The sequence below is a fragment of the Barbus barbus genome, assembly GCF_936440315.1.
Source record: "Barbus barbus genome assembly, chromosome: 33".
NCBI classification, from domain to species: Eukaryota; Metazoa; Chordata; class Actinopteri; order Cypriniformes; family Cyprinidae; genus Barbus; species Barbus barbus.
Window position 1 is genome coordinate 18,550,976 of NC_136761.1, and position 142,227 is coordinate 18,693,202.

General features: G+C 36.8%; 11 protein-coding genes and 1 pseudogene across 31 annotated transcripts; 8 read left to right on the forward strand and 4 right to left on the reverse strand.

Annotated features, from left to right (window-relative positions):
* The first annotated feature begins 16,984 nt into the window (after positions 1–16,984).
* Positions 16,985–20,854, forward strand: LOC306853248 (alpha-galactosidase A-like). Its single transcript, XM_079390511.1, has 7 exons — positions 16,985–17,223; positions 17,820–17,994; positions 18,141–18,318; positions 18,406–18,497; positions 19,125–19,286; positions 19,398–19,595; positions 19,701–20,854. The coding sequence occupies exons 1-7, from the start codon at positions 17,063–17,065 to the stop codon at positions 19,986–19,988; spliced, it is 1,254 nt and encodes a 417-aa protein (XP_079246637.1). The 5' UTR covers positions 16,985–17,062; the 3' UTR covers positions 19,989–20,854.
* Positions 20,855–21,356: 502 nt separating this feature from the next.
* On the forward strand, positions 21,357–33,986 carry LOC306853177 (tyrosine-protein kinase BTK-like). 2 transcript variants are annotated; one of them, XM_079390385.1, is made up of 18 exons: positions 21,357–21,490; positions 24,859–25,021; positions 25,744–25,848; positions 26,689–26,770; positions 26,951–27,079; positions 29,198–29,262; positions 29,354–29,544; positions 29,799–29,861; positions 29,976–30,030; positions 30,245–30,327; positions 30,572–30,699; positions 30,791–30,865; positions 31,111–31,282; positions 32,390–32,606; positions 32,679–32,743; positions 32,827–32,945; positions 33,028–33,185; positions 33,288–33,986. In XM_079390385.1, the coding sequence occupies exons 2-18, from the start codon at positions 24,881–24,883 to the stop codon at positions 33,354–33,356; spliced, it is 1,917 nt and encodes a 638-aa protein (XP_079246511.1). In that variant the 5' UTR covers positions 21,357–21,490; positions 24,859–24,880; the 3' UTR covers positions 33,357–33,986. The 2 variants fall into 2 exon arrangements, with proteins under 2 accessions (XP_079246511.1, XP_079246512.1); XM_079390386.1 differs by lacking the exon at positions 21,357–21,490 and adding an exon at positions 23,839–23,964.
* Positions 33,987–34,406: 420 nt separating this feature from the next.
* LOC306853178 (magnesium transporter NIPA2-like) lies at positions 34,407–37,949 on the forward strand. Of its 2 annotated transcripts, none has more exons than XM_079390387.1 (6): positions 34,407–34,466; positions 34,918–35,053; positions 35,197–35,253; positions 35,451–35,541; positions 36,393–36,553; positions 36,645–37,946. In XM_079390387.1, exons 2-6 carry the CDS (start codon positions 34,918–34,920, stop codon positions 37,298–37,300), a joined length of 1,101 nt encoding a protein of 366 aa, XP_079246513.1. In that variant the 5' UTR covers positions 34,407–34,466; the 3' UTR covers positions 37,301–37,946. The 2 variants fall into 2 exon arrangements, with proteins under 2 accessions (XP_079246513.1, XP_079246514.1); XM_079390388.1 differs by lacking the exon at positions 34,407–34,466 and adding an exon at positions 34,814–34,848 and having other exon boundaries at positions 36,645–37,949.
* A 748-nt stretch (positions 37,950–38,697) lies between these two features.
* On the reverse strand, positions 38,698–40,488 carry LOC306853179 (mitochondrial import inner membrane translocase subunit Tim8 A-like). Its single transcript, XM_079390389.1, has 2 exons — positions 40,286–40,488; positions 38,698–39,537 (listed from the first exon to the last, which is right to left on the reverse strand). Exons 1-2 carry the CDS (start codon positions 40,394–40,396, stop codon positions 39,376–39,378), a joined length of 273 nt encoding a protein of 90 aa, XP_079246515.1. The 5' UTR covers positions 40,397–40,488; the 3' UTR covers positions 38,698–39,375.
* An 85-nt stretch (positions 40,489–40,573) lies between these two features.
* On the forward strand, positions 40,574–41,923 carry LOC306852823 (cytochrome b-c1 complex subunit 8-like). Of its 2 annotated transcripts, none has more exons than XM_079389919.1 (3): positions 40,574–40,647; positions 41,455–41,626; positions 41,751–41,923. In XM_079389919.1, exons 2-3 carry the CDS (start codon positions 41,473–41,475, stop codon positions 41,840–41,842), a joined length of 246 nt encoding a protein of 81 aa, XP_079246045.1. In that variant the 5' UTR covers positions 40,574–40,647; positions 41,455–41,472; the 3' UTR covers positions 41,843–41,923. The 2 variants fall into 2 exon arrangements, with proteins under 2 accessions (XP_079246045.1, XP_079246044.1); XM_079389918.1 differs by having other exon boundaries at positions 40,575–40,627.
* A 1,520-nt stretch (positions 41,924–43,443) lies between these two features.
* LOC306853212 (glutathione reductase, mitochondrial-like) lies at positions 43,444–52,488 on the forward strand. Of its 3 annotated transcripts, none has more exons than XM_079390453.1 (13): positions 43,444–43,724; positions 43,964–43,990; positions 44,104–44,192; positions 46,740–46,809; positions 47,162–47,309; positions 47,479–47,533; positions 47,616–47,715; positions 47,803–47,889; positions 48,026–48,193; positions 49,718–49,829; positions 50,319–50,450; positions 51,494–51,627; positions 51,757–52,488. In XM_079390453.1, exons 1-13 carry the CDS (start codon positions 43,494–43,496, stop codon positions 51,904–51,906), a joined length of 1,503 nt encoding a protein of 500 aa, XP_079246579.1. In that variant the 5' UTR covers positions 43,444–43,493; the 3' UTR covers positions 51,907–52,488. The 3 variants fall into 3 exon arrangements, with proteins under 3 accessions (XP_079246579.1, XP_079246581.1, XP_079246580.1); XM_079390455.1 differs by having other exon boundaries at positions 43,467–43,716; XM_079390454.1 differs by lacking the exon at positions 43,964–43,990 and having other exon boundaries at positions 43,485–43,728; positions 44,081–44,192.
* A 1,361-nt stretch (positions 52,489–53,849) lies between these two features.
* LOC306853476 (heterogeneous nuclear ribonucleoprotein A0-like) lies at positions 53,850–59,055 on the reverse strand. 4 transcript variants are annotated; one of them, XM_079390924.1, is made up of 3 exons: positions 57,924–59,055; positions 57,040–57,169; positions 56,540–56,745 (listed from the first exon to the last, which is right to left on the reverse strand). In XM_079390924.1, the coding sequence occupies exon 1, from the start codon at positions 58,993–58,995 to the stop codon at positions 58,060–58,062; it is 936 nt and encodes a 311-aa protein (XP_079247050.1). In that variant the 5' UTR covers positions 58,996–59,055; the 3' UTR covers positions 56,540–56,745; positions 57,040–57,169; positions 57,924–58,059. The 4 variants fall into 4 exon arrangements, with proteins under 4 accessions (XP_079247051.1, XP_079247048.1, XP_079247050.1 ...); XM_079390923.1 differs by having other exon boundaries at positions 57,040–57,113; positions 57,924–59,024; XM_079390925.1 differs by lacking the exons at positions 56,540–56,745; positions 57,040–57,169 and adding an exon at positions 53,850–54,069 and having other exon boundaries at positions 58,097–59,035.
* A 2,583-nt stretch (positions 59,056–61,638) lies between these two features.
* LOC306853015 (protein Spindly-like) lies at positions 61,639–68,051 on the forward strand (annotated as a pseudogene). The gene is made up of 12 exons: positions 61,639–61,716; positions 62,139–62,303; positions 62,411–62,585; positions 64,131–64,325; positions 64,426–64,575; positions 65,100–65,198; positions 65,669–65,779; positions 65,862–66,002; positions 66,083–66,187; positions 66,270–66,457; positions 66,939–67,218; positions 67,714–68,051. The product of its transcript is annotated as a protein Spindly-like (transcript).
* Positions 68,052–68,593: 542 nt separating this feature from the next.
* On the forward strand, positions 68,594–71,427 carry LOC306853267 (nucleotide exchange factor SIL1-like). 2 transcript variants are annotated; one of them, XM_079390550.1, is made up of 9 exons: positions 68,594–68,960; positions 69,038–69,170; positions 69,259–69,367; positions 69,449–69,557; positions 69,630–69,818; positions 69,903–70,024; positions 70,272–70,368; positions 70,488–70,652; positions 70,996–71,427. In XM_079390550.1, exons 1-9 carry the CDS (start codon positions 68,862–68,864, stop codon positions 71,362–71,364), a joined length of 1,392 nt encoding a protein of 463 aa, XP_079246676.1. In that variant the 5' UTR covers positions 68,594–68,861; the 3' UTR covers positions 71,365–71,427. The 2 variants fall into 2 exon arrangements, with proteins under 2 accessions (XP_079246676.1, XP_079246677.1); XM_079390551.1 differs by having other exon boundaries at positions 69,452–69,557; positions 70,996–71,424.
* A 98-nt stretch (positions 71,428–71,525) lies between these two features.
* On the reverse strand, positions 71,526–74,034 carry LOC306853268 (serine protease inhibitor Kazal-type 1-like). Its single transcript, XM_079390552.1, has 4 exons — positions 73,918–74,034; positions 73,078–73,100; positions 72,521–72,624; positions 71,526–72,262 (listed from the first exon to the last, which is right to left on the reverse strand). Exons 1-4 carry the CDS (start codon positions 73,979–73,981, stop codon positions 72,208–72,210), a joined length of 246 nt encoding a protein of 81 aa, XP_079246678.1. The 5' UTR covers positions 73,982–74,034; the 3' UTR covers positions 71,526–72,207.
* A 1,751-nt stretch (positions 74,035–75,785) lies between these two features.
* On the forward strand, positions 75,786–96,076 carry LOC306853438 (casein kinase I; the record flags this gene model as incomplete). Of its 10 annotated transcripts, XM_079390847.1 has the most annotated exons (12): positions 75,858–76,513; positions 76,854–76,960; positions 77,445–77,506; positions 81,022–81,148; positions 82,293–82,391; positions 84,659–84,742; positions 87,787–87,926; positions 88,454–88,532; positions 89,076–89,150; positions 89,946–90,052; positions 90,240–90,388; positions 91,273–91,415. In XM_079390847.1, exons 3-12 carry the CDS (start codon positions 77,448–77,450, stop codon positions 91,293–91,295), a joined length of 942 nt encoding a protein of 313 aa, XP_079246973.1. In that variant the 5' UTR covers positions 75,858–76,513; positions 76,854–76,960; positions 77,445–77,447. The 10 variants fall into 10 exon arrangements, with proteins under 10 accessions (XP_079246971.1, XP_079246972.1, XP_079246967.1 ...); XM_079390841.1 differs by lacking the exons at positions 77,445–77,506; positions 91,273–91,415 and adding an exon at positions 94,546–96,076 and having other exon boundaries at positions 75,829–76,513; XM_079390843.1 differs by lacking the exons at positions 77,445–77,506; positions 91,273–91,415 and adding an exon at positions 94,546–96,076 and having other exon boundaries at positions 75,829–76,513; positions 90,240–90,352.
* A 24,652-nt stretch (positions 96,077–120,728) lies between these two features.
* LOC306853264 (F-box only protein 38-like) lies at positions 120,729–132,034 on the reverse strand. 2 transcript variants are annotated; one of them, XM_079390546.1, is made up of 21 exons: positions 131,865–132,034; positions 131,198–131,433; positions 130,839–130,972; positions 130,278–130,441; positions 130,003–130,168; positions 129,636–129,911; positions 129,313–129,406; positions 129,086–129,216; positions 128,408–128,578; positions 128,104–128,246; positions 127,664–127,862; positions 126,970–127,107; positions 126,721–126,888; positions 125,833–126,417; positions 124,315–124,415; positions 124,136–124,238; positions 123,885–124,051; positions 123,388–123,533; positions 122,987–123,090; positions 122,593–122,706; positions 120,729–122,323 (listed from the first exon to the last, which is right to left on the reverse strand). In XM_079390546.1, the coding sequence occupies exons 2-21, from the start codon at positions 131,326–131,328 to the stop codon at positions 122,145–122,147; spliced, it is 3,414 nt and encodes a 1,137-aa protein (XP_079246672.1). In that variant the 5' UTR covers positions 131,329–131,433; positions 131,865–132,034; the 3' UTR covers positions 120,729–122,144. The 2 variants fall into 2 exon arrangements, with proteins under 2 accessions (XP_079246672.1, XP_079246671.1); XM_079390545.1 differs by having other exon boundaries at positions 123,885–124,238; positions 131,865–132,002.
* Positions 132,035–142,227: the final 10,193 nt, after the last annotated feature.

A 142,227-nucleotide genomic window follows, 5' to 3' on the forward strand; every position in this document is an offset into this window, starting at 1 on the left:
GTGAGTCTCATGATGAGAATGTTTTTTTTTTCATTCAAATACAAACCAACACCCCACTCAGACGGCAGCTAGCCTTGGATAGTTTAAGGTTTCTCAATTTGAGCGAATGTGGTGGCTTGACATATTCGCTTAAGCCCTGAACACATGCTGACAGTTTAAGTAGATTTTTTTTTTTTCCAGGACGAAATCTGGGGGCAATTGGCAAATGTCAGAAAAATTGGCTATTGTATCTCACGATGTGCATTTTCCATGAGAGGCTTTTTGATTTAACACAGTGGGATACTGCATTTACTGCCTCTGAGAAGGTCCACACAGACTATGAAGTATAGAACAACTGAGAAAGAAAGAAAAAGAAAGAAAGAAAGAGAAAGAAAGAAAGAGCAAGGATATTTTTCCCATGCAGCAATCCTTCGGTTTTCTTCATTTCTTCTAGTCGTAACCCTTTTGTTACATGGAGTTCTTTGGTTTGGTTTTTAGAGGGCAAACTGTGCCTTTGTAGGATTTAAGAAGATTTTCTAAATCTGCAGCCCATGACTGACAAAAACAAAATAGGACTGTGATTTATAGCATACAACGACACTCCTCCTGCCCTCCCTTCGATCAGTGTATCTCCCCCCAGTGCTGCCTGTATCACAAATACAGAAACTCTAATGGATTTCAATCACAGAGGAAATCACACAGACACCTCCTGTGAGATTATTCCGTAGCTCTTCCCCTCAATAAGCACCAAGGATTCATAAGCTAACATCATTACGCTATACATCCCCACAACATTTACTTCTACACATGTGCTTATCTGATTTGTGCAGGGGTCCTGAGACTTCGAATAATGAGACTTCAGAATATGTGCAAGCAAGGAAATGAGAGATAGTTAAAAGAGAAAGAGAGACAGAAAAACAGAGAGACATGCATTCAAGGACATCCCTGAGAGAAATCAATGAAACAATATTTCTCTACATTTATTGATTCGAAATATGCTGTTGTGAATGAAGTGTGGCCACAAGTGAATGATTTGATATTTTGTTTATCTCACTCTATCCCTGAAGAATTTGGTTCAAATCGCCACAAATCACAAGCCAAACGCATTAGTCATATTCTCAGGAGAGCAACTGAGGTCTTTGCATTCATTGTTCATCTTCATGTAAGCAGTCAGTAACAAGGGACGTGGGCAGGGCTGTTGGTGTGATAAATGGGAGGTCCAGATCTTATCCTGGATCTGTCCTTGCACCAACCCAAGGGAATAATCAACGTCTGAGTAGAATGTTAATAGAGCCTTGGGGAAAGTAATATTGTTGGAAGCACTCTCTCATTCACATTTTCAGCTAGATTAGATATTAGGGGGTTCAACTGTGCGTTTCTTCAAGAAGTTATTGGATTTAAACAGCCACTAATCAAATAATCAAATGTGAGCACTGAGCTTGTGAACCTTTAAACAGATGGTCAGTTGTTCCTACTTTCGTTGAAGCACAAGATTTGGATCTTTTTCAAATCAGCTGGATAACATGATCATCAGTCCTAAAACACTTATTACTGAACACGATAGACAACTTTGAAACATATAGATGCAATGCCATTAATTCACAAATTAGAAAAAGGTTACAAAAAAGAACATTCAAGTGTTGCGATGTCTCAGGCTCTGTCCAGTTATCAGCAAGTGAAGACTATATCAAACCACTTTTAAAAAGCGTTTTCTTGAGAGAGAGATGCCTCAGAGAGAATAGCAGTTACTTGAAAACTTTTTAACAGAAAAGTTTTTAAATGAACAATATGCCTACATGAAATGGAGAATAAATAAATAGAGAAATACTGCAAGCAAAAAATGCTGCAGTTTAAAAAATATGTATAAATATACTGAGATAATATACAACAATGAACAATGATCTCAAACACTTTCCACATAAATACTTGAGTGGCAGATCAATACAATGACTGAGTATAAACATTCACCACTGCAAGTAAGAAACTGTGGCACTATTTGAAAATTGTGTGATACACAAGCATCAGTCAAACCTTAATCACCTTGAACAAAGCAGTGTGTCAAGATAAAGCACTAAAAACTAAAAACTATCAAAATTGTTACAGTTATTCAAACTGCATTTTTAGAAACAGCACATTTATTTTAAAATATAAAACAATGTGTCATCACCGTGTCAGAGGATGAGGTTCGGAGGGCGCTAAAGAAAGTGAACGTCAGGAAAGCAGCCGGACCTGATGGGATAACCGGCCGTGTTCTGAGGTCCTGCGCCGATCAGCTCGCTGGTTTGTTCACTTCCATCTTTAATGAGTCCCTTACTACCTCCGTGGTTCCCACCGCATTGAAAAAATCTGTCATTATCCCTGTGCCAAAGAACAATAAACCCTCTTGCCTGAATGACTATCGCCCAGTTGCCCTCACATCTATAGTGATGAAGGTTTTTGAGAGACTTGTAAAGAGCCAAATCTGCTCCTCCATCCCTGATACTTTGGACCCTTTTCAGTTTGCCCAAACAGATCTACTGACGATGCCATCTCTCACGTCCTCCACTCTTCCCTCACACACTTAGACAGCAACAATGGGAATTATGTAAGGCTGCTATTCATTGACTATAGCTCAGCTTTCAACACTATATTCCCCATCAAGCTGGCCTCTAAACTCACAGACCTCGGCCTGAACTCCTCACTCTGTGACTGGATTCAAGACTTCCTGACCTCAAGTGGTGAAAGTTGGCCAGTTCACCTCAAACTCCATCACCCTCAACATAGGAGCCCCACAGGGCTGTGTCCTGAGTCCCCTGCTCTACTCTCTCTACACGCATGACTGTGTGTCCTCTCACAGCTCCACATCTATTATCAAATTCGCTGATGATACTGTGGTTCTGGGCCTCATCTCCAACAACGATGAGACCGCATACTTGGATGAGGTAGAGAGACTCACATCTTGGTGCCAGGACAACTGTCTCTCTCTGAATGTGAGCAAAACTAAAGAGCTGATCATGGACTTTAGGAAGAGACAGCAGCAGCCCTACACTCTTATGATCAGTGGGACCCCTGTGGAGAGGGTGAGTAACTTCAAGTACCTCGGTGTAAACATCTACGAGAACCTGACTTGGACTACACACATCCAAACACAGGTTAAGAAAGCCAGGCAAAGACTGTACCATCTGCGACAGCTGAGAAAATTCAGGGTCTCACCAGCAATCCTGAAAACTTTCTATTCAGGGACCATAGAAAGTGTATTGACTCAGTGCATCTCAGTGTAGTATGGAAACAGCTCCAATCAGGACTGCAAAGCACTACAGAGAGTTGTGCGCTTAGCTGAGCGCATCTCAGGGTCTGCTCTCCCCTCTCTGCAGGACATCTACCTCAAACGCTGCAAGAATAGAGCTGTCAAAATAATCAAGGACTCAAATCACCCTGGTAACCGACTATTCACTTTGCTTCCATCTGGTAAGCGCTTCCGTAGTCTGATGGCAAAAACTGAGAGACTTAGGAGGAGCTTCTTCCCCCAGGCCATCAGGCTCCTAAACTCTAACTCTGTGTTATAACATCACTTCACTCCAAGTAAATATCACTATATCAATAAGCTATTCATAATTTTTCTCTACCTCATATTGCTGCTATTTAAATACCCTGTACAACTTTTTGCACATTCTTTTTGCACATTCCTTTTATTACTATTTAAGTCAACAACATACTGACCTGCACATTTATATTTATATTTGTTATCTTTCATTTAATTTTATTCTCTTATTTTTTTCTACTTTTCTTTTTCTTAATATTTGTATACTTTATAATTGCACTGTCCTTGGAGCGGAGCTGACCTACATTTCACTGCTGGTTATACTCTGTATAATTGTATATGTGACACATAAAAATCTTGAATCTTGAATCTTGAATGTAACATTTGCATTTAAAATAAAGTGTATTATTTGTAAAGATTTTTTAAGTATCGGAATGCTTTTGCAAGGCACTGTATGAATAGTTTTTGTATATGTAAGAAGTTAATTGTTCTAAATGAGTAGGCTTGTCAAAATGGATTGAAATGTACCTTTCATATGTGGTCATGTCACTAGCTTTCTTTGCTTTTAGTGTGTAGTGATCCTATTTCTCCGATTCTCTGTCTTAAGATGTCCCCTGACAGCCTTATAAAGGCTCCTGTCATGGTCTGTTTCTCAGTGAATGCCACATCTACATTAAAGCAGCAGGCTTTACAACATACACAAATTTTAACCATGCATATTATCACGTATATTAAACAAACATATAAAAGCAATCATAGTCATCATTGGAATTTTAGTGGGTTGATTCATGTCTTATGTTTCTTTCCTCCTCTCACATTTACTATTTGAGCCAAGTATTGTCTGCAGGGAAAGAAACGTATCCATTAGAGAGATGAAAACTAATTGTGGAGGCTAGCTAGGTATGCTTCAGGTGTTCTCCAAGATCAAGTACACAAAGAGGAATGTATTTTTCTCCTCCCCAGCCGCCCATCTGTCTAGGGTGGGTGCCTTAAAAGCCCCTGTAATTGATGGAGCCTGGAGGACACGATAAGACAATATTTGATATAGAATATAGATTTTTTTAAAACACACTGGGCCCTGTTAAAAATGAAAGGAGGAGGGTGAAGAGGAGGAGGGATGGGGGAACAGACAGCCTTATGCAATCGCACCACCCTCCAAGCTCTTTGCTGCAGCAACCCTTTCAATCATTCAGCTAGAATTACTCAAATGATTGAGGTTTTGCTTTACATTACTTTCACTGAGTTTCATTCAGGCTCAGTTAGAATTAGAGGGCAGCAGATAAGAACTGGAAAAAGACTGATGCCCATCCAGAAAATTATGCAAAAACAGCTATGATTATGCAATATCACACAGGTGCTGTTGCTCACAAATAAACAATCACACAGCAAGTGGAGATGATATTCGTAATAACAGCATGCTTATGAATGAGACAGTTTAATAAACATAAAATTAAAGAAATAGTTCACCCGAAAATGAAATTTTGCCAAACATGTACTCACCAACAGGCCATCAAAGATGAGTTCTTCATCAGAAGAGTCTATGGAAGCAGAATAATGACAATAGTTTTTGAAACATAAAGCATGCTGAATTCCACAAATCGAAAAAAAAAGAAAGAAAAAAAGATGCATTGCAATCAACAGTGCTTGCATTTTAATGCCTTGTATTTCCAGGACTTGCATTTTTAGGTCCTGAAATTTAACATAGTTAACTGTGAATATTTCAATTAAAAATATTTCACACACATTTTCATAATTAAAAATTCAATAATTCATATTCACCTTCCAGAATTCACTTCCAAAATATGTCTGTTTAAAAATACGATGTATGATATTCGACAGCCAAATTTCGGTCATTTTATTTCACTTTCCAAATTCGCTGCCACAAATTCAGTGGTTAAAATCCGGCAGAAAATTCAGCGTTGCACATCCGGGACCCGCAGGAATAGCAGTAGAGCACCGATGCATGATCTCCAGCTGATGTCAGCTCCTCACCAGCTGGTGCCGCATGCGGCTGTTGATGAAGGCCATATGTGGATCAAGTCATTCATTTACAAAAACTGATTTGCAGAAATGGAGCAAGCGCTAAGTAGAAGTTTTGATTATCGGGGCCAGTATAAACTTGGAAAAGCTGATTGTGTGTATGTTTAATTCAACATCTTTGCTGTTTCCCGTAGCCTACATGTAAGCTGCTTTCTCTACCACAAAGGAGATTATAATGCTCTTTTACCCAACGCTGAAGTACAGAAATAACATTACATCTGAGGAAGACATATATTGCTTTCGGTTGCTTAGTTTCTGTAACTTTGTATCATGGCTTGTGTGACCCTGTGCTGTAATACTGGGGTTCCCCTCATACATCACACTCCAGGATTCCCCAACAACACGCCTCAGTGAACTAATACAGTGAAATAAGACCTCAGATCTCAGAACACTCTTTACTGATGATTATGCGAACTATATCGACAGTAGCCTACATCAGAACATGTATTTTAGATTTTTATAGAAATATAATATATGACAACAATCACACATGACAACAATCACATATCTCACACACTGTCATAGACTGGGAATATTCAAGCATAATTTAAAATAAATACACAATAACATGAAATCAGATCTGATGACATCAGAACAAGGCGGACGTAACTCGGTGTCACAGATCGGCCAGGCTCAATCACCAGTCAATCACAGTGCACTTCCTCACCTGAATTCTAATCACCTGCACCTGCATGTCATCAATGGCAATCATCCTGCACTCCTCAAATACTCCTCACAACACTCCAGTGTCCGGTGTAACGTAATATTAATATGTAATTTAAAGCAAATAGTTTAATTTAGCTCAAAGTGAATCATTTATGATTTTATAAGGAATTTGAACAGACTCACTGTTTCACGGCTGATCACTGAGGCGGCAGCGATTCATTGACCAAGCCATATAACATCAACTCTACACTGGATATTAAAATCCAAAATATAGTTAAAACATTATTTAATAGCATGGTAACAAGATCGGCAGATTAAGACATTAACTTGCGGGCACAAAACACAAGATACTTCTCTTTTCAATATAAATCAGATTTTATTTATATAAACCTAAGACAAACTAATCTAACACATGAACACAAGCATTCACACGTTGCAGAAAGAGAGAAAGTAAGGAAAGGATGAGTTTAAGAGAATGGAAATGTGAAATCCCAAGTTTACAGCAATATGTTCAATTGCATAGACCTGAACAACCATCAATCACTTATTTAACCCTCGCTTTCAGTTTCTCAATGAGGCTAAAATTTATATTAAATGCACCTGATTCAGTTAGAACCTGGAGGTGTTACTTGCTTGCTTTGCTAAGGGAATCCCTTTTGTCATCATAGTCCTTGCAGACAGGGGGTTCCCCGAAGTGTCTGATTGGTTGAGAGTTCAGTAGTCGTGAAGTGACGTCTTGGGAAGCCAATGGAGTTGTGGCTGGTACAAGTTTTGAGGTGGTCACAGACTCGTGTCGGAGACGAGGCGTGGCGGCAAAACTTAACTGAGTACACGAAACTCACAATGGAAAAGAAAAGAAAATAAATTAAAGTAAAAGAATAAAAGGATGTAAAGAGACTATAGGTTGGTTTTCTTCTCATTGTGGTAGCAGCTGGCACGTAGTGTTGAAATACAAGGCATTAAAATGCAAGCACTGTTAATGCATCTTTGCCTGTCGAATATCATACATCATATTTTTAAACAGACTGAATATTTTGGAAGTGGATTCTGGACGGTGAATATGAATTATTGAATTTTTAATTACGAAAATGTGTGTGAAATATTTTGAATAGAAATATTCACAGCTTAAATAACTATGTTAAATTTCAGGACCTAAAAATGCAAGTCCTGGAAATACAAGGCATTAAAATGCAAGCACTGTTAATTGCAATGCATCTTTTTTTTCGATTTGTGGAATTCAGCATGCTTTATGTTTCAAAAACTATTGTCATTATTCTGCTTCCATAAGTATGAGTCTGAGAAATGTAGCATTACATGACTTGCTCACCAATGGATCTTGTGCAGTGAATGGGTGCCAAACAGCTGATAAAAACATCACAAAAATCCACAATAATCCAAAGTACATATTTTAATGTCTGCATGTTTGGAAGACACAAATTCCTCATTAAGAAGTTTTCAATTTCACTGGTCATTTGTTTTGCTTCTGAATAAATGATCTTTTTTAAACAAATCGGCTGAATGAATGATTTGCCCACTCATTCACAAAACAGTCACTTGTGGCAACCAACTGGCATAACAATGTAAACTGCAGATAGTGTCAAGAAGTCAATGTAACGTTGTTTTCATTCAAATCAAAGCGTAAACAACATAAACGTATCCACATGGCGCAGGTGACACAGAACAGCATACGCAGTTTGCATTCAGTGGATACTCTCCAAAATGGCGCTAGGGTGATGCAGAGGAGACAAATTCTTGAATAAAGTTGTTATTGTTGTTTTCTTTGCGTACAAAAAGTATTCTCGTAGCTTCATAAAATTACAGTTGAACCCCTGATGTCACATGGATTATTTTACCGATCTCCTTGCTACGTTTCTAGACGCTGATCGTGTTAATTACATTGCTGTCTATGGGAGGGTCACAGAGCTGTCAGAATGCATCAAAAATAGTTTACTTTGTGTTCCAAAGATGAATGAAGCATTTATGGATTTGGAACGACATGGGGGTAAGTGATTAATGACAACATTTTCATTTTGGGATGAAGTAACCCTTTAAGCAGTGTGGCTCTAAGTGATCTGAGCTAGAAAGAAATGGTCAGAAGAAGCTTTTCTCCGCCTCTTCACCATTTCCTTTTCTTAATGCCATTCCTGCTTTTCTCTTTAACTTCATTCTAACTTTTCTCTCTGCCTGTGTTAATGGTTTCAAGCGGGGCTGCCTGAGGTGAGTTAACTCACAAAATGATAGGAAATCATATACCGGTTAGTGCAGTAAGCGGCTCTGGCAATTTCTTTAATTGCTTTGCCTTGTGCATTGACTCCTTTCTATATCCAGTAAGAAAGCATGCATCTTCTGCCAGTCAGGTGTTTTACTCCTCTTCAGGTTTGCGTTAGCTGACAACATTTGCAGTACTGTCTCTAACCATTGAACCTTTTGCAAACCTCTTTATCTGTTTGGTTCGTTCAGCTGGAGGAACAGGCAAAAAGACAAAGCTTTTCTTAAAAAAAGTAGAGAAGAGAGGAGAGGCAAAATCTTCAGCCAAACATGAAAAATCTGTTATTATTTACTCACTGTTATGTCATTTCCACAGAACACAAACAAAAAAAGTTTTTAAAGAATCTTCACATAGATTTTTAGAAAAAGCGAAACAACAATTCAATGTTACCAAAGGCTGTCAAGCTCCAAAAAAAACAACAACAGCAACATTTGGTATGTGACCAATGACATATGAAGTTATTTACGTCCAACAAGTTATTAACGCCATACTGTCATATTTGATCTGAAAGTTGAATATCATCAGTGAATAATCACTTAAACCACACATTATCACAAAGCTTCAGAAAAGGTACCAGATGGACTACTTGTATAGTGCTTTTGTATTTGTCCTTTTTAGGATATTTACAGATTTTAGTCACTAAATGAGCTGCTGTTTTATGGAAAAAGAAAAAAAAACCCATCTGTGATATTTGTGTTTGTTTAATTTTGAGGTGAAAATTTCCTTTAATTCTGCATTTTCCTCCACTCCTCCTTAGAAAACCTATAGGCATTCAGGGTAAACAGAGGATTTATTTTCCTTGCTCTTTCTCCCCACCCGTTAGACATCCCACACACGTTAATACCTTGGAGACAGCTGGAAAAAGACAACCTGTGAGCTATTCCTTCACCATGTTGACACTGAATCAGTGCCGCAGGTCAGCAGTATGAGATGAGAAATAATGACTTTCTGTGGAGAGAGGGAGGTGGGTGTTCCTGATTCACAGGCGGTCAGGTTAAAGTGCAACAGCTTTACAGTTTTTACCATTAGCAAAGTGAAGCCAGGACCTACCTGTAGCACACACACACAGGCATCACTAGCTGTCTGTCACCATGACAACTGGCACTCGCAGGCATACTGCAAATCTCACTTTATACCTTAAAGGACTAACATTTTCTTAGATCTATGTACTAAAGGTTTAAAACACTCTTATGTATGTATGTACACACACACACACACACACATAGTTTAAACCAAAAGGCAACAGATGAGCAGAAAAGTTGTGGTGAAAAGCTGATATCTATCAGCCATTCACACTACACTATTCACTTTCATTCTCATGCATATGAATGTACGCACATGCTATGGATCAAAGCTGTCTCTCCAAATTTGTAGAGCAAAAATAATTTTGACCAATGGAGGATCTGAATGTCACAGATTGACCTTGTAGCTGCATAGTTTGTGGTGTTGTGTTAAAGTATATGATTTATTTATTTATTTATTTTGTTGTTTTATGACTTGTCAGCATCTCAGGCCATTTTCATTGCAAGAACAGGATCAAATCAGTTGAAAAAAGTTGAATATTAAAACAGTTATTTGAATATTAGAAAGGACACACTGATTTTTCGACATAGTGAAGGAAAATGAGAAAGAGGAAAAGATGGATATATGAAACTTGAGATAAAAAAAAATCTGTAAATGTTTTCCTGTTGAAACCTTTATTATTATTATTTTTATTATGATTGTGAGTTCTCTATAAGAAAACCAAAAGTCCTACAGGGTCACATCATATTCATATCACATCTGTTGCAGGGTCTGAAGTAATGTTGCATGTTCAAAGAGTGAATTTATCTTCACTGTCTACTAGAAAGCTAAAAATGAAGAGACACGTCTGTAGGAGGAATAACCTCTGCACTGCTCCACAGAGAACAGGCTAGTGATAAATAAAAAGGTCACTTTCTCCATAGCAATTAAAACGGGGTAAGTCCTTCTGCTAAATATCACATTGGATTTCTCCGAATGTCACCTGCAGCATATTAATGACCATTTGTGATGTTTCTTAAGGTTAGGCTTGTTTGTTACTTGGTCTTTGCTTCAGTAACAGACAGACACTACACTGTTTACTCAGATCGTTGAGGGAATCTTACAGAACACTTTCCTTGCTTTTCAGCACATAATCAATACACAAGCTCTAGGTAATAAGCAGAAACCAACAACAGAGACAGTTCAGAGATTTAAACCACGGTTTGTGATATACTGTTTTTATCACCTCAACAGAAATACATTTCAGAATCCTATTGTGACTGGAAGTGCCCAGCAATCATAAAATGTTTTTACTACATTTCACAACATTGCATTTTGTTTGCAGGTAGATAACGTCGAAATATGATGCTTAAAAATGTTCTAGAAGCCACATAAAATGTCTTGAGTAGCCTCCAATTGTCAATATATCATTTTTATAATAAAAACAAAACAAGACCAGACTGAAACATTTATAGAAAGCTTTCTATAGGTTTTAAAATAATGTACTTTATCCATTTAATAAGGCATCTCAGACACATAATGAAAACACCAGGCCGCATTACAGTGATTGTGGAATATTATTTGTCTACCTTCTTACTGAGATGCTGTGCAAATCTATGTAGTAAGGGGTAATTTACCACAACTGCCAAACAGTTCATGTAAATACGTATTATATATTATTTATACCTGAATGTGAATAGAAAACATATTCTCACTGGACGATTCTATGAAATAACTTTAATAAAAGAGCACTGGAAAAATATTCAAATTTACATGGGTGGGCGTGATCAGGGTCCAAAAATAAGGGGAACTATAACAACATTTCTGCAGCGTTTTGAAAATATGGATTTATTACGCATGCACTGCTGTTAATATTCTGCCGGTCCCTGATGCAATAAAATAGCTATTTTCATATTATAATTCAATAATATATTGTCTAAATAAAAAACAAAACATTAAAAACTACAATCAATTCTGTTAACATGCTACAAGTGAATTTAGGCATTAAAAGATTATAATGTGTATGACAAATGCATGTTCATTTCTTTCAGCTTTGCTAAAAATTATGTTTAACAGGGTTAAATATAAATTCCTGTTAAGGTTATAAATTATTAATGTTTTTAAAGATAAACTTTAGTTAAGATGATGTCAAAGGTAATCTAAATGTAAAAAAAAAGGAGAAATGTGCATTTAAAATTCAAAATTCAATGTTGACTGATACACATAAAATTGTACTGAAACAATAACTGATATAGTACAAGGCCAATTACTGCACTTCCCTAGTATTTGTTAAACTTTTCATAATTAAAAAATAAATAAATAAATAAATAAATACAAATTAATAATGTAGCTGCATCTCATAAATTACCGAAACATAACGATTAGTACTAAGCAGGAAGACGATATGGTACATATGTCTGTATTCCATAAACTAGAGTCAGCTTTGAGGATCCATACAATCAGCGTACCAACATTTGCATTTGTCACTTTATTTAACAAAAAATTTTGATAGTCTAATAGGGGGAAACAAGTGGTATGGAACAGCCCTTGTTGCCACGGTAACCATTGCCTACCAAGTACAGGGAAGTAATAAGTCTATGGGAGTGGCAGGGGGGTGGGGGAGGGTGTTACCAAACCCAAAGGGAGGCAAATAGATGAAAGTGGGAATGTGGTGCAGAGAGGGGAAAGGAACAGAAAGGAGGAGAGGAAAAAGATGTATCTGGGGCTCGAATGAATTGAGCTCACGCACCATTTCTCCACCTCCACCCTCAACTCCCAGTGCCGTCATTATCACTATCAACAACATTTGTCTCTGCTGGGGCCTCCATCATAAAAATCATCTCTCTTTATTACAACTGTGGTAGAGCAGCTCAGGCTTGCCTCATCACCCATGGAGGATGGCGTTTCAGTCCAGGGGCCAGCAACGTGCCGTATCCAGAGGGAAGGATCGAGATGAAGGCGTTCCTATAATTATTTACTGCTCGCCACCCACAGAACCGTGGCCTGTCCAAACAAGCATTCAACTCTCTGTTTCATTTAAACCGCTTTGCGTAAAAGTTTTTTAAAAAATGCTGGAAGAGCTCACATGTGTCTTTCCAGACACAGCTCTGTAATGTAAATAAATAAATACACAATATGGCCGTTATCTGTCAAGCATTCTCAGTATTAAATTTCCACTTTGCTAGAGTGTAGCTAGGTTTTGGTCAACAACAACCCAGAACAAATCCCATAATTGTGGGCGAAACTCAATTAGATGGTTTCCTGCCTCTTGACAGTAAACGGCTGAGGTGAGGAAAATTGTATGAGGCATAACACATAATAAGGCGAATCTCTTAAGCTGAAAGTTGTGTTGACATTCGCTTCCAGAAGTAGGCAATTCCCCTGACAACTCTGCACAATATTGCTGCTCATAATTATTGGCGGAAGTGACATAAAACAAGAATTTGGTGGTCCCACACAGTCAGCACTTTGGGGTCACATTACGGTTCTCTGCCAAACCTACAGAGCATACGACTATCATGGTTTCTATAAAACAATAATTAGAAGTTGGTCCCAGAGTCATTCAGAGGCAGTGCCTTATAGGTTTTATGAATTTGCACTTAAAATAATTTTGTTAAAGTCCTGCAGGAGCCATTTCATGCACATGCCCTAAATTGATTTGTTCAAAAAGGACGCAAATTAATTTTGATCCACTTTAGCCCACAGCAAGTGGATCCCATGCTGCTAGGTGTGCTACTCATGTATAACAAAAAGGAAATGGATTGTGTTGGCTTTATTTAGTCAGTGTAATGGACAATCTGCAATGGAGTGCACTGGAAAAAACCACCAAAATGCTGAAGCCTGGATTAGGCAATTTGATCCAACGAGTCAACTGTGCCATGTCAATCTTTATATGACAGGGCCGAGAGGAATTCAAACTTTCTCAAACAATTTGCATTGGCTATTGTCTAAGAAATCAATAAACTGAAGGATTATTTAGTAGCAATTTAGTATAGACTATCTTATCTAATTTCAGTTTTCAAGAAGTGTATCATAAACGATGCTAAAATATACCCATCATTTCATAAACATAGAAAAAGCCTCATTTAAAAAAGAAAGATAAACAATACTATTCGTAATTAAACATTATTTAATTAGTTTACCCAAAAATAAAAATTCTGTCACCATTTATTCCCCTTCATATTGTTTCAAACCTAAAACAAGATATTTTGAAAAAAAAATCCACTTTTTTGACCCAGTAACAAGAAAGTGGGCAAGAGATTGCCAAGAGAAGTGAAAAGGGAGGTAGATTCCTAAATTTCTTTTAGGATTACACCACCACCACTCTTGCAGGTCATCGATGTCACCGTGTCCTATTTACCGACAACACCGCAGTAATAAGCAGTTCTATCTAATTACTACAAGAGTAAAAGATCATTCAGTCTTTACAAAAAGTAGATTGTAAAAGGCCACACTATTATAGTACAGTAATCATGGCGTTCAAGAAGGTCATTTCTGCTCACTCCACAGTGCTTTGGAGGACTCCAAGCAGGATCATGTATTGATCACAATATTAAAATTGATTTTCTCAAAATATACTAAGGCTATCTCACCTCAGCCTTGTAACTCCTCAGTGAAGGAGTTGCTATGAGATCATTGTTAATAATGTTGGAGAGTAATAAAAAACAAACCATTATTGGAAACCATTTTCAAAGCAACCCAACACTAAGATTATAATTAAGACCATAATTTCTCAAATTGCACATTTGACAGAGGAGCATTGGGAGGGGGTGGTGTTGCAACCCCCTTCCAATTTTAGTTTGGTACAACCAGCTCCATCCAGACTAATGGCTTGGCAGGCAATGAAATATTTCACATTCACAAAGAACAGGAAAGGCCTCTGAAAAGGTAATTAGAATTGAATTTCCAGTGCTTTCAACCCTTAAATAAAATAAATCAAATCAATTTCATCCACTTAAGCTAAGGCAGGCTGTTTTATAAAAAGATCCCGATAAGTTGGATCTTACAAACTACAATAAAACCACACAGGGGAGCCTCCTGCCAATCCCTCCTGGCCTCCCTGACTCCTTTCCATTTTTACCCGTATTTCGTAACATGTCTATATATAAGCCAGAGGTGACAACCTGTTCGATTAAATGGCACAGTGGCAAAATGGAAAGTGATGGATAGGCATTTGTGCCCCAGGAAGAAATAAGTATGCTGTGGACCTCTACAATCCATCCTCTGAAAACACAGCTGAGGAAGAGATAGGCTCTTCCTTCCATGCAATGAAACAAACATAAAAAAGTGAATAATCTATCTCTGCTGTAAACCCGGATGCTGCCACACTACTGAAACCAGTTTTGTTACCAGACCCACTGACTGGTCCATCCATCAGGACGCCCAAGAAAAATTGAACTCTGACATTTGGAGGCCTTTGCACCATTTCTTTGGCTTTGATAGAAACTACTGTGAGTGATAAATTGTTTTTACATGCCTGCCCTCCTTGGTACAACATTTAGTTGATATTACTGTTACACAAACTCTTGGGGAAAAAAAGGTCAGACTTTATTTTCCCAAAACAGTCAATTTTTAGCCATGGACAGCAAGGAAATGCAGAATGACATTAAAGTAATGCCAGATTACAGAGTGTGTGATACATTGAGCATAGATGCTCTGCCAAGTGCATTTTGCAAGAGATTTTTATTTTCCTACACCTATGGAAAAAGTAGATCTCATTACAGTGAATCAATTCAAGTTGGAAAATTAACTAGGAAAGATGAAGAGTGTTCAGCAAACACTCTTTCAGCAAACAGTCAGTTCTGTCTTTTCAATGCACTCAACAAAAACATACCAGGAAGTGTACAGCCTAAAAACGATGGCAAGACTGAATGAATCTGAGAGTGAATAGCATTCCAGTCTATATTTCTACCTAACACTCATGTTTGAAAAGAAATGCAATCAATAGCAGTGTTGGGGAGTAACTAGTTACATGTAACAGAATTACGTCATTTAATTACAAAATAAATGTAATTGTAATTAGTTACAGTTACTGAGAAAAAATGTGTAATTAAATTACAGTTACTTTTGAAAATGTTAATGATTACAAAGGGGGTTACATCTGAATTTTTTCACACACACACACACACACATACATACACACACACACACACACACACACACACAAACACAACACCCACATAATGATTTAATTGACTTCTTTCATAAATTGCATTGACTGCTCTAAAATGAGACACCAGTGTTTCAGGAGTTTAGGACACAGAATAGGACACATGCTTATTCAATTATACTTTTTAATTTCTTATTTGGGTTTATGCATATTCTTAATTTTTTAAGATTGTTTTTTTCCAAGTCATTGTTAGATGCCAGTATTTCCTATCATAGCTATGCAAACATTTGATTTCAAAACTAGTATCATAGCTAGTAAACCATTTCTTATTCTGATTTTAAATCTGTATTTAACCTCAGAATGATCTCAAAGTAAATAAGAGTGTTGTCTGATTTTGTGGTGGCTGTGCTTTAAATTAAATTATTAAATGGCTCTGTGGAATGCTTGATTCTGATTGGTCAGTCATGGCATCCCAAGGTCTGTTATTCCCCGATAACAACTGGTAAAAGCTATAACGCAGGCTCATCGGGGTAACTTAAGTCGGTGCTATACGCTTGCTATAAACTGTTTTTCTTGGTGGAAGCTTTGCATTTGGTTAGCTAATTAAATATTAAAGCTCAACTCAATACTGTGTATACAATTTTTTAATTCTGTCAACCTGCTATAGGACTCACTCTCATTTCATACAAACGCAGCTGCTGCCATTTTGATTTGTACACAGTAATGGATTATTAAATAACTAACAAACTAGTATTGTAAGAACTAGTCCTTAATTATTTATGTTGTGAAATGTTGTGTACTAAAATTGGTATGACTGCACCATATCCCTTAATTGTCTGTCTAGTTTTAACTTGCCACTTACTAGCAACTGCTTTCTTCATGATCAGTGTTTCATGTCTAATTGTTTACTTTTGTGGCAAGCAGCCGTGTAATAATGCACATTCAGCCAGTTCTTATCGCAGAATAAAGATGTACATTATCCCTTACTTATTATAATCTTAATAAGTGACAGTAATCAGTTTTGAGTTCTACTGTAAGGTTAACACTACCTGGTTTAAATGTTTCAAAATGATTAACAGTTGAAAATATTAGAAATTTGATTAAAAAATAATCAAATGTAATAAGTTACATTACTTTAATCAAGTAACTGAAAAGTTACACTACTTATTACATTTTAAATAGAGTAACTTCCAAAGTAACCTTCCCAACACTGATCAATAGCCTATGCTTTACACTCCTTGCTCGAGTCAAATAATCGCGCATATGTTATGTTTCTCCTCGTATGTACTAGACAAAACACTATTAAACATCCAAAAAAGCGCCAACAAATAAAGCCAATACACGCTTATGATTTGTTTTGACTGGAGCGTGCGTGTGACGTCGTTAACAAGGAGCGTGCATGCATGTGACTGATACGCTATGAACACGGAAGTGAAACAACTTGTTGCACTAGATTCAGTCATTCGTCTACACAAACATGAGTGTCTCAAATATAGTCTTGATCGGGATTTTGTCTTTATTAGTCCCAGCTTCGGCGCTGGATAATGGGCTGGCTTTAACTCCCACCATGGGCTGGTTGCACTGGGAGAGATTCATGTGCAACACCGACTGTGATGCGGATCCTCAGAACTGCATCAGGTGAGAGTTTTAGTAAACTAATCAGAATGAACATGTGCGATATTAGTTGAAAAATGTCATAGTAACACCATATTTTTGACAATGTTTTTTTTCTAATTTGTGATCTATATGGTAATCATTCAGTATCATTCATGTCAGACTAATACGGTATGGAAAAACTAAAAAAGAGTTAACAGGTATATAGATTGATTAAATAATAATAATAATAATAATAATAATGAATGGATCATGTGACAGGTCACTCCAAACTCCAAAGTAGAGTCAAATTTATCAAAAAATAAATAAATTTATAGTTACAAAAACTGATATGTTCATGCATAAAATGATACAATTATAAAATTACATGGTGACAAACAGAATAAGGAAGAAAACTACCTGAATACTTATGTCACATGAGTGACTGTTAAAGCATGTGATGTAAGATCTCATCATACAAATCTTCTCATCCTGTGTTCAAAGGGCGTTTATAGGTCTCATATAGTACTGTTTAGAACAGATGCTGTTTTCACACTTGCAAACTCAGAGAATCTGCCTCTATAGTGGGCAGATGTTCGACCATGATGCCCTGTTCCTCATGTCCTTGTGTGTTCTGGCAGAGAGGAGCTGTTCATGGAGATGGCAGATGTGATGGTGAAAGAAGGATGGAAGGATGCTGGATATGAGTTTGTGTGCATTGATGATTGCTGGCCCTCGCATGAGAGGGACGCCCAGGGGCGTCTGCAGGCCGACCCCAAGAGGTTTCCCAGTGGAATCAAAAAACTGGCAGATTATGTGAGTATCTAGCTTGGCTGCTCCAAAACTTTTTGTCAGTTATATATCGCCCCCTACTGTTGTCTTACTGATATCACAATAAAGTGACATTCTGACCTAATGTTATATAACTTGTAATGAACATTATAGCTTTATTGTGTTTTAAGGTCCATGCAAAAGGTCTGAAGCTAGGAATATATGCAGATGTTGGCACAAGGACATGTGCAGGCTACCCTGGGACTTTGGGCTACTATGACATTGATGCTAAAACCTTTGCAGACTGGGGTGTGGATCTGTTAAAATTTGACGGATGCTTCATGCCTGACTGGCGTCAGCTGGGAGAAGGTAGGTCGATATGTAAGTCTGAGCAGTATGCTGATGAATTTCAGAGTTTTGCTAAGAAATGCTTTACACTATCTTGTTGTTTTTCAGGTTATATGAACATGTCGAGAGCTCTAAACCAGACAGGCAGAAGTATTGTTTACTCCTGTGAATGGCCATTATATGAGTGGAAATACCAACAGGTGAGACACATGGAGATTTTTTTAATTAAAGGTGCAGCAATGACATTTTTCATCTTTTTTCATCATCTTTTTTTCATCTTCTTAAAAGGAAAAGTTCTAAATCTAAAAATGAAAGTTTTATCATTGTTTACTCAGCCTTATATTGTGACTTTCTTTCTTCTGCTGAACACAAAAGAAGATATTTAGTTATTTGTCATTTATTTTGTATTTTCATTTAATTAATTTCATGTCTAATTATACAATAAACATTTATTTTATAAAGACAAGTATTTCTTTTTCTTCTCCTTTCTTTTCATTTCCGTTTTGTTAATAATATTCAGTATCGAAACATTGAGTCTTAAAGATGACAAATACAAGTTCCCATTGACCTGCATTGCATTTTTGTTAATACAACAGAAATCATTGGGAACTGTAATTATTTAGTTACCAACATTCTTCAAAACGTCTTCTTTTGTGTTCAGCGGAAGAAAGTAAGTCATTCAGGTTTGGAACGACATGAGGGTGAGTAAATAATGACAGAATGTTCATTTTTGGGTGTACTATATTTCCAAATCGAATTCTTTATAAAGTAAAATTGGCTTCTTAAATATTGCTTAGTTAAAAAAAATGTTGTCTCTTATATTTCAGCCTGACTATGAGGCAATTCGCAAGACCTGTAACCACTGGCGTAACTATGGAGATGTTTATGACCAGTGGATCAGTGTGAAGAGCATCCTGGACTGGACAGCTGATCATCAGAAGATCCTGGTCCCCGTGGCAGGACCAGGTGGATGGAATGACCCTGACATGGTATGAAGCATCTCATCTGATTATTTTACTCTCAAATCACAAGTACACTCTGGGTAATTTCAAATAAGCTTAATGTGATTTTTTTTATATTTCTGGTTATGACACCTCAAGCTGATCATAGGGAACTTCGGCCTGAGCCACGATCAGCAGCAGACTCAGATGGCCTTGTGGGCTATCATGGCTGCCCCACTTCTGATGTCCAACGACCTGCGAAACATTTGTCCCAAAGCCAAAGAACTGCTGCAGAACAAACAGATCATTGCCATCAACCAGGACCCTCTGGGCATGCAGGGCCATCGTACATTAAAGGTAAAGTATCTTAGCCCACCTTAGTGCTAAATGACAGTCTTAACCTATCCTTTGTTTCATTACGGTGTCTGTCAGTGAGCTGGAATACATTTATCTTGTTCACAGGGTGACAGTTTTGAGGTGTGGGAACGGCCCTTGTCAGACAACAGGCTGGCTGTGGCAGTGATGAATAGACAGGAGATTGGTGGTCCACGCAGATTTATCATTTCTGTGGCGATGCTGCCTAGTTGGCAGCTCTGTGACCCGAAGTGCAATGTAACGCAGATCCTGCCTGTGTACCAGGAAATGGGTGTCCAGAATCTCTTTTCTAAAGTGACGGTCCAAGTCAATCCTACAGGCACAACACTTCTCACTGTCAGCCCTATCAAAAGCAATCCTCATGACACCCTGTGACATGACTTGGAAAGCAAAACTTTCCAAAGAAATGGGAAATTTATTATTGCACTAATGTGATCGAGTTAAACTTCCTGATATTTTTTTATGAAGACTTTTTTTTCCCTTTTGAATACTGCTGTAGAATCCATTTTTTAATTTAAAAAAATGCACAGTAAGGAATCAAAATTCAGCTGTACTAATGTATCATTTTACTGTACATAAATCATTCACAAAGCACTTTAACTCTAAGAAATGTTGAGTTTATACTTTACACACCTGTATTACCTATGTTTTCAGTTCTCTAAAGATGTACTGTACTACAAAACCCGATCACATTCATCCATAATCTGTTCCACTTCACAGTGAAGACTTACAATGTGTTTAAAGGTTTCAGTGCCAAATAACTTCTTATTTTAACAGAAATAAAGACCCTCAGGGATTTTACAGATCATTTGGCAGCTCATGTCTTGTTCTGTAATGGATATAATTGATCTGAAATCAATTAAAGCGTTTATGTAAGTTTCAATGCTACTTTTTGCATTACTATTAAGTGATGGGCACTATATTAATCAATATGCTGGTGAAGCTTTATTGCATATATCTCTTTAGTCTCTTTCTCCTGTTCTCACAAACACTGGTCAGGTTGGCATAAACCACAATTTGACCAAGATTTTCTGTACCAATAAATGTCAAATTATTATAAAATATGTATTGTGTTGGAAATGGCATGTTAATCTTGATACAAAATCGTGTTAAAACATGTAATCATGACATTTCTAAAAATAACACCAAATTTATAAATAGCCCAATGACTTTCCCAAAAAATTAGTTTGCTTCAACAAAGTCGTAAACATAATATATGAATTCCCCATGACATAATATACAAAAAAAAAAAGTCTTTGTTATAGTTCATGAGGACATTGTAATAAGCGCCACCATGTGTTTTGGAGGCACATGATTTCTTAGTGGGTCAGTGGGTTCATTCTTGTCATCCACACATACATGAATTGCAGCATATGACCAAAATATATCTGGTAGTTTTTACGATTATGAATTTTGCATCATTTTACATATTTTGTGAGTTATTGTGAGAGCATGAATATTGTGTTCAGTAAAATCAACCCTTTGACTAAATTAACTGATTGTATTGGTAACAACACAGATCACATCCAAACTTCCCAAATAATTTTGTAGGTTTAAATGGTGCTATAACAATCAAGCCGAGCAGGCTTTGGAATAAATTAGAATTAACCACAATTAGCCTTCTCAAACAGTATATCAAAGGTGCATGCAGTGTATGTGAGTATTAACAGATTGTGAGAAACTGTTAGCAGAAGCCCTGCATGAGCGACAGTATGAAAATGAGCAGGAAGCAAAAGAGGAACTGAGTCATTAGAGTCCTGTGGCTGGGTGGAGTTGTGTCCACTGTTGATCACATTCACAGTCCAGTTTAATAGCCTGCACACAGTCTGACTGGTTTCATCCTGGTGCCAGATCACAGTGGAAAAAACAGAGCTCAGGTAAGATTTCTTTAATAACGTGAGACTGGAGTTCCTCTGTCAAGGACTAAGATTGTGTAATTTGCCATTAGGTGTGACGTGTGAGAATAATGCTGTTACTGGACAGATATAAAGTGACTAACCAAAGCAAACAATGTCAGTTAATTAACAGATAGGAACATGCTATATAGAGATTTTAACAATGTAAAAGAGAGAAACACTCTTAACTAATCCATTGAAGCTCCTGTTTCTCGCCTGTACAAATGCGGTTTTGCACCTTTTGCTGTTTTGCCATGCTTTTTTATGGTCATACAAGTAAATCAATATGCCTAAAAAAAATATTTAATTGTATTATTTTATTAAAATACACAAAAATATATTAATAATAACAAATATATATGTACAAAAATAAAAATACTTAAGCAAAATAAGAATTATTACAAGAAAATGTCACAGTTCTCACTACAGTGACATTCTACATTGTATACAGGAGGATCAACTCAACATTCCTACACTGAATTAGATGGCTCCTGCAAACATATCTAGCTTACAGAAGGGAGAAATTAGTGACTTGTTTTGAGAAGCAATTTAGAAGATTATATGAAATGAACATACAGTGAATCTATTTGAAAAAAAGTTCACTCCACTGGTTAGTCTACTTCACACATTCCTTTTACTGTCTTACTCAATAATATCAATGCATTTTGTAAAAACAGATCCGCAGACTATACCACAGTGGTTTTAAGACAGCATTGCAGGGTTGACAGTTTTATTAATGAGGGTCATTTGCATATATAGAGTGCACTTATAGTTCTTCATGCAGCAGATTCTTTCATCCAAAGTGTCTGTGAAAAAAATAAGTGAGGCTGTTTTCATTTTAGAGACATGCTGCATTCTTTCAACCAGAATGTTCCAGTGTTTTAGCAAAGTAGCCTGACATAGAAGAAAATAGGAATCTGACATTAAAAACTCATATTTATTGATAAATATTCTAATAATTTTAGGGAATTGTCCTCTTCAATGTTTATGATGTTTATATTTCTCTTTTAGCATCATGTATAAACATTTAAACAAATGTCCATACTCCTAAACACCTTTGTGGACATCATGTTTGTAAGGCTAAATGCATCACAAGATACAATCAGAAAAAAGTGCTTTGCATTTCTACATCACACAATGAAAAGGGTCCATTTTTGTGGATATCAGTGATGTAATGCAAATTGGAATTCCATTGAATAACATTTACTGTGATCATCATCTGTGACATTTAGTAGGCTATGTCCTGTTTGTTTTTGATTAAGTTTAAATTATTATTATAGATTTTCCTTTGTTAAACCTATTCGGTAGGGTACTATTGAAATCAAGCATAATATTGCTTGAAATACTGCAATATATATACTATTTGCATTGTTGCATTTGAGTTTAAATTAGCCAAGCGAATAAGCAAAATATGTAGCACTGGTATAGAACCAGAGGTGTAGATAAATTGTGGTCTAATGTAGCAGACTATCTTTTGCCCAGTTCCCTCTCTCCGAACATGAGTGATACTCACATACTTATCATTCAGGAACCTTACAAACACAGGACACACTAGAAAGTTCCTGTTGCTCAACATTACTTTCAATGAACACAAAGTGTCAAATAAGCAACTATTTAAATTATTAACCAAAGACAGTTTATTAATGGGTGTGCATGAGTTATTTCATGCACACCCATTACTCATATTATGTGTCATAAACTTGTATTTTTCTATAACATTTGACTATTGGGCATAAAGTAGAGGCCTACCTGCCCTGCCACTAAGTAACATAGGAAGTTATGGTCTTCATTAAGGCGTATTTGGTAAATCAACAAGTTGTTATTGGTTACATTTGTGCAACATCTGCCTGAAAAAAAACCCTGATGTGAAACAGAGACAAGGTTAACCGTAATTATCTGACTTTCAATGCTTACTGATGCCGATACGAACTGTGTTTCCCCTTCCTCTGTATCACAGAGCAACATTGATGCAACTTCCCTGTGTCAAGTCTTCTAAGTCATTGTCCTTTCAAAAAGCTGTCAAGCTTTCATGATAAACAAGGGTGCTATAACTAGTACATATGTGCTGCAGTCCTGAAATATCAAACCAACACCACTATCATCCAGGGTGCATTTAATACAGCACTGGATGCTTGTGGTCTTTTAATAGTGAACTATAAAGAATATAGAGTGTCAACTCAAATTTAAAGTAGCAATAATGTTCATATTTGTCACTGTTTTCACTTCAAAGTTTTTTGTGACAAGCTTTTGAAGGTGTTAAAAGGCGGTGTTGGTGGCAGAAGAAGAAATCAGGAAATGCTCACATGGTGTTTAAAATAGGCAGTTCAGTTTCTCTACCACAGAACACAGACGACTCAGCGTTTAACATCTATGTGAGAGAAGCTTGTGCAGAGGCATTGAAAGCAATGAGGAACAGAACTAACTGAGATGATGTTTTAAAGGACACTGAGATACAGGTAAATTTAGCAAATGCTTCTCTTGAGTAAATTTTCATTTCAATACAAGAAACGTATTTGTTTAGTACGAAGATATTAAGCAAAAACCAGGCAACCTAGTAGGTTAATCTTTACTGCTTCATGTAAATGTGTGAAGTTACATTTCATTGATTGTAGAGCAAAACTAAAAGCTGTATTTAGTTACAGTGTTCATGAACGAGGTCATTAAATGATTAACAAATGCTTTTTTCCTCAACACATTCTTTCTCATCCGTTTACTGGATTCAGTAGGGGCATTATGATGTTGTTTAATGTTGAGATGTTTGTCCAAAAGTAGTGTAAGGTTTTTGTTTTGTATTGACTACATATTTTTTTAACCTCGGACCTCTTGCTGTTGCATTGAACTAAGACGCAGGCCTTTAGGGGAGAACGATGTGAACGTTCATTTTTGGTTTGTAGATAGTGAAGATACACAGTGAGATGCTGATATGCAGTGAAAGGATGAGTGAGGTTGTTGGTTCACAGTTTAAACCAGAGCAGGAAGAAGTGTTCAAAGGAAACAGATGATCTACAGGAGGAAATATTGGCAACAAAGGATGTCATTGACACTGACAGGAGGGCCCATGCAAACCATTCCTAATCATCAGACACAGCCGCCAGGATCCATCTTCAGCGCTAGACTAGAACAGTCCTGTTGGAAAACTAGAATGCAGCATACATGCTACAATTAGATTTTAACATTTGGATATAAAGAGGTTTGACTGCAGGGGACATAAAAACATTTCCCTTCAGCATTCTTTATAAACATGAAAAGGAAACCCATATTTAACAAACCAATATAACCATCGCTCAAATTTAACTAACAAAATTAACATGTTTCATGTTCAACATAACAGTTTGTCTTTTTTCCCCAAGTTCACATCAGATATTAAAGAACATGCCAGACAGCATTCTGGAGGAGGTTTTTATAAAACGGTCCCAGCAGAAAAAGAAGACCTCACCTTTAAACTTCAAAGAAAGGCTGTTTGTACTCACTCAGGATAAGATATCCTACTATGACTACGATGCCGAAAAAGGGGTATGTATGAATTTGACATCATTTTCTGCATGTTTGGAAAATAATTCTGAGTTCATTTTGATGTACACTGTAAAAAAAAATAAAAAATTTAAGGCAACCAGCTTAAGCAGATTTTTTAGTTTTCTCAACTTGTTGTTTTAAGTTTATTCAACAAAAAGTTGACTTTTTGTTGTATAAACTTAAAACAAGAAGTTGAGAAAACTCAAAAATCTGCTGAAGCTGGTTGCCTTAAACTTAAGTTTGTCCACCTTTTATTTTAAAGCGTAGGCAATCATTAAAGTCAACATGAATTGGAAATTCAATCTGTTTTCTAAATGAATCTTATTGTAAACAATTCGTCCGTCATGTGTTTCTTTTTTTGTAGCATTTAATTTTTAATCAAAATGTCAGAATTCAGTCTTCTGGTGAAACGACAGACTTTTCTTCTGTTATCATTTCATCTACATAAACCCTGTCCTTACGTTCTTACAATCGACCGCAAGTTCACATTCAGATCTGCTTCTGTCCGAACAAAACCTGATAGATAGAGCAAAGTCCACGTCCTATTTTCTTTTTTTTCTGAAAATCCACCTCATTCAGATGTTCATCACAATATGAAGAAAAGTTATGTTGCTAGTTCTGTTACATTGTTACTTTAATATTTTTAAACCACTGTGTTACAAGTTCCAATATTTTGTGATTTTGATCTTTTTAATAACATAATCCTCCTACTGACTGTTTAGAAGAGGAAAAGCCTGAAAGGTTATGTGGATACTGAAAAGATCAAATGTGTGGAGATTGTTTTACCAGAAGACAGCGCACCTCCTGACCGACTCTATCCATTTCAGGTGGGTCTGAATGTCAAAGAATAAGACATTAAAATCATACTTGTCCACCAGCTTCATTGGGTACACAACACTGAACAATTTATAATGCATTTGTGGTGTACAGTATTTACAGTAATGATGTTATTTTCACTTCTCTCATTAATATATTGTGCATCATCATGTCTTAGTTTTCAAGTTGAGCTGAAGTGATGTTTACATGAAGTCTGTGTCCCTGTATCTAAACTTAATGTTCCAGAATTAGCTGACTAGGAAGTATAGGCTAACATGATCACTCAGGCTAGTAGAAATGTTGGGCTGACAAAGTGCAAGAATGCAAAAACACTGCTCAGGCCTTCAACCATGATATCTGGCTGAGAGTAATGGAGCAGAAGTGAAACCTTTCCTCTTCAAAGTCTAAAATCAGAGGAACAACAAAACTCAACAGGTGCTGACATTGTAAAACAAGCATATAAAAGCACTGCACATAGCTTTAGCACCTTAAGCACAAAAAAGTGAGTTTTCCATCCTCAGACCACTGACAGAAAGAAAGGGCGCCAGGAAATGAATGTGTCAAACAGCAAAATCTTGTGGTTTTCAGTTTCTCAAAAGATTAACTCTTGAACTCATGAGCTATAAGTATTTATATCTCTTTATAAAACATAACTTGTGATGTAAATATGTACAAATTCTTTGAAACCTTCAAAAATGTAAACTGAGTGCAATAAACTGTCCAATAAATGAAGCTTCAAAAGAAAGAGGAAACATTTGACAATTGTAGATTACTTTGAAATGCAACAGTTGATTAATATATAGCCCAACTTATAACTTTGCATTGTGCTGCTTTTTTCTTCTCCCTCACAGATAATCTATGACGAAGGTCCTCTTTATGTATTTGCTAAGTCAGATCACATTCGAAATCATTGGATAAATGAGTTAAAAAATGGTCAGTATGTGTTTAAGTCATTATCACAAACTCCATTCAAATTAGCAAGCCACCTTTATGTGGGCTACATTACAGTAAAGATAATAAGAAAAGTATGCTTCCCATAACTCAGCATACAAGTCCTATGCAAAACCCTATGTTTATTCAATGTAAATGACTTCCAATGTACCTGTCTTTAAGTGGTGCGATTCAACAAGGACCTTATGCAGAAATATCACCCATGCTTCTGGGAGGATGGCATATGGAAGTGTTGCCAGCAGGAGATGAAGCAGGCAATGGGCTGCAAGGTGCTGGAGACCAAAAATGGAGGTCTGTTATACTGAAGTTTGAAAATAAATTAGGTTCTGTTCGTTTCCCTTCTCACAGGATGATTTTTTTTCTGTAATGTCGTACTCTCATATCGGTTCCTGCAATACTTGTTTGACGATGCTGAATATACAATGCAAAAATTCTCAGCGTGACCAGTGTAGTCCCTCTCAAAATGAATGGCTCTTACAAGTTGGTTATTCTTAGTGAATCCAAAACATATAACGAATCTGGTCTAATTTCCAAACGCATGAATCCAGTGAGTCGAAATGCCTCTTTTTTTTTAGCAACTCCAAGAAATTACAGAAAATAATCTAAGTAGCCTAGTCCGATTCCTGAACCAATTACTTTGATGAATCGGTTCTTTTTTAGTGGATCAAAACATAGCGGTGCTAACTATCTGTAAGACTTAACATACCTTTGTCATTAAGGTATGACAAAATGCAGCTAAAGATGCACTTCATGTAAGTAAGCCTAGTATTATGTAAAAGTATGTGACCACATTTTTGTTTAGGCCTGTTATTGTTTAATATGTAGATAAAGGGATATTTTCACAAAACCCTCATGTCGTTACAAACCTGTATGACTTGTGAAGTGAGTAATGTCTTGTGTTCTGTGTTGTGTTTGTTTTTCTTTCTTTCTTGTATGAGTGTGTGTGTGTACCTGTCCATGCTACATTGTGGGGAACAAAACAAAATAGTAAATGATGTTTACAATGTAACAATGCAAACAGATTTTCTGTAAGGGCTAGGTTTAGGGGATAGAAAATATTGTTTGGTTAAAATAGTCTGTAAACCAACATGTGTTTGTGTGTGTGTGTGTGTGTGTGTGTGTTCTTCTGAATATATAAGGTCTTACAGGTTTAGAATGACATAAGGGTATGACAGATTTTTTATTTTTGGGTGAAATATCCTTTTAAGACCAGTAATTGGGTTGCATTTATGCCTTTTAAAGAGGTCATGAACTGAGAAACATTTTAAAAGGTAATTGTGCAATAAAAACATCCTGTACGTTTCAGAACTCAAAACTTTCTTGTTAGTCTAAAAACGGCTTATATTGAAGCCAGTCTACAAAAACAACAGCTTGTGGAATGTTTTACTCTATGACAGAATAGTGTGGCTCAACACCGCCTCCGCAAAAGAAGATCAATGCCTGCTTCTACATCACTGAAGCAAACGCAATAATAACGCACGTAAATAATAAAAACGCAATGATAAAGATGCTGGTCTTTGCATTGCCTTCCTTCTGATCCCAACATTAGGAAAGAGTGGATGAACTTTATTTTTAATGAAGTTCCAGACCATGGCAGTAAGAACACCTCAGTTGGTCCTTTGTTCACTTCATTTTACTGTGGATTCATTTACAAACAAGGCACAATTGGACACAGAATTTTCAGAAAGATTGAAAATAAAAGAGGATGCTGTGCTGACTATATTGGATAATTTCACATATAAATTAATGTCGCAACACACAAATAAGTGAGTAACTGTTTTTATTAAAAGGTCACTATTGCTTTGTCTGTTAAGTAGATTGTTTAATATGAGTATTTATGCGTTTTAAACCTAAATCACTGAAGCTTCCTTCTGTAAATGACATAGGCTGACAAACGTTGCACAACTATTAGCCAATCATAGCAGTGGGTGTTTACTTACGAGTCTACAATCCGCCACAATTCAAACATAGGGTTTTTGATGAGGGGGGTTAAAAACCGGACAGAAAATAGCCTATTACTTCTAAATTAAGATGTTTTTTATGCAAAAATCTTCATAACATTACAAGTGGACCTCAGAGAGAACAGTATAAAAAACAAAAAAGCAAAGTCAGTTCATCACCCCTTTAAAAAGTCTGTGTAAATACACCATTTGAATTGTCTGAAGTGTATTGTTATCATAAATTTGCAATGGAGTTGTCTTTCTTTCAAATATTTATTCTCTAAATGGGCTAAAAGAATCATTAATGGGACAACATTAATGATTATTTACGATTTCCATCCCTATTCAACAAGGGACCATTGCTTCATAATTTCAACACCTAAATATGGTGCAATATTTAATAGCTAATGGCACTTAAACTCTTTGTAGTTCTTCAGTACATGTCAATATCTTTTAACCTTCTTCAAAGGGTTTTTCAAAAGAGGTTCGAAGAATCGTGATTCAAGGAAGCCTCTCCCACCAACACCAGAGGAGGTCTGTTACCAATCTATCCAATCACTGACAATGTATGCATCACATACCATCAGATTTACTCTTGAGAACTGATCTATTTTTACTTCCTTAGGAAAAGCCGCCCAGGCCTCTGCCCCCCCAGCCACCCATGCTCACCCCAGGCTTCAGTGTGGGCATGACTGTTGTAGCTGAATATGAATATGTACAAATGACTCCCCATGATTTGGCACTGAGAAAGGATGAGGAGTACACACTCTTAGAAATCAATGATCCCAACTGGTTTAAAGCTAGAGATAAATACGGGTAAGGGACTGCAAAATGATTAAGTATGATTAGTAATCATTGATCTATCTTTTGTATACCACAGATATATAGTCTGAATGTGCTAGTGGAGAATGTATTTGAGAAACACATAGACACCTGTCAAATTATTTGCATATCTGGGGAAACTTTTACAGGCTGTGGGCAAAAGGTAGTCAGGTGGAACTAGCTGTGCAATCAGGGTTGTGTTTCTTTCAGATATGAAAAGCATTACTGATCTCCTACACTGTTTACAGAAATGAAGGATACATCCCAAGTAATTACATCGCACAGGCCTTAAATGGATTGGAGAAATATGAGTATGTATACATTCAAAAACATAGACAACTTCAGTCCATCTATGCTAGTTTGAAAACACTTTTAACCTTATAAACACAGTCCAACCCCGTTTTAACAGATTTTCTGTCTCCTAGTTGGTACTGCAAGAACATCAACCGCAGCCAGGCTGAGAATTTGCTGAAAACAGAAGTAAGTATAGAGCTGTGGTGGCAATCAAAAATGTGGTTGATTTATCCTCAAAAACTCTGTATATAAACTCTATGATTATTAAAAATACATCTATTTTTCTATATATATATATGTGTATATATACAATATATATATTAAAGTTGGCACTGCTGAGCTGCATTCACTCTATATATTTGTTTAATTTATATTCTGAAATGTTGTCTTTAAAAAATAGAATAAAGATGGTGGTTTTTTGGTGAGAGACTCTGGCAAATTCACTGGAAAATACACGGTCTCTGTGTTCACCAAGGCTGGTGGGTGAGTTCGATCAAGCTACACATTTGTTTCACAGTTAACTTATCAAAATGAAAGTGGAAAACTGACCCTACGGAAGAGAGATGTAAATCTCTCTATGCAAAACTCCTATCATAGGTCAGTTTTCCCACTGTGTAAATTGTCACGGGATTGTGTTGTTCATCTCTCAAGTTTTTTGTCAGACAAATTAAGGATTTGACTTGATTCCTAAGCAACTGTGAGAAATTCATTTCTTGTCTCTCTCCAGGGAGACTGCTGGCAGCTGCAGACACTACAACATATGCGTCACTGCAGAAGGCCAGTTCTATTTAGCGGAGAAGCACAACTTCAGCACTATCCCAGAACTTATTAATTACCATCAGCATAATGCAGCAGGTAAATCTAATTTTAACTACTTGCATGCACATACACAATGACAAATGATCAGTGTAAAAGTATTTAATCAAAGCAAACACATCTGTTTCAGGTCTGGTGAGCAGACTAAAATACATAGTGTCAAATCGAGCTCAGAGTGCTCCCTGCACTGCTGGTCTGGGTTACGGTGAGTTTATATTTGTTAGATAGACCATGGCACTAAAACCCCCAAGGTCATGGGTTTGATTCCCAGGGAATGCATGAATTGATAAAATGCATAGCTTGATTGCAATGTAAGTCATTTTGTGATAAACACATCTGCCAAATGCATAAATGTAAATACTTGGCTGTATGTTTCTGACAGTTCTCACTAAATGGGTTTGATTAAAACTATGTGCTAAAATTGCCCTCCTCTCCTACTTTTCATTCCAGGAAGTTGGGAGATTGATCCCCGTCAGCTTACATTTATCAGAGAACTTGGCAATGGTCAGTTTGGAGTGGTAAAGTATGGGAAATGGCAAGGCCGTCATGACGTGGCCATCAAAATGGTCAAAGAGGGCTCAATGTCGGAGGATGACTTCATTGAGGAAGCCAAGGTCATGATGTAAGTTTACGCTGTTGTTAAACGAAAGTATGGTGTCAGTAAGATTTTATTTTCATCAAAGATTTCACACAAATGCTGACCTTTTCAACTTTCTATTCATCAAATAATCCTGAAAAAAGTGCTATGGTTTCCGCAAAATTGAGTAGCACAACTGTTGTCAACACCGATAATCTTGCACTGTTAAAAAAAATTCTGTAGTTTTTACAAAAACATTTTGGCAGCTGTGGTTGCCAGAATAATTTAGAAAAAAAAATACAGAAAACTGTAAACACACTTACGGCCAAAAACTGTACATTTTATGGTATGAAACTGTAATTTACAAACTAGAAAATCTGAATGTAAACCAGTAAATTCAACAACGCACAATTCTATTAAAATCTGTTTTGTACCTTTAACATACTGACAACCAGCATAATAATGCAGGTGGTAAAAGAGAAAACCACAAGCAGAAGTATATACTAATATACAGAAGGTGCACAGAGTCATTCGCGCAAACACAAAACACTATCATGGTAACAAACATGACACTTAAATAAAGCAATAAACATTCATTAAACAACAGAAGATGCAACATAAAGCCCAAATGTACATAGCTGATAACAAAAACTATTAAAAAACATGATCATTTAAGCAAAATACTTTCAAATGTGGAGTGTCACGCAGGGAATTCTGGGAATATCAGTTTACAGTTTTTGACCGTAAATTATACATTGATTTGTTCTATTTACTTCTAAAACTGTTCAATTAACAGCATTTTACTGTAAAATTACATTAAATGTGTTTACAGTTTTTCCTTGTATATAGAATGGGAACTTACTGTTAACCTATAAACAATTTTATTTTTACAAAATTTTACAGTTAAAATTACACTTATTTTTTACAGTGTGGGCACGAAATTATTAGAATGAATTCTGAAGGATCATGTAACACTAAAGATTTTAGTAATGGCTTGACACCACAGGAATAAATTCCATTTTAAAATATAATAAACAGTTACATTAAATTGTAGTAATATTTCACAATATTAATCTGTTTTACTGCATTTTTTATCTGTTTCTCAACCATGTTTATGTCTATAATCTCTCATTTTCTGCTGTATAACACTAGGAAACTGTGTCACGAAAACCTGGTTCAGCTCTATGGCGTCTCCACAAAACAGCGACCCATCTACATAGTCACAGAATATCTCGCCAATGGATGTCTGCTGAATTACTTACGGGATGTTCTGCAGCACCCCTCGAGTATTTTGCTCCTTGAGATGTGTAAAGATGTCAGCGAGGGCATGTCCTACTTAGAGGCCAATCAGTATATCCACAGAGACCTGGTTTGTGTGACAAAAATGTTCCTTGCCACCTGACACCATTTAAATGTCTAAAATGTTTTTTGTTTCTCATAGGCTGCCAGGAACTGTTTAGTAGACTCAAATGGGACCATTAAAGTGACTGATTTTGGACTGTCCAGGTAATTTTATGCATGCTAGGACACTATATGAAGGAAATTCTCCATACTGATTTTCTACATAAAAATGACTGCTTTTCTTACAGGTATGTTCTGGATGATGAATACACCAGCTCCGTAGGTTCAAAGTTTCCAGTGCGCTGGTCGCCTCCTGAAGTCCTCAATTACTGCAAATTCAGCAGCAAGTCGGATATCTGGGCATTTGGTGCGTCACCTCTACATTTCCAGCAGAACTGTACCTTCTGTCAAAATCATGGTTTAATTATTATTATTTTTTTGTCTAACAGGTGTTTTAATGTGGGAGGTGTACACTTTGGGCAGAATGCCATACGATCGTTGGAACAACACAGAGATAGTAGAGAAAATTACTGCAGGTCACCGGCTTTATCGCCCACAGTTGGCCAATGACAAAGTTTATTCTATAATGAACAGCTGTTGGCATGAGGTACACATTTTGTGAATCAAAACAGTTATCTGATCATGCAAATATAAACATGACAAAAGTCAAGTAATTAAAGTAATTAAAAATCTCTTTTTGTTTTTGTAGAGAGCAGATGAACGGCCCACATTCAACGATCTCGTCATGACCATTAAGGATTTGCTTTTCAATATGTGATGCACACAACTACTGAGCACCCTTGGACACAAGGAAGAATACAGTCTGTGTATGAAATAGCAACAATCATTATTTTTATCAGTCTTGAATAACCTCCTTAATTTCTTTAATCTAAGGAACCCAATAATGTGAATTCAGAGTTACACACTTTTTGGATAAATTAGTATGAGTTCAAAATATTACAAAAAGAAAATAAAGATTAGAATGTGACTTCTCATGTAACGTTGCAGTCTTTCCTTACATTTTCCTCAAAGCTTTGGCATATTATGAAATTCCTTATGAAAGTTTCATATCTAAATTAAAGGCTACTCTTTAATATTATTAAAATTATTAATAATTACCAGCAGCAACAACAATACAAATAAAAACTCATGACTGTAATGTACATGTACTTATAAATAATGACTGTGTATTGATTTTTATTGATTTGGCTGTGTATTTATATACAAACAAATATATAAATAAGTAAACTTTAGTAAAACAAACTACGATTTAGAAGAAATCTTCCAGTCTTGGTGTGTAAATATGTTTTTTTCTTCTGTGGTTGAAATCTTATGGCTATTTAATTAAAGACTACACTGTCTTTTTCATCTGGCTGTGTATAGAATAAAATGAGAGCAGTTTCCATTATTCCTCTGGCGCCACTGATTCTTGTCACACTCTTTTAATGCTATTTGAAATGACATGCATTTGTCACCATTAATGTCAATAAACACTTGTTGAACAGTGCCGGTTCTTTTATGAACAAGCGTAATTTGGATTAAAAGTTATCTATTTTAAAAGATTTTATTCTATTTTTAAAATCTATTTTAAGTCTAAAATAGTCTCCTGGCCTGGTCCAAATGAACCTTGACACATATTTCCATGTTACACAAATGTATTAATTTATATTTTATCATCAAAATGCAAACTGTAGATTTTAAACAGTGGAACACTTGATGAAACCAAGTGACACAGTTTATACAATTTCACCAAATTCAATTCAGATAATCCCCCCAAAATGTCCAGACAATATTTGAAGTTATTCAAGAGTATCTGGCAACCCGCGTTCAGTCACTTTAGCAGGAAGTTAAAGACTAAAACGCCACCGATGGACGATTCGAATGCAAGGTTAGTCATTTTAACAATTATTCGTATTTCTATAGTGTTTCAAGTGTAGTCTTAAGTATTAATATAAATAAGTGCCGAAACATCACTCCCTGCTAGCGTAAAAGCTTAGTGAGCAAAATCTACTCTAAAAAGTAGCTCTTCTTGTTTGAAAATGCTGTGATTGTGCATTTCGTGTAGTTATAAACGCATAGGGTAGATAGACAAATAGTCTACATTCAAATATAATGTTTTATTGTTTTGAAGAACTGGCGATGGCGTGAATCACATGATCTGACTCGCTTCCTTAATATCTAGTCTGTGACTGTTTTAAATCATATGTGCTGCCTACGTAGACATCATGTTGGGGCATTGTAAGCTTATTATGCACCAAAATGCTGTCTAGGTAGGTAACGTTAGCTTACTTGCTAGGTTCTTAGACATAACCACTTCTGTAACTTCTAAATGTATTCAGATGGATGCTGCAAACCGCTCGGAATTCTACATTGGTTTGGCACTTGCTGTAAGCTCGACTATCTTCATCGGTGGCAGTTTTATATTGAAAAAGAAAGGCCTTTTACGACTGGCCAAAAAAGGCTCTACTAGAGCAGGTGGGGCAATACAATTTGCAGAGTAACCTATCATTGCACAATATATTATTATGCAGTATTTGAATTGCATTGATTTTGCATTGACATTGCCACTGAATTTTTCTTGTGGTGTCTAATCAGGTCTGTTTTCTTTTATTATTCAGGTCAAGGTGGATATGCATACCTGAAAGAATGGTTGTGGTGGGCTGGGCTTATATCAAGTATGACATTATCATTTTATGTATTTATTTGTCATTAGCAGGGCTGAATTACAAGGCATAACCAGAATAAGGGCCTTAATCAGATGTACATATTTACATTAATAGGCTTAGATCTTAGTAATGAAATATTGCCATTCACACATATAAATGTCAGTATGGACACTAATCACAGTTTTTGTGTCTTGTCATATTTTTAGTGGGAATAGGAGAGGTAGCAAATTTTGCAGCTTATGCATTTGCTCCTGCCACATTAGTGACACCTCTGGGAGCATTGAGCGTTTTGGTCTGGTAAATTTACTCACAACAACACTTAAAAGTTTGGTGTTTCATATTTGATCAAAAATACAGTAAAATTATGAAACGTGACCCTGGATCACAAAACCAGTCGTAAGGGTCATTTTTTTTTTTTTAATTGAGATTTATACATTATCTGAAAGGGCATGAATAAATAAGCTTTCCATTGATGATATTTGGCCGAGATACAACTATTTAAAAATCTGGAATCTGAGGTGCAAAAAAATCTAAATATTGAAAAAATTGTCTTTAAACTTGTTCAAATGAAGTTCTTAGCAATGCATTTTACTAATCAAAAATGAAGTTTTGATATATTTACGGTAGGAAATTTACAAAATATCTTAATGGAACATGACCTTTACTTAATATCCTAATGATTTTTGACATAAAAGAAAAATGGACAATTTTGACCTATACAATGTATTGTTGGCTATTGCTACAAATATACCCCAGCACATAAGACTGGTTTTGTGCTCCAGGGTAACACATATTATTACAGTTCAAAATGACTGGTTTCTATTTTAATATTCTTTAAAATGCAATTTATTCCTTTGATCGAAAAGCTAAATTTTCAGCAGCCATTACTCCAGTCTCAATGTCACATGATCCTTTAAAAATCATTAAAATATGATGATTTGGTGCTCAAGACATATGTCTTATTGTGATATTTTTGTGGAAAATGTCATATTTTTCAGGATTTAAGTAGAAAGTTAAAAATAACAGCATTTATTTGAAATAGAAATCTTTTGTAACATTATAAATGTCTTTACTGTCACTTTTGATCAAATAAATAAATTCCTTGTCTAAAATTTGTCTGGATTTACAACCTTATTTTTTGTTGTTAGTGCTGTGCTTTCATCATACTTCCTGAGTGAGCGGCTGAATATCCACGGGAAAATTGGCTGTTTGCTGTGTATCTTCGGTTCCACTGTCATGGTGTTCCATGCTCCGCAAGAGGAGGAGGTTGCTTCTTTGACTGCAATGGCAGAGAAACTCAAAGATCCAGGTATTCTTCTACCTAATTTACAAACACACTAGGCATCCTGTGAGCTTTGAGCTGTTTTTCATAGTAGTCGTCTCTCTTGCATGTATCACAGGATTCATCGCTTTTGCTGTCTGCATTGTCGTCAGCAGCCTGGCCCTGATCTTCTTTGTCGCACCTCGCTATGGTCAGAAGAATGTGATGGTGTACATCCTCATCTGCTCTGTGATTGGTTCGTTGTCTGTGTCCTGTGTGAAAGGCCTTGGCATTGGGATCAAAGAGCTGTTCGCTGGAACGGCCGTTCTGAAAGAGCCGCTGTTCTGGGCCCTTCTCATATGCCTTGTGATCTGCCTCAGTATCCAGATAAGCTACCTTAATAAAGCCCTTGACATCTTCAACACTTCTATAGTTACACCTATTTATTATGTCTTCTTCACCACATCCGTCATGGCTTGTTCAGCCATCTTGTTTAAAGAGTGGCTTCAAATGTCTAACGACGGGGCTGCTGGGACTGTTAGTGGCTTTCTTACCATCATCATTGGCATTTTTCTTCTCCATGCATTCAAGGATATCAACTTTAAGTTGGACTCTCTACCTTTATATCTGCACCTTGGCCCTCAAGACAGAACGTGGAACCAACCATACATTGTTTTGCCAACCGATGAGAGAACTACTATGATCGATGAAAGCAATCAGACTAAAGAAAGAAACGCAAAGAGCTTTTTTCCAGAGAGTTCAGACAAAAGGATCAATGGTACATTTATTACCTAGCATAATTTCAGCAAAAATGCTTATGTGAGTGACTACTAAAACAGGCATACTATACAGGCATACTTTGCAAACCATTAATACTGTAAGAGTACTTTAATTTGCATTCTTTTTGCTTTTCTATATATATAATATTTCTATTTCCATCTTGCAATTTCTTTAACAGTTTTATACTGTTGATATTAAGACTAACGATGGTGTGCTTAGTCACTTGTTTTAAATACAAAAATACTGAAATAGCAACATAGTGTTAAATAATCTGCTGTACAACATCTTATTAAATGTTACATTATTTATTCTATGATCAAATCCACCTTGTTTAGGATATACATAGAATTAAATTTGATCAAAAATACTGTCAAAATTGTTATACTGTGAAATATTATTACAAATTAGAATAGCTGTTTTCTATTTTAATATATTTGAAATGCTATTTATTCCTGTGACGGCAGAGGTGATTTTCAACAGCCATTACTCCAGTCTTCAGTGTTGCATGATCCTTCAGTAATAATTCTAATATGCTGATTCAAGACACATTTCTTATTATCATGAAAACAGTTGTGCTACTTAATATTTTTGTGGAAACAGTAGTGCTGTCAAATGAATCATCGTGATTATTTGCATCCAAAATAAAAGTTTTTGTTTACATAATATATGTGTGTACTGTGTATATTTATTATCTATATGTACACACACACACACACAGTTTGGACAGGACCCTTTTCTGTTCTAACATGACAGTGACTCTGTGTATAAGGCATGGTTCAAAAAGACATGATTGATTCAGTCAGTGTGGAAGAACTTGACTGGACTGTGTCTAAAATGACAGTACCCATATGTACAAGTCATTGGTGTTTGGTGATGAGTTTTTGCCTCAAGGTCTGCATATAAAGTCACACCAGAGGTGTTCAGCTGGGATCAGGACTTGGCTTTCTGTAGACCAGTCAAGTTCTTCCACACTGACTGAATCAATCATGTCTTTTTGAACCGTGCCTTATACACAGAGGCACTGTCATGTTAGAATAGAAAAGGGTTCTGTCCAAACTGTTGCTATAAAATTAGAAGCACACAATTCCCTAGAATATCATTATATGCTTAAACATTAAGATTTGTACTCATAGAAATTACTAAAGTAGTCAAACATGTTCATTAGAAGAGGGTGACCCAATACTTTTGGCAATATAGTGTATATACATAATAAATATGCACAGTACACATACATATATTATGTAAACAAAACTTATTTTGGATGCAATTAATCGTTTGACAGCACTAGGAAACAGTGATACCTTTTTCAGGATTCTTTAATAAATTGAAATTCAAAGAAAAAGCATTTATTTGAAACAGAAATCTTTTGTCACTTTTGATCAATTTAATGCATCCTTGCTGTATAAAAGTAACCTTCAAAAAATCTTACTGACCCCAAACTTTTCAACAGTAGTGTGAATGTCCTATACTAGTGTTAGGGAACACCCATCTTCATATTTAGAAAATCTTTTTCAGAAACAGCTGAATTTCTCAGGTGGTGCACTGTTTTCTATTATATATATATATATCTGTTTTTATAAATAGGACACTGAAACCTCTGAGATGTCTAAGAGTATTTAACTTTACCTTTCTCATTTTTATACAGGATATGATTAACTGCAGGAGGTATTTTATCTTTTTATTACAAGTCCACATTTCAACACACACTGAATAAGCCGCAGATCTTAAAGCGTTCCCAGTAAGACAATTGCGTGTAGACTTGGTATCTAGGTTGAAAAGAAAGTGAAAGCAGAGCCTCCTCCTAAATTCCAGATCAGATCGGTACAAAGGGACCTTTCAGTTGATGTTCCTTGATGTTCCTTGATTTCATACCAAAGTCTTAGCACTGGGAAATGTCAATATTGAGAGTGACGATAAACAGGCTATGGGACTGGGACATGCATGCATTTGATTTTGAATATATGGCCTTTACAATAATAAAAAGAGCAAAATGAGGCACTTTGTCTTTGAAAAATGAACTGAATCCTGTTGATAGCAAAAGCCTCAGTAAGTGGCTGAATGATGCAGTCTTGTCATTGGCTGTGGTTCTACTAGTCTGTCATGGTCTCAGAAAAGGATCCTCTACTCTTCTGAGTTTGTTCTAGTCTGTTGAGAATGAATTGACTTGTATCGATAAATCGTTCCACACAGTTTACAAAACACACCTCTGTTCTGGAGTCGAGCTTCGGGCCAGGCTTTTCCATGCACTTCTCCTGCAAAAAAAAACACACTGTGAGCTCCAAAGAAACCCATAACTGATGACTTTGATGCATCTCATGATATTCAGCTCTTTTAACAAGTAATTAATATAACAATAAATACACTATTGCTTAAAAGTTTGGGATCAGTAAGATTTATTTTAGTTGTTTCGTAAATAAATACTTTTATTCTGCAAGGCAGTAAAGACTAAATAAATGCTGTTCTAATGAACTTCAAATAATCCTAATAAAATCAATTTACACAAACTATTAAGAGGCACAACTGTTTTCAACACTGATCATTTTAAGAAATGTTTCTTGAGCAGTAAATCAGCATATTATAAACATAAAGGATCATGTAACACTGAAGATGGGAGTAATGGCTGCAAACTTTGCCATCACAGAAATAAATCAAATTTTTATAAATATGTTTTTGATCAAATAAATTCAGCCTTGGAGATCTGTGAATTTGACCTATCCCAACCCTTTGAATGTATTTTGTTTGTATGTGTAATCAAGATAAATAGCAATTTTAACAAATCATGAATATAAAAAAATATGTTTAAACTCTGTTTAGTACAATAAACAGTCACAACCCCCACGATAAAAGAGGGCAGGACATTTTACTTGTACTTAATACATAAACTACAAAACATCTAAGCTATAGATCATATAGCTTGCGAACAACTAAAGTGATTAGACAGGACATACTGTACAATCTTCTATCATTGTCTGATACATCCTCATATAGAAACACACTCACCCAGCACACTTCTGTCATCTGATGAACCAGCTGCTGAAACCTCTGCTTCTGAGACTCAATCTCGATAAACTGCTGCAGTTGAGGGTCTGCCGTGACTCCTTGATTATCCATTGGGGAGAAGAATGGCAAACGCTGCAAAATTCACTTAATTGTTATATATTTGACAACTGTATACACTGTTCCAGCGCTATGCTGACCTTCACGTGTCTGGATATCCAGGAAACAGTAGAACGGAGCGCCAATGAGAAAGCGAGAAATCAAGAGGAAACGGATGTGACTTAAGGTTGCAGGCGGAAGTTGTAGCATCCAGAGTACGCCAAGGGTGTCTGAGCCGAGAGATCGGTGAGAAGAAAATCATTTCTGTGTGTATTTTTACTTTCGTGAAGTAAAAAAGATAGCGAAATTATCTAAATTTAGCAATAGCATGTATGTTTGTGCGGTGTATATGTATGTGTAAACAGAGACAGTGCGATAGCGATGAATGTCAAGCAAGGTCTTACAGAAAGCTGCTAGCCTAGCCACGTAACGCTAAGTTACGTATAAATGTGATTAAACGTTACAGTTTTGCCTGCACACGCTGTCACTTAATGCTAAGAAATTGTAGATATTATTACAGATCGTTGAAATGATTTGTAACCATATTCATTCATCTCTGGCATCGTTACGCTTGAGTCGTGTTTATCAAAGCAATATTGAATTTATCAGTCTATACAGATCCCACATAGGGAATTGTATGGACATTTTTAATATGTAATACTTTATATATTTTATAGTATTATTCTAAGCCTGCTTTTCTTCATGTACAGCAGCTGTTTGTACGTTGTTCAAATTTACTGTCAATTCAAATTGATTTATTTAGTTATTGAATGGATGCAACAAAGAATAAACATTACACATTTTTACATGATACTGTAAACATTTTTGGATCAATACCGAATGGGTAAATTAAACTTGGGCTGTAATTCATTTATGAAAATTAAATAAAAATAAAAAATGTTTTATATAATTTATTCCTGTAAGCTTATACAGCTGTTTTTAACATTGTTCAAATGATTATTTAAGTTTATTGATTCAATTATAGACAGTGAGATGTTACTGTTGTCTAGGAAGTGTATGCTTATTTTATTTTAAACATTACTAAAGTGAACCTTGAATTTAATTTCTCTTAGATCAGCTTTCTTGGCACAATGGGGCGTCACTTCGGAGATTTGGCCAAGATAAGGCATGTGATCACGTACAGTATTTCTCCCTTTGAGCAGAGGGCTTTCCCAAACTACTTTTCTAAGGGAATCCCAAATGTTTGGAGACGATTCAAAACATCTGTATTCAAGGTTGCACCACGTAAGTCATCTATGTCCAGAACTATTTTTTTAAATATATATATATCATCTAGTATTCGAGCTATAAACTGATGCAAACATTGTGTGTGACTAAACTTCTCTATAACCTGCATCTCTGTTTACAGCCATGGTCCTGATGTACCTGACCTACACATGGGGCAATCATGTTCATGAACAGACCAAAAGAAAGAACACTGCAGACTATGAGAGCGAATAGTGAAATCGCTCAGCTGAGGATGCATCCTTGTGTAACTTCTTGTTTCTGTTCAATAAAGAAAATATTTATGTGAAAAATGGATTTCTGACTTGTTGCCAATTAATCACTTTGATTCAGTTTAGTTGTTTAATAAAGTACCTTAATATGATGCATCACTTAGATTTGTTCTCATTTATTGTGTTAACATTTGTTTAGCTCCTACTACTGGATACCATGGTACATGTGAAGGCAAGTTTTATTGTGTTCTATAGAGATTTATTTTTGTTTTGGAAAACTGTTGAGGTTTTATACGTGATAATGAATTTTAGATGAACACTACTATGAGCAAGTCTGCTCTCTGCCATGTAAAGAGTTCTAATGTTTAATGAACTTCATTGAAATATTTGTAGTGGTCCAGCCTTTTTCAGTGTGAATGATCAATATCAGTACAGAGAGCTGACAAATGTACCCATTTACCCTCCCTCTACTGTTCATGGAGATCTTAATTACTTGGTAGAGGTTTTTACAAAACTCTAAATGTTGTCATTGGCACAAGGAACCACAAACTGCACATAAATACATTCAAATATATGGTTATTATATTATTAAAGTGTTAATAAAACACACAATGCCACGATTGTTCAAATGTTTGAGGTCGGAAAGATTTTGTTTCTGAAAGTCACTAATGCTGCATTTATTTCTTCAAAAATTAACAATAGTAATATTGTAAAATATTATTGTATTTTATAATAACTTTTTTAAATCTATTTTTAAACATAATTTATTACTACCATAGCAATGTTGAATGTCAGCAGCCATTACTCCAGTCCTCAGTCACATGATTCTTCAGAAATCATTCTGTCCTGATTTGCTGCTCATTAAACATTGTTTAATATCAATGTTGAAAGCAGTTTTTCAGGGTTCTTTGATGAATAGAAAGTTCAAAAGAATAACATGTTTAACATTTAAAATGTCCTTATTGTTATATTTGATACATTTAATGTCATTGCATCGGTATAAAAAGTATTTTATTTGGAAATAATCTTACTGACCTCCAAAAATCCGCAAACAATACTAACTTCCGTTCATTCCGGTGTATTAACGACTCCTCTGTAGTGTTTTTGTTGTGGCGCAACACAGAAACGCGCATGCTCAGATTAGCTAAACTTATAGTGGCTTTCATTCTGACTTTAGTTCACATCGACACATTCCGTTATAAACACTACCGCATGCATACGAAGATGGACAGCATAGATACACCTAACGAGTTTGTAACTCAGCACCTCTAATTAACCACACTTCATTTGTTACATGTTTACATTGTACTGCAAAAGGATTTCCACCACAGGTTTATATGTAACGGCTGAGTTTGTGTTTAGTGAACTGAGCATGTCTTTTATACGAAATATTTCCCATTATCAAATAAAGCAGACTGTTGTCTGTTTCAACATGTCTAAGCGCAAAGTGAATTCAAAGTAAGTTCAGCACCCTGGATATTGGGGATGACTGTGAAGGACTTTAATAAGCATGGGTAACTATGAAGACTATTGTCCAAATTTGCTTCTGGGATTTACACACTATTGTGTCAATTCACAATGACTAAGCACAGGCTTTTTCACGTCCCTCCCATTAGTTCAACCACTGCGTTGGCCGGGGTGTTGGCTTCCTGCTTATGGAGATATTAAGCCCTCTGGCTCGACTGCGAGCGTCTTTTCTTGCTCTTGGTCGTTCGCTGTCATCTTCTCGTAGACTCTTCGGTCGCAGCATGGCCTCTGAATCAGTAACGCGCTTTGATTTTCTGGTGATTGGCGGAGGATCCGGAGGGCTGGCCGGTGCCCGGCGGGCGGCTGAACTCGGTGCCACTGCAGCCGTGATCGAAAGTCACAAACTCGGAGGTACCTGCGTGAGTAAAGACCGTCCAGCTCCCGCAACACCTCATTTCCCTTAGAGCTATGTAGTCGTGTTCTTTAGACGAGTTATTTACAGTAACTGGTCGCTGCATTAGCCACATGAACACAGGTGCTTTGGGAATCCTCCAGATCTAGCGCTTTTTGTGTGAAATGGTTTGCACCAGTCCCTATGCATTTTTGTCTGGTGATATTATTGATTTGGTTCATTAAACAACATTTCTTTCTGTTACAGGTGAATGTTGGTTGTGTTCCTAAAAAGGTATTTGTTTTCCCCTTTATCCTTACAGTTAATTGATTAGGTGCATAATGTGAGTAGTGCTGTGACTGTCAAATAAAAAAGATCATAAAGTTGTCCTTTCTGCATGCTTTCAGGTAATGTGGAACACATCCACCCATGCAGAGTATCTCCATGATCATGAAGACTATGGATTTGAGGGAGCAAAAGCACATTTCAACTGGCAGTAAGTAAGATAAGGCCTTCTTCTGGGTTGTTTAGTTTGATTTTTGTGTATAATATGTTGTGTGTAGGATTATGGCAAGCCTGCACAACATTAAGTATTCTAAAATTGAAAAAAAGAAAATAACATTGATAGCATTTATTTTTGTGTTATTAGTGTCTATTTTTTTTATTATATTTACTTGTATAACTACTAGGGCTGTGTTGGATACAATGATGTATCGTCACAGAGATTGGACAATACTGGTATTGATACAGCTGTTTCTGTATTGGTATCATAGCACATGTGCCGCATTGGACTACTCTTAATTTGAATACAAGAACAGCATTTAAAACTGAGTAGAAAAGTGCAAGGTTTCTAAAAATTAATGAATAGAGTATAATATATAGGCTACAACAAGGTTTAATCTGGCTGCAGAGGAACACAACCGGGGTTGCCTGATATAAAGAGACATAATCCCCGAAACAGAGCTTCACATTTGTGCAAAACGGAAATATCTGCTAAGTGTGTTACTTATTTTTGTCAACCTGGAAACCATGTGTATGCATTCTCTCTCCACTGTGGATAAACTCGCTGGCTGTTCATTTAAGAGAGAGAGAGCGAGGCTGTGTATATATGAATTACCACCGTTTTTACCGTGTTTCTATATTAACAGCTGTGGTTGTAATTCCTAAAAACAATGATGTTACCAGCTCCTTGTTGAGAAAGATAATGTAGCTCTTCAACGTAGAGGGTGTTAATTTGTGCAATGATAACCTACCAGCTAAAGATTTTTAAAGATTTTTTTTTTTTTAAATATCTTAGAATGACTTTCACTTTTACAACAGTCAAATTATTAATTCCATAAAAAATAATATAGAAATAAAAAATAAAATTCTCCCCAATTCTCTTAAAAAAAAAACCAGCATTTCTTTATTTCCAAATTTAGCTCACGTCAAAATCGTACTAGTTTAATGATTAACACGTTGAAGATTAGCGGGCTGGCTGCATATTCATAGGGCTCCATTCACACCCACAACGAGAAGTCTAAGCTTTGAAAAAAAAGCTTAGTTTTGTTATTGTTGGAGGACAATTGGCTAGTGAATTGATATGTGTTACCTGTCATGGTGGGTTTTCTCCCACATATGACGAGTTAGCTGGTTTTAATTTCAAATCCTGTGCATAACATACCAGTAACGTTCTGTTATTACTAGAACAGAATTTGCCATATGGAAATTTGTAGTTCACATATTCAGCTCTAACTAGTATGCATTTCAATTACCTTTTCAATGTTACTTATTTGACATATGTTTTCTAATACTAATTAGTTCATAGTAATTCAAAAGAAGTACCTGTTTTTACTAGTAGTTAGTTCATAATGTTAACAAAGAAATACTAGTAACATCAGTAAAGTTATTGGGTTTTAAGGGATACATGTGATGGCAGCTTGCCATAGAGGATATTGTTTCTGCAAAAATATGTGGTAATTAATTTCACAAAAAGGTATTTTTTACTCTTGCGACAGTTGAGGATAGTCAAGTTCCTGCACGCTTTGACTCATTACAGCTTTCGGTATTTGTTTTGCTTCGTTTTTGTGGTATATAATATCAGTATAAGTGGATGTTTCTGTCAGACACAAAGACATGAGGTGGAGTAGTTTGTTTAGTAGTAGATTAGTTATGCTGTAGAGAGTTCAGCTATCAGGATTTCTGTGATATAGGGCTGTGTTCGAAATGCCATACTATCATACTACTCTTAGTATTTCTGCAGCATGCAGTTTGATTCTGGCTTTTGTCAGACTCGTGCAACTCCTTTTTTCATCACATACCAAATCAGAAAGACATATATTTTCAATAAAAAATTAAGTAAATATTTGAAAAGTGGAGATTAAATGCCTCATTAATAATACAGTGTGCTTAGTTGTAGGTAGGTTTTTGTCCTAATACAGTGGCGTTCATCAAATAAAATTTGATAATTTACACTCAATATGTTATTGCATACTGTTTTATAATGTACTACAGTACTGAAGTATAAATATCTGCCACCTAACTACTATTTACACACCTGTTGCTAAAGAAAATGCTGCTATTTTAGTGTAAACAGAATTTATCATTATTTGCACTTAGTGTAATTAGAATATATCACTTTTTCCAATTAGTGTAACTGCCAAAAATATCATTGTTCATTTAAAGACAGCTCATTCAGTTCAGTCCAATAGCCTCTGTAAAGTTATTCAATTATGAAATGAGTTCAATTGGGCAATATAGCATTGTTTACTAATATGAAGCCTTATTAACAAGCCTTTGTAAAAAGAATAGTTAGCACATTTGTTTGTGAGGTAACAATCTTGACAGCTGTGCTGAATTAATGTTTGTGTTTGTCATGTGACAATTCAGCATACTACTCTGAAACATCTGTTGCTTATTGTATACTGTTTCACACACTATTCTTTAAAAAAAATAGGCAGTATGCACTGTGTACTGGGCTGTAAGCAAGTATGCCATTTCGAACACATATGACAAAGCTAGATTAATAGAATAAAGGTCACTCTTTGGGTATGTGTATTTTCAGGCTCATTAAACGCAAAAGGGATGCTTACGTTAGTCGCCTGAATCAGATTTACCGGAACAACCTTGACAAGGTAGGCTGCAATAAGCTACTTTTAATTCAGCAAATTAAAGTAATTTTTAGTAGATACAAAAAAAATAATATCATTGTTTTCATACCAAAATGAGCATGGTTTTAAGGGGACATATCATGAAGAATCTAATTTTTTTGAACTTTTTTGTACTAGTACTACATTATACTATAAATCTTTGCACATAAACCTTAAAAGCATGTCAACAAAAACGTGATAGCGCCAGAAGCATATTGCTAACTGACTATACTATTTGTAATTAAGTAGCATTACGAAAATGCATGATATGACCTCTTTAAACCTTTAGAATTGGTATTGATGTGATGACTGAGAAGTTGTTTGTGGTTGCATACAGGCCAAAATTGAGTCTATTCATGGCTATGCAAGGTTCACAGATGATTCTGAACCCACTGTTGAAGTTAACGGAAAAAAATACACAGCTCCTCATATCTTAATCGCCACTGGCGGCCACCCGTCCACTGTCAGTGAGGATGATGTTCCAGGTGATCTTATGTTTGTTCATTACTAAAAAAATGTACCTCATTCTGCTTTACTTTTCAGTGCATTCTTATAATGCACTGGCCATTAATGTGATTTTTGTACTTTTTTTGGTACTAATTTTCATCACAGAATCTGATTTAAAAACTTTTGCAAATTTCATTGTTATTGCAGGAGCCAGTTTAGGCATTACCAGTGATGGATTCTTTGAACTTGAGTCTTGTCCTAAGTAAGTGATTGATTGCTGATTTCTACTTACATTATTGTATTTTCTCCTCATCCTAAAATAACTGATCACTGTATCCATCTAGACGTAGTGTGATAGTCGGGGCAGGATATATTGCTGTGGAGATGGCTGGTATCCTTTCCACTCTGGGGTCCAAAACATCCATCCTCATACGACAAGGAGGGGTAAAAGCCCCACTTATTGTCACCTGGCTAAATGCTATTGTCATGCATATCCCAAAGTAAGCAATGACTGTGTTCTTTCTTTTCCAGGTACTGAGGAACTTTGATGCCTTGATAAGCTCAAATTGCACAAAAGAATTGCAAAATCATGGGATTGACTTACGGAAAAATACTCGGGTAACTAGTACTGAGAATTATTAAGATATGTATTATGTAGCTGGCCGATCTTTCCAGTGTGATGTATCAGTTTGTTTGGCAGATTTTCAGTTACGATTCCCCCAAATTATATTTTATAATCTGATATTGTTCACAGGTGAAGTCAGTGCAGAAGACTGACAAAGGCCTTTTTGTTATGCTGGTGACAAAAGACCCTGACGACAAAGATGCACAGGAGAAGTACGACACCATCCATGAGGTGGACTGTCTGCTCTGGGCTATTGGCCGGGAACCCAACATCGCTGGCCTCAATCTCAGTTCAATAGTAAAAATCTATTTTAATTTGATTAATATTATTTTATTATTAATAGCAGTATTATAGCTATAAATATGATTGGTCAAATATTATTATTAAAAATAATAATAATAAATCGCTAGGAAGCTTAAAGGATTATAAATTAAACTCTATTGACAACATCTGTGGCATGTTAAATCCCAAAGAAAGAAAATTCTTCAGCTTATTGAAGCTAGAGAAAGTATTTGTACAGTAGTGCACTTACAATTGAAGCTTTAGGGGATGTAACTGCATATATTACATTGCATTGCATACAGTGGACTACTCTTAATTTGAATACAAGAACAGCATTTAAAACTGAGTAGAAAAGTGCAAGGTTTCTAAAAATGAATGAATAGAGTATAATATATAGGCGCACAGCAAGGTTTAATCTGGCTGCAGAGGAACCCAACCGGGGTTGCCTGATTTAAAGAGACATACGCCCCAAAACAGAGCTTCACATTTGTGCAATACGGAAATTTCTGCTAAGTGTGTAATATTCATGTAATACATATTTAATACATATAATTTTATGCAATTACTTTTTTTTGGACATTGCAATTGTTTATCAAAATGTCATAAATCGATCTTCCATTGATTTGTCAGACTTGTGGTGATGTATGCTGAACCTCTCCAATCATTTAGCTATTTTAAAGGAATAGTTCACCCAAAAATGAAAATTTTGTCATCATTTACTCCCCCTCATGTCGTTCCAAACCTATATAATTTTTTTTCTTATGCTGAACACAAAACAAGATATTTTGAAGAACCAAACAGTTGTTGGTTCCCATTGACTTCCATAGTAGGGAATAAAATCAACTGTTTGATTACCAGCATTCTTCAAAATATCTTCTTTTATGTTCAATATAAGACAGAAAAAAGAGTGAGTAAATTATGACAAAATTTTCATTTTTTGGTGAATTGTTCCTTTAAATTCTGCTCCTGTCTTACAATCAACCTCAAGCTCTCATACAGATCTGCCTTAATTCAAATCAATGACAGATTCATAGAACCTAGTCCTTGCCCTACATTTTTTTATTTGATCAATAATCCATTTTACTCGGATGTACGTTACAAGGAAGAAAAGATCTGTCCCTAGCAACTTTAACTATGATACATGTTAAAATGAGACTAGTGTAGTCTTGCCTGTGCAAATTTCTGCGCACAAAAATTATTTTGCTAATGCTTAACTAGAAGTTAATTTACCTACAACAGTAGCTAAAAGGCAGACATACACCACTTTAAAAATTGAATTATGCTTTAACAAAAATACAAGCTGTACATTTGTGCATTCAAATCCTCTGGAATGCATTGTCATATAGTATACACAGCATATTTGCTTTTTACAAACTGAGGGATCATTGAAACATGCCACAGATGCTGTTGATAAAGTTCAACTGAACACAGAACATTCTTTTAAACCGCAGAATCTACACAAGATAGTATTGTAAGCGTTATCTTTGCACTGTTTTAGTTGATAAAGTAAGGTTAACAGTTGAATGTATTGTTATTCAGGGTGTGAAGCTTGATGAAAGGGGACATATCATGGTGGATGAGTTCCAGAACACCACTCGTGCAGGTGTATATGCAGTTGGGGATGTTTGTGGGAGAGCTCTTCTTACACCTGGTATGGTTTCAGGATCACATCCTAATGGAGAATTTGCTCCTGCATGCATTAACATCTGTTGGGTGTTTTGTTTGAATATATAAAATAAAACAACTCATTTTTATACACTGAACTCTGTTTCAGCATAGTATTTAGTAAGCGCTCTTAGAAACCAATTTAGTAAGAGATGTAGTCTTAAATAGTCTTTAAAAAAATCATCAAGCTTAAAAGATCATGTTGTATGTTGTGCAATTCAGTCATCCTGTGATTCAGTTGGTTTATGTAAATAAGACCTTTCATATTGATGATCAACAGATCCTCCATACATGAGGAAGTTGATTTTGTGCAATTTTTTTTGTTACTCTAGCGACGTCAACTGGTCAGAGTAGATTGGACATGCCATTCATCACACTTTTTTAATTAAATAGTTTATCATCTGTTTGATGAGGATGTATATTCTTTTTTTTCTGATAAGCTGTTGTTGTTTCCTGTTTCTGTTTGTATGGATAGTTGCTATTGCTGCTGGCAGAAAGCTTGCTCACCGGCTGTTTGAGGGCAAAGCGGACTCCAAAATCAGTTATAATAACATCCCTACTGTTGTGTTCAGCCACCCACCTATTGGCACAGTGGGACTAACTGAAGGTGAGCTAACGTACAATAATGCTTCCTTACAGTATCTTGAAGATCAGACTCCATATACAGCATTATTATTTTAGTATTATTTATATACCATCATATTATGTAATAATATTTTGGGTTTGATTTAATCACTTTAATCATTTTCTTCCTCATATTTACTTTATTTTCCATATAATGTATATTGGAACATGGACTAAAAGTGGATAAAACATGCAGACAAAAACATATTAGATACCCTTTTGATGATAAAATAATACTGATACTAAAAATGATGAGTTCTTATGTTAAATTAATAAAGGCCAGATTTACAAACCCTTGCTTGGCTTTAAAAACTACTGTCAGGAATTACTTAAGACATGCAGTTGTGTTTATATCTAACCTCATTGCATATGTATTTGTAGGAGTTTCCCTTTCAGATGCAAAATTTATTGGAGATGATTTAGTTTTTCCTCTAATAACACAACCTTCATGCCATTTTTCAAAACTCTAGACACAATTCACAACCGATGATCAAAATCGGTGTCTATTCATTTCATTACAATGATCTTACTATCAATTAATACAACTGCTCAAAATGCTACGTAACTGTTGCATTACGCTTGAAGCATAGTTTTTATGAAAAATTATTAAATTCAAGTTTATTTGTATAGTGCTTTTCATGATCAATTTGCGATGGTCAATTTACTCATTTGTATCATTAACACCTCAAAAAAAAAAAAAAAAACATACTGTAACCCATTTTGAGCCTGTGTTGTTAGTAGATTCCACACACCTGATGATCATCAGCTCTGCTTCTTTTCAACTCTATGCTAATTTGAGCTGCTCTTAGTAGATTGCGTTGGTCATTATGGAAATTATCCGGCTGAGTCTGTTCCTTAATTCCAGCATTGTCAGTGGATCACCAGCAAAACTTTCCACTGCCATCAGTGCTTTTAGTTAATCGGTAGTTATAGTTAATCTGGCCCTAAATGGCCTAATGTGTGTTCAGTATACTGACTGACATCTTGTGGTTTAAGCTACCCTTACAAAAATATCATGTTTTGCAGATGAGGCAATCAAGACATGGGGAAAGGACAATGTGAAGGCTTATACTACTTCTTTCACCCCCATGTATTATGCTATCACTACTCGAAAGAGTCAGTGCATCATGAAGTTGGTGTGTGCTGGCAAAAATGAGAAGGTGAGGTCATAATCAGTCCATCAGTCATAAATCAGTATAAAATATCAAAAAGGATCTGGAATAATATATTTTATTTTAACATTTTGCTGTTACATTAAGTCATTTTCAATAAACCTTTTTTCTTTTTAGGTTGTTGGTCTCCATATGCAGGGTTTTGGCTGTGATGAGATGCTTCAGGGTTTTGCTGTGGCTGTAAATATGGGAGCTACTAAAGAAGACTTTGACAGAACCATTGCCATCCACCCGACGTCCTCGGAGGAGCTAGTAACACTACGCTAATCAAGTGTTCATATTCCAACATGGCTCTTCATAACAGCTTTGATCCAGTCTAAACAAAAAAAATTATATTTCTTTGACTATTTTCTCAACATTAGTATTTTGTAATAAGAAGCATTGGTTTGTTATATCTCTGGGGTCATGTTTTATCGCCTGTGATTAAGAAAGACACATTACAACCATTCATCAGGCTGTCTCTTGTACATTGCATTGTTGTACCCCACTGCTGTGATTTTTCACAGGTATTATTGTTTGATAGGAACAGGGTCAGATGAAAGCTTGATGATTTATGACAGCTAAAAGTGAAATTAAATCTGTTTATAGTCAAACGCTTTTGCTTTACGCTTACATTTTTGAAAAATTGGATGCAGAGAGTTGCTTTCAGTAGTAGTGGGTAGTAAGTAGTGCTTATTCAATACATGTAAAATAAAATTGTGGATATGCACAGTTCAGCACTTGGGCATAGACCCTGAATACATTTAAAAAATATATTTTGTGATTGTGTGGTCAATTGATATTTTCTTAATTTCTGTATTGATGCATTGTCAATATACTTTTAATAAAACTCACTTTTCACAAAAACTTATATTGACATTTGTCAATTCTTGAAAAGCTTAAAGTGTGTTGCATTTATAAGAGGCACTAAGGGCTAGAGAAGTTATATAAAGCAACTGATCAGATTCATTAATATGCAAATATAGATTGTGACATTTGACACCTATGATTGCAAAATTCTAGTGTTGGTTTTAGCAAATATTTCTTGCGTAACATTTATTCAGCTACTTTCATTTAACATTGTTTTACAAAGAAATTATAGAGGAATTTTAGAGTGACACTTATAATTTGCATCTTCATCTATAGTTTAAATAAGAGACTGAGGTTTTATATCAGTGTTTGGCTGTCAGTTAAACTTGGTCTATAAAATGCCATCTTTTTTGGATGTGGTGGCGAGTCAAAGGCTGTATTAATCAGCCAATATTCTGAATAATTAGCAAAAGATAAGATCCAGTTTGAATACATTGTATTTGGAATAAAGTTCTCATTCAAATGTTTACATATGGCACATTGAAAATGCTCATTAACATACCTAGTTTGCATGCTTATTACAACCCGCATCTACACTACCAGCCAAAAGTTTGGGATTGGCAAGGCTTGAAAGAAGTTACTCAACATGGCTGCAAAGAAAAGTATTACAAAGAAAGAATTAAACTTAACATTTAATATAGGCTTTAAAATATTTTAGTGGTGGCAAAGCCAGAAGCAATTACGCCAGTTTTCCCAAAATCACAATCATTCTAATAGCGGTTTTCAATCCTGGTCCTTTTAAGCGTCACATATTTTGTATGGCTCCGTTAAACGCCGATCACCAACTCCTTAAGAGCTCCATGAACTTAGCTGGGTGTCACAAGGGAGACATACAAAATGTGCAAGAGCAGTGTAGCCCTAGGACCTGGATTGAAAACCACTGTTCTAATGCGCTGAAATATTGAGCTTTAATCAGTGTGCGTTTACCCAAGAGCTTAAACCAACCTCAAAGCATTATGGAAATATCAAAAGACACTTGAAACAATGGTTGGCATGGAGAAGACAACATACAAGTTTATGAAAAAGATTTAATGGTTAAAAGGCTTAGACGGCCACTGTTGGATCAAATTAAATATACTTAAAGCAGTTTTACAATAGGAATGGTGAAATACCATTAAAACAAGTTACAATTTAAAAATGATTAAAAAAAACAAAAAAAAAACGCTATAAGTTAGAGGTCATGAAGTGAAACAATGAGCTGCTTAAATTTCATTACCCCTGAGTTTCATCTCAAACGATGGACAGGCAATAAACCCAAAACAGATCATACAGAAGCCTACATGGTTTTTACCAGGCTTGACTTGCGTAAACAGGACCACTTCAACCTAAACAAAAGAAACACAACGCGTGTCTGCTGGTACTGGCACAGAACAATTCTCATTTAAACCCCAATACCAAACAATTCGTTTTTAAAGTCCAGTGTCCAAATAGTTTGCGTAAATTTAAAAAAAAAAGAAAAAAAAGAGCGAAGTAACGTTACAGCTTAAAGAGTCACTTTAGTGCTTCTAATATCCACCATAGCCACCTCTTCCATATCCTCCACCACCACCACCGCCGCCGCCGCCGCGTGGGTAGGGCCCACTGCTCCTGCCGGAGTAGTAGCCTGCTTTCATAGCGCCGTAACCCGACGGCTGCTGTCCATAACCCTCGCCGAAGTCACTGTAGCCATTCCCGTTGCCGTATCCACCGCCCATCTGGTCACTATAGCCTCCTCCGTAGCTACTTTGTGTTTCGTAGTTGCCATCGTTACCGTAGCCGCCGTTCTGAGAGCCGTAGTCGCTATAGTAACCGCCCCTTCCGCCACCATAGCCGCTACCCCGGCCCATTCCTCGGCCTCCCCTGCCGCCGCGACCACCGGCAGATTGCATCTCTTGTTTGGTGAGCGCCTTCTTCACCTCCACCTTGTGTCCGATGATCACGTGGAACTTCATGACAACGGCTTTATCGGCAGAGTCGTTGTCTTCAAAGTAAACAAAACCGAAACCTCGCTTTTTCCCGGTGTCTTTGTCGGCGATGACCTGAGCCTTCTCGATGGCACCGAACTGGGAGAAATACTCATGGAGGTGTTCGTCCTCGATTTCGTCTTTCAGTCCCCCGACAAATATTTTCTTGACCTTGGCTAGTGCCTCCGGTCTACCGGCGTCTTCCCGAGCCACCGCTCGCTTCAGATCCACGTTGTTGCCGTCCACGACATGAGGCCTAGCGGCCATGGCGGCGTCTGCTTCCTCTACGCTCGAGTACGTTACAAAGCCGAAGCACCGGGAGCGCTGCAGCGGCTGGTTCATTACCACTACGCAGTCGGTCAACTGTCCATATTGTTCAAAATGTGCCCGCAATCCTTCGTCGGTTGTTTGGACGTTCAGACCACCGACAAACAGTTTACAAAGCTGGTTAGTCATTTTCTTACAATGGACGTACTGACTGAGAACACGCGGAACGGAAGAAAGAAGGCAATGCGTTTGAAACGCGGGGGCGGTGCCTTTTGTGCGCATCAACACATGCGTAGTGGACTCTGATTGGCTACAAAGTAAAGCACCTAAATCAAACCCATCCTTAATTAGTAAGACGTGGGCTGGAACTAAGAATCAGAGCTAATTTGTGAATCCATTTGTTTTGGGTTTGAAAAGGTTTTTTTGTGTGTGTGAAGATACAATTTGAGTTAATGTTAATATGTGAACTTGACAGCAGGTACATTTCTGTTGCTGTTCTACTCTGAATCCAGGAAATACCCTGGAAATATCAGGGAATTGAAAAAGTGTGATTTTATAGACATTGTAATTGTAAAAGAAAAAAAGTACTTTTTTGTTATACTTAGTATTGTAGTATTTATTTTGCTGCAAGTAATCTTTGAGTGCAATTTATAAAAAATATATATTTATTAAATCTGTCAAGGGGTAAATTTCCAAAAACTAAGAAATCGGGTGAGACACACACACAATAGAATAGCTTTTACCCCCTTGCATAGTTAAATCCTATCTTGGAATAAAGGCATTTTACAGGTTTATGGCCAGTTTACCATATTATGATGGCAGTTCATAAGCATCTTGGTGAGCAAAACTATTGTACACAAAGCACACAGGTGTTTCAGTGATTCTAAGAAGTATTGTGAAGTGACGTTTTGTTTGAAAGTAGGCCAACTAGGCTGAAGGCCAAACTAGGACATTGCAACTTCACTCTGTTTATATGTACACCAAGGTATACTCCTTAATCCAATTAAAGTGTTTTGTTGAAAGTGAAAGGATGCCACCATTTTAAAACAACCTAGCCAGTTATTAAGGTGACTGCGGTGGGAGTGTTGGGAAGTACTGAGGAGTTTCCTGGGAGAGAAAAAGAGCAGGACACCTGCAGTAAGTTCATTTAAGAGTGCATTTAAGTGAGATGGTCTGATGTTCTTTGTTGCATTCTCTAATATGGTCTGATTTTTGCACACAAAAAGTAAAACTTTCTCCGCAGCAAGAGCAGTAAAATAATCATATACATGAAATACAGTATGTTATACAGTCTTAAATTAGTTCAAACTACTATTCAAGATTAAATATATATGGTACATATAAAGAGACCAGACATAAGATCACATATCACCTAAAACACAAGATTGGCACTACTGATTTAGAAAAGTTTCTGAATGTCAAACATTCACAACTATAATTTACAAACAATAGCAACGTACCTGACTTATGGGCTTCATTACCATGTATTTGCAAGTAATACATTGCAGTTGTTCTTTATAGTGCAAATACATAAAAAAAAAAAAAGCATTTTGCGCTAGAATGTATATTCTAAAATGCATACCATCATCAGAGTGCCTGCTTCAATATCACAAATCAATGCATAAATACTCAGTACTGTGTAGCTGCTGTAAAAAGAGCTGTTTGCATGTTACGCAGGACTAATTTAAATGTGATGCTTCAAATTCCCCTGCCTAATCTATTGGACCACCTGGCTGTGCCAAGTCCATCTCCAATTAATCTCTCCAGCCCTACATATCACTACAGATTTACTCATAGCAATAAATTCATTCCATGCACATAATCCACACACACAAAAGAATCATTTCAAACTTTTATTAAAATGTATACAGATATTTATAAAAAGAGATAAAAAAAAAAGCAGGTTAAAAGTGAGACACTAAAAATTCCATGCTGCCATCATTTCACCAGTCCAGATTATTAAAATCATAACTACTCTGTGGATCGTGTAGATAATCAAACTCCATGGCCACAGCTGAAGTGGGCAGAGTCCGGCATCCAAGGTCACCTGGGGAGGAAGACAGGAAGAATGGGGAACACATTAGTCATGTAATATTAAAAAAATAAATAAAAATAAAAAAATTGATCAAAAAAAAAAAAATCCTTTAAATGGCATATAAAGTTAAGGCCCTAATAAGCCGCGGTGTTACAAACCCAAAATCCATCGCACCAGTTCATGTAAAGTCCACTTGACTTATGGATGGAGACTAATTAAAAACAACTTAAGGAATAAATATAATCCATTTATGAAAAAAATTGCAATACTTGACCAACACGTAGTGAAGACAGGTTGATTACATACCTAGATCGCAGGATGATATCCTAATGAGATATTTCAGTCCTATCACAATCGAACCCAGGTACTGAACAGGTTCCCTGTACAAACAAACTGCTACAGCTATTTTGAAGTACTGGAATAACTGAAAGAACACCTAAATGTGGGAATCAAGAGTAAATAAAACCATAAACACTATATAAATATATATATACTGAATGTGGGGCAGTGTTAGTTTAAATGTCAAGCAGTAATGCAACTACATATATATGTTTAAATGACTAACTCAGGTGTGGTGGAAACCCCTTAGTTAAAGTCTATCAGCCAAAACGCCGTCTGAAAGGATAATTAAGCTGTGAAACTTTTATTTAAAAAGTAACATACAATTGCATATCAATGTTTAACAATACTGGATTGATCTGAAGACATAATATACAATACACAAGAGAATGTTGGAAGTAATGATGCTCATACAGCGTTGAACTGAACTCCATGAATGGGTTTCTGCGCTGGTTTACAAAATAAGAGAAATGACGTAGTCTAATCTATCCCATCATGATAAACTAGTTTGGAAAAACTCGTGGTAGGTTTTATACAGACGAACACAAACTCAAAACTGCATGCGTTAATCCCCCCATGACAATAGGCAACAGTTAATATAGAAAACAGGTCTACTGAGAATGCATTTTGACAAAAAAAATCGCCAGTGTTGAACAAAACTGAATTTTAAAACGAATGGGCTACGAACAAATCGCATCTAAAAAAAAACAAAAAAAGAAAAACCAGGGCCAACTTTGCTGCATGCCCTAAAATGTGTAAAACAAATGATATTTAATATATATAGTAGAACATGTCCTACAACTAAAGCTGGTCGAGCAACTCAGGTTTCTGGGAAGAGATCTTCTTCCTACCTGTTAAGAATTGAGGTCTTTAAGGTATGCTTTCACAGTGTCCGCCATCTCTTGCATGGCCGGGTGAATGAGCCCAATGTAGAAACCGAGAGAACCTATGGGGGGGGGCAGCTTTTCGAGTCTTTCCCAACACGATTTAGTAGCCTCCGTAGCCACCCCTGCCGTAACTAGGCCCTCCGCCACGGGGGTAAGGGGCTCCGCTTCTACCGGCGTACGTGCTTCCACCTTTCATGGGCCCGTAGCCGGAGGACTGCTGGCCGTATCCGCTGCCAAAGTCACTGTAACCGTTACCACCGCCATAGCCACCCATCTGTTCGCCGTACCCTCCTCCGTATCCACCCCCGTAGCCTCCTCCGTAGCCGCCGCTTCCATAGCCACCGCTGTAGCCGCCATCACTGCTGCCGTAGCCTCCGCCATAGCCACCCCCGTAGCCGCCGTAGCTTCCTCTCCCGCCGCCGAAGCCATTTTGATTCCGTCCCATACCTCTTCCTCCTCCTCTCCCCCTGCCGCCCCGAGCTCCGCCGGCGGCCTGGATCTCTTGCTTCGTGAGCGCTTTCTTGACCTCCACTTTGTGTCCGTTGATCATGTGGAACTTGAGCACGACGGCTTTGTCGGCCGAGTCGTTATCTTCAAAGTGGACAAAGCCGAACCCGCGCTTCTTGCCGGTGTCTTTGTCGGTGATGACCTCGGATTTCTCGATCATGCCGAACTGCGAGAAATACTCGGTGAGGGTGTTCTCCTCGATGTCCTCTTTTAGGCCCCCGACGAATATTTTCTTGACTTTGGCGAGAGCTTCGGGCTTTCCGGCGTCTTCCCGAGCCACGGCTCTCTTCAGCTCCACGGTTTTACCGTCTACCACATGTGGCCTGGCGGCCATTGCTGCATCAGCCTCCTCTGCGGTGGAGTACGTTACGAAGCCGAAACAACGAGACCGCTGAAGTTGATCGTTTTGGACCACCACGCAGTCCGTTAATTTACCGTACTGTTCAAAATGAGCGCGGAGCCCATCGTTAGTTGTTTGGACGTTCAGGCCACCAACGAAAAGTTTGCAGAGCTGCTCCATTGCTGACATATTGTTCCGCTAGACCGCCGCAACGACTCAACTGACAAGAAAGGGCCTTTTTTTAAAAACGACTGTCGTCATGACGCAGTGTTCTCTCCTGCAGTAAAACACGCCCCTTCCCTGGAAAAGGCGGACTTTGTGGAATTTTGTCAAAAAAATACATTTATAATCACTGAATTTTAAATAGCTTTTTTTTTTTTTTCTTTTTTTTTTACATATTTTCTAACATATAAAATGTAAAATAAAAAAACTACCAATTTGAAAAATAAAATGAAAATATTATTTTAATTTTAAAATAAACATTTAAATTAATTCTCAAATATGCATTTTGTCTTCTACAATGCAGTATGTAAAATTCATTTGACCATTTGTAATTTATGTAATAGCACAAAATGTGAAAGTCACTTCAAATAATGCTAATGTTTTTTACTCATAGGTCTAAAACTGACATTTTAAAAAAACCCATAGGCTATGAATTTTTTGAAGGAACCATTCTAGAAAATAATAATTCTTTGCAGGGTTTTAGAACTAGAACCTAATCAGCTGTATTTGCTCCATATTCAACATTCACCTCTGAGAAAACGAATACAGATGTTTAGATGCAAGACAAAAATGATGAAACACAGCAGGTAAAAGACAGAGAGATTCACATGAATTCACATTTGGGACAGTTTCTGGGTCATTTGTGTCACTATTCGTTGCATTTTGGTGGCCTGAATAATTTCTAACACTGACTATCCTCCATAAATTTGATGACGGCTTTATTTGTCTAAAAAAATATTTATGGATTGTTCTATTGATTATAGTGGTAACATTAAATAGTTAAACAAACCCTATTTTAATGTATTTATTTACATTATTTATACGCACTCATGTAAGGCTAGGGGTCTATATGCACACTATACACACAATTTATTTTATTTTTTTGTAGTGAGGCCCGTGGAAAAGTGTGGTGACATCACAGCAAACTTTGCTTGAAATTTGACTGAGTTTCATTGAGGGCAGTTGCATGACCTATCCACTCAGCATGAGCAATAGGAACTGATAGACGAGATCTGCATAACAGATGAAATGTCTGGACCCAGCAATTTACAGATGTTTAGTGACACTTAATGTTGATGGGTGGAGATTGTGTCTTTGTGAGAGTGTTCTCACCTTTAATATGCAAAACACATCCATCGTCCAAGTGTGAGATGAGGTTTTAAGTTGTTATGTCTGCATACTTTGAATTAACCTAAAGACTTTAAATATGCAATATGACTAACTAAGGACACTATTGCATACTAAGGTAGAAATTCAGTACTTTTGCCCATATCAAACTGACACAAGAATTGTATGAGAATGTGATTTATGTGTTCTGTGCTTGTGATCAGGTCACCCAAGAGGGATGTTAATACAAGGTGTAAATAGCTGTCTGACAGCTCCGTTTATTTAGAAACTGAAAGCCAAGAAATGTGGAACCATTGACAACCTCCCCAGGAACCCTATGAATGTTGAATGATGTGTAACTCCCTCCACCCTCGCACTTCCTGAAGTCAAAAACAGACTTCTCCTTTTTCAGTGCACTATAGTTAATGTCATTCCAAATACTGCATTTTTGTTCTGTTTCATAACCATTGTTTATTACAATGTCATTCCTACCAAGGGCAGTACTTAAACAGACCCTCACAAATAATTAAATGCAATTTTGCAAAACCACTCAAATATTATGAATGAAACTAATACTTTTATTCACATTCAATTGATCAAAAGTAACAGTCAAAACATTTATAATGTTACAAAAGTCACAAAATGTCATTTTTTCCCTATAAGTGCTGTTCTTTTGAATTCATCAAATAATTCTGAAAAAGGAGCATGAGGGGTTCCATAAACATATAAACAGCACTGCTGAGACTTCTTTTGAAGACATAAAATAATCTTACCAACTGCATCCAATCGTTATTTTGAAAACCACCAGTTTTGTGTATTATATAGATGTGTTTGCTTAAGAAAGGCATTCTCAGTGAAATGTTAGATGCTCAGTTGCAATTCAGGTAGCTCTTACTCAATTGCATTTTCAAGGCAAAACTACTTTCTGCTTATAGATTTTTGCTGCTTATAATTTCATTTAGACCTCCAAATGTACATTTTTTTGCAGGTCACCAGACTTAAAAACTCCCATCTTTTTGGTAATTTTACTGAGCTCAATGTATGCATACACTTCTAGCTGAACATTTATAGCAAAAGACATGCATTGCAGTAAAAGCATTCATTCTTGAGAAGAGATTTTTTATCATTCACCAGTTTTATCTAAAGCAGAGCTACTCAAACCAGGGCCATCAGGCCAAAGTTGGCTTGTGATGGCCTTTGATTTGGCCATCCACATGCCATATAACAAGAGTGGGCCAAAAAAATAGAGATTTTTTTAGTTTGTTTGCTTTGTTTCTATTTGTTCATTAAATGTGATATAAGTGAATCTATTTTTTAATCTAAGTTTTAATATAATATAGATGGATAATCCAACATTCGACCACGAAGACCAATTTAGATTTGGGTGCCTCTGATCTAAATCAGTGCGTTTAGTAATAAACAGTATGACCACTGAGTGGCACTAGAGAGAACGATCCAAGAAACCTCGTGCTTTCTCGCGATACTTGATTGACGACTGCTGTAGATCGCAGAATTCAAACTAGCCGTTTGAAAGTTCTCGAGCAAGAAAGCGTTTGGGGTATTTCATTCTTCAGATATAAGGTTGCCATCACCTCCTTTTAGATCTAAAGATAAACACATTTAGACATGTATTTTGTTGTCTAGCTTTCAGTTAAATATGACATTTAGAAAACATTCATATTACCAGTGCCACGCGATGTTTTTGATTTAAGTTTGTAACAAACAAATGCGTTTAACGCTGTAGCTAGTTGACCAACAACATTGGATTCTGTCATCATTTACTCACCCACATGCTGTTCTTGACCTATTTGACATCTTTCTTAAATTAAAAACTAAAGGAGAATCACTGTTACTCTGTGGACAATGAAAGTGAATGGTGACTGATAGGGCTGGACTGAGGCAAACATTTTAAAGAAGTGCATTTATATAGTAATGAGAGACAAAAGGTGTACACATGCCTCTCTACACAGGTAAATGATCTCATATATTCTCTCTGAATTTAGATGTCAGATCTAGAGGATGAGGTAAAAGTGTTGCGGCGGAAGGTGCAGGAAGGAGAAGAGGCTCTTCAGAGGGCTGGGCAGTATGGACTTCAACTCTTGGATGACAAAATTGATCTGCACAACAAATTGGAGGAACAACGAATTGAGATGTTCAATGTCATTGAGGTACTGACCCAGCATTTGATCTCCACAGTATGATGACTGACAGCCCAGTTTATCATGATTCCTTGAATGTGCAAAAATGTCATTTTAACAGTATTCTCTATTTGCAGGCCCTGGAACAAGAGAAATACTCTTTACAAAGGGAAGTTGAGCTAAAGGTCCGAATGCTGGAGAGTCTGCGATCAGAATTTGATCATGTCAAAAACCAACAGAAACATCAAATGGAGCAGCAACAAACTGCTGGAGAGGAACCATGCTCTTGAGCTCAGTGATTTAAAGAAAGAGGTCAGCTTGTATGCTGTTTTCATCTTCAAAAGAAGCATGTTTTTTTCTTCTCTATATGAAGAAGAATTTGCCAGTGGATTCATTCATCTTCCATGTTTTTATCCATTAAAATTCAAGTATGTCACTTTTTTATGTTAAAATAATTTCTGACAATTGGTTAATGGGGCAAGTGTTCGGGTAATCTGAAAACAATTTTAAATTTTACATTTGGTGACGCCACTAGTAGCAAAAAACGTATACACTCTTTGGGTTAAAGGGTTACTCCACCCCAAAATGAACATTTTGTCATTAATCACCTACCCCCATGTTGTTTCAAACGTGTAAAAGCTTTGTTCGTCTTCGGAACACAATTTAAAATATTTTGGTTGAAAACTGGGAGGCATGTGAATGTCCCATTGACTGCCAAACAATAAACACTGTCAAAATAGTCCATCTGCTATAAGTGGTTCAACCGTATACTCCCCAAAATGGCACTATGGTGATGCGGATGAGACAAATTGTTGAATAAAGTCATTATTTTTGATTTCTTTGCGTACAAAAACTTTTCTTATAGCTTCATAACGTTACAGTTGAACCATTGATGGCAGATGGACTATTCTGATGATGTCTTAAATACTTTTCTGGGCCTTGTCAGTGTTATTTACTTGGCAGTCAATAGGACTGTAACGGAATTACAGTTAAGACCCAACGACAAGGTGTGTTGAATGAAGACCAGGAGTCAGAGATGCAATCAATTGGAAGATTTACTGAAGAAAATAGTTTGCAGTTTCATCAGCAGAAGACCGCTTCAACACTCGTGATGTACGCAGTGCGGCCCACAAACTCCAATTCGTAAACACCAGCAATTATACTCTAACAGAGGTTACTAATTGCGTCAATGCATAAGCCAGCAAAATTCGGATTAGTCAAGACCTAGATAAACATAGAAAATATCCACATATGGACAGCAATCTTTAAGCATATCTTCTAACGATTATTTTGCTGACAAGTGATCAGAGGTCAGGCCCAATAGGCTACTACTCTCCAGAGACGTATATCTGATATGCTGGACAGATGAACGTTTCGTCCTGGGGCTCTCTTCTCATCTCTTGTACAGACAGATACTAACACACATACGCAGAGAAACACTTATCTTACTTCAAGGTTGCCTGGCTTAACCCTAAACCTTATCGGAAATGGTCACACACACAATTAGAGCAGCTTATTAGAGAGTAAAACGGCAGACTAAAGCCATATTTAATTTATTTTCTCACATGCATAAATGTAAATCTGATTAGTAATTATTCAATAAATATTATAATTAATATGAAGGCCATTGTAGATCTGCGATCCACTCCTTCAGGACAGTTACAAGCCTCCTGGTTTTCATCCAAAATATCTTAAATTGTTTTCTGAAGACGAACAAAGCTTTTACGGGTTTGGAATGACATGGGGGTAAGTGATTAATGACAATATTTTCATTTTGGGATGGAGTAACCCTTTAAGGCATAATTTCAAAAAGTTAGTTATTGTGTAACTAGTAATGCTGATGAAATTTCTTTGTAGTTGGAAAAAATGAAGACAGATTTAGAGGAGGCTCAACTTGCTGGGAAGCAGATGAGACACAAGCTGGACCAGCAGTCTGAAGCACTAAACAGCAAAACTGAAGAACTTCGTGTCCTTACCGAACGTGCTCATGAAACAATGTCCTCAGAGATCCTTGAGCTGCAAATGCAGAAGATGGATATGGAATCAGCAATGGTAATGTACTTTCTTTATCTTTTTAATGGAAGAACATAGTTTTATAGAAATAAGGAATGTCTGTGTGTCCTTGGTGTTGAAGTGTGACCTTGTCTTGCAGGAGACTTTAGAGCAGGAGCTTCAAGAGACACGATACAAAGAAGAGCATTTACATTTGTCCAACACCACCCTCCAGAGACAATTAGAGAGACTCACAGAAGAAAAGGAAGAGAGAGAGAAAGAGGCAATGTCCTGCTACAATGCTTTGGAGGCATGTCTATAAGCATTTTCAAGTAAACATGTTAAAAAACCCATGTATTTGCACTGATGTTGGTAAGATCTTTTAAAAGAAGTCTCTTATGGCTCACCAAGGCCGTGTTTAATTGATCAAAAAATACAGTAATATTGTGACTTAAGATAATTAATTAAAAATTATAATTTTAAATGTATTTCAAAATGTAGCACATTCCTGTGATGGCAAAGCTACGTTTTTCAGCAGCCATTATTTTAGTCTTCAGTGTCACATGATGCTTCAGAAAATAATTTTTATGTTGATTTGGTGCTGAAGAGTTTTTTTTAAATATCACAGTTGGTGACAATTTTGCTGCTTTATACTTGTGGAAACTGATCTTTTTTTTTTTTTTCTCAGGATTGTTTTTAAATAGAAAGTTGAAAAAACATGGAATTCTGATGCACATTTTCTGTGCTGATTCAGGGAAAAACCTAATCAAGTCTAAAGATTAAAAAAAAAAAACTTAAATAAAATAACATTATTTGTTATTTGTTTCAATGTAGAAAGCTCGTGAAGCCAACCAAGACCTTCAAATCCAGCTGGAACAGGTGTTGCAGCAGGCACAAGATCCAAACAGCAAAGGCAATTCCTTGTTTTCTGAGGTACATCATTAAACTTTAATTCTACTACTTTATCCCCCGGTTTCACAGACATGGCTTAAGCCTAGTCCTAGACTAAACTGTAAGTCTGAGCTGTTTCTGCTGAAATAAACTTGCACCGACTGATCATAAAATATGTCAGTGCCTTTGTTTTGTCTCAAGATGCACCCTAGTAATGTTTTTTTTCTAAGCATGTTTATAAATATTACTGAAATGTCCTAATTGAACTATGGCCTAATCCTGGTTTAGTCTAAGCCCTGTCTGTGAAACTGGGCCTATGTCTGCTAAGTGATTTCATTATAATTCAAGCTTAATTTTGAGAGCATCTGAATAACATTATATAATACCTATGCAATACCTTTTTTTCGGTTAAAAAAGGCAGTAAACCTTGTAAAATTACTATAAACTGTTAATATATAGAAATGGTCGTTACTAAATGTTTCGTGAGGTTATACTTAAATTCCTTTGTCCAGGTAGAGGACAAGAGAGCAGAGATGGAGCGGCAGCTGAACAGCATGAAACGACAGCATGAGTCTCTACAAAAGCAGCATGCTCTCACCAAGCAACATATGCACCGTATGAAGGTAAATAATGGTTTATGAGAAATGTTTTACATTTTATTTAAGTTTTCCCCCAATATTGTTTTCCTTGTGCCTGCTGTTTTAGATGCAGATAGCCACCCTTATGCAGCTCCAGGGCAACAGGGTCGACCCAGCACAGCTTGAACGCTTGCAATTCATGTTATCTGAAAAGAACAATGAAATAGAAAGCCTGATGATGAAAGTAAGAGAACTGGAGAAAGAGAAGGTGAGCATTGCATATTAGTCAACATAAATGAAAAATATTACAGTTTGAGAAACTAATATTATTAACTCTGTCACCAACAGATGACTGTAAAAGACCAGCATGCACCTGCCCCCTCTAAAGAGGGTGAACTTATGGATGAGGCTTATTACACAAACCTATTAATAATGCAGCTTTTGATTTTCAAAGTAAGTGTTTTCTCATAAATGTTTTGTTGTGGTGGTGTTACCTCGGACCTTTTCAAAGCAATTATGATATGTATGTGTATAGGAAGGATGCAGAGAAACTGAAGGACGAGTTGTCCCTGGCAAGAATGAAGGCTCTCTCTGAAAGTCAGAGAGTGTTGGAGTTGGCGAGGAAGCTCTATGGCACAGAGCAAGCACTAAAACATAGACACAGTGACAATATGAGGCTCCAAGTCAAGCTTGAAGAACTAAAGATGAAATATACACCAAATGGTAATTTTTTTTTCTCTCTCCATTTCTGAACCTTAGTTTTCTACATAAACCAGTTTAGTGTGCAATAGAGTGCAAAAGTTGGGTTCCGAAAGTTAAAATCCCTATCGTTTTCTCCAGAGGAAAATTTATTTTTAACAATAACTTGTAAATCTAAGTAAATAATATAATCTAAGAGTGACCTACTGTCATCTACGAGGATGTTAATCATTGGTATAATTGTGCAAAGAACTCTCCGCCAATTTAGAATCATGAAAAGCAAAAAAACACTGTTTAACACCCATTTCCACAAGGCACTGCGAAAGAGGCTGGTATGATTAGCTGGTTGGTTTGGTTCATGAACTCTATTAACGAAGATTTTCTTATAAAAAGATGTATATTAAAAATCAAGGCCACTGAAAAAGTGGGTGGGTACTTTTGCATTTTTTGCACACCTTTGAGTTGCAATTATATGCTGGTTATAAATGTACCATTATGTATTCAGAGGTGAACAAAGCACAAGTACAGAAACGCCGGCGGGAGAAGTTTCCTGTACCTGTTCCAGAGTTGAAGTCAGCATCTAGCAAAGAGGAAACTGCAACCATGGTTACTGAGCCAAGCAAGGGCTCAAGTGAAAATACAGAGGAAAAAACCCTCAGTCATCCCGTTGAGAAGCCGGTTGTGATCCCATTGCAGTCTGCACAGCCCACAGAACCCAACCCACGAGAAAGCAAGTCTGTTCGAATCTGCGAGGATCCCCCAGTCTGCATTCCTGATGCGCCCAGGTCAGTGCCAACCTCTGCATGCCAACCCTTCTCCTTTCTGCTGTGCTGTAACAACTTTACAGTCTTTGTCATCTTCCTCTTCCTGGGTTTTATGAGAACACTCACTCCTCGACTGTCACTTCCCACTCTGCCGCTGCCTCTCTGGAACCCTGTAGCTCGAAGGAACTTATTTTGACATATAATCCCATTTGATCTTGGTTTAATGACTACACTTTAAGATGTGAAGATGAACTGTTAAAGGACTGTTGAATCATTGTGAAATGTAGCCTGATATTTGAGTAATATAAATATACATAGTTGTTAACCTTTTGCACTTCAACTGTCGGACCTTTTTGACTGACATTAAAATTTGACATTTTAAAGAAATACTCCTGTGGCAGTAGCAATAATGGTAGTAGCAATGGTGTTTTAACTTAATGCTGTCTTATGACATTTACATTTTAACACTTGAGGTCTGTATTTTGGACCACCACAAACTGAATGATTTGCCTGTAGGTCTGTAAGTGACTCCTATAGCAAGAATGAAGCTCAAACTCATCAAAGCAGTGAAGAGGAGGAGAACTGGAGAACTGAAAAGAAGAGGAAAAAGTACCAAGAGCCCACTCATGTTAACTCAGAAAAAACTATGGCAAACGAGTGTGCTCAACAGTAGTTTGGCTAATGTAAAATGTGAATCCTTTATCATTACAAATAAACAAGATATTTTGTATGTATTTTACAGGTGTATAATTTACATCATTAATTATTTTGTCTATGCACATGATTTGTAGAACAGTTTATTTTATACATGTATTAATACCCTTTGTAATATAGTTAACTATTTGAACCTGTTTAAATAATAAAAAAAAAAAACCTGAACTAATCCAGCCTAAGTAATTCATTAACTTTTTTTTTGTTTTCAGCTTGTGTACCAATTATTTCTCCGTTTTATAACAGTTTACAAACATACATGATTGATGAACAGTGTATAAGTTATTGTATATTGAGTACAGTATTTGCCATTTTATAATCATAAATTGTGCTCCAGTTGTATTTGTGCAAACGGTTAGTTTGTATAACCATTAGTTATTATTATAGGCTTATTTTTCTTAATTTGTGGTCTTGGAAAAAGATCTTTGTTGCTTGTGTAATCGACATATACCTAATTAACAGGAAGTTAACATTGCATTTATAACAGTTTCCTATTTTAAAAACGTAATATGAAAATATATAAATGACAATTTCTGCTTATTAATAATAAAAACAAGCGGTCGGTTCAACTTGCCTTTGATTGCATCATGAAAAGGTGCATCTTCCTTTAGCCAATCATCGCCACCAGAAAGAATGACGTTTTCCGAAAACACACACTTGCAGTTGTCTGATTGGTTCACGTATTCCGTCCAGATGGACTGCGGAAATGCACGTGGTTTCTAGTTGTTTCTTTCTGGATGGTGCAGTCGTTAAACGCAGCCTGTTAACAACTTAAAACATATTTTGATATTTTTACCGTAGAATGGGCAAATCTAGGAACCTTATATCGCTAAAGTTTGGGAATGGATTTTACTTTTAGCTGGTCTCCTGGTCATGGGTGACTTGTGATTGTTTATCAGATTATTTTTCATAATTTATCTGCGCGCATATTACGATTATTTTTGTCCAAGATAATGATGACCAGACGTATAATGCAAAAGAAGTGGAGACTTGGATTGTCAATCGCCCTGTGGCTTGTCAGTGTTCATCTCATATGCGCCCACAATGAGAAGGTGAGATCTGCTGTTGCACATCTTAGTATTTCTTTTATTGGAACACTTTAATAACAGGATAATTTTTGGCTACTCAGTCACCAACAGCCCTGTCTATCAAAGAAGGCTCTGATGATCACAGCAAGGGTGAAGAGACACTATTAGAGGATGAGGATTCTGAAGATTTGGAGGTGTTTAGACCTACAGACAAGTGGCAGACTCTTAAACCAGGTGTGTTTATTCCCATGCTGACTGTTGTATGCTTAAATAAATAGATGATTAACAGATCAATTCCTTATTTGTCTGTAATTCAATTTAGGTCAAGCAGTTCCAGCAGGCTCTCATGTCAGATTAAATCTTCAGACAGGCCAAAGAGAGGTTAAGATGGGAGAGGAGGAAGGTCTGAAATACTGGAAGGATGGACATGGGTATAACGATAGAAGAATGTAGTATTCTAAAATAAATGTATGTATTGCATAGCTTGTTATGCATAATTTTCCTCTGTGAAGCAGGCAAGAGACGATGAACATGCACAGCCCGTCATTCACAGCTGAGGAGTTGAAAGAGGCTTTGAAAAAGTTTAAAGAAGGAATGGATGATCCTGTGGGCACAAAACAAGTATGTGTGTTTCAGTTTATCTCTAACCATTCTGTTATTTGAGTTTTTTATAATCAAGATGTTTGATTATAGGATGAGGATGCAGTGAGGACTCAATTTCGCCCCATCGATGAGCTGAAAAAAGACATGGAGGCACTCAACATGTTTGTGGAAACTGATATTCAAGTTATGAGGAGGCTTTTAAACCAATTTAATAACACCAGCAGCACAACTGAGGACAAAATCACAGCTCTTCTTGACTTGGAGTACCTTGTGCACCAGGTCAAGCCTCGATTATGATTATGAAACAAAATGTCTTTGAAATACAGTTCACTGTTTCTCAAACTCATTGAATCTCTTTTATAGGTAGATAATGCCCAGAATTTGGTGTCCATGGGAGGAATGCAATTGGTTATAAATGTTTTAAACAGTACAGACATTCGTCTCCAAGAGAGTGCTGCGTTTGTGCTTGGATCTGCTGTTTCAAGGCAAGTGGCATTTTCCTCCATCAAAACTGCTGCTTACACATGATTTAAAGCGTGGTCACATTTACTGAGAAGTAATTTTTTGGGGGCAAAATCCATTGATTTCATTAGAAATCCATGCAATCAGCAGGGATTTCACCAGGCAAATTTGGCAACGGGTCCAATTTGGTCAAGCCGATTCTGTGAAATTTAGTGAAAAGTGAATGCACCTTTACATTGACGCAATCCATTGTCATCTACATTTTTCTAGTAATCCATCAGTGCAAGTTGAGGCAATAGAAGGCGGTGCCTTACAGAAACTGTTGACATTGCTTGCCACTCAGCAACCAATAGCAGTAAAGAAAAAGGTATGACCAACCAGAAACCATGGGCATTATACTGTTAATAAGGGTAGTAAATGTTTTAAATATTATTTATTAATGTAGATGAATGCATCATTAACTGCTGACGTTCTGATTTAACACAGGCATTATTTGCTGTGGCCTCACTCCTGCGTCACTTCCCGTTTGCACAAAGTCACTTTTTGAAGCTTGGTGGTGTGCAGGTGCTTAGCGAACTGTTTCAAACACCAGGGACGGAACCTCTGCGTGTGAGAATCATCACGGTTCTCTATGATATGATCATTGAGAAGGTTAATATTGGTTTATAAGTTTAAACTCTGCTACACTACCGTTCAAAACAACAGAACTGTTTTCAACATCAGTAATAATAATAATATTAAAAGTTTCTTGAGCACCAAATCTGCATATTAGAATTATTTCTGGAGACTGGAGTAATGGCTGCTGAAAATTCAGCGGATATAATATTTAAGAGTTTTTTAATCACATAAATGCAGCATTGGTAAGCATAAGAGAAAATAAATATTAACATTCTGATAGGTAAAACGTTCGAAATTGAAGTCAATTTTTCATTTCACAATTTATACCTTATGTAATTAACTCATTGTTAAAAGTCACTTGTACTTTGTGTTGTAGGAGTTGATATCACAGGTGGGAATGGACCTTATACCAGATTTGTCTCATCAGGAACGTTTGCGACAGTATGCTGAAGTATCCCTCCGGCCCGTGTTGGTGGAGCAGGGGTGGTGCAGCCTGGTGCCTGAGATTTTAGCGTCACCTGAGCACGACTGCAGAGAGAAGGCTCTGCGCACTCTGCTTGCCATGATGGCTCAATGTCAGACTCAATATAAACAGAATCCCGCATTGACAGCCTCTCTTAGTGAACTGCAAAAACAGTACCAAGAACTGGTGCTCACAGAGCAGGACATAGGAGAGCAGGACGGTTATTTTGCAGAGATCCTGGCACTTGTGGACTCTATGGTGGTTAAAATGCATCGGGTGTAAATTGGGACTGCTGCTAGTTTCTTGGTACACAATGAACTAATAAAAATAGAGTTGTAAATGATGGATTTGTCTGGTTGCTCCATTAAGAATGTGGTTTGTGAATGTGGAAACAATTTAGTTTCTTCACTATGCTATTAACAATCAGAAGAAGCCCTATAGATGCTGTACAGAATGATGAAGTATAATTTTAAAATCACATCAGAAATATTTAATCAAAATTAAAATCTGAATTTTACAGCTGCAGTGCTAGAATTTTTGATAATGTTCACATAATTAGATAAGCAAATAATGATCATTTAAAATAATTGATCATTTAAAATGTGTTGGCCATAAAAACGGATAACTTCTGAACATATTTGCCAAGTTTCAAACAAAAACATGTACATCATATAAAATACATGTTAGTCAGTGTATGTATAAATTGAATTTTTGATGATAAAAAAAAAAATACATTCACCCATACGGTAAAAATATTATTTTGAGTATTTATAGCTTTCTGAAGATTCTGTAGTTTTTTATCTGGCTCAGAAAAAATGCTCATATGTGCTACAAAATCCTGCTGTTGACAGAGCCATAGTAATTAGAAGAATGAAAATATAAAATTATTATATTTATTTATTTGAAATTGACAGCTCTTAATTATTCATTTATTAATAAAGGAGCTTTTAAATGCTTCACTGTTTTATTGTATGAGATTACATGTTGACAAAACAATGTCTGATAAAGTCTATTAGCATATATCATATGTTATTGATTAATGTATGACAGAAAATCATTCTGGTAGTTGCTGTAGTATCTAAATGGAAAGCAATTTTGGATGCCATAGATGTAACAGCAGTGAGTTCAGGAGGTCTCACACACTCCTACGTGCTTTAGGCTGACGTTCGTGTTACGATGCCTAAACAGAGAAGACGGGTTAGAAGAGGCACAAATACTGTTTGAATTGCTGTCAAAAATGTTTAATATGCCTTGTGCTTTTTTGTAATAGATATTTTGTCCTCATAATGAAAACATGGCTGTTTACTAAACCTAGGGAGGTTTGTAAGTAATTGATTCAAAGCTGACATCTGGGCTTAGCCTGAGATTTCTCACATCTGTTGCCTCAGCTGTCAAAAAAAGGTTGTATTTACATTGCACAAATGTTAAGCTCACGTACTTGTTCTCCCAGTGTAGCATGCACTCGTTGGAGTATGTGACTCCATCATCTCCACACACTGGATTGTACTCACGAGTACATCCAAAATCAGGAACATTGTTGTCCTATTATGAAGGTATAAGAGAGATTCCCAAAATCAAACCAAATATCACGACACTTTACCTCCATTTTACTTGATTATACACTACTGTTCAAAAGTTTGGGGTTTAAAGACATTAATCATTTTAAGCAAGGTCACATTAAATTGATGAACAGTGACAGTAAAAAACATTGTTACAAAATATTTATTTTTCAAAAAAATGCTAAAAAATTATATTCATCAAAGAATCCTGAAAACAATGTATCACAGTTGCAACTGCAAACGATAAAAATAAGATACGTTTCTTGAGCACCAAATCAGCATATTATGATTTCTGAAGGACTATGTGACACGGAATACTGGAGTAATGGCAATATTACTGTTTTTACTGTATTTGTGATCAAATAAATGCAAACCTGATGAGCATAAAAGACTTCTTAATAAAAAATAGTGCACCATAATGCAACATCTAACTTACCTCACTCTGTTGTGTTTCTGCCACTGTGGAAATAGTATTGAAAATGTATATTATTATGAGAAATAAACCAGGAAAGGCACTGTTTTTTTTCCTGTTAAAATTCCAGACAAGACTTAGATAAAAAAAAAAAAGTGGCTAAGCAAGTTTTGTACTTTCTTTTCAACCTATTGTATGTTTCACTTGAATAGCAGGTACTTTAAATATTTGCACTCCTCTTTTTTCCTTTTGTCATTTAAAAAAAAAAAACCAACATCCTTGAGTTTAATGTTCTTGAGTGTATTTGCAAAGATTAAAGGGATACATTTTCCTACAATACTTCAGAATAGGATGTGGTAAGAGAATCAGGCTGGGTAAAGGATATCTAACCCTATATCAACAATTCAACTTTTGGATTCTGGCTTGTCTGTATTTTCTCTTTTTTGAAAACAGCAAAAAGTCTGGCCCAGTAAGCAGCATCTCAGTTCTCATCAGTATCATATATCAGTTATCACGGACCTCTACAACATGGACCCATTCCAAAATATCACAAAATGGGTCTGTCTGGGTCAGCGAATAATGGCTCTAAAGAACAAAATTTAATCTTGTGAGCTGAAACCTTATCACGTGTGGATTTTCAGGAAAGCAAACAATGACATGAAAAGTCACCATCCATATGTTAAACAAACGTGTATCTCAAACATGACACTTATAATCAAACATCTTATTATGTCAGTGTCACATGATGTATGTAATAACCTGACTAAGTATAAATCTGGATTTGGTTTTAATTAAGATGATTATTACATAATATTCACACTTTGTTGTATTTATGTACCTTAAAATGCCAGTTGTGATACTTACCAGAGAGGTAAAAGAGAACAGAAACGCAGATCAGGATAGCCAGCTTCATGGCCACTGTCGTCATGTGAGTTGAAAGTGGGAAACTCAGCAGGTGTGTCTTTGTATGTGGGGCTCTGTAGTTATATAGCTTTTGAAATTACCAACACTCCTCCCACCCTCTCATTGTTTCTGCCAACCCAGAAGGAACCTGACGGGTGACATTCATGTCCACAAACAATGACTAAGGGCATTTTGGACTAAGGTCGTTTTGGTTTTTAGATTAGAGAAGTCTTCATCAACAAAGTGCAGCCTAAAGAAACCGCTTCTGCTTCTTACTATGTATACTGACTTTTTAGTAAACAGAAATAGCAACAGAAAGCCATACTAACAAGCATAAAGTCCCTCTTGTCCATGAGAGGACCAAAGCTGGATAATAAGGTCTCTTTTTACAAACATTAAATCGCAAAACACAGAAAATGATGGCTTGTTACCTGTAATTGTTTTCATAATCAATAAATGCCTTGTTTTCAAAATCTGCATGGGCTTCACATATGCAGTAATTGCTCATTTGCCTTATTTTGCGGATGGCCTCGTATCAGTTTGGGGTGCTTTTGTGGTTTTTGTAGTGAGTTGTGATAGGCTAAGTAAAAAAAATGAAAACGACTAGAAAAAAAGAATACTTTGTATTCATCATTAAACTTATGAAAAATTACAGTAGAGACATCTATAATAAATGCTGTTCTATTCAAACTTCTATACATCAAGTAAAATAAAAGCTAATAAGCATCACAGCTCAACATTAATAATAAAAATAAATATTTCTTGAGGGCCAAATTAGAATGACACGGAAGACTGCAGTAATAGCTTCTATAAATCAGCTTTGCCATCTCAGGAATACATTTTAAAATATATTTATATAGAAAACATTTAGTTAAATTTATAGATACATTACAATACTACTGTTTTTAGATTTTACTGTCTTGTTTTCAATATCTGCATGGCCTTCACATGTCATAACTCGTTTGCTTTATTTGGTTGATGGCCTCCTATTAGTTTAGGATGCTTTTGTCTTCTGAATATTGTTTTTATAGTGAGTTATGATAAGTAAATCTTATGTTGTCCATCTTGTCAAGAAACATTCCATCAAGAGATTAGGTAATAATTCATCAGTTTGATGAGTAGTCAAACAGAACTAAAACTATAATTAAGAGAGACGTGTGCAACAACTTGATTGAGAGAAACCTTTAAAGAGATATTTCATTCAATATCATTCACTCACACTTGTCGCAAACCTTTATGACTGCCTTGTTTTTGAAGAGATGGCAGAACGTTAAGGACTTTAATGTAGTAATCATTATTATATAATTTGTTCCATACAAGAAAGTTAATGGTGACCGAGAATTCTGTCATATTTCTGAAAAAATACTTAAAAAAGACAGTCATATAGGGTTGAAAAATCATGAGAGTGAGCACGTGACGACTAAATGTACCTTTCTGATCTAATGAACTATGTTTTATTATTGTCAGGATCTCACTAGGTGGCATCAGTGAACCATGCAGCGCAGGTCATCGACGCGCGTGACCGTACACAGTTATCGCGAGATATTATTGAATATATTCATTTCTGTGCGAACTATTTATATGGTGACAGCGATAAATTATTAAATAAATCCTGTGAGAAAATACACCATAAATTGCTCTACTAAGATGACAGAAATGTAAAACCCTGACAGTTCAGTCGTGTATTATTATTATGGTATGCAGCAGCAGACCACATTTTAATAATGTCGGTGTCATAGTCCTTGAGTATAAATATATAACCTTAATTTAAAAGAACACAAGTAGGGCACTGACTTCGCAATAAACATCCCCACATTCCCCTGCGCGTTCCCGAAGCCCCGCTGACGTCACGCGCGAACCCCTCCCCTGCTCGCGGCGGCGCGCTTTAGCGCGGTCTCGCTCCTCTCTTCAGATCAGCAGAATCTGTTCATCTCGAGACGGACAAGATGGCGAAGTGAGTGGGTTGCGCTTTGAAAAGAAAGCAGCGACTCACATAATTCCTTCAACATTAAAACGTCGGTTGCCTTGATGTACGGTCGAATAAGCTGGAAAGCGCGTCTTTAAGAAGAGAAATCGCCCCTCTAAGCGAGGTGATTTGACGAGAGCGTCGAGGACATCGACTCCTCCGTGTCCTTTCAGGCTAAGCTGCTAGTCAGCTATTCGGGGAATTGCTCAAGAGAAAAAAAAAACAGCCTCAATCTCAGGGGAAATAGTCTTGTTTTTTACTTAAATGTCGAGACAACTAAACTCCTGTTGAAACCAATGTCTGTTATCAGCTCAATTTCGTCGTTGTGAGTTGTTAAGGACACAGCTAGTGAGGAAGACGCGTTTTTAGGCTAGCTAGCATTGTTTCTACTGGACTGAAGAGGAGAGAGAGCAGCCTGAAAACCTCACCCGTTCACACAGTTTCAGAGTACTTCTCGGATTTTAGGACATGGCCAGCAGCAGTGGCTCTAAAGCCGAGTTCATAGTCGGTGGGAAATACAAGCTCGTTCGGAAAATCGGATCTGGATCATTTGGTGACATTTATTTGGCAATCAACATCACAAATGGAGAGGTAAAGATGAAATGGATGTTTAATTAATGTGCCGAATGACCGGGCTAAGAAGAGTGAAGGGTTTATACATCACATCTGATTACCAGGACACAATTCGTACAGTCATCATAAAATATAGTTCATGCAGCTTTGAAAGTTTACCATATTGTAATATTTGGATGACTTAAATGTTACAATTTGGGGGAGATAAATCAACGAGGTCAATGCAGATTTGAATAGAAATAAATATTTTTCCCAAAGAATAAAGGATCGTGTACTCTCAAATATTAAACTAGTATTCGATGTATTGTAAACGAATATGTAGCAGATAAATAATGGTCATAAATTTAAATATTTTCAGGAGGTAGCGGTGAAATTGGAATCACAGAAAGCCAGACACCCTCAACTTCTGTATGAAAGCAAATTGTACAAAATTCTCCAGGGAGGAGTCGGAATCCCACACATCAGGTGAGTACAGATGTCTGATTATATTGGATTTCGATTAGATGTGGTAACGTTACATTAGCTGGACCAAGTTAGTTTGATCTGGATTATAGACTAGCGTGAGATCGAAAGCAACGGCTCGAGTACAAAGTACACGTCAGCTACGCATAATACTTCTCTTAATAGATCATCAGTTTATTATATTAATAAATGAGGTGAATTTGATGGTCTAATATATATATATGACTTTACACTTATGATAGTGTCGACAGGCTAACTACGTTAGCTCGTTCATTAGCGTTAGCGTTTCTGTGAGCCGCGTGAATGAACAGCGTTTTTAAATGTATTAAAAACGTTACGTGTTCTCTCCGATATTTGTTTAATGTACTGTAATGAATTAGATTTGATCACAAAGTGTGTGTTTGTGCGCTGCTGAGTAAGGAGCGAGTGGGAAATGGCCGCTGCCCTTTTGTTGTGTATATTTCAACATGTCCTCCCTCTCGATCAGAAAATGGCGGATGAGGGAAAACAAGTTTCAGGGCCTGGTGAGACTGCTGCTCTCTTCTCAAGGTGACTGAGCCGTACGTGGTCTGCTATTCGTGGCAAAAAAATCTTTAAAGAGTCGTTTGTTTTATAATACACCTGTAATTGTATACAAGAGTTAACCATTGACAAGGAAACTTTAAATAACTCATTCTATATACACATTCAAATAAAACGTAGTCCATGTGCTTTGCACAGAAAAGGTAGAGGTTGTCACGTATGTTTTTTGATTTGCATGTTATCATTGAATGTACATAACGTGATACGTTTTACATTCTGATTGCAGAAGTGCTCTACAGGTTAAATTAGTGCAAATATTTGTATTTGCTATTTCCTCATGCTGTTATGTTTGTAGTTTCTTAAAAAATATATTGATGTTGTGCAGTATGTATTAACCAATTTGAACACGCATCCTGGGGTATTTGCCTGGGCTAGTATATGTCTTGGTATGAAAACCTAAACCGTTTTTATGAAAAGTTACATGGTAGGTTGATGTTACAAGGTTACAACCTCAAACTTTTACGTGCTATTTTCATAGCAGATACAAATTGTGAAATTGAAAATAAAAGCAATATTTTAAATGTTCAAGTTGAATTAACCTGGCGACTTGATAGACAAGGCTTTATCTGCTTTTTTTTAAACAACCTCCATTCTTGGCTGTACCTACTTGAATTACTGTGGTAATTAGGCTATATGTTACAAATTAACTTTACTGCAGTTATCAAATCAATAAGAGTTAGCAGCTTGGTTATTATAAGAAAAATATGTATAATTCAGTGTTTCCCACAGGTCTCCTTGTGGTGGATGGTGGAAAAGGCTGGCACTATTTACTGGCACAAAAATGGTCTAGTTACTACGTGTGGCAAACAACAAATATAGTGTTCTTTAGCACTTGAGTTACTGAATATTTATATTAGAAGTTGTTTATATTAACATTTAGGTTTAATGTGTTTTGCAATGAGTCGCACGACCAACTTGTGCCTAACCTGCGTAGAGAAATCTTATGTCCTTGCGTGAGATTCCAGATTGCTTGCATTTCATTTGAAATGACTAGAATTTGCCTGCAAAATTTCACCACACAATGGGACCGTACCTAATTTCTTGCAACATTTAAAACCAAATTGCTTGCTCTAAACTGTTTCTTTTCCTAAAGTCGACAAAAATGCTTCTCTAGCCATGATTTTTTTTTTGCTCATTTTATTGTAGGTTGTAATATATAATTTAGTAAAATAATCCAGCTATCAGAAGGTTTCCCTAGGTAATATTAACTAATATTATTCTAATGTACTATTAGTAATTACTAATTTCACTGTTTATATACTAATTTATACTAGTAAATATGAAGACACTGCCTTTGCCATCATTGAACTGCCATTACAGATAGCATTAGTGTGTCCATTTCTATGGCTTCTCATGCTGACAGCAGCTTGGCTGGTTAGAAATCTGAACTCTTAGATCTTAACTAGTTATTTAACCCTGTGCAGTTAAGAGTTTTGTAACTCCTGTCATGGATGGATGGATGGATTTACCAAACACTTTAATGACGAGCAGATGCAGCCATTAGTTATAACTAAAAAGTATTGCATATTAAACTCCCTTCTAGTTTAACTCTACTGCTTTTAAGCTAAGTGTAATTTAGGTTATACACAATGACTGGATTGAATGCGGAAAAAGCTGTTAAAAAAACTGGTTGTGAATTTCTCATAATTCTGCATCACTTTGCCTTGAACTGGTTTCAGTAAATGAATTGAAGTTTCCAGTAGAAAGGATGCGTAAAAGTACTGTTTCAGTTGCTGGTTACTATAGCTTGGAAAACCTGCCATACAAGATCTCCCTCCCCCACACTCCCTAAAACCACTCACTGGCTTTGCTAATGAAAGAAAAGAGCTTTGTGTGCTCTTCTAAGTCTTTTATGTAAGCTCAATCACAGGAAAGTGTCTAGTCTACTCTAATCACTTTATTAAATGTGTATACTTTTACACAACACCTCTCTGATTAAATACAAGGAAGTTTATTAAAGTTAACATGTTCAGGCAAACTACGCTGTTTTGTTCAGCGTTCCCTGTAGTTTTGCTTTGAAAAGAGGAAATGAGTGTCCCACAGAGAGGCCTGTAGTTTCTGTAAGCAAGAGATTGCTGTTGATATGAAATTCTGTCAGCATTGTGAATGTGAGTAGCTTATACTTGTGAAACTTGAATTGTTTTTTTTTTTTTTAGGGGATGGGGTTGAAATCATAGTATACATTAATATTTATTTTTGGTTTTAACTTAAAGGGAAAATGTTAACAACTTTGATTCTTTGTTTCTGCTGTTGGTTTTGTATTCTAGGATGTTGCTAAGACTTACACAATTGTGAATTTACATGAAGGCCTCATGAAAACTGTTTTCACAGTTTTTATATCAGCTTTCGGCATGGATGTGATTGTTCCGCAATATAACCATCACAAGGATTAGGAGCCAGTTTGTGGTTCAAAGTACATTTTCATTTGTCATTGTGAAATGGTTGATGTTGGTTTGTTGGCACAGATGACTGAACGAACACTAGTCTACTGCTGCACCTTGTGTCTCCACAATACCTCTTTGTTTAGGAGACTCTCTAGCATGATGGTTGCTTGGCGACTGCTGTAGCAATGTGTTCACTAAATGTGCAACTCTTTTGAACCTCCACCTGCTAAGTTGTGTATCTGAGTCCTGGTTGTCAAAGTTGCGATTATTTGTTAGAGCCACTTAATTGATTTTGTACATACCATAAACAGTTTAGCACTGCCCCTATACTCTACTTTTTTGTGTTGAGGGTAGGGCTGGGCGATATATCAAACACAATTGTTTTGCGCATGTCGTCAGTAAAGCTGGTTCCATGATTAGGGCTAAATCTCCCATCACCTGTCTTCAAATGGAGCGGCATTTAATACACAGAGCCGTAGTTCACAGACAAGCTACGCAACATCACGTTCATTATCGCAGATTAATCGCCTTCGATAATGAATGCGATATTGTGTAGCTTGTCAGTGATCATAACATTCGCGCTTGATATATCGCTCAGCCCTAGTCGAGGGAGGTCATCCACTCTGGAAGAATGTCTAAAGTCTTTGGTTAAAGACTAGTCTAATTCATGTTATATAGTTGTTACTGCAGACTCTGTAGACTCTCTACGTACAGTCATGTCACCAAGCTGGATATATTGGATGCCATTGCTCGCAGGGTGTGCCGTGCAACTCAGACACTTCCTTAACTGATAGTAAAAAGTAAAAAAAAGTAAAGTCGTGACGTATTGTCATGATAAGATTCATGCTTTATTGGCTCAATATAACTTAGTCAGCTGTGCTCAATTTTAATAGTTTTTTAATTGTAATTTGCTTGAACTAAAATCTCATCTTGTAAACATGAACAAAGTGTCTTGCGTCTCACTGAATTGATTTAAAGGATCTGCTTGTTTTGAGGGAAGCACAGCTTTCATCGTTTTCATGCTTTTTGTAATGATTGTCAGGCAGTCTTGAGGTGTCATCTGTTGGTGTTCATCAATCATGTGATGCTATTTTTCAGGTGGTATGGCCAAGAAAAGGACTATAATGTTCTAGTGATGGACCTGCTGGGGCCAAGTCTGGAGGATCTCTTTAACTTCTGTTCCCGCAGATTCACAATGAAAACTGTCCTAATGCTTGCAGATCAGGTAATGAATGGTTAACTCGGGCTTGTAATAGCAAACGATAGCCAAGTTTCCACTGTCGGGCCAAAAGCGGGCGTGCTAGTGCGTGCCAGGGCCAGTCGCATTTCCACTGTCACTTACAGGGCATGATCGTGCCTCGTCAGTGCTTCCTTGGGCCCAACGGCCAGAGTTTTTTGGCCCGGCGAAAAGCTTGGGCCAAAGCAGGCCAACTGGGGCTAGGAGTTTCTCCACGTCTGGAGAGCGTCAGCGCCTCGGATCATTTCATAAAGTTAACAGCTATAACTTTTAAAATAATTTGAGCTCAAAACTCGCTTTCAGACAGTGAGTGTTTGAAATAACTCACCATGCAAGGCTAAAATAGGTATTTATAAGCGATGCAAAAGGCTATGCACGCTAGCCATTACCATGGTAAATATGACTGCTTGAAGAAATCAGACGGCAGCTTCTCATTCTCTATCACAATCCTGTATTTATTAAGACATTTTATCTGTCATAAGTCTAGTCTCGAGAATTTAGCTCTGTGTATGTCATAAAAAAATAACAATAGATTTTTCAGGAGGTCCCTCTGCTACTCGGGTCGTATTTTTGATGGGGAAAAAAATATGGAATTTATCATTCTTTCTGAATGTGATGTATACTGTGACTACAAATAAATATTAACAGACTGCTGAAAAAGTATGTGTCCTTTCTTTCGTGAAATAATGGTTCAAACTACTTTTCAGTCCTGATAAATTAATTATTTGATCAATGTATCGCTTATTATTGTAAAACGTCAATGCTTTTGGATTTAAATCTTTAACAAAACATGCAAACAAACGGCTGCTTTTATCATGTTAGTTTTGTGATCTCGCTACTTCCAGTGACTTTCTGATTAATTTTCTGATAAATCTTCTTTGTCGGTGAAATGATGGGGTTGCTTGACGTTGTTCCAGAGTGGCGTGCAAAGGGCAGGTTTTAGTGAAGCGCTGCAGAGCTTCTGGCCTGTCGGTGGAAACGCGTCGTGATTTTGGGCTCTGTATTACAGGTCCGAGGCTATTATCCCCACCTGGCCTGTTTCAAGCACAGGCTCGCACTGGCCCAACAGTGGAAAAGCGGCTATTGAATGGTCCTGTGGCATGATCTTAACCTGGTTGTTTTGCTTCCACAGATGATCAGCAGAATCGAGTATGTGCACACAAAAAATTTCATCCACAGAGATATCAAGCCTGACAACTTTTTAATGGGTATTGGCCGTCACTGTAATAAGGTAAACTTTCACCATTTCTTTTTTTTATGTGAGAAATGCAGTCAAGACTTAAAGATTTGAGAGATTTAAAAGTGTCATGGAGGGTTGATTTGGGAATAAAACTGCAGATCACTAAGGTTTCCTGTTACATTGAGATACACATGGATGGACACTGGCTCGAGAGCCTGTGATAGTTACGTTTGATGTCGCTCTGCTGATTTAGTATGTCTGGGTTTGACAGAATATTTGGTGGGAAATCATAGGAGCAGATTATTAAAACCACATTGAGTTCTTAGACACAATGTTTCAGCTTAATTTATCAATGGTTTGAGAATCACCTCACGGTTGGGCTGTGGACATCTGTGGACATGGATTGTATGTCTTTCACTCCTCAAATGGAACTTGTGCATGATATGTGACTTGTGGTTGTTTTTTTTTTTTTTTTTTTTATTTCTCCCTTCGACAAAGAGCCTTCAAAGTGCTTTGCACCATTTTATTTCTCTCTATTCAAATGTACAGAAGTTGCCTGATTTGTATTTTGTTTCAGATAACTCGTAATTGAGCCCTTGCAGACAGGCAACATTTGGCAAAGTTAAAGCATCATGTGCAAAATAATACAGTGACTTGCAAGTACAAGCTCTGATGGTCGTCTAACAGTTCAGATCAGTTTCCACTACAAATTCTGGTACTTTTTGGTACTTCAGTGAAGCCTGTATTACCATTTTTGGCAGTGCTGTCTGGAATAAATGTTTACCATTGTGTGTCTGTGTGAATGCCAGCCTCAAGCTTTTATTTTGATACATACACATGGAATTGTCACCTTTTTCACTAAAACTCTGGATGCACACGCTCTGCTTTTGGATGTGTAGCTGTCGACATCCACCCTGGAAAAAAATTGTAGTTTAAAAAGTGCAGTGAACTCAAGACGACGGGAAGATCTAATTTAGCTATTGCTTTGCAAACGCACTCTTTTGGTGAGGAATCAAAAGGCCTGTTCTCTTGCATTATTCACTGCTCTCTGCTTACATCTCCCATACGATCATTACCACTCTTGATCCAGCCCCCAGTAAAACCTTTTTCAGGATTAACAATCTTAATTTGGTGAAAGAGTAAAGCATGTTGGACGTCTTAACCAAGAATGGTGCAGGCCATCAGGTGACATCAGTTCCACACGAGAGTCAGTCTAAAAATGGAATTGTTTAGCCAATTGTTAGTTCTTCATGCAGTGAGATTTACTTAGAAAGTTGAGGTCCAGACATTCCTTCATTTAAAAGAACTACGTTTTGCAGAGTACATCAAGACATTCTCCTCACACAGTCCCCCACTCTCGTGTCACATTGCGGATAACCGTACTCGGCTCTGCACCATTGTTAACTAATGGCTTGTTTTGTTGCTTTACCCTGGGCTGCTGTATTGAAATCTCCAATATCACTTCCACCGAAGCTGTCCCATCTCTCTTTTGTAACTAAACTAAAACTGTTTTTGCAATAACATGTAGGTTAAGTCATGCACCTCTGAAACTGCACGCTTATTTGTTTTGTTCTTCAGAGCTTCAACTCTACCTGATTTGGCCTCTCCACACGCCAAAGTATTCTAGCCTCTTCCTTACTGTAGGTGGTCCAATGATCGGTCAAACACGAAATGCAATATTTATCCTTCACAGGACTTTTAAAGGGGTGGGGCTGAGTTTTGGTTGGTTGCATTTCTCAAAGCTTCTCATGCCTAATTTCAAAACAAGTGCCCATTGTAGTGAATGGCCTTTAGAGTTTGCCCTTCTTAACCCTAGTTGTGCCTATTTGTCTCGTTCGCTTCATGCTGAGGTGGGCTTTGCTGTTATAAACCATATGGCACAGCTAGTGTTAAATGCTGCCGAATGTTTATGGATAAAGCCTTGGCAAAGTCAAAAAAGAGAATCAGGCTTGGGAATAATTGGTATAGATGAGATGATCACTGGGTTGGGCGGCCAGAGGTGCCATGTACAGTTTGCCTCTGTGGCTCGAGAACCGACGAGGCAAGCGGGCCCTGCATTATATGGTCTAAAAAAAACAACTATCCACTAGTATCTGAGCCTGGGCTTATGGGAAGACGTCTGCCATTAACAGAGCCGCCTCTGAGTTTGAGCTAGGACGCTTGCTGGTGGATGAAGGATTGCCTTAGGCTTTCTCTTCCCCTCCCTCTGCTCCTCCTCCGCGTTCTTTTTCTGAGCCTTGGTGTTGCCTGTCTGCGCTGGCCATGTGCGGTTGTCAGCAATACTGTTTGATGCACTGCACCCTCTATTGTCTGTTCAGTGTTTAGAATCTCCAGTGGGGAAGAGGAAAAGAAGCTTGGCTGTTAGTTCTTCTCAGGACCCATCTTTCTCAGGATTAAACCAGGTCTGAAACCTCAACCACCTCCTAATAATCGCCCATAACTCTTAATTTTTTTATTTTTATTTTTTTTTGCCTTTTGAAGTTCATTTTCCTATTTAATTTTAACAATAGCCATTAACGTTTGTTGGCATTAAACCAGACACACATGCTAAACAGAACTAGAGATTTAACTCCTAATCCAGATTGAAGGGATCTCTGTTCAGGCGGGTGAACGATTTGTCACGTCGGGAATAAGTAGCTGATTGTTCTCAGGCCTAGTCAGTTCTAAAATTATTCTATCATATAATTTTCACTGTCTCAAAATAATTTTTTATTTGTTTTTTATATACTTGATTTGTGAAACTAGAATTGGCATATTTGGTGTAAGAGAATTAACTGTTTTCCAGGTTGAGTTGTTGCAAGTAGACAATGCCCAGAGCTCTATTGTGATTTGTTATCAAGGACTTTGTTACATAATAATTTGATTGGCCAAGTTTCACTGCATTGGGTGCTTGTTCTTGCTGCAGAATGCATCTTTCAGTACCACTTTGTGGTATCGAAGCTTGTTTTTCCGAACCGGCCAACGTTGGAACATGCTGTCAGAACGTTTCTAGCCTACATCAATTACACAAGCCACGTGAAAATTGTGGCCTGGTATTAACAAGAGTTGAGCTTTTGAACACTTGGTCTTCAAATTATTGCATGTTCTTGTTGTCTTGATGTGCTCAAATTTATTTAAAGGGTTCACTCAATGAAAATTAGCCTGTGTTTTATTCGCCCTCAAAGCATCCTGGGTGTATGCCGCCGTGCAAAGGCAAAAGACCCTTTTCGTTGTTTTTCCGAGAAAATGAGTAGTCTCAACTGTAACTTTGAAAAGCCCCAGAGAAACCAAGGCAGAACACTGTATAACACCAGTTACCGCTCTTTCGCTTTGTTTGGAATGCTCAAATTGAGTTACGGCATTCTGCCTCTGTTTAGCCTCGTCAATTTGTTTAGCGAGTCAATATGAAGTTACGGTTACGGCTTGGAGTTATATGGTGTTCTGCCTTTTTTTTTTAATATACTGTCCATTTAAAGACTGCCACATTTAAATTACGGAGTAGACTAACAAATTATATCACAATCTACCAAACAGCTCCATATAACACAGCACTGTAAAGACTAGATACGTTGGCAGCAATACGTAATCGTGAATAACCTTTTAAAGATTTTTTTTTTTTTCTTTTTTCTAATGCAGATTATTCACCAGGCTCTCACTTCTAGTTGGATGTGTGTGGACTCGAATGCCATAGTAGCATGATCAATCATATAATCTAGGGCTGTGTATTGGCAAGAATCTGGTGATGCGCATCACGACACAGGGATTGCGATACGAAGTAAGGCGAGGTATTGGGATATTTCTTAAATTAGGAATAGTATATATTTTTAGGAATGCTGTCATTTAAGAACACACTATCATATGCAAACCTTAGCAAAAAATAAATAAATTGTTTAACCAGAACTGATCCCACACTGGGATCTGCATTTGCAATAATCAGTCCCTGTAACATTCAACTTTATTGAGCTTCTTTTTGTGCAGTATGTGTAAAGGGGGAAAAAATCAAGTGTGCTTGCAGGATTCTTTAGTTAAATGTAGGCTATATGTATAAAATGTGTTTTATAAGACCATAACTATTTTTAAACACTACTTTAAAGGCTCACAGTTTAAGTTTACAATTGATATAACATTTTGACAGTACCACAGTCAGCGGAAGTGAGAAAAAAGTTTGTTACATTTAAAATATGGATATTTATCTTACAAAAATGCATGGATTTGCTACAGGAGGCCTTTATTCACCCCCTGGAGCTGTGCGAGGGATGTTTTATTACGGATGCGCGCACTTTATTTCACATCTTCTGAACTGTTGACAACAAACACCCCCTTACCCCCATGGAAAGGCTTGGAGGGGCCAGGACAATTTTTTTATATAACTCAGTCACATACACCTAGGATCCTTTGAGGGTGAATAAAACACAGGCTAATTTTCATTTTTGGGTGAACTAACCCTTTAAATGTTCAGTTTAGAAAAATAAAATTGGATATAACATTTGGTACTCAGCTCCTGGAGTCAAAAATTGTTGGCATCACAGCTGTTTGTAGTCATCTTCAGAGCACTGTCAGGAAGTTAAAATAGCAAAATATTAAATGTTTGTGTGGGTTTTTACAGTGATGGCCAAGTACTTGTACCTCCGGCTAGTTCAGAGAAGGGCTCTTACATAATTTGAATGTTTAAATCAGTTTGGCCAGAAAACCACTTCTTATTCAATTCTTCCTCTTTAACGTTAAAGATTGTGGGTTCTTGATACTTTTAAGTCTAAACTGTTTTCCATTTGCTGGGAGGTGCTCTTTTGTGGCATCTTGGCTATGGTGTTTTTACAGATACTTTTTTTTTCCACATTTTAACAAGATGTTGAACAAGAGGTAAACCATAAAATGTTTAAATGAATTTCTAGTTAGATTTGATTGTAGCTCTTTTCTCCTGGCTTGACCTCTAATCGAAGGGTCTAAGTGGAATTGCATTGTTGGCGTAACTAATTGAAATACGAATTGAAAGGTAATGCATTTCAAATCCCTGGTTGAGCCAAGCAAACAGTGGCACTGCTGAGTGGATACGTTACAATATGGCTGCTGCCTCAGTGAAAAACCAGTTGGGTGAGGCACTCTCGCAGGGCTGCGACCTGTAGGTGTGTGGGACAGGATCTGAGTGGCTTTTTACTAATGAGAATGATATTTCAGTCAATGACAGGCTCTTAGAGCTGACTCTTGCATCTCTGCTTGGATAAAGGGTGTTTCCTTTCCCAGTAAAGCTTCATTTGCGTTGTTGACTCTGACCCCCATCACTTCATTGATTACAGCTGTTGATGTATTGTTTTTGTTCTGATGGTTCAGGTAATAGGTCAGACAGCTCACAGGAGGAAGTTGGAAGAAAATGAAAAATCAATTTGTGGACTCTTGTTTTTTCTTGTTAACAGTCAGTTCTAAAAATGAAATGTCTGTTTGTGCTTCTCTTTTCAATTTATTTGTATAGTTGTTCCTCATCGACTTTGGTCTGGCCAAGAAATACCGAGACAACAGGACACGACAGCACATACCATACAGAGAAGACAAAAATCTCACAGGCACAGCTCGCTATGCTAGCATCAACGCACACTTGGGCATCGAGCAGAGGTGAGCGCTCCGGCACAAACTATTTATTCAGTTTTAGCTCACTATGCTCCAATCCGTTACAAATTTCAGTCAAGTTATTCTGATAATAGTATTTGTAATGGTTTAAAAGGAACTATTTTGACAAATAGAAAGATCAAAAGAAAAGCATTTATTAGAAATGGAAATATTTTGGGAATTTAAGAAATGCCTTTACTGTCATTTAATATTTTCTTGCAGAATAAGTGTTAATTTCTTTAAAAAAAAAACTCTTACCAAGCCCTTAACTTTCTGAAGTCTTTTACAATAACAAGCAGTATCATAAATTCATGATTGTGACATTTTGTGATCTTAAGTGATTGATTGGACTGTGCTTGCCCTTTATCAAATGAGTGGCATGTCAGCGAGTTCATTTAGGGATGGTTTACGCAATCACACCCGCTCATGTTCCATGCACTACTTTTGCTTTTTAGATTTTTAAAAAAATCTGCCCTTAAACTTGTTTAAAAGCTTTCTTGCTAGATTTTTAATCTTTTATTTCATATTAACAGTCGTCGAGATGACATGGAGTCGCTAGGATACGTGCTGATGTACTTCAACAGAACCAGCCTGCCATGGCAAGGACTGAAGGTGAGAAGTACAGATAATGCAGATGTTTATTTATAAAAGCTGGATTTTAGATGGGATCGTGCAGCATGTCTGAGACTGATTTGTTGACCGTATTTGTTTCTGAGACACTGATTTAGACTTTTGAGACTTTTTTTTTAATGTGATATTACAGGTTCATTTTGAAAAGCATGCTTGTAACTTTTCTTCTCTGTATGGTTTGAATGCAGGTTATATTAAGTATGGATATTTGCTGCCTTTATTAAATTATAGCAGAAGAAAATTACATTATAAAAAAAATTTATTTATTTAATTATAGCAGAAGAATACTGCTTAATGTCACTGAATATTACCATCATTTTTAAATTACCGTGGAGGGAAGAACCTTAAAAGAATAAACTTAAAATTGCTTGGGCAGTATGAAATGGGCCAACAGGTGGTGCCTAAAAAAGTGCTGTAAATCTTCTTTCAGCTGGGTTATTTATGGCCTCCAGTACTGTGGGATTGCGCACTGATAGACAGCCAGTACCAGATCATAGTGTGCAACGTTTTAATTTGTGCCCTCAGGCTGCCACAAAGAAACAGAAGTATGAGAAGATTAGTGAGAAAAAGATGTCGACCCCTGTTGAGGTCTTGTGTAAGGTATGTGAAATTCTACATCCTCACAGCAAGGCTTTTCAGAAGTCTGCATGCATGCTTCAAAACCTTTGCTCAGTTTAAAGATTGTGTTGCTACAATTCTCAGGTTCCATGAAAATTTGTCGTCTCCAGAACATTCAGTACTGCTAAAAAGTAATACTGGGCAACGATTAATCGCATCCAAAATACGTTTTTGTGAACATTGTGTGTGCACTGTGTATATTTATTATGTATATATAAATGCACACACATACAGTATATATTTAGAAAATATTTACATGTGTATATTTATATTCATATAACTTATTTTATATATAAATATATTTACTATGGAGACACAGCATATTTTTCTTAAATGCATGCATGTGTGTATTTGTGTATATATACATAATAAATGTACACAGTACACGCACACACATTGTGCACATATATTTTTTTGGATGCGATTAATCATTGCCCAGCACTACTAAAAACTATATATCAATATGACGCTTGACCATTTGTGTGTGTTTAAGAATATAAATATTTGTCAGTAAACTATGTACAAAACATCCAGTTGGTTATAAGAAACTCTCATCCTATGTCTGTTACTCACCACGCTTTTCTGTTTTAGCCTACGTGACTGTGATTTTAGACAGCCTTTTTCCTGCTAATAGTGCTGGCTATTCATTATAATAGGATATGATTTAGTTTTTTTTCTTTGTTCATTTCCCTTTAAGAAATAGCCGGTCACATTGACATGACACTTGTGGAGCCTGGTCATTTTGTTCTTTTGTAATATGCATTTGACTATCTCCAGGGGTTCCCAGCAGAGTTTGCCATGTACCTGAACTACTGTCGTGGGTTGCGGTTTGAAGAGGCACCTGACTACATGTACCTGCGTCAGCTTTTCCGCATTCTTTTCAGGTGCCTGACAATTTCTTAAGCAGACACTCCCTAGTCACAACTTGTTTCTGTACAGTAGAGGATGAGGTCAATTTTTCAAGTAGAAAGACTCTCTAGTTGTGGACTCCCCTTGATTATTTCTTTATTTGTGATATCTAAATTGATTTGGTTTGTATGGATATACTCACCCACGCTTGATCACTTCCAGGACTCTGAACCACCAGTATGACTACACATTTGACTGGACCATGCTGAAGCAGAAAGCAGCACAGCAAGCGGCCTCCTCAGGGGGACAGGGGCAACCGGCACAAACCCCCACAGGCAAGCAAACTGACAAACCCAAGAGTAACATGAAAGGTTAGTAGCAAACAGCCAAGCGACGTTTTCAGTGCAAAACAGACACCAATTGCTTACATTTGTAAAAACAAAAGTGGATTTGGAACATTCGCTCCCCAAAAGATTCATGAAATGTAAAGAAACGGTGTTAGTTCAAGGATGCACCCCAGTCCAAAAAAAAATAAATAAAAAATTCAATTGGTATGTTTTTCAAAAGCAAAGACGTCCTTGGAAAATTTGACTACTAACTTTGTACCAAAAAATGTCTATTCTTCTCTGGGACGAAGGGTTGACTTCATAATCTTTTCTTTGATTGTCAGATAACCATCCCTCAAATTAACCCTTTCTAAATGGGATGCTCTATTTGATAGATTTCTCCCAATCATTGTTCCTGGATCTAACACTTGTTAGTCTTGATTATATTGGTCTCTTCAGTACAAACATGGATACGTGGGAGTGATTTCTAACCACAGACTAACCAAGATCATGTCATTTCCACATCTCTTCATTGACTTCTACTGTACTTTTCTATATGTTTGGTGTTGAGAGCTGTAACGTTCATATGATGACTCCACAGTGGAATTTTTTGTCATTCTAGTTGTGGATCTGCTTTCAAGCATAAGGCGTAGCCCATTCTAGGTATATGGACTTGGAGCACTATTATTTTTCGTCATCATATTAGATTTCCTGTTGGCAATTGAAAAGGGATGTTAATGAGTATACAGAGTCTGTTTCACTCTACATTAGTGATAAGTAGTCCTGGTTAATATAGTGACTGTGTGTCGTCAACCCACGCAGATTTTTTCCCAGCTTAGCTTTGTGATCTATTTCCTCTGTGATGTTATACATGGCTTTTAGAGTCTTTTTTTTTTCTCTCTCTCTCTTTTTCTCTTTTCAATCCCAAGGTTCAAGTCATATACTTTGTTGAAAAGCAGGAAGACTGTTTTACACTGAAGGTTCATCTTGAACTAAGGCAGAGAAACAACTGCTGTTAAAAGTGGCTGGACTAAGAATAGCATTTGCTGATGAGGTGGTATTGGCCTAATCCTTTGTGAATGCTGTTTTAGTTTGATTGCACCCCATCCCCCTTCAAAAGCCAGGATGCACCATGTACCTTGCTTAGAAATGATTGTAACACTTGGATTGCAATAATTCCATCCATAGGGTAAACGTACCTATTAAGCTCACCAAAATCTACATTGAGACATTTTTAGTGCACAAGATATTGGTTTCGGTACAAAAAGTTGTTAAAAGAAAATATTAATCTCTCACATAAAAATATTAAATTTTATCTTAAATGACAAGAATTTTGATTGATATACATCATTAAATGCAAAAATCTGTCCGTGCTTAATGGCTACATTTGTGTACCCTTTAAGCACACCCCTGTTCCCATTAAGCTCACATCATGTTTTATTAAAAATTCTTGTTTATTAAAAAGAAAAGAAAAAATATATATATAATTTTTTTTTTTATTTATTTATTTATTTTTTTTGTTTAAAGAATAATTGAAATGTTTTATTTGAAGGTACAAAAATTAAAAACACTAAAATCAAGCAACAGGGCATTCAATTTGATCAGTTAAATATTCATAGTGAAGTGTCATTTAAGCACACTGCAACATCAAGAATAATCCACGTTCAGATAAATAACACATATTCAAAAATTACATAAAACACACCAATAAAACATTTAATTCTTGGGATGAACACAGAAATGAAGCGCACATTTCTGTGTGAGTTTGTTGTGATCGGAAGGAATTTAAAGTGTGCTGGTGTGTGATCCTCAGTCGTTTGGTGTATGATGGCCAGTTTTCCTTTGGGACCATTTACAAAGTCGTTAAGTGTATGATTCCTGGTGTTTTAAAAATCTGTTCAAATTTTAGTAGTTGTGTAGTTTATTCCAACCTTTAGTTGCTTTTTTCCTGGACAGATACGACGGGTTTCTGGTGGATGACATGCCTCTTTCATCTTTGGGCATAAACTATAGTTACGTCTCAATTTTGTCATCTTAAAGCTGTTAAAATAAGTTATTAGACATTTTATAAAGATTAACTCCGTGATAACCATCAGTTAATATTTCAAGTCTGTTTATGAAGTGTTTACACATGTTTAATGTGGAAGAGCTTAAAGAGAGCACACTGAGCTTAATTGGAGCAGCAACAATGTTTAATAGATTTCATGTAATATATTAAAATGGCAAGATTTTGCTAAAAACACATACATACTAAAAATACATATTTTAATATGAGCAACTATTATTAATATCTATGAAATTAAACTTTTTCTTATTGATGCCACATAATATAATTTTCATAATCGTGCACCCTTTAAGCTCACCTTAAAACATGAAATCTTTAAAAATTATAGCAGTGTAAAACCACAGACCAGCAATAAACTGTCAATTTATAATATTATGGATGTAAAAGTGAAAGCCAGTAATGCCTGTGAAGTCATATATTAGCGTAGCACACAATCTTATACAGCTAGTCAGCTAACGGTGTTCTGTAGCATCTGCGCTATGTTGCTAAAACTTATCTTTTGGATCTAATGCAATTATTTCCCTCATCCAAGTTCCAGGTTATAATATGCAAAAGTCTAAACATTAATCTTAAATATTATCTTATAATCTTAATTTTACAGTAAGTAGTGACATTTACCCAAAATAAAGGCTTAAACATCTAAAAAATGCACATTTAAAGAGCTCGTGTTTTGGTGAAAGGTTTTAGACAACTTTCAAAATGGCCGCCAGACAGTGTGAACACATGGAGACTCATATCTCAGTGTGCAATGATCTGATTTACTTGAAATTATAGGAGGTATATAGTAACAAACATATCAACTGGTTAAGACATCAAGTAGGATAATAAATTATTTTTTCTTTTTATAATCTTGAGCTCAAAAATGAAAGTGTGCTTAATAGGCACGTTTACCCTACTTTGCCATCTTTCTGTAGCTTCTAAAACAAGTAAATATTATGTTTTCCAGGTATGATCAATTTATTAATTTTTCAAAAGAGTAATGTTGAAACTGCAGTCTTAAAACAACTCTTTAGATTTTATTCCCTGCCCATATTATCCTGTTTGAATTTGTGCTCGGTTTGCCTGAGGCAAAAGCACATTGATTTTTAGAAGCAGACCACAGTTGAGAGTGCTGCACTGGAAACATTTCAAAATACGTCACAGGTCTGTCAGGGTGGTTTTTTTTATCTTCAGGATTATGATTGTACATGACTTGAAGCTCCTTGTGAGGTTAGCAATTACATTTTCAAATCGAGTCTGTACATTTCTCGTTTGTCTCAGCCAGTTTCATTCACATTAACTTAAGGGGATAGTACACTCTAAAATGAAAATTGTCATTTACTTGCCCTCATGTTGTTCCAAACCTGTGACTTCTGTGGAACAGTGGTATATTTCTCAAAATATGTGTCTACCCAACATTTTTTGTGTATATTTTTTAAAAATATACACGAAATGTATTTTTTTTTATTTATCTTTTGTCCTTGTCTTGAAATTTAACTGGCTTCCAGTGTTTCCCAATATTATTCAGAGTGAGTCACAGACATTTGGAAGTGCATGAATTGAATTTTTTGGGTGGACTCTCCCTTTAAATGGTACTTTTTAGATGGATATTGTGCTGCTTTTTAAGGTTGGTAGCGTTTTAGTGAATAATGTCATGCACCCTCATTTAGTTTTTGACATGAAGGATTCTTGAAGGGACAGCTGCTTTGCTCTGAGCTGGTTTTATTTAACTGTGGAGCGGCTAATTGTGCAGCAGCTGAGTTGGTTAAGGTGTCAGTCGGCTATAGAAGTGTATGAATGAGTAACATGCGTCAGTCATGATTAGGGAAAGTCTTAGCTGCCCCAGTACCCCTTCAGCACTTATGCAGTCGCTCAGACTTTACGTGGGGTAAACGGTAAGCTTGGATTGTTGTGTGAAAGAGTTGATCCCCTCTGAGCCCCCGTGAGTTTGATGACATGAATGTTTTTCTGAGATTCTCTGCAGCAAGTCTCGACTTTACTGCAGAGGGACTGATGACTTTGCACTTTCTCTCTTCCAGGACTGAATAATGCTTTGACTGGGTTGGCCGCATTGATTACAGTAGCTCAACCCCATTCAAATCTGTGCCATTAACTCTTAACCCTCTCCTCTCTATCTATCTGTCTCCCTGTTTTGCAGGTTTCTAAGCATTAAGACAATGTAATGAAGCAGAGCAGAGTGGTCGTAGCAGGATTTGCCTTCCAATCACACCCCGGCATCTAGGATCAAATTCACCAGAACCTGCCAGGCACTGTGGGCAACCTTTTTCCTGTTAAAGAACTTTTGTTCCATATACTATATATGTAATCGGTATATATAGATAAGATGCTCTGCATATATCTATATATTGGTATGTATATACTATATCCACACAGAGAGCAGGCTTGGTTTGGAGTTGGAAGCTGTAGCCTTTTCTATTGTCCTGTCACTTAAGACTTTTCGCCCCTCCTTTGAAACGGCAAACTGTAGAAAATGGGGATATAATTGTGCACATGCCAATATTTTCCCGAGTTTTCTCCTTCAGGAAAGCTGTTTGGGGTCCTTCCTGAATTCTCGGTTGCCCATCAGAGCAGTTTTGGCCCCCCTTTCCCTTCTCATCGTCTTCTCGTCACAAAGCGTGGCATGAACCCAGGCACTCTTCTGTCAGAATGGAGACATCTGAGACACATTTTCGTCCTTCAATATATATATTTTTTTTTCTCGAGCAAATTGAAACATCTGAGATTAAATCTGTTTTTTTGTTGGTTTCAAATGTATCCAAATAATTAAAAAGGCAAACATTGGGTTTTGTTTTTCATTTCTAAAAAGGTAATTACGATTCTGCCTGCTGATATGTGCTAGAGAGCTTCTAATGTGAAGATAAAAAAAAAACATTCTAGTGACTACTAGGTTTCTCTATAGAACGCTGCATTAACTATATTGTACTTGGTATTTTGAAGTCTACAAAATAAAATAAACTCCACAGAAGCATATTCATTACAAATTAGGCATCACTCTGAAATAAACCTGTATGTTAATTGCTTAGATGAAAATTGTATGCATCTGATCTGGGTTTTTTCTCTTTGGAAAATGTTCATGTTGATTGAGAAAGTAACCATTCGTACGATTAATTGCTATGATAGGCTCAATGTTCTGTTTTTGAGAGAAAAATGTGCTCACTCCACCCTTCCCGTTACCATTTTTATATGCATTTTTTTTTTTAAATCAGAAAAACTATACTTTTTCAGTTTTATAGAGTTGTCTTTCCCTGTATTGAGAATTGAGAATTTTGGGGAAAGGTGTTTTTTTTTTTTTTTTTTTTTGTTAGTTACTGCTTCCTGTGGTGAAGCAGATCCTCTTGTAAAATATCTCTGGGACTTTCTCTGCAACAGTTTTTCGCTGCAGTTTGGTAGCGGTCTTTTGCTCATTTCTTTTTCTTTTTTTTATTGCAAAGAAACATGTTAGAGTTTCTTTTCTATATAGTTTTGGGTCTTGTGAGGCAAGAGCAATTTTCCTCAGCCTTTAGCCACGACAAATGCACACCGGTAACTTGGCTTTCTTTTCTTTGTTTTCCTTGCCTCCAAACTGTCCCTCAGAACCAGCTTTAAGTACTTTACAGCTGGACATTCTATAAAAGTGTAATTTATTCCCTTTTAGCATGTCAGAATAAATTAAAATGACTTCTCAGAAATGCTGTCCCAGTCTCTGTAATTTTACGAGAATGCACAAACTGATTACTGATAGAATTTCCCCCTCCCTTTCCATTTGTTCAGGTATCGGTCTCTAGTCAGCACATTTATTGTTGAAGTTCCACACAACCAGGCATCAAACTTTTGTTTTTGAAACTAAAAAGGCAAAATGCTTGGTTCTCGAAAAAAATGTAAAGCTTTGAATGACTTTCTCAAGTGTTTAAAGGGGCATTTTTATGGAAATGATCAAGATATTGCTGTAATCCAGGAAAGCAGTTCTTGTGGGGGTGGTGGGTAGTTCTAGGTCCTCGTGGTGTTTTAAGTTTCTAGGATTTCTATCTGTAAATATTAAAATGGCTTCAAATGGCAGGTGTGGAAATTGGTTAATGTGCTTATCGACGAACCTCGGGATTGGCTAATTCAGTTTGCTAAAACAATGCTTTTTTTTATATGTTCAGCACTGGATTATTAATGCATTTGTGTTCCTAATAAGGATTCCTTTTTTTTTTTTTTTTTTATTATTATTTAAGGCCACAGCTTTTTCAGACTTATTACTGAATTACCTGTAAGTGTTTCAAATCAAAGCATAGTCACAGCTGGCCTGTTATTAAATTAAGAAAATGACAAAGTGGGTTTAAAATGGGCTGAGAATAGGTCTAAAGACTCATGGGACAATTAAAGGAAATGAACGAAGGGGGGAAGGGACTGAGGTTCAAATCAACACACAAAACAGCGTCTGCCTCATAGGGGGAGTGAATAGGAAGGCTCTGAGGACAAACCTGTTGAAGAAAAAGCATCAGTATGTGTAGTTTAAACCCAAAACTTAAATATAACTGCCTTGCGTGATCATGTACGGATTTGTATTCTACAGACAACTGATTTTAAACTTTCTTTGTATAGCCTTTGGTGTATTATTTAAAGATGGCCTTTATTCATAAAGTATGAATGACTTGCTGCCTCCTGAAGGCCTCTCTTCCCTTTATGGAGGTGGAGTCCTGCCACCGCAAGAGTCAAGCGTCACGTGACCGCAGGCTGTACTGCTGTAGCTGTGTAATGTAATCCATGCTACACTACCACTTAATCTCCCTCAGTTCCTCTATATCCCTCTGAACGCATCATGAAATCAATGTTTTAAAAGATTAACTTTTTTATTTGCATTGAATGTACCTTAAGAAAACTATCTGTGTGTGTATAACATCTGGAGAGCGGCAAATAGTGTGCCTCGAAGTAAATTAACAGGACAATGATTACTGACGTTTAGCAATTTTATTGCACTGAATATTTGTTAAAATAAAAAAAATAAAAAATCATGCCAGAAAAAGCTATTAAAATGGACATTATAATGAAGTTTGGCCAAGAAAATCCCTTTGTTTTATGTGAAGTCATTGTTTATTATTAACCATTTCATTTTATTTTATTGTCGTCTATGAATTCTGTGCTTGTAAAGCAAATAACATATTCATTATTTAACCTCAGGGTAACATTCATATCACCTCATTTGAGACATTCCTGGGATTCGGTAACATTTCAACTTGGAATATACATTTTTTTCATCTACATGTAATTCAACTTCTAAATATCCCACATTATTAGCCACATATCAAACCTCCAAAAATATCATATTTTCCCACCTCAGGCATCAAGGACCTTTTTTTCCTAAACCCCATAACGGACAAAACGGGGTTGGTTTAAAAAGAATTTTACACAGAAATTGTTATAAAACAAACATGTACCTACTGCTCATGTGTCCCTCATAGCAATTTAATGGCAAAACATGTAAAATTGATCATAATTTTCACTTTTATTGGACTGAAGCTAAAAATACACAAATTGTGTGTCTACGGTCTCGTTATTTTTGTAAAAAATATTTTTAATTTACAATTGTAAAACCAAAAGGTTATTGTTTTAGTCCTTAACATGTCATATGGTAATCAGCAAGAAATACTTTTGTTCTTTATCATCTTCCTTATATTTGTCTAAAAATATTAATGTGACAAGGTGTGACGGAGTTGAAGACTTTAACACATTTGAAGGGATACATTACCTTAAATTAAAATGTTAGTTTCTCTATCATATTGCCCCCTTGTTTCTGGCTCAACATATCTGCATGGCCAACATAGTTATTTCTGCTGCAAATGTGGGTGCACTTTCTGATGTATGATGCTTATCAACATTGCAGTGGACATATTACATCAAAAATTCTATTTAAAACAAAAATATGAGTTGTCATGATTTTGGAGTATATATATATTTACTCAAACCATGACTATTTTATATTTTTTTCATTAAAATTATTTAAAAAGTAAAGCAAATAACTCAACCCTGTAACAATGAGAAATTCATATATTTGTGACAGGGTTGTGTTTTTTCACTCAAAATGGCAACTGCTTCTCATTTAGTGTAGGAGAGTCGACCATGTTGAAAAAGTAATAATTTTCCATCTTAATTTTATGTGACGGGGTTGAGTTGTTAAGCTTGACAGTACCCTCCCTGACTATAACATGCCTCAACAATATTGAATAAAAAAGTATGATAATACTAACCATTTTCTGCACCACTATTAAAGAAATCTGGTAAATGATGTCATATGAGTGGAGACTAAATTATTAAGGCCATAGAATGGTTATTGTGACGGGGTTGAGTTCAGACTGAGGGACTTTAAAGTCTGTTTTTTATCAAATATTTAGCATTTTTCAAGATTTTTTTTTTTTTTTTTTTTTACAACAAAGAAACAAAAAGCTTACATTGTTGCCAAAAATCACAGACACTATGCACATTTTGTTAATAATATTCTAAGTACAAACTCAGAGATGTCCCTCGGGGACATGACAAAATGCTTGGTTTAAGATAAGATACTAGACGTTATTTCATGCAAAAAAAAATAATAATATTTTTATTCATTATAAAGGCCATCCGTTATGGTCAGTTTTGTGAAAAGCTTCTAACAAGTCATTTTGTTGAACCACCACTTTAGAAACTGGGGGACTGAAATATTACTGAATCCCAGGAATGACCCATTTATGCTTTTTGAGATAAAAGATTTGAAGAAAACAAAAAATAAAACGTAATGTCTGAATGTAGATGTAGGCGTCTGAGGATTTAAAATGTCCTCGTGTAATGAGGTGAATTTATATCAGACTACATCTCATCTAAACAGACTAATCTCTCTGAGAACTACTGGATGAATTGGGAGTGGTCAGTCCATATACAGAATGACACACGCCTCCTGTAGGGCATCCGCACACCCTAATAATAAACACTCCTGCTTTTTTAGTGACCGAGAATAACACACGTTAAATCAACACAAGATTGAAGATTTTTTGGTTGATTTGTTAAGAAACATTTCTTTAAAATTTTTTGGTTGATTTGTTAAGAAACATTTCTTTAAAAGTCACATTATTTATATTTCACGAGGGGCACAATAACGCAAAACTTAGAAATTTGGATCATACACCCCCCCCCCCCCAAAAAAAAAAAAAAAAAGAAGCTTATCCGTAAATGCCTCGGGCAGCAACGTGACATGCTAGTTCCTCCCTAGTCACCTTGTGGCATTAATGAGACACTGCACCGGTTTCGATGAGCCTTTGTGACACAGGCTGCTTCAGGAAAAGATCACGTTTCAGCCTGTTGTTTGAGCGTCAGCTGGTGGGCTGGGTTCAGTAATTGTATGCTTACTACGAGGGGTAAATGAAAGCCAATCCATTTGAAATAATATCAATGTGTTGTAGCGCAGAGCTATCCGATTGCGCTCACCGTGTGTGTAGTTACTGGAAAGACTCATGCTGTGGGAAAAGGAAGAATTCAAAACACCAGCGCAAACAGTGTAATACTCTTCTTGTACTTTAGGCTATACAGTTATTTAGTTAATTCATACAAAAATTAACACGTAGGTGCCGTTTTGGCAGACAAAATGGTAATGTGCATAACTAAATAAGGAATACTGCGGCTAAATATTTAATTGAAACTGTAATGAACAGTACGAGGCACCTTTACACGTTCAGACACATCGAGCACGCCAGTGCTCTGGAAATGCCCCCAGCATGTGCTGTCATTCACCGTCTCACACATTTCCGACACACCCTATCTTAAACTGGCATTTGCTTTGACGTTTCGCAATGCACACTTAACACGCAAATAGTTAGTCTTTCAACTGCATTAATCCTAGCACAGAATCCATCCGAGGACAATGCTGAATGAGTGTGAATTATTCATGCTAAAGGATTAGCCACTCATACATAAAATGAAAGGCCCATGATAGTCCCTTAAGAATGGACCAGACTATCAAGTTTGTACATTTTAGTTCACTTTTCATGACTTTGTGGTTAATCAGTGTAATTGTCATAACGACATGCTATGTAAATGCCAGAATATCCACAGTGACTAGCATGAGCGTTAGGCCTGCTATTGAGACGTTGTTGTAAAAACAGCTAAAATGGTTAATAGTGAAACCAGCTAAACAACAGCTTGTAAAGCATTTGACTGTCAAATGTCTTTTGAGTGGGTGAGATGTATATTGTTGCAAAAAAATTTAAGTTTTGGTATGTTACAGATAGACGTTACTAAATATGAAAATTCAGTTGAAATAATGCTTAGGAACATACTAACCTCTCCGCCGTATTTTTCCCGTAAGAGCGGGATAATTAACTTCCAGTTATTTGTAGCTGTACAAAACATCTTTGTTATTCCTCTCGTTATTTCCCCACAGCAACGAACTCGAAGTCTCGCACGTTCACAGAAAACATGTTGAAAATGAAGGTGGATAAATAACGTTGACTTAATATTATGGAAACTGGAATTTTCTTTGTTCCTAGTTGTTGCGTTCAAATTGTGTCGAAAGACTGTTGCAGGAACACTATGCTAACCGTTAAATAATATTCTAATAACATTTAGAAAATTTGACATTCTTGAAATGTTGCAAATTAGCGTTCCTAGAATGTTGAGTTGTTAAAATTAAGTTGAAAGACTGTTGTAGGGACATTATGCTTACATTAAAACAATGTTTCACCAACACTAATAAAACTGGGCACGCTTTGTCACATTTTTAAAACATTTTAAATTAAACAACCATAAGATAATGTTTGAAAAACATTTTCAGAATATACTTTTGTTTGCCTGTGGTTGCTGATTAATTGCCTCTTAACCTAACAGTGTTTTTTTCTGTAAACACACACAGAGCACTCAATACTGCTTGTCTTACGCAGCACATGGTGAACAGTGTGGCAAATCACGGGAATTCTCACTCCAAATAGAAAAGGAGTGTGTGGTCTTGGTTAAGCAGATGGCTAAAGACGTTTGGCCTTGGGAACGTTGGCATTTGAATGAGAAAAATGGAGGGAAGAGGAAGAACACACCTTGGCATGCCAGGTGTAACATGCTCAGATTAATCAGTTGTGTCACATTACCAACCATGAAAGTCCCTCCACCCTGTAGATCTCTTCCTCTGCGTCATATGTGCAAGTCTGAGCCAGAATGGAGAGATTTCTATAACATGTAGGTCAGAGTTTGTACTAGCATTTGCAGTCAACTTTATTTAATCACATTTCAGTGTGTTTTATACAACAACAGGTCATATAAATGTAACTAACGCTGTCCATAACCTGATTAAATGTTTGATCTGGATTCAGGCATTCCATCTAACTCATGTCTAAACATGTTACTGCACTCAGCTACTTAAATTGGCTGATCTATACTTGCTGATCTCAACAACCAATTCTAAAACAGCATTTTTATTATTCCTCTAATGCTCTTAGACGTGTACTAGTCTATTGAGATCTTTGTGTTGTTTGAACAGAGAATCATGACTTTTATTGCTAAGCTGCAATCTACAAACAAAAGACCCGAGCAGCATTTACAGGTCATTTTTACAGTTGTACATAGACATTGCAAACCAAACCACAAATAACACATATAAAGAACAATGCATGTATTGTATATACATAATTTCTAAATTCCTAACACTGTTTTTCTTCTAAATTAATGAATGAATGAAATAAAGAAATAAAAATAAATCAAATGACAATGAAACTTACAAAAATATCATATATTTCATATATGTATGAAATATATAAAAAAAAGCATTATTTAGTCCTTTTCTCATAAACATTTGTATTACATAATTTAGATACACTTAATTGTGGATAAACTTCAGAATGGTGTAATGAAATTTTATATATATATATATGTATATATATGTCTAATTTTAGCTAATTGCCAAAGTAATATATCTCATTTTAATTTAGTTTAAATTCATGTGTACTGAGATAGCACTGCCCAAAATCACTGTATTTGTATTAAATTAAATTAATAGCAAAAATGCCCAGCCGGTTCACTATGTTGGGACACAACATAAAAGGCACTACACGTAATAAGAATCATATGCATCAAATATTTTGCCTCCTGTGTTTTGGTATGGCAAAGTTTTTTGACCTCAGGCCTATCTATTGTTGTTTCTGATTATGTAGCTATGCTTTACGCAGATGTGCTGCAACCCAAAATAACACAGATGTAGCAAAGTTTGATTCAGCCTTGAAGCTACATAGTTTTATGCTGTCACTTATTTACCATCTTGTCTTCTGAAGCACACACAGCTGTCTTTGTATCAGCATCTCTGCCAATGTGGATTCAGAGGCTCAGAATCAACAGAGCTGGATTCCACCAGGCAGCTGTTGGGCTGAACGTGACACGGTGCAACTCAGCACAGATCCTCGTACTTTTCCCTTCCCCCTCCTCGCATGTAAGCAAACCATATCAACATTTATGAAACGGATGTCTCTCAGGAGATAAGAGTAAGTTGATAAAAGTGAGAGTAGTTTTGAATTGCAATTGCTTTACAGTTTCTTTTGTACTATTATTTAAATATATATAATTGTCAGAGTGCCAAATGTGTGGATCTTTTTCTCCCACACAGTGTCACACATTTCAGTGGCAGCATTGGTGAACAGTATAAGAAATCTCACAGAAATGTATGAGCATCTACCGCCCACTTAATCCTGAATGACTCACTGCACATAGGTGCAGGAGCATTTGTATACATGCGCTCGCTCAAATCTGTGTGTACAGCAGTATTATAAAACAATATCAAAAATACATTTAATGAATTAGACTTTGATTAGGCTATCTGTTCACATTTTCTTTCTTGATCACATTTACAGTTACACAAATAGTGGGGTTACCATACATGGTCTTATAGTAGGACTGTTTTGGTAACTGTATTGTATAGAAAAAGAAAGTATATATCTCCAGTGAGTCACATGTCAGTAAAATTCCTGTAATCTTAGCCACCACGTGTGAGCTGCGGTTTCCCTTTGAAACGCCTCACAATGTGAACTGCGCCCCCTGTGGACATTGTGTTTGATGTTCTGTACATTTTCATTAATAGGTGGCGCTGTTTTTCATGTCATTTGATAAATGTAAGTAAATCTTTACAATAACTTGCAAAGCAGTATAAACAGTTGTTTAAATAGGGATATATATATATATATATATATATATATATATATATATATATATAAATAAAAATAAAAAGTCAGTAACAACACTTAAGATGAATAAACAATAGTTTTATTGAAACATTGTAAAGGACTTCATGTATTTATTATCTTAAATTATTAATTTAAAACTATTATATTTAAATCTGTAAAGTATTCAGAATTTAATACATAATATCATTGTCTTTAAAAATATAACTCATATTTGTAATATAAACATTCGGGGCATATTTTTTTACATGCAATATATTCTCAGCAAAGACACTCAAAAAAGACAGTAAGGATATTTATAATGTTACAAAAGATTTTTCTTTCAAATAAATGTTGTTCTTTTGAACTTTCTAATAATCAAAAATCCTGAGAAATATCACCGTTTCAAAAAGTAAGGAGAACGACTATTTTCAACATTGATAATACTAATAAATGTTTCTTGAGCACCAAATTAGTATACTAGAATGATTTCTGATAGATCATGTGATCAAGATTGAAGTAATGGCTGCTGAAAATTCAGCTTTGCCCTCACAGGAATAAATTACATGTCATGTTAAAATATGTAAGAATAAAGAACAGTTATTTTACATTTTAATAATATGTGACCCTGGACCACAAATCCAGTCTTAAGTCGCTGGAGTATATTTGTAGCAATAGCCAAAAATACATTGTATGGGTCAAAATTATTTATTTTATGCAAAAAATCATTTGGATATTAAGTAAAGATCATGTTCCATGAAGATATTTTGTAAATTTCCTACTGTAAATATGTTAAAACGTAATTTTTGATTAGTAATATGCATTGCTAAGAACTTCATTTGGGCAACTTTAAAGGCAATTTTCTCAGTATTTTGATTTTTTGTACCCTCAGATTCCAGATTTTCAAATAGTTGTATCCAAACTTTGGAGTGGCATATGGCAATGCATGTTAAATTTTTGTGATATGTTAAAATGGAGTATAACCAGTGATCATAGTAACACATGATAATATAAAAGAGGTACAGCTAAAATATAATTTGATGAGTTGTCCAGCCCCACCCCCAAGAACAGTATTTCCAGGAATCCCCCTTATGATTGCCCAAGGGATTCCTGGGAAAACTGGACCCCGGGGATGGGGAAATTATGGAATCATTGTGATGGATGACTGGCAACAATGGAAGCACATTCAATCCTAGAATTACCAACACCTGGCCTAGCAAATAAAGCTAATGTTAAACAACAATGGTTAGGCTCCTACTAAATATAAACAAGTATTTTATTCAATAGAAATCTCAAATTTGCAATGCAAAATCAAGGTATCTTGTGTTCAGTGTATTAGCAGGCAGTGCCCTTCCTCCCGAGCTACAGTGCTTCATCTCAGACTCCCAGTTGACCAGAGATGCAGCACTGCACCGTGGGCCTGAGGACTGTAGGGCGAATGAATCATGCAGGACTCCTTTTGTGTTTTCCATCTTACCGTCTTTGATCAACATGGACTATGGCCTCCTATGTCCTGTTGATTACATGGGAGGTGACTCAGTCTCATATAAAGAACCAGAATTCCTCAGTTTATTACCCAGCCAGCCGGTCTGACCTGCAGCTATTAAACCTAAAGATCATGGGCAGAAGATGAATATTCAATTACACATGGATAGATGGTATGTATTTATTATTTTATTTTAGATAAAAAGATTGAAGAAATGAATATGATGGATGGATTTGTTTGGCCCAAATTGTGGATGTTTTGTGGGGGAAGTGTTGTGGGTGTACAGGAAATGGGTTTGACCTACATGCCCTGATCTCCCTACAAACCTCTCAGCTTTTCCTTCCTATTCCAGTCTTGATCCTATGCTTTGGAATATGCCACCCAGGATAACGGAAAGCCTTTATGTAGTGATTCAGACACAAATAAGCTTGCCAGCCTGACAGCGGGATATTTAGCATGAGCTCTTGCCTCTGAAAGTGGCCGTCACCCAAGAAAAACCTTGGGAGCTGCAGGACTCCAATCCACCGAACAAACAACTGCTCACTCACTCTGACTTCCAGCGCTTTTCTGCCCCCAGCGGTATACGGCACAGACTGGCTCTGCTAGAACGGTGGTTACAGAACAGGATGTTTATTCCTGCACTGGACATCTGTACTCAAGTTCAAAGCAACATCAATGCAGCCTTCTGCCGTAGTGCCCCTGAGTCAGTGTACCGCAGAATGCGAGGCCACGCCCCTTTATACACAACCACTTCCTCTGTCTCAATCAGACCGGACCGCAGGGTAGCTGGGTTCAAGGGGACGTCCTCTCTCGTCCTAAAATCCCAACCGAACAGAGGTGGTTAAACAGGCTGATTTGACACATACTTTAAGCAAAATTCCTAAACCTGTCAGAATCCAGCCCAGTGTATGTTTTATCTTCTCTAAGTAGCAGATGACATGGTTTAAATATGTTTAAAAGAGTCTGAGCAATTATGTGATAACACCACACTTGCATCTGCATAGCAGAAAATCCTCGCTCCAGTGCCGTCAGCTCTCTGAATGTGCTGCCGTCTGATGCTGTGGTGAGTGGAAACCACAAAATGCTACTGTATAACACCTAGACCTGAGCTCATTCCGGCAGACAGGCAACTCTTTTCGCCCCTTCTATATATTTTGTGGATCGTTTTCACCTCTCCATCCAGGAAGCGGGTGTGATTATGCAGGATCATTCGCTCACTCTGACACAGCTCTCTAATGGCTTTTCCAGCAGTGCTATGGTTTATGGAGAGAGATGAGGGCAGCAGGCATTAACAGACAGATATGCAGCTTATCCGCAAGGTACTGTTCACAGTTTACAGTAAAATCCTTTGGAGAAGCACTCAAGGGCTCGGTTGACAAGCACGTCTGGCTCCACTTTGTTGCTGTTTATAGACTGAAATGAAGCACGGTGACCTATTTCTGAGTACAACAAAGGAAACACTTCCAGTTAGTCTTCCTTTTAAGTATATTATATAGAGGCCTGTTTCCATTTCAGGTTAATTGTGAGGTGAAGTTTAAGAAAATAAAAGAAACAGTCACGTTGTGAGATATGAAGTCATGACTGTGAGATGTAGTCGCAATTACAACTATAAAGTCACAGCTGTAAGATATATATAATTGTTGGATATAGTTACATTTATGAGATATAAAAGAACTTAAATTCTGAGATTATAAAGTCACACTGTTAGTTATAGTCACTACTGCAAGATCTAATATAATAGAGAGAGATAAAGAGAGAATTCTGAGAGGTAAAATTTACATTCTGAGATATAAAGTCGCAATTATTTAAAGTCAAATGTTGAGATATAAAATCACAAATATGAGATACTGCCACAATTACAAGATTTACATTTTGAGATATAAAGTCACATTGTCAGTCACAAGTGCAAGATTTCAAGTCAAATTGTGAGACATCATTTTCCAAATGTGAGATATAGTCCCAATTATGAGATATAAAATTGACAGTCTGAGATATAAAGTCACAGTTGCAAGATTTAAAACTCAGTTATGAGATAATGTCACAATTACAAATAATAAAATTGAATTTTTGACATATAAAGTCACAACTGTGAGATGTAAAGTAAAAGTGTGACAGATAAGGTCCAAAAATGTCAGATATTGTCACAGTACATTGAAATATAAAATTTGCATTCAGAGATAGTAAACTGCAAGTCACATTTTGACATAGTCATAAGATGTAAAATATAAAGATATAAAGTCACAACTGAGAGATTTAAAGTCAAATGTTGAGATATAGTCTCAAATATGAGATATTGTCACAATTGCAAGTTATACAATTTAGATTTGAGATATAAAGTCACACTGCCAGTCACAAGTGCAAGATTTAAAGTCAAACTGTGAGACATTAAGTCCAAAATGTGACATATAAAATTTACATATAGTTACAATTGCAATATTTAATGTCAAATTGTGAGATATTGTCAAAATTACAAGATATAAAATGTATTATTTGAGATATAAAGTCACATTGTAAAATATAAAGTAGCAACTGCAAGATTTAAAATTACATTGGGAGATAAAAAGTTTCAATTACCTTTGTTGTTATTTTTATACACAAACAGGCTTCCATAACGTAAAAAAAAAGAATCTCAAGGATATGGAAGGGAATACAGTATGTTCTCACCTGAAGCATGTTGTGTCAACTGTCCATGTTGTGTTTTCCCCCCTGCAGACTCTGTAATCAGAGATAAAGATGGAATCTCATAAACAGCAATTCCAGGATAATGTCATACCGCTAATTCTACCATTCCAGTGTCATGTGCAACAACGCTATGGAATAGCTCAGCCAAGAGGTTCAAATATCAGTGATTTTCCACACATTTCTCAGATGACTTTTTGTGAAAAGACTTTATCAACAATTATCCTCATAAGGTTTCAGAATGCCTCAGGCGGCTTTGATAAGGAGGCTAAGAATCCCAACAAATCCTGCTTAATTGAATTTGTAGAGTATCAAATTGACTACAACGCAGAAAGGCTCTTCCAAAAAAATGGGGCAAAAGTGGAGAAACAACATGAAAATTCCTAAGTCTTTTTCTGAGTCTTTTCCAACAAGTGAGAACTTTAGGTTGTCTCGTATCCCCCTTCTGGAATCTACCTCAGCCCATATAAGGAATTCTGAAGGGATTTTATTTTGGGATAATGGAAAATGTAGCAGCGCTTTCGATAAACATTCACTCTTTCAGCCTCTTACGGCCAGTGATTGTGGAAGCAGATAGTTTGTCACTGCTCTGTGTGCCCTCCCCTCACCCGGTCGCTCTCCACCGTACTGCCTGCATACATTCCCTTTTCTAGTCACAGCCGGCGGGAGCCTGACATAAAAGGCAAAAGAGAGCCGAAGGTGTAGAAGAAGCCAGAAAACTTAGTGGCAACCATGACTTCGAGGGAAATCTGCCTGAGTATGTGTAGCCGAGGCCTTGGGTCTCATATTTGACAGTTGTGAATATCCTTCTGAGACATTTTTGAGCCGGATGTCTCAGTTATTATTCCATGTGAGGGAAAACTCAACAAACACATCCTGCTCCCAGGCTCTACGCTTGTGGAGAAACTCATACTGAACTACTGCCTAATAAGTGAGCCCCAATAATAAACATCACATCCTGTTGGTTAAACCCTAGTTCCCAGGCTCTGTCCTACTTGGGAGGCAAGAGTTAAATTAGTCTCAGAATGGGAATAGATTGGATATGTGAAATAATAGTTATCCCATGTCCTATTTTTTTGTAAAGATACTTTCTCAAAATCCCCCATAATATGTTAATGGTTATTTCAAGCATGACATGCAAAAAATGTCTCAGATTTCTTGACATGTTGTGTTGCATGAGGCAGTTCTGGCGGTTTGGCTGTATGCTGAGGTGAACCTCACACACCTCCACTCACACCAGATGGCCTTCAGTTTCAAACGCTGATACACACACACATAGTCTGGCCATTTAGGAGGAAGTCTACAGTCCTGATCTAAAGATTGTCTAAGTGTTACCAGCTTTACACACTTCACAGCACGCCAGCTGTTTTTTTGCAATAGTTCAAAAAACAAACCATTCCAGAGACAAAATAAAAAACAGGGAATGTGGCAAGACTGTGATTTGGTGTCCAGTTTGAAAGGCACTTACTAATAGTGTACACATCTTTAACATTAGTTTAGTTAACTAAATATAATTTTGTTAACTGAAATAAAAATACAAGCTTAAAAAAACTGAAGAACTATTCATAATTAAAAGATAAAAAAATAAATATGACAAAATACATAAAAACAATTCAAAACTATACTATACTTAGTACACTTCTCATGAGACACTACAGCAGTGAAACAGCAGAGTGAATCATAGGGGTGATGGAAATGGCATGTGATCTGTGTAAATGTGTGAATGTGATCAGGAGAGAGAGAGAGGGATATGGTGAAGGAGCGAAAGAGAGAGTTATTACAGTGACAGGCCAGACTAGTGCCAAAACGCTCACCTCCACAGATGAGGCAGATGCTGTGTTTACACAGACACAGACTCTGGCTTGATAATGGAGAGCGCGAGCATGCCTAAACATTGCCTTTTAAGGTTCCCTCTCATTTCTCCACATCTCCTTAAATCATCACGACAGGAAACGTGAAAGAGGGGAGGGAGGGCACCCCGCCTGTTACCTCTCTCTGCTCTGTCTAGCTCGTGAAGCTAATCTCTCTTCTGAAGATTAGGCTTATGCATGAACTACAAATGCAAACATTCATCCATTCCAATAGAATATCAAATTAATAGCGTTATCTACTTTTAGATTCTTTTGTAAATCTTTTGAAACATATGTAAATCATGAGGGTGCATTTGTAATGCACACCTTGTAGCGTTTTACTAAGAATGAGATGTAGTGTAATTAGAACAATGCTATGGAGTTTGTTTGCTTGTGATCTTCTGCTCAGCACTTGTACTATGAATCTCGCCATACAACCCCTTTTTATGCTTCACTGCTGTGATCAGAGATGATTTCAGTAAACATACATACAAAGATATGGTAAAAACATGTAGCTGTTCCTGTAAAAAATATGGAGACAACATAACCACCAGAATTATTAATTAAAAGACTATTTCACCACTTGAGGGGTAGCTCACACAACATTAAAATAATGAAATAAACATATGAACTAAACAGCATAAAATGGAACAAACAACCTAATGTACATAGCTGTTCAAATAAATAAGGAGAAATTGATTTATTTAAATAAAATGCAATGCGATGTGTCATGTAGGGATTTCTGGAAATATATATATTTTATTTTTTCTGTTCTTTTTTTTTTAAATAATGTGATTATTTAAAAAACATGCAGTTACTTATATTGATTAAACTAACAGTTAAATATAGATTCCCCCCATACAACTAACAAACCAAGTTTTATTGTCACAGTTTTGCTTTTTTCTGTTAAAATAACAAATATATGAGAGAATATTAAGGCCAGAGTTCTCAAATTCAGTTCTGAGAAAAGCTATGTAGTGGCATTTATTCTGGAAAAAGAAAGCTAGAAAGGCCAATTTATGCATTGTTTTTTGTTTGCATGTTACTTCTTGGGTCAATTTTATGCCTGATGCATTCAGACTTTCTCTGCTAAGACATGCCGTTCTCATATGCCACATCTTTCTTCAACAAATGTGAAATATTCATTTGACAAGGTTAAAAGGAAGGGAAAACATTTGCATTTGACGAAGAGATATGAGATCATTAACATTTCTCAGATATATCTAAACATCATAAAAACCAACATCCCATTTTACAAGCCAAAGGTCCAGCGGGAGCGCTTTACAGCCCAAAAAGGAACTGACAAACCCCTAAAGCATTCCTTAAACACAAGTAATTGGAATGTGGAGTGGTGTGTATGTGGAAAAAACACTCCAAGACAGACAGGACAGCGCTCTCTATCAGCACCTCAGAGCTTAACCGGGGGGTGTGCTATAGTCCCTAAATGTCCCATGTGAGTTTTTAGGGGGCCTGAGGCTGTGTCGACCCATATGAGTGGGTGGACATGGGCTTTGGGTAGTCCCTGGTGAGCACCTAACCCCCCTTATTTCCCTGTTCCCACTGTTCATGTGAAAGTGACCCTGGGAACTGGGGTCCCCAGGGGCTTGGGGAGGGGAGCAAGTGATGCGGGGGACAGGCCAAAGCACCAAGGCCACCACAGGGTCATGTGAAAGCACTCTGCTGTGATGGCTGCCAGACTTTTGACTCCTCAGAAAATAAATAATGCACTTCCTTTCCCTCCCTCACTGTCTCCAGCTCAATAACCCCTTCCATCCCTCTATCTAATCTGTCCATCCGTCCATCAACACACATGTGATGTTCATCCTTCCAGAATAAGACTTACTGTATAATGTAGACTGGAATGTAAGACTTTAAGAGTTACATGGCTTTGGACGGCACTGGCAACAATACGATAAACAAATGTGCATACAAAGGAAATGTTTCACAGCTAATGAGGAACTGTTGGTGCTCATTTGAACTTTTTCCAATTTTGGGCTACAAAAAATAGTATGAATTGTATATTATGAGTAAATAAAATAAAATAATCCAACAACAAATCATGCAATACAATATACAGTGTGTGTGTATATATATATATATATATATATATATATATATATATATATTAGTAGTTAACATTTGAAGTGAATCAAAACCTTTCATCAAAGTTGTCCTAAAACCAAAACAATACCTGTTCTTGTCTTAGGACAACTTCAAATGTTGACTACTGTATATAATATTTAAATATAATAACATGAAAATAGAATAATATTTAAAATTATTGGAATTTTTTAAATTATATTATATAAAAAAAATAAAATAAAAGTTACAATCATTTTTTACAATCATTTGAAATACTACACAAACGAGCTAATAGATGGTTAAATAGAGATATTGGCTTGAAATCACACAACAGTTGTAAACATTATGTCAAAATCTAGTGTTTATGTTGAATGCAGCCAGATTGAGTATGCTCAAAGTCTGTCATTAAAAATCTAAAAGTTATACCAAGATGGGCCATAACTGTTCATTTTAAGCTATTGGTGTAGCTTAAAACTTTCAGTCTTTCAACAATGTGTTCAAGCGGTAGATTAACATGTCTTTTACTTTATATGGGCATGCTAAGATTCAGCTCGAATGTGTGTGTGTGTGCGTGTGAAAGACTCAGAGTGTATTTCAGTAGGTCACCAGAGTGGCATCCCTGGACTAGGAAAGTTAAACGCTGACCCCAAGCCTAACAACAGCTGGCCACATCTGCTGGCTCTCCTCCTCCTCTGCTCTCCCCACACATCTGATATTTGCAACAGGGTCTTTCCAGAAACAAAGGATGGGAGGAACGGAAAAGAGAGTTTGGGGGATGGAGGTCTGCCCCTCGTTTCTCTCGTTCTAACAATTTCATTTGACACTACTGCTGAGATATTTAGTAAACTTCCTAATGTGCTTATTGACAGGAGATACTGCACATGGTGGAAAGTTGGTGTAGCCTGAGAACTTAGTGAGACATGAAAGTAGTAGATTTAAGTTGATTTCTGAAAATGTAAACAATAATTGCTTAATAGTGCACATGAAATTTAGTAAAACTACAATTGGGGGATATTTTGACTTCAGTTTCTGATTTATCATCTGATTTCACAGAATTGAAGTTCAAAGTCAAGTTCAAAGGCCAGTTAAACAGCAGCCGGATCACATTCCCCAATGAAGCTTTCGAGACTGCTCTGTGAGGTCATTTCACATTTCGCCCCACTATCCCCAGGTGAACTCTCCTGTTACACTCCCGAGCACACACTCAGCCTGCAGCACGCAAGCAAGTCTGCAAGTCATCTGTGATTCATCAATACCATTTGAAAACATAAAACTAGGTTTTCATGAGTAATTCCACCCTGTCTTAATCAGAGGACTTTGATTGAGCTTTGATTCATAAGTGCACTCCTACAGGAAAGCCACATTTGGTGATTGTTTCCTAGCACCCTATGGCTCTCAGTAACTGAAGGGGAAGCGCTCACTGTATCAGCGGAGTGTTTTTAGTCAGCTGGATCAGTGTCACCCTGCTCTCAATGACAGCTTGACATGCCTGGTATGTCTCAGTATCTCATGAGCAACATGAGCAATGACCAACCAACAAATTAATTTGCTACATTTACCTTCACGAACAGAGTCAGATGTTTATAAGAGTAGGTTGAGATGGACTTACCGCAGTCTGTGTTTTGAAGAAGAAGGATCGTTCACACAGGTCCTGGCCGATTTGGTTGGGTGTTTGGTGTCGGGATGGGTAGAGATGCAGAGAGGGGGTCCCCGCTCATGGACGCTGTGCTCTCCACCGTCTGACGGGGGTTCCCGGTGCGAGGCTCCTTTTTGAAGCATGACTGGCTTGGGGAGCAAAGACTTTTCTTTTACCTTATATGAGGAAAGGGGCCGGCTTACTATCATAGGAAAGCCTCCCGAGCTGCCTGATTGGCTGGTGTAAGAGCCCCCGTGACCCCGAGCTGTGACCCGCGGTGTGTGAGGTTGAGAAGAGACGGGGAAGGAGGGCTCAGGCTAGGGGGCCGGGCCCACCGTCTCAGCCTAAGGAAGGCACGTTTGACAATTTTCATATTTCTTCTAAATTTGGAGATTTCTGCCCGTGCTGGAGTCTTGGCCGGCCTCTCTGAGTGTCCATGTGGAAACCATTAACAACAGAGGGCTCCTTGCCATTCCTGCCTGGGAACACACGGGCTCTGCGCAGACACAGTTATTTAAAATAATTAACTTGCTCTCAAAAGCACTGCGCTTCCCCATATGGGAAAGCATTTGCTTACAGAATGCTGGTAATCATATACAAGTCACAGTTAGAGTTAGAGTTAGAGTTAGAGAGGGGGTAAGAAAAAAGAGAGAAAGAGGTTTGTTTATTTTCCTCAAGGGGGCAGAATCGCAGTTGGGCTCAAAAACTGGGTCTTCACACAAAGACGTTCTCTGTTGGCGGCTGTTCAAACTGTAACCAGATAAAACGTCACTATAAATTTGGACTAATCAGAATATCAAGCCAACATTTTTACTTTATATCACAGTGTACTAAACGCCAGAGCAAGCTGTCACACTTTTTACTCTATTGATTATTATACACATCCTAAAGTCATGGCTATAAAAACACTATTGGACATTTCAATGGTTATTGCCCAGAAAAAAAGACATGTAATACACCAGTGTGGGTTTATTATTTTCACGTGTTTACCAAATACAAATTTCTGTACTGGCATCCATGGTTCCATTTAAGAACTTTTTAACATAAATGGAACCTTTTCAATGCGCAAAGGATTCTTTATAGTGGAAAAAGGTTCTTTAGATTATTGAAATGTTCTTCACATTAAGAAAAAACTGTTAAGTGAATAGTTCTTTGGGGAACCAAACTATTTTGATATTTTAATTTTAGTTCGGAGGACAGAAATTGTGTTATTTTTAAAATCCTAAATATCCTAGTTGTGAAGTAGATAGTTTGAAACCAACCACTGTTAGACTTTTGACTCAAAAACTTCTGAGACGTGACCCTTGTGACAACTTTCCCGTGTGACATCTAGTCCCGGGCTTCATACATCTGAAAATATTTAGATGAAGCCGCTGTATGTTTTTGCTTTCATGGCAAAAAGATTAATGGCGGTGAAATGGTCATCTTCAGGATGATGGACATAGTGTGTGTAACAGGCCTAGGGAAAACTGTTATCTAATAATATAATATGGCTCTGGAGATCATCATTACACTGACCACTGGCAACACAAACAGTTCGCTAATGAAATCACACACCCAGATGGATAAACTGGAATCTGTGTGTTAATGATTAATCTATTAGCCAATTAGCATTTTTCTGTGGAGTTCTTCAGATGGCCAGATTTGATATTCTTTAAGTTTGTTTTTGTATTTATTTAATTGTAATGTAATACTCAGTGTTGTCTTACATATGCTGACCCCTTTCTTATTCTGAGAATATACATATAAGCAGCAGACCTTCAAAAACCAGACGTTCATTCACACCGCGTCTAGGCATCAATGGACCAAGACATCTGCTGAGAGCAGAGATAAGAGCGATTATAAAGGAAAGCAAGACAAAGCCTTGACCTTGGGCCGTGCTCGCCGCCAGATGAATTTTCCTCCTGGACACGTCGAGCCATGGAGGTCAAAGAGGCAGATTGGATATGGCTAAAGAGAGAACGAGGGGGTGCTGAGGTCTGTCAGTGAAATGTTCATCATGGTTAGATCCCCTTCTCGTCCATGTCCATAAAGGAGCTTGCAAAAGACTAATATTTAGAGGGGCTGTCTCCTCCAGACCCATGCTCTGGAAAGACTAAATTTAGACAGGAGTGAAGTGGAGAAGTGGGACAACTCAGTGTCAGCGTGAGCCATTGTTCGGTGAGTCCTTCATTAGCTTCAGCGAGTGGCAGAAGAGGTCGCCCCCTAGCTCTCACCGAGAAGTCTTAAAAAGGCAATGTTTGGGGAAGATTCTCTGTTTACATCTGGAGAAACGGGGGCTTTTAAAAACAGCAGCCAACCCGTGCCTCGTGGCTTGGCAGCCCTGAGCGTTAATGGCCTGGCTGATGAGTTCTTTTCCTCCAAATAGAGAGCGTCATACAAGTGGAGCGTAGCAGTGTAATTTCCCTCTTTGCTAGATTTCTTTATTTTATGATATTTGAATAATTGCTCTGGATGCATGTGAGGGTTTTATTCTTTTTATGCTGTCAAAATGATGATGTATATAGCTGAAGTTTTTCATAGCAAAAATAATGTATGTTGTAAACAAAATGGAAAGAATTATAAACGTTTTTTTCGCCAAGAGATTTTTTGGCAGCACTTACTTTGCAATACCTTCAATTCAAAAGTATATTTTAAAATATCAAATCTGGCCATCTGAAAACATTTATAAGCATAAAACAATGACGAGTGAAGCACAATTACATAAAATCATTCATTGTTTTTGTGCAATTAAATACATCTTTCTTTTTTGCAAATAAATGTATCATTTTACCTCTATACCCATATGTTTCGAAGCTGTTTTCTGCCACAGACTTTGAGCCCACACAGCACAGAACAGAACAACGTGTTTAGTTCTAGTGATAGATGACTCGTTGAGACTCGTACACAGCTCAGATATACAAAGATGAATACAATCTGCAAGACTGTTTACATTAATGTGTATTTTTTGGGGGGTGGGTTGGTTCTTGCTTGGGTTAACAAACTGTGACGGACAATACAGGTAACATCTTGAAACCATTGCAAAAACGGGAAATTCTGAGACCAATTTTACAGTCCATTTCCATGAAAAATATCATACTGGTGTCTTTAATTAGTGGAGCTTGCAAGAGGTTCAGCATGTGACTCATCCTGAAACATTTGTTATATGAAATATAAAAGATTTAACAAAAGATTTCTATTTCAAATAAGTGCTGTTCTTTTGATCCTTCTATTTATCAAAGAATCTTGAAAAACATGGCAAGGTTTCCACAAAAATACAACTGAACAATTGATTTCAACACGGATAATAAGAGCACCAAATCAGAATATTAGAATGATTTCTAAAAGATCATGTGACACTGAAGACTGGAGTAATGATGCTGAAAATTCAGCTTTGACATCACAGGAATACATTACAAATATGAAACAGCTGTTATTTCATGGTTACTGCGTTTTTTTTGTATCTTTGATCAAATATATGCAGCCTTGGAGAGCATAAGAGACTTCTTTCTGTTTTTAACTTAAAACTTTAAAGAAGAAATTTGAGTCATATTTATGGACCAAATAAATACAAGCATTTTCCCAGTATTGTAACACAGGCTAATACCACAAACGGATCAAATGACTATATAAATGAATTTGGTAAAAATGATCCCTAAGTAATTATAAAAGGCAGTGATATTTCAGTGGCAAATAACTCAATCATGATTCTCAAAAAGCGTTCTTTTATCAGGAGGGGATGGCACAGATCCCACTGCAAACATAAAAATTTCAGCTGGGTCAGCTGAACCACTCTGCAGAGGATACAGCAGGTCATTGACTCAATATAGATAAAGAGGACAAGTCTTGATATCATAATATGTAAGTTTATTTTGTATGATGTTTGCATGGCAATTTATGAAAGCTATAGTGCATTAATAACCAGAAATAACAAAAAGGACATTGAAGAGCATCACAGGAAAATAAGATTTCAAATCTACACTTCCATTTGCCAATAATTTAAAGAAAGTTACTTATTGTGACTGGCTTATGGACATTTTTATCAAGTCCATTAACCTTCCTTAAGTCAAGCTAAATGTTAATGTTTATGACATAAGAGTCATATCTCGGTGCTGTCCTCTGAATGACCTCTCTGTACGGCAGGAAAGCTTTGCAGTAGATCACCGTTCCTTGGCCATACTTATATGACAGACATTGGATTATCTCTACACACTCAAGATTCATTTGCTTTACCTTCACATGCCCTGAAGGAAGAGAGCCAGCCAAGGTGTCTAATTTAACTGGCCTGTCACATCTGGTTGTACTTATGTCCACCAGAGCAGGTTCAGCACATCCTTTAGCACGTAGCCAGGGAGGTAAATGACAAAAGCCATGTGCGCACACATGGCAGGATGTATCAGCAAAGGGAGAACAATAGATCCCCAGTGCCTGACAGCTGGAGCTGTGCTCTGTGTTTGATGGAGACCAGTGGGGTGTTCTCATTCTTTGCATGTAGTCCTGCAGCACTGTTTACACTACATCTGACACCACTGGATCATACAGGTTTCTTTGTACAGTGGATTCAAAAGTCTAAGACCACTTGTGAAAATACATTTATTTGCACTGAAGCAGCGTATTAAAGGGATAGTTCACCAAAAAATGAAAATTCTTTCATTAATAACTCACCCTCATGTTGTTCCAAAGCTGTAAGACTTTCGTTCATCTTTAGAACACAGATTAAGATATTTTTTATGAAATCCGAGAGCTTTCTGACCCTGCATAGACAGCAATGGAACTACCACGTTCAAGGCCCAGAAAGGTAGTAGGAAAAAGTATTCTTGTAGCTTCATAACATTTCGGTTGAACATGATGTCACATGGACTATTTTAATGATGTCCTACTACCGTTCCGTAGTCAGTTCCGTTGCTGTCTATGCAGGGTCAGAAAGCATTTGGATTTCATAAAAATATTTTAATTTGTGATATAATGATGAACAAAGGTCTTACGGGGTTGGAACGACATGAGGGTGAGTAATTAATGACACAATTTTTATTTTAAATAATGTGACCTACTGTAAAATGACCTACTTTGTTTTATAAAATATTTTTTTTATACAATTTAATACATTTTAAGAATATAATGAGAAAAAGAAGTTCATTTTAGATAAATATAAATAAATGTAATACTTTTTACGCCATATCATTTTAATGGAACTGGCAGAAGTGTTCACGACCATTTTTTTTAAAGCTTATCCAGTTGTTCATGATTTACTGGATAAGAATAAAAAAACAAAATACATATTTTACTTACAGTTTCCACCCTATAAAATATGTGTATACATTTATAAAAATTCCCATGGAGATTTGAGATTTTATTAACACGATTTCTTCAGATCTAGAAATTACACGTTTGTAATGAGTAAATGAGTGTTGAATTAAAATGAGATTTTTGAGTGTACACTAGTCAGATAATGTTAGTGTGTAAAAATTCATTGCATCATGTTTTATAGCTTTTAGAGGTCTCTAAGACACTAAACATTTTTATGGAAGCTGTTTAAAAAGCACATTATCAAATTGAAATGTTGTTTATAAGCAGTTGTCAGGAGATGAGGAAAAGTCAAACGCATTCAGCATATTTCAGTGTTGTTGTTTTTTTAAGCTATATTGAAAAGGCCTTGGGATCTCTCAGGCCCTAACAGAACACGAAGGTTAAATATATCTTCATTTTACGTCATTACTTTTATTTTTTTTAAACGACTCAAAAACCTAAAACTTTTTGTGCATTTCCTGATTTAAATGAAAATGGCACTTTTTATTGTGGTCTGACTTTTATTCCACTGTACATTCATGACTGGCCTGTATTTACATAAAGACTAGCTTAGTTACACTTCCATTTTCTCTGAAAACTATCTGCAAACGCTCTGAAGATGATAAAGCTTTCAGCTCTTCAGAGTTGTTTCTCTTTATAAGGCTTTGACTCTTAACATTTTAAAATGGTGCATTAACCCCTAAGATGTTTGTCCTCCCTTTGAGAATGCATTACGTCACCAGCCACTTGCATCTTTTGCCCTTAACCGAGGAAGAGAAGGAATGTGAGGGGCTGGAAAACAAATAATGCTGGAAAGAAAAAAAAATAAAGAAAAAATCCTTGGAGTTTAATTAGCTGGAATGGGATAAAGGAGGAAAGACTCCATCAGGAAATTAGATTCCATGATACCAGCTGCAACCTGACTGTATTGATTCATGCAGTAAATCCATGCACAGATGATCGATGTACGCACAGTGTAAAAACAACTCTCTTGTACTTCTTCGCGTGTTTGGCTCAAGACAGCCGGAACTGTTTAACATGTTACTGTGTCTTACAAGGAAAACGTTTGTTTCACCACTGAGATTGAATCTGGCTGGATTTCATTTGGAAATGTTGCAGGTTTGGCCAGCCCCCTCAGACAGGAACTGCGTACAGGAGGGGTTCTGCTCGAACCACAAATCTCTCCTCTTCCTGCTTATACAGCGTTAAGCGACAAATGACCTGAAACATTAAACACCTTTGTGGTGTCAGGGACACATTGTAAACAATGTGACAGGACTAAATCCAGAATGGGTCATTTACAACAGCAAAGTGTGTAAAACTCCACTCTCTTGCCTTGTGGGTTATTGAACGCAGCCCGTGTTTGAGTATGGAAATGGATTTTACATGCACTCATCTGCTGTACTGTCGGCATGTGGGACTGTTACACTATAATTGCAGACTAATTGAGAAACTGACTGCTATTTTGCTTGCGTAATTAGACACATGCAGCTCTCTGTAAAAGTATGGTGGAATAGAAAAATTACTATAAAGGGGCTGAGGAATAAGAGCAGTGTTGACTTTCAGACAAACCAATTGCAAAATTATTATTTTTTATGAATTACACAATTACAAGTTAATATCAAGTGCTTACACAGCACTATACTGTTTCCATCCTAAATGAGTTCGCATTTTGAACAAATTCATTGATTATATGTTGGCTGGGTGATTCAATGAATCATTTAGCTGAGTGAATGATTCAGTGATTCACTATGTCTGTAACATTTAGCCTATATTACATTTACATTTAGCAGATGCTTTTATGCAAAGTGACTTACACATGAGGACAATAGAAGCAATCAAACAAAAGAGCAACGATATGTAAGTGCTGTGAAGTAGCAAGGGTTTTATAAAAGTAGATAGAATAGAAATAGAATAGTGAGAGCTAGTGTCAAAAGGGTTATTTTTTATAATAAATAAAAAGTGAAATAAAAAAAGCTATAATATTAGAGGGTCAAGTTTTTTTTTTTTTTTTAATGATAACGATAGCTATTAGCCTCCACATTAGTGCACTATAATGTTCAAAGTCCCTTTAATATCAATAACTGCAGTGCACGCTTATTATAAACTGAACATTATATATGGCATAAGTAGTGTGAATTGTATAAGAAGATTAATTTCTATTTAAGAGAAAAAAAAAACAAGTCAAGACAGAATGTCTTAGTGAAATATTTATTCTTTTATATAAACATATAAAACAAATTATTTAGAACATCTGTACACAAACTTCGTACACAAGTTTCTGTAGTGCTCAGCATGGTTGCAGATTCAATCCATGGAGTTTCTTGGCTTTTGAACATGGCAGAGCGGGTCACCTAGAAAAGCAGCGAGATGGGGGTTCTCATGCATTAACAGGTCCTGGACTCTCAATCCTCTTCTTATTGGACTAGTTTCCTTACCATTCATAACAAACACAAACTGGTGAACTCTATTCTGCACCAAGCAGGCAGTTAAGACACATTGTGTATTTAATAATTTTCACATAATGCAACTAAGCAGCTATGTGAAGGATTAGGCAAGGAGGAGGAATGAAATCATCCAGAAACAGTAATGCTGACTCTGTTGTCTCTGGTGTAGATTATAAACCAAGTTAATAGCACAAGGCTATTTCTGAAGATGCTTCACCAAATGAAGAGAGCGAATTTGTGAGGAAAAGAGCATGTGTGTCAAGTCATCTGAAGATGAATAAAGGGATATGCCTGGGAACTTTATCCACTGTGCTTCTGCTTTAAAACTATTCTATCTCAGTTCCATACAAAAAGTGGGTTTAACTAAGGAAAAAATAAAATAAAAATACTCAGCTTTTCTTTGTTCCACTTTTTTTTTCTTTTTTTTAGCTCTAAGAAGATCACAGAGAGGAAAACGAGCTACACTTGTTCACAGATCCTGCCATGTTCCTCTCGTGGGCCAAGAAACATTTAATCTCTTCACCAGGTTCTGGGTTAAACTGATTTACAGCACAAACAAACAAGCCAACTTCTGGAGAAAATCAAAAATAAAATATGAATTAATTAAAACAAAGGTCTCTCAAAAGTATGTATAAAAAAAAAAAAGAAAAAAAAAAAAAAAAGAACAGTGCAGACACACCTTAAAATCATGCCAAGTGGCCAAAAAAAATAAAAATAAAAATCTAACAAGAACAATATTTCTGTCTCCACCAAAAACCAAACAAGTGATTTCATATGCCACTTGTCATGGCTCTGCATGTCTTTTCCCATGTGTGCAACTGCAGCAACAAAAACAACTGCCGACACCATCACCCCTCTTTACAGTAAGTGTGCTGCCGCTCCCTGGATGGGCTGCCATTCATCCTTCATGTAACGAACACAAGCAAAGCAGCCTGGTGACACCATTACTCTACAGTTCATTAGTTTAGAATGAACTCACAAACAGACAATGGCTGACTGAAAGCGATCACTCGGTTTCAAGTCAACTCAGAGATAAAGGCAACTGGAAATGCCTCTGTATTCCACACTGAGGATGCATCCAACATGCCTCTTGGTGGTCAGAGCCTGGCAGAGATTTGAAGAGCTCTGCACACCTCTTTCCAAGCCCTCCGGCTGAACAGTGATTGTTCTAGATGTAGTCGTCATCCACCGGTTCCCCCCGAACGTCGCAGTAGTGGATGAAGACGACCACCACACGCTGGAAAACACCCCTTCGTGTCTGCCGTCGCTCTGAGATCTCCTCACCGATGGTCTCCATGCAGATGTCAGCCGAGAGCTGTCCCTTACGCCGTGGAGCATAGATAGTGGCTGACAGAAAGGACATTTCAAATAGTGTGAGAAAGAGACTGGTTTAAAAAGAAAAAAGGTACTTTCACAAAAGAGGCTTCTTTCAAAAATATTAATCTCACCAAGCTCAAACTTATATTATGTTAAATAATTAATGTAATTGTATAATCAAAATAAAAAAAGATGGAAAAATAACATGGTTGATCAATTGTGCTATAGTTTTGATGAATCTTTTTCTGAATATTAACACCTGAACTTTGTGATGTCATGATGGACAGTGCGTTACTTACTACTTTCATCATCCTCAAAATCGTATCGGGCGTAACTGTTGGGCTCTGCTGTGCGTAACGAGCGAAGCCACGGGAAATCTGTGATCATTGAATACGGCGCCCCATCAACTACTCCTAAAGCACAGGGAGAGTGTGGGAAAGATCGAATGCCATTACTTTTTATTCCTTTAAAACTGAAAGGAATTTTGTAAACATTCATGGGCAGCTTCGGCATTATGGGAGTCTGCAACTTTTCTCACCCATTAAGATTAAGAAGTTTGTGGAAGGGATTTGGGAAATGTAAATGCAACTGTAAATTTCTCTCTCACACATACAAAAACTATAAATGTGTTTCCAGAGGAAGTGAAGGGAGCTTGGCGTTAGTCTCAAAGGACCCTGATCTGTTTCCTCTCACCCTCTAAAGTGTAGATGTCTCGGCCCCAGGGATAGCTGGGAAACTTCTTTACATCCTCTTCCGTCCGTGTGGCCTCCGGAAAGAATTCATACTTGATGAGTTCTCTTGTGAAAGGATAAAAACACAGCTCGTGAGTTTTTGGGTCTACCATGATAAGAAAATAGTGCCATCTGGTGGACAAAACAGGAATCAGATTTGGAAAGCTGGCATAATTTTGCAGAATCAAAGTGTAATGAGATAAAAAAAAAATTAGACATTGTATCATCATAAAGATGATAAACACTAAAACGCTGAAGAATGCTTTTATTCTTGGTGTATATCAGAATCTGTTAAAATTTAAATATTATTATTACTGATGCAGTTTTATGAGTACTGTATTATGGGTAATGTAGACCACTCACTGGCTAATGTTGGCAATGGTGTCCATCCAGCTACGTACACGCACCTTGTTCCTGACATTGGGTGGGTTGCTGAACTCATGGATAATAGCAATATGGTATGGATACGGACCGCTGAAGAGCTTTTTCTCCAGAGCCAGAGAATCAATCTGGATGTTGAAAAGAACATAACTGTAACATATTGTGCTTTAAATACCTTAAATACCCTTTAAAGGGCTCAAAAACAAAGCTGTAATGTAACTAAATATTAAGCAATTATAAATGCAAGTCACACATTTGCACATGATGCAAAACATCAGTGATTTCTTCATTCGAGATGATAACATCACAAACTATTCTATAAAGATACTACATTTATAAACATTTCTATTGAAAAGCATTTCTATACTTTTTTGAATGTTGCACTTATGCAATCAATAGTAATACTGTATACTCATGAGTTTCATCAGATGTGACAATTGTGAGTCTTACGCCAACACAATATTCAGAATAACACTGACCTGCTGCATAGGCCTCATATAGATGATACGGTTTCTCTCCGGTGGCATCTGTAAGATCTGGTCTAGTACCTGCTCCATGTCCAGCTTCTTACATTGTGCGTAATCAAAGCGGTTTACTATGGGGGCACTTTCTACCATTAAGTGTTTCAGCACCCTACAGCGTGTCGCTTGGGAAGAAATCAAATTATGCATTAGGATCTGATAGAGTTGGACTCCTATATCAATGTCAACATGTTCTGCTATGAACTCACCATGGACAAACATCATTTTGGGGCACTCCTTAAGAACCAGATCTGTTATGCCACAGTTTGTAAGGGTGATTCCCACAAGGTTTTTAGATTTAAGGCTGAGCACCTGTGTTATGTGAAAAATAATTCTGTAAGAAAGTGCACTTAAGAAACAGTTGAGGGAAACAAGACCATGAACCCACCTGGACATGGTCATCTTCAGTCACAGGGTCACTGGTGCTGGTGGACTTGTCTGCCATTCGTTTCCTCTTCACTGCAACCCGAGGCTTTGCTTTGGGTAGTTCTGGATATACCAAAAGGTGGTGAGAAATTAAGTGAAAGTCTTACTGATAGTCCAATTCATCTTTGTTAAATCTATCTAAACTATCCTACTGTCATAGGAGAAAAAAAACTAAATTAATACCTTGGGTCTTTTTAATCTCACAGGATTTCCATGGTTTAGCCAATTAATTGAAAAGATTTGCTTTAAAAAAAATGACTCTTTATGTAGCTATGTTCATAAATCAAACAGCTACTTCACTCACAAAACACAAAAAAGCACTGAGAGGGATGCCAAGATTCTCAGTGCTCATCAATATTGATTTCAGTCTGTTTTATTAGACAGCTGAACAACTTTTATTGCTTTTATGCTTGACAGTCATGTGGTTGATAATGATAGAATTTTCATTTTTGGTGAAATATTCTTTGAAGAAAAATCTGAATGTAGTTTTAAATTGTAAATAAATACACTCCCATTCAAAACTTGGGGTCAGTAAGAAATTAATTACTGTATTCAGTAAAGACAGATTAAATGGATCACGTGACAGACTTTTATGATGTTACAAAAGATTTCTATTTAAAATAAATGCTGTTTTTTTCCTTTCTATTAATTAAAGAATCATGAAAAAAATGCATCACTGTCCCACAAAAATATTAAGCAGCACATGTTTTTCCCACACTGATAATATAAATGTTTTTGAGCACCAAATCAGCATATTAGAATGATTTATGAAGGATTATGTGACAGTAATAGCTCTGGAAAATTCAGCTTTGACATCACAGGAATAAATTACATTTTAAAAAATATATGTATTAAAATAAAAAAAAATATTTTAAATTGTAATATTTTTTCACTCTATTACTGAAGCCCTGGTGAACACAAAAGACTTCAAAAACATGAAAAAACAAAAAACAAAATGACCAACCCCAAATGTTTGGATAGCAGTATACAATGTAAAGCATTACAAGTATGTAATGCAATATTCAATGTTATAAAGTCATCTATTATACTTTATACTGAAAATGCTTTATACTTTAGTCTGAAATAGGTGAAAATATTCCTGGAATAAATGCATCTACACAAGACATTCTACACTGTCAGTGGCTTTATGCATGCATTGATTCATCAGAAAAGGTCTAATTTCCTACATGCACTATTCTTCTTAGCACTGCAGGTTCACTAGGAATCAAAATAAGTGTTGCACTTTATCTAACTGTCATGAACACAAGGAAACATACGGCAATATAACTGCCAATATAGTGTAAGAGTGGAGCAATTTAGACCCCTGTCATTCCTCCATCTGCTTTTATGCTATGCACAAACGGCACATCATGAGGGTCAGTTTTTATCCAACTGTGCCTTTTTTTTTTTTTTTTTTTTTCTCCATTGCTCAATTGATTCTCTGATGTGCCACTGTGAGGAACCTCTGCTCTCGTCTTACCTGACTCACACACCAGGGGCACAGAGGAAAGTCTGCTGCGGGCACGAGTGACCGGTCTCCTGGGAAACTCATCTGTAGGGCTTCTGTGTGATGATCCTTGCAGGTGGCCTGCAGTCCTCTCACTGTGCCCCTCAGATGAGGCCTGAGTCTTGGGTGGAGTGTTGGAGTGCCTGTGCTCCATCTCATCTCCACCTGCTCTCTGCTCTGGGCTGTGATGTTCTGATCTATGGCTGTCACCCCCTGCTGGCAGGCCATGGCCACCACGAGTTCTGTTTTCAGAGCCGTGACGAGACCTGCTGCACGTGCAGCGAGTCCTCACCATGTCATCCTCCCCTCTACCCGCCCCACCCTGGTCGTCCTGATTGGCCGAGTCTTCCCTCCAGCGGATGGAGCAAACACAGCTGCCGGCAGCATAGCCTGAAGCAGACCCAGGTCCACCGTTTCTGTCTCTGGCCCCACGCTCCGGCGTCTCAGTGGCTGCCTTCATGTCAGCCTTGATCTGCTCGCTGGTCACCTGACAGCCTTTCTCACAGCTGAGCTCCTGAGGTTGCGGTCCACGTCTACGCAGTGGAGTTTTACCTTTGCCTGTCAGAATACAGCACAACAAGCGTATAAGTCAGTCATCAAGTTTACTCTCTTCCAATAGTGTCAGTGCAGTTAAATGGAAAATATTTCTGAATTTATATTGTCCCAAAAATATTTGAATACGCTTGGCCACTTAAGTCACACGTACAGATGAACTGTATGAATCAAATGATAAAGCTTGAAAAAAAGTTTATGTATATTCATCAAAAATATGACAATTTAAAGCAGTTTAAAGGTCAGTGAGATTTTTTTTTTCTTTTTTGAGAAACTTTTTTTAGGAGAAAGATTTTAAATGTGAACTACCATGTGGAGTCACAGCTGTACTGCTCTTCCCCTGGGCTTCTGTCTCAGGGTACTGGCCTTCAGAGCAGGCAGCAGCTGGTGTCCTGATTGGACAGTACTCATCCTCACTGTCTGAGTCTGACACCACCACCGACTGCTTCTTCACTGAGGTTTGAACTCCACTAGGCCCTGAAATAAATCATAAAAAAGCACAAATGTTAATGGATAATCATCATACTAATCCCATCTGTTTGCTAGGTTACTTCAGACCTGCTTGTTCTTCATCCTGTTCAAGTGAAGCATTAGTAGTCTGGCTGGAACCCTGGGTCTCTTCCTCTGGATTGGCAGCCACAAGAACTGCCTCCGGCTCCATGTTGTCTGCCACCATGCCCTCAACATCAGGAATCTCTGATTTAAAAAAAAAAAAAAAAAAAAATCTAATCAATTGAAAGCTTTCAGCAACCAAACAATCATCACACACTAGATGTACACAATCGTTCAAAATTATGTGGTCAGTAAGATTTTGCTAAATCTTGAAAGTAGTTCTTTAAAGTAGTCTCTTGTGTGCACCAAGGCTGCACTGATTTGATCAAAAATACAGTAAAACAGTAATTTTGTGAAACAGTATTACAATTTACAATCTTTTCTATTTGAATATATTTAATAATGCCACTTAATTCTCTTGATGGCAAAACTGAATTTTCAGCAATCATTACTCCAGTCTTCACTGTCACAAGATCTTTCATAAATCTAATATTTTTGGGGTTTGGTACTCAAGAAACTTCAATGAATAGAAAGTTCAGAAGAACAGTATTTATTTGATTTTCTTGTTTTAAAAAACTTTTTTACTTTTCTTTATTGTCACTTTTGATCAGTTTAATGCATACTTGCTGAATAAAAGTATCAATTTCTTAAAAAAAAACCTTTCTGACCCCAACTTTTGTATGATAATGTATATATGTACCATTTGGGCCACGGTCGTGTTGCTGAGGCATATCTTCAACCCGGTCGTCGTTGTTATTTGGTGGAATGTTTGCATCGTTATTGTTCTGGTGATTGTTGTTGTTATTGTTGTCATTATCATTGTTGGAATTCTGATTGCTGACCAGGGCAGATGAAACTCCGATACCTGTGCCTGCACTGAGTCCCACACGGGCACAGCCCTGTGATAAACAAATAACATTAACATGCCTCATAACATTTCCCCTCATATAGTCTATATTATAATATTTTAATTTATATTGTAAATGTCTTTACTGTTCAGAATTACACATATTATGATTACTGTAAATATTGTGATTAGAGGAAAGATCCTGAACTGTGTTTACCACAAATGGTAAAATATCTAAGCGATCGTGTCTAGGTAATGGATGAACATCAACTCTTAATGGGTTAACAGCTCACCTTGGGAGGTTCACGAAACATCTGGTCCAGAGAGATGAATTCCAGGCTGGGAAGCATCTCAATGAACTGACTAAACGACTCCAGCTTGATAGCATGACAGCGCACCAGAGTGAGGTCCACCAAACGACTCCAACGGGAGTGGTCTTTAAAATAGCGCAACTAATTAATCAGATTATAAAATTGGTACTGAAAAATGCGTAAAATCAACTAATTTTAAGGATGTTCCAGATAATGCTGATAGAAATGGTACATTTAAAAAAGAAAAGTCGGGAAATAAATAAATAAATAATGATGGATCCATTACCTGTGATCCAGTTGTGTGGATTGTGAAGATGTGGACAGTTATAAATGACCAGATACTTGATGGAGGTAAACACCTCATTAACAGCCTTCATTCCAATGTCTGTGATGATTCCTGGATTCTCGATCACATCAGCAAGACCGTATTTGACTAACTCAGCATGGCTCATGTTACCTGTGTGAAATTTTGTTTTTATTGCAGGTAATTGAAGGGTTTGTTCACCCAAAAATCTAAATTCTGTCATCATTTACTTGTTCCAAACCTAGAAGACTGTCATTCATCTTTGAAACACAAACTAAGATATACAATATGTCTGTTCCTCCATTGAAGGACTGTTCAACCAAAACCTTGACGTTTTAAAAAGTCAGAGAAATCAAAACAATAATTCATATGAATCCATTTTATCCAAGTCTTCTGAAGAGACATAAACACTGGTCAACACACATGCATAGAAGAGATTAAATATGATAAACACATGCTCAAATGTGCTTGCTTGGCACATAATTTTATGAGGTCTTCATGAACTTTACTTGAATGTTTTGATGGAATGGACATTCAATAGAGGAACAGAAACCTCTCATATTTCATTAAAAAATTTTTTTTTGAAGATGAACAAAGACAAGGTTTGGAACGAGATGAGGGTGAGTAATTATTGACAGACATTTCATAACAATGACTTACACTGCAACAGAAATTCATCAACATATCCAAGGTGCAAAGTCTCAAACTGGGGGAACTCTAGTTCAGCCATCTTCAGTGCAGAGAACACCCCATCTTTGGTTAAGGAAGGCTGGATTCGAACTTCATGCAACCTGGACAACCAGAGCTGATTCTGTCAACATCTCTAATTCTATAAAGGAATCAGTGTAAGTTCAGCATATTCTTTGAATGTTTAAACTCGGATTTACCTGCGAGCAGCAGTAATGATGAGGTAGCCCAGATCCACTTCAAGTGCATTTTTACAGGCACCAAATACAATTGTGTGCAAATTACGAAACCCTCCTACAAGAGATGTACTTAAGCCAATGTGTCACAGACTGCATGCTTTTTTCTTGCTCAAAATTCATACACAAAACAATATTGGTATTGCATACACATGGGCAATGAGAAATACATATTGCAAGAAGAACTTTAAAAAGTTTTGACTGTACTTTTGAAATACTATAATATATCGCTCAGCAGTTTTAGTAGGATTCCTATTTATAAGGAGCGGACAAAATTTTCATCTTACCTGACCTCCAGCTATCCTCCACAACATGCTGAATCAGTCCCCCTAAAAAGGGCACCCTCACCAGCTCCAGCTGCTCTAAGTTGCGGGCAGAGGCCAGTCCGGTGACAAGAGGCACATATTTCAGAGAATTAGTGGGACCGGCGCAGTTCCTCATGACGAACGTACGCAAATTCACACAGAGAAAGTCTTTGAAGGGCTGAGGCTTAGTGAGGCGCACCCATTTCAGGTACAGATGCCTGAGCATGGACAGACAGGGGATCTCCGGCACATTGACACCTATAGGAAAGAAAAAGCAGAAAGGTTTGTGACAAGATGATTGAGATGATGTGGAAAATAGTTTGCACAGTGGAAGCAATCTAAAACTCACCGACAAGATGGAGGGTCTGGATTTTAGCTGCAGCTGGAATAGTGAGTTTGTTCTCTGAGGGAATAGGAAAAGCCCCATTTCGGTTCCTGAACTTCCCTAGAATGTGAACCTGAGGCATGTAGTTCCATATCGCCTCCACCAGCTCCAAATGCGATGTCTCCACACCCTGTAAGAGCAGATATTGTCCTTATTTTCAAATGCAGTTGAAAACAGGCTGACATACATTTTTATAAACTGAATCAACAACAATAATCTCATATGTGTCATAGACTCACTATAAGGTTGGGACAGGCCTGTAGAGCCTCCAAAACACCAGGAATACTGAAGGCCTCATAACCTCGAACTCTCCTTCTCTCTAGGTAACGTGGATGAAGGCCATACAGCTGCTCCAAATCAGGCATCTTCTTCATTAGCATGAGGAAACTGGAGTCTGTGAAACCTGAGTTACACACATCAATTCAAACAACTGAATGAAACACAAAAAAATGGACAAAGTCACATTTCAAGTGTTTTAAGTGTTGTAAGGCTTGAGACTTACTGGTATTCTTGGTTAATATTGGTATTCTTGGTTATAAACAGCTGAGAAATACAGTGTAGGCATAATCAAAGCTTTTAATACACATATGCAGGGATGTGAAAACTTTAAAATTAGGCAGAAATCAGTTGAGTGGGTGCAGATTCTGTGAAGAACTAAGTCAGTGTTTTAATATGTCAAGCTAATGAGAATGTTAATTGATCTGATTATAAACTCTAAGCCCTTAGGCATACAATTCATACCAGGTTTAGTTATAAACAGATCTCAGTACTGAAATTTCAGCGTTAAAAGTGTCGACTACCTGAGGGCATGTACTCCCACCACCGGCTGGCACAAAGGTCCACAACCTTCACCACCCGCAAGTACAGAGTCACCGCCTCCCGCAGTTTCCGTGACAGACACTCCATACACATTATGTCCTGCATGGGTAAGTATCTGTGGGGAGATGGACGTATGCACCATAATTCAAGTCAACTATAAACAGCTGCAATTTGAGTTAACCTGTGACAGCTCTGTCAAAAAATCTCTGGAACTGAGAATAGAATTGCAAGGACCTTAGCGACCATAGTTAAGACAGAAAGTTAGAAGAATGGATTGACAATTAAAGCATTGGTAATACCTTTACTAACTACTGTACTAGTGGTGGGATGTTGTACTGACCGGAATATGTGGCAGAGCACCTCATGTGAGAGCTCGTTGATATAGTCTTTAGGTTCCTCATGTCCAAGAGAGTTAAATGTTCCTCCCCCCAAACCATGAGTCCTGGTGAGCTTGCGCCGTGGGCCCATCATGTCCAGGGCAGTGAGATATCTACCAAGGGAAGATAATAAAACTCACTCCCTCTGTCCTGATCCTCTTGATTGGGGCATCAACACATGATCATCACTCACTCCTTTCTAAAGAATAAAAACATCAATTGCACATTTATGAGACAAAGAAATAGTGTGTCACTTTCACATTAGCATGCTACATGTAAACCCATCTGAACTATCATAATCCAAAATGACTATATTAACAGCGGTCAGAAAACACAAAACTAAACCACAGCCCAATGAGGTAAAGCTGAAAAAAGCCCTCTAAACACGTCAGGCAATGGACATTAATCTACACTAAACTGGCTGTAGCACTCACAGCAGGCTAGTAAGGGGCACCATGGCACAAATGTTAGAAGAGCTGAGCCGTTCAGTCATCAGCAGCATGTGAGGAGATGCTGCTGCTGCTGCTTCAAGTTGTTATGATCATATGTTATGATCTAGCTAGCAATCAGCTGTTAGCAACCTCACCACTGTTTAATAAAGATGTAGACCTAACAGTGCTGTAACAAGACCTTTATGAAGAAGCGTTCAGCTGAAATTGGTCCATTTATGTTCTCTGGTTTTCGGTCGAGCTCATAAGTAGGATTTGTGGTTAGTTTTAAGGTGAGCAGCGGCAGCTGTCGATCTGAATCCGCTATCAGTAGCGACGTGAAGCCAGCGTTGGCCTTCCAAACGCAAACAGGAAGTTCAGATGTATTTTTTACAAAATAAAAGACGCGGATAACCGGCAAATGGACTGGATTTATTTTATTGCTCACGAAAGGGAGCATATTCTAAATTACAGAAAAAAAATATCTTAAAATTAACCACAGGAGGCTTTCTATTTTTTTTGTATATTTAGTCATTTAATTTAGTTTCTTGATTGTAAAGAAGCAGGAATCACTAAGTTTCTAAACGGGTGTCTACAGACATGCTACCCTAGTCCAGAGACAGTATGTGTGATCGTTGTATGTGCAGTCAACTTTAAAAACCCACAACTTTGAGACGAAAGACGCGAAAGACAGTCAGGGAGATAAGGGTAATGCTGCTAGTAGATGACTTTTATTAAGGTTTATCTTTCCTTTACTTTCCTTTTACAGACAGGAAGCAAAAATGTTTACATCGCTTAAAGAATACGCTGTTACACTCAAAGAAAACATTTTACTTTAATTTCATTCATAAAATGAACATAAATTGTCTGCTCTAAGGAGAAAAAATTCAAACCAATTTTATTAATGCATATGCTTCTCATAATATAAAATTTTACTAGAATGAATTAAACATAAAAAAAATAGTGGTTGAAATGGTTTTCTTATATAGATTAAGATTACTGCACAATGTATGATTTATTGCACATTAATAACTAAGAATTATCTGATTGTGAGTTTATTTATTGACATAATTAATCAACAGTAAAGTAAAAAAACAAACAAAACAAAAACCAGTTAATTAATGAACAGTAAATTAATTTGAAGATATGTGAGACTATGTTCAGCTTGATATCTATACGATGATGCCTTCATCATAATGTGTTGGCCAGTCGCCTGCACACCCCACAACAATCTTTCGAGTGGACCTGTGTCCTCTGTATGCACATTTAGGGTGTCTCTCCCCGCTGATTAATGTACATGTAACTACAGGAAATGGCTTGTTGCTCATATACAAGTCTCTGTTTTCAGGGACTTGAGTACCTCCTCCAGTACAAACTGCTTTAACTTGATTGTTATTTGCTAGTATGAAGGTGTTGAATTTTTTGCAGCTGTTGTCATTTTGGGACCCCGTGATGCGTCTCGTACGGATCACACGGTCACATCTCTGTACATTCATAGCTCCAAACCCATGCTGCTTGATGAAGTTCTTATAACGCTGTTTGACCATAAGTGGACAATGTGGCACACAAGACCAGGAGCAGAATCACTATAGAGTGATGAATCCCCATGACCTGGTGAGCAACACATTTTTTTTTGTGTGTGATTAATGAAGAAAATAATGAAGGAAAATAAGTGTTATGACAACATACCTTGCTCTTCTTGACAAAGTAATATGTTGTTCCACCAGCCGTTTTTGCAGTAGGCTTGGGCATATAATAGATGATGCTTCTTGGTCAAACAAAATGCAAGCTTTACAAAAGGACAATATACAATATAACAATCTAGTATTTATATGCACAGCATTTATTGAACTAAGTTAATGTTAATTCATAATTAACCCATTCACACAGTATTTTGAACATTATTGATAGGCAAACTCCTTAAGTATTAGCAACTAAAAAGGAAAAAATACCAGTGTATGAACAGATAATTATTGTCACATGTTTTGAGGCATCTGAAATCTGTTTTCCAAGCTTATTTTAGTATGTGGTGCTTGGAGGTGCAGAGTCCAGACATCATAGGTTTAAATATTCACAATGCCAGATAGTCTGTCTATAAGTGACTGAGCCCAAACATGTCCTATTCTTTTTGATAGTTTACTTATTTGTGTTAATAATAAACCACAAAAAAGTGGTTGACGGGATAAACCACCTGAGTAACACAAGAAGCAACCCATCAGACGATAAAAATACTATTTTAATGTACAATAACTAGCACAGAAAAGAAGACATCAGTCAGATGCTTGAGATGACCACCAGAAACTAGCTTGTATATAAGCACATATACATACAGATACCATGAAGAAGAAGAGTCTAATATCAATATCTGATACATGCAATTTTCTCAAACAAGTGGGATGTAAATCTGGGAAATCTTACTAGATTATTATTTGATTAAATGGCATGTTTGTAGTACCAGTCACATTTACTCGGGGGTGAAATATGATTACATTGTGCACATAAATGATTGAGTTCAAGCAGCTGACTGACACCGTCCACTAATCCACCAATCAAATAATTTCAATCCTTTCGACAATTACGATCCCCTAAAATCTGGAGTATGATGAAAACTGAGTGAAATCTGGTGTAAAACCATAGAGAGCTGTAACTGGGAATTTTTCATAAATTGGCTCAGGGCTTTGAGCAACTTATCTCAGACATGAAGTGCATAACTGGGACTGGGATAAAACTCCCTTCTACAAACGTGGAGAGGCACAGAAAACTGAGCACAGCCTGAGGAGAGGTCACCTCATAATAACATCAATAATAACACTGGCCAGATTTTCATCTGTTATCCTCAGGCACTAAGTTCTTTGTTCTTCTTCTCCCATATTTATTTGTTTTTGTGCTGGAATGAGTACAGGAAAATAAATTAACCTGGGCGAAAATTACACTTAGATTTTTTTTTGAGAATTTTGATATTATACAAGCAGTAGACTTTTTCAGAAATGCATGTATCCCATGTGCCATTCTTCAACGCAGATTTAGTATAAATACATCCATACATCTTATGGAAACAGCAGAAATTGGTTCAGTAATGACAATTGTAGTTGAGTTGAGTTGAGAATAATAATAATAATAACTTTTACTTAGTTATTACTATATCATAACCTACTTGCCTCCACAGGTTAGACAATCTTTTTTTAAGGTTTTAGAAAGTGAAATTAAAGTAAATGAGATACTCCTGTTTGGGACCAAATCAAGTCTCGCACCAAATTTATTTACAGATTGAGAAACGTGATTGGAACACTGCTCAAATAATCATCTTGAGAAATAGGAACACATTTCTCGTGCCTGTGTGAAGACTTCAATCCACAGCTCAAGTCAGCGATAATTGATTATTCCATTACTGCATCTGCCAATGAACATCATGAAAACGTAGCATCAATCTGCATGCTCAGACAAGACCCACTTCCCCATCTCACAAGACATCCAGTCAGCCTGTTGAAATGTAACCTCTCACTTCATTTGACCAACTGCTTAAAACCAATTATAAATGAAAGCCAGTGATGTCTGGGTCTGGATGCTGAAACAAGTTCCATTTGATGAGAACGAGAGGAGAAGATGAGGAGTGGCGGCTGTGGGACTTTGGCCTGGTGACACAGGAAGGCAGACGGATTGAGACACATTATTCAGAATCCTCTGAGACAAACAAAATGAAGCACAAGATGAGATTCAGTGTCTCTGCATTCCACTCTCTGACGGGGGCTGGTGTCTTAAAAATGACAGTGCTATTGTTATTGCATACCATTTAGAAATATTATAGATAAGAAATAGCATAGAATAAAACAAACCAATCAACCTAAAAAATAAAGTAATATTACCGCTAGTTAATTGGTCTCTAGGACAAAGCTTTTCAGTATGTTAGATGTCACGGATCCCAAATATCATCCTCATCCAAGTGACACCCATCCCAAGACATAAAAGGTGTATATTTGAATATATGAAGACCCAATTTATACTGTGAAAAATGAATGTTATAAGTGTGTAAAATATTATTTGGAAAATATTTAGTTTATATTTTGTTGTTGTTTTTTTTTTCATTGTTTTTGATGTATTTATCAAATCTTTTGTTTACTTTGAGCTTATTTATTTACATTTTATTATTTATTTTTATTGTATCTTGTGGTGGGGATATTAAAGTGAAAATATCTGCAGGTTGCATTGCCATGACAGTAGGTTTCGACTGAATCATTCATTCAATCGATTCGTTCAAAACCACTGCTTGATTCAGAAACATATCTTCTGACATATCTTTACATGGTAGAAATATTAATACTATGATACTAGACTAAGGGTGGGCGATATAGCTAAAATCTTATTTCAGGATATGACTAATTTTATTTCAAGATAACAATATATCACAATATAGGTTTTTTTGCTTTTAATAAGGTTTTTATGATATCAAAATTGTTGATACCATAGAAACGTCTTAATTTTTGTCACCAGTGTCAATATATATAAAAAACTAATTCAGGCCTAAAAAAGAGAAAAAAAGAGAAAAACCTCAAGCTCACTGAATATAAGTAAACCGTCAGCAATTAATTATGAATAAGAAACTAATTGCAAGCAACAGGACAAAAACTACAATAACAAATTCTTGTATAAATTAATCAAAAACACTGCGTAGTCTTCACTGTGTAAATGAAATAATATGTTTCCGTGATCACAGAGCAGTAACATGCTTACGGTCTTCTTGGCGAGTTTGCAGTCAATGATCTTAGTTTGTAGCCTACCTATTTTTCTCCCTTGTAGAGTTTAAAGCTCCTCTGTGCTTGGTTTTTGCCAGCAGGTGACTTTGAGAGGGGGTGAAATCTTGATAACTTTCTTAGCTGAGTAGATTTCTTGCTTCAATCTGGTTTTGGAGCAGGTGGAGACTTAAGGGGAGACAAACTGTCTCCCTTCAGATGTAAATAAAACGAAGTGAAGTCTAAAATATCAATCATGATGATCACACAAATCATATGCAATGCTTTGGCATGTTTACATTTTGTCTTTTTGACCAAGAATTACTCATCAATGCACAGGCCCTGTCCCAGAGCTTTGCCTTATTTGTGCTCCCTTTAAACTATAATTCTGTTGTCTTTGTGGCTTGTATTGTCCCACCAACAAAGGGGCATAAGCTTGGTCCCTGTGGAGGGACAAAGAAAAAACGGAGACAGAAAAAGAGAGAAGATATATGCAGCTATTGTATGAGTATTTGTTTGCTTGGCCACACTATTCCCACAAGACCAAAGCCCTTGCAGTGTTTTCTGTAATGTACACATCAATAAATAATGCATTGCAATGTTCACACAAGCTCTGTTTAGTTATTACTACAGCCTCACAGAGGAGTCATTGGCAAATAATTCTGTAATCCTAAACACCTTGGCTCTTTGAGATAATTGTTACAATAGCAGACATTTTAATATGTTCAAACTTTTTCTGTTCCAAAGTAGCATTTGTTTTCTACCATATTTGTGAACATTAAAATTTAAAAGGAAATAAAATGCTATTTTATTTACAGAATACATTATGCAACAGATTTCAGAGGAACTAAAAAGTTTCACCAAGTCAAGGCTGAAAACTCAAGGCTGATTTAGTTTGCCAGATTCAACATATCAGTTATATAAGGTTTTAATTTGTATATATTAAAAAGCATAGCAATTAAACTGGATAAATTGCTATGCTTTTATAGCAATACACCCCTCCCCCCCTCTATTGTTTGTATGGCACAGAAATTCCCTTGCATAGGCTGCTTAGTTAAAATATATTTAAATAGTGTCTTAGTCATAAAGGCAAGTCAAGTCAAGTCACCTTTATTTATATAGCGCTTTTAACAATACAGATTGTGTCAAAGCACTTAACAGTATCAAATAGAGTGTCAGTAATGTATAATAATAAGATTAAACACTCAGTTTTCAGTTAAAGGCATTTCATTATTGAATTCAGTGATGCCATTGTCTAGTTCAGTTTAGTTTAAATAGTATCTGTGAAATCAAATTGACGATAATCGCTAGAAATCAAGTGTCTCCAACTGAGCAAGCCAGAGGCGACAGTGGCAAGGAACCAAAACTCCCTCTGTGACAGAATGGAGAAAAAAACCTTGGGAGAAACTCAGTTGGGGGGCCAGTTCTCCTCTGGCCAGGATATTATTGTTTATTTATTGCTTAAATAATAACAGTTCACCCCAAAATGGAAATTTGCTGAAAATTTACTCAGCCCTCAATGTAGATGAGTTTGTTTCTCATGTGAACAGATTTGGACAAATTTTGCATTACATCACCAATGGATCCTTTGCAGTGAATGGGTGCCGTCAGAATGAGAGTTCAAACAGCTGATAATACACTTTTTGAAATAAGTTACAAGAAAAAAAATAACTTTTTCACGATATTCCATTTTTTTGAGATGCACCTGTAATGCTAAATTTCTCCAAAAGACATATTTATGATTTTCAGTTTTGTTGAAATTGATTAAATTAAAAGTGACTGTTGATTCAGTGACAAAAGCACAAATATATTGTTCATAAACATACACTAAAATTAAAAGTCCAATTTTTAAAGGGGATATTTTTACCTGTTGTACTCTGCTTATAATGTAAAAATACAAAAACTGCCACATAAAAAGAAAAACTGTAAGGGGCATTATTTATTCAATCAGGGTGAATCAGGGTCTTTGCTCTATGCTTCTGAAGCAACTAGAGGGCAGTAAATATTTCCAAATCAGGTGTTCTATTGACTACCATTTTCCTACATCTGCACAGGTTCACATACGCTGCACAGATCATTTTTATTTAGGCATAATATGGCCTTTGAGTTGTAAATGTATGTTTAATTGATATGCTTTAGATACGTTTTATATTCGCTTCTCAGCCAAAAGGGCATTTTAGAGTGGATGAGATGAAAGGCATCCGCTTGAAATAATGCACCGCCAAAAACATTAAGAGGACACAGCTGAAGCTAACATCCCTGAACTTAAAACACTGAGCTAAGAGAAAGAGATAGAAGGAAAGAGAGAGAGAAAGCTAGAGACAAGAGAGCAGACACTAAGCGGCTGGCAGCCGGAGGAGAGGGGAGGCTCAAAGCCTAAGGAGACGTATTTTGCATAATGACATGTTACTTCTAGTTTTGCGCCTCCCTGGCCCAGGCCTCATAAGTGCTGCATCTGTTTACAAGCACACCACTTTTCCAAGGAGCGCCCATCTATTCGGCATTCATGAGAGATCTCTTAAGAGTCCCCAGCTGGAAAAATTGAGTCAAGAAAAAAAACCAAAGCAAACAAAAACACACATTCACATTATGTTTTCAGATCTGATTAAGAGCCAAAAAAACGAACATCAACAACAGCTTCCAGCATTGACAGAAATAGAGCTGTATTCCTAACGTGACATCTGCTTTTGGTTTTGGTATTGTTGCTTGAGTGGTCCAGTTTCTGTCACTTGAATGCTTAATTTTCTTTGCTTCTTGTTATATGCCCAGTGTCTGAAGGCTCAGCTGTTCTCCAGACCAATTCATGACAAGTGGCACAGGAGAGACAAGACAACCCGACAGCTAAAAGAGAGGCAGTGAGGGCAGCTGTGGGCTGGAGTCATCTGATCATGAGTCACATTGTCATTTCAGCAAGCAATGACCAGGGTAAGCTGTTCTTGCTTTGATGCACAGTGTGTGTTAAATACACTATACAAACTATCTGTTCTGGACTCATAGTGATGTTCATCTACATTATGAAGCAAACCCATTTAAACAACACTCATATTAAAGTGGTTTACAGATCCACTCATAAAGATTTATTATTTCAGCTATTTATTGCAAGAACTCCTTAGATATAGTGTATTGTAAACTTGGCTTAAAAGAACACGCTATTAATGCATTTGCATAGTTTTATATGATGCTTATAGCAAAAAGCCATTAAAATGATAAATTCTGATATATAGAGACATGCACAATCATTCAAAAGTTTGGGGTTGGTAAGAATTTTACAAATAGCCTACTCATATTCTCACCAATTCTGAAATTATTTGATAAAAAATAAAGTAACAACAGTAATATTGTGAATTATTAATGCAATAAAAATAATTATTTTCTATTTTAATGAATTTAAAAATGTAATTTATTCCTGTGAATAAACTCCAATCTTCAGTGTCACATGGTCCTTCAGAAATCATTTTAATATGCTGATTTGATGCTCAAGAACCATTTCTAATTATTAAGAGTGTTGACGACACTTATTATTTTTTTTTTTTTGCGGAAACCATGAAATAGTAACCTACTGTAACATTATAAATGCCTTTACTGTCACTTTTGGTCAATTAAATGCATATTAATTCATTTCAATTAATCAATCAATCAATCAATCAATCAATCAATCAATCAACAAACAAACAAATATACATTATTATAAATTATACATTCTAATTTTATTAATGTATTTTAATGTGGGAGGAAATTAAACATTTAGCTGAACTCAAGTTCTTAATTTAGCTTTGGTTGAACATAACATTGTATTTTTGTTTAACACATAGTTACATTTTTTTTGTGACAATAATTAGTTTGAGAACAATATTTAGCAGACCAGCTGTACTGCTGTGGACCTCTTTGCTTTAAGTCATACATTTCATTTCATTACTAAAATAATGTCAACAGGTATCCAAACATACATTTCAAGAATTTTTCCCCAGCAAATCCATATTTGCATGTAGAGGAGATAAAATAATACTCGAAGCGGCACCCTGTGACTCACATTCATCAGTTCTCCATATTCCTAGAGATCCGATTACCATTTTATGATTTTCTCTGACTACTCTGACAGTTATGAGTTTAGCGTGATTCATTACATTGAGAAACAACACACACACACAAACACAAAACAAACTGATGAGGTAGCCTGAATCCAACCCTGATGTAGCTGTTTTAGCAAAGGAAAGATGGAGTGTTGCCCAGTAACGAGACGTTAGCTTTGAGGGCCAAGGCTTGAAAGACGAATGATTTTTTTGCAGGATGATGGAAGAGACAGGAAAAAAAACAAATGAGGAGGGTTAGAGGGGATAGCTAAGTGACTAATCGTGTCAAATAGCTCATCGAAAACAAACCCACATCTTTAGATGCACACATTATGTTTTTAATGAGGCAAAATGACACCGGTAGAGACTCAGCACACCACTTGATGGCAGCCAAGCACAACCTATGAGAAAGAAAAGTGCCACATTTGTCATCTAAACTGACAGACTCAGTGGAGGAACAGCTTTACAGGGCATCCATAATGTATGTGATTGCTCATGCCATTACAGTTGCATTCCTTGGAGATTACACCAGCAATGTAAGGCTGACCGTATAGACCAAGTTGAAAGGCACTGTTGCAAAGGAATTTAGGAAGTTACAATAAGCTTGGAAAGACGTGTGACTTTTTGAAAATGTTATTAGGAGCTCATCAACCTTCAAAATGGTCATCAAATGACATTATTTTCCATAATTCTGTCTTTGCAACATTTATATTTAATCACTGACAGTTGGCAATGAGACTCCATATCCTCTCCTGTCCCTCCCAAAAGCAATGTGAGTCTTCACAATACTCTTTTTTATGTATTTTGCATAATGCATGATTAGGCTTTTTTGATTTTCATATTTTATGTTGCCGACATGACTACATCTATCATGCTTTTTTCTCTTCCCTTCATTCTTTATGCAATTTTCCCCCTCTTTCTTCAGAATACAGTAGCTTTGCACACGTTTCAGAAAAAAGAACAGCTTATCTTACAATGGAGCTTAGAGGAAATGTGTCTGGAAAGATTTCTGCATATATTCCTCTTTCTTTTTCATCCCTGTACAAGCTGATTCTTACCTCTCCATCTACCTATTGGGTCAGGTTTGTCTTTTGCTCCATGTGTTACCTTTCTCATCCATTTAAAAAAAAAAATTCTGACTAAAACTAGTATATTTAAGTATCACTCAGCGAGAGTGACAACATGGCAACTCAGATGGTAAACCCACATTTTAATAAAATAAAATAAAATACATTTTTCAATATTAAAAATTGATATTTCGTTTGAAAACAAGTCAAAATGTTTGAAGTATTTTTTGAAGTATTCAATATTTTTTATTTTTGAAGTGCAACAAAGGCCTATCCTATTGTGAGAAAAAACATGACTTAAAATAAAATAAAGCATTATCCTGAGACATAACCCCTTGTCTCCTCATTAGCCTGCTATGGAAGAAATCCACATCTTTTTGTTGGAAACAATGCTTGGGCCTGTGGTCACCCCAGTGGTTGCCTTAATTTGCTGTGGCCGGGGATCGGATGGCCTCCGTGGTCCAGTTGAAAGACAGTGGAGAGGACAGCGGTGTGGGTCTGGCTAGATTACACTCTGTCCTTTTGTGCCTGCTTTTCAATTTCTTTACGATTGGCTTTGCTGCTATACGATGATTGGTCAAATAGGAAACATCACCATGCATTCGGTGATTGTGGATATTGAACTTAAATGCTACAAATGATATGGCATGACTGTGCACTTTTTATATTGCTCATAAAGGTAAAACTTATCACTTCTGTGT

Coding starts and splice junctions, on each gene's coding strand:
- LOC306852823 (XM_079389919.1), top strand. CDS start 41,473: ATGGGGCGTCACTTCGGAGATTTGGCCAAGATAAGGCATGTGATCACG. Junction 41,627..41,750: donor TGTATTCAAGGTTGCACCAC/GTAAGTCATCTA, acceptor CTCTGTTTACAG/CCATGGTCCTGATGTACCTG.
- LOC306853248 (XM_079390511.1), top strand. CDS start 17,063: ATGAGTGTCTCAAATATAGTCTTGATCGGGATTTTGTCTTTATTAGTC. Junction 17,224..17,819: donor GATCCTCAGAACTGCATCAG/GTGAGAGTTTTA, acceptor GTGTTCTGGCAG/AGAGGAGCTGTTCATGGAGA. Junction 18,498..19,124: donor ATGAGTGGAAATACCAACAG/GTGAGACACATG, acceptor CTTATATTTCAG/CCTGACTATGAGGCAATTCG.
- LOC306853212 (XM_079390453.1), top strand. CDS start 43,494: ATGGAGATATTAAGCCCTCTGGCTCGACTGCGAGCGTCTTTTCTTGCT. Junction 43,991..44,103: donor TTGGTTGTGTTCCTAAAAAG/GTATTTGTTTTC, acceptor GCATGCTTTCAG/GTAATGTGGAACACATCCAC. Junction 47,716..47,802: donor TCCTCATACGACAAGGAGGG/GTAAAAGCCCCA, acceptor TTTCTTTTCCAG/GTACTGAGGAACTTTGATGC.
- LOC306853264 (XM_079390545.1), bottom strand. CDS start 131,328: ATGATGGGCCCACGGCGCAAGCTCACCAGGACTCATGGTTTGGGGGGA. Junction 130,973..131,197: donor GTGCTCTGCCACATATTCCG/GTCAGTACAACA, acceptor ATCTCCCCACAG/ATACTTACCCATGCAGGACA. Junction 123,534..123,884: donor ATATGAGGCCTATGCAGCAG/GTCAGTGTTATT, acceptor TTCAACATCCAG/ATTGATTCTCTGGCTCTGGA.
- LOC306853179 (XM_079390389.1), bottom strand. CDS start 40,396: ATGGATAATCAAGGAGTCACGGCAGACCCTCAACTGCAGCAGTTTATC. Junction 39,538..40,285: donor AGATGACAGAAGTGTGCTGG/GTGAGTGTGTTT, acceptor TTTTTTTTGCAG/GAGAAGTGCATGGAAAAGCC.
- LOC306853476 (XM_079390925.1), bottom strand. CDS start 58,995: ATGTCAGCAATGGAGCAGCTCTGCAAACTTTTCGTTGGTGGCCTGAAC. Junction 54,070..58,096: donor CCTTACCCCCGTGGCGGAGG/GCCTAGTTACGG, acceptor CGGCAGGAGCAG/TGGGCCCTACCCACGCGGCG.
- LOC306853178 (XM_079390387.1), top strand. CDS start 34,918: ATGGATGCTGCAAACCGCTCGGAATTCTACATTGGTTTGGCACTTGCT. Junction 35,054..35,196: donor AAAAGGCTCTACTAGAGCAG/GTGGGGCAATAC, acceptor TTTATTATTCAG/GTCAAGGTGGATATGCATAC. Junction 35,254..35,450: donor GTGGGCTGGGCTTATATCAA/GTATGACATTAT, acceptor TCATATTTTTAG/TGGGAATAGGAGAGGTAGCA.
- LOC306853177 (XM_079390385.1), top strand. CDS start 24,881: ATGCCAGACAGCATTCTGGAGGAGGTTTTTATAAAACGGTCCCAGCAG. Junction 29,545..29,798: donor AAAGCTAGAGATAAATACGG/GTAAGGGACTGC, acceptor CACTGTTTACAG/AAATGAAGGATACATCCCAA. Junction 30,328..30,571: donor GTGTTCACCAAGGCTGGTGG/GTGAGTTCGATC, acceptor GTCTCTCTCCAG/GGAGACTGCTGGCAGCTGCA.
- LOC306853267 (XM_079390550.1), top strand. CDS start 68,862: ATGATGACCAGACGTATAATGCAAAAGAAGTGGAGACTTGGATTGTCA. Junction 68,961..69,037: donor TATGCGCCCACAATGAGAAG/GTGAGATCTGCT, acceptor TTGGCTACTCAG/TCACCAACAGCCCTGTCTAT. Junction 69,558..69,629: donor ATCCTGTGGGCACAAAACAA/GTATGTGTGTTT, acceptor GTTTGATTATAG/GATGAGGATGCAGTGAGGAC.
- LOC306853268 (XM_079390552.1), bottom strand. CDS start 73,981: ATGACGACAGTGGCCATGAAGCTGGCTATCCTGATCTGCGTTTCTGTT. Junction 72,625..73,077: donor CAGAAACACAACAGAGTGAG/GTAAGTTAGATG, acceptor CCTTCATAATAG/GACAACAATGTTCCTGATTT. Junction 72,263..72,520: donor ATGCTACACTGGGAGAACAA/GTACGTGAGCTT, acceptor TTCTCTGTTTAG/GCATCGTAACACGAACGTCA.